Source organism: Gracilinanus agilis, chromosome 6 (assembly GCF_016433145.1).
Source record: "Gracilinanus agilis isolate LMUSP501 chromosome 6, AgileGrace, whole genome shotgun sequence".
Taxonomy (NCBI): Eukaryota; Metazoa; Chordata; class Mammalia; order Didelphimorphia; family Didelphidae; genus Gracilinanus; species Gracilinanus agilis.
In genome coordinates, this window is record NC_058135.1 from 176,329,030 (window position 1) to 176,452,541 (window position 123,512).

The following is a 123,512-nucleotide window of genomic DNA, read 5'->3' on the forward strand; positions in this document are numbered from 1 at the left end:
ATATATATATCTTTGCTGGGTGATGCCTTCTGTGGTATGGGAAGGGAGGAAGAAGTTGATTTCTGGAAATAAATTCTATTAATAAAATAAATAAAATAAAATATTTGAGAGTCTAGATGAGAATTTGAAAAGTGATGGTCTTTGTAATGGATATAAATTTTATTTAGATCGGGGTGAAGCAAAGCTGTCCATTACCATCATTATTTTCAATTATACTGGAAATTCTAGCTATAACAATAAGACAAAAAAAGGACTAAGAATAACCAATAAAAAAACAAAATGTCACTTGTGGATGATAATGATGATATACTTAGGGAGTCATAGAAAATCACTTTTATTTATATAGTTTTTTAATCTTCATTTATTTATTTATTTGCTTCTTTCTTTGTTTGTTTGTTTATTTAAAGGCCCTTACCTTCTGTCTTAGAGTCAATACTGTGTATTGGCTCCAAGGCAGAAGAGAGGCAAGGGCTTGGCAATGTGGGTTAAGTGACTTGCCCAGGGTCACACAGCTGGGAAGTGTCTGAGGCCAGATTTGAACCTAGGACCTCCCATCTCTAGGCCTGGCTCTCAATTCACTGAGCTACCTAGCTGCCCCTAGAAAATCACTAAAACTAGGTTGAAATAATGAACAACCTTAGCAAAATATAAAATAAACCCACATAAATCATGAACATTTCTAGGCCTTACCAACAAAACCCAGCAGAAAGATATAGAAAGATAATAAAAAATACTTGGGAATTTACTTGCCAAGACACATACAGGAATTATACAACCACAATTACAAAACATTTTTCACAAAAAAGAAGATATATCTAAACAATTGGAAAAATGATAATAATTGCTTGTGGGTAGGATGAGCCAATATAATAAAAATGGTAATTCCACCTAAATTAACTTATTCAGTGTCATGCCAATCAGACTCCCCAAAAATTATTTTATAGCACTAGGAAAAAATAACAAAATTCATCTGAAGGAAGTACAAGGAATCAATTTTAAAAAAAAACTAAGAAAAGCAGCCTAGTAATACTAGATCTCAAACTATGCTTTGAAGTAGAAATCATCAAACAATTTGGTTCTAGATAAAAAATAGAGTATTTTGACAAACCCAAAGATCTCAGCTGTTAGGACAAGAACTCAGTATTTGATCAAAACTGCTGGGAAAAACGAGAATCAGTCTAGCAGAAAATAGGCATAAGCCATATACTGAGAAGTTCAAAATGGCTACATGACTTAAACATCAATGATGATGTAAGCATAGGGAAATACAGAAAAAAATTTGCCTAGGTTCTTCCAATAATATTAAAACAGGAAAGTAGGGGAAAAGTTTATAGCAAGTTTCTCTGATAAAAGCCTAATTTCTCAAATATATAGGGAACTGAGCCAAATTTATAAAAATAAGAGCCATTCCTCAAGTAATAGTTAAATATAAACAATTTTCAGAAGAAATCTAAGCTATTAATGATCATATGAAAAATGCTTTAAATCACTATTGATTAGAGAAATGTAGAATAAAAGAACTCTGAGGTATCACCACATACCTATCAGATTGGCTAATGTGACAGATAAGGAAAATGACAAATTCTAGAGATGTGGAAAAATAGGAATAGCAAGGCACTGTTGATGGAGTTGTAAACTGGTCAAACCATTCTTTAGAGTAATTTGGAACTATGCCCAAAGAGTTATAAATAACTGCATGCCTTTTGGCCTAGCAATATCACTACCAGGTCTATATCCCAAAGAAAGCAAAGATATGCACAAAGAAGTCTTTTTGTGGTGGCAAAGAATTGGAAACTGAAGGAGGTATCCATCAATTAAGGAACGGCTAAACAAGTTAGTGGAATATGATTGGGATAGAATACTATCATGGTGTAGGAAATGACAAGCAAGATACTTTAAGAAAAACCTGGGAAAGGGGCAGCTGGGTGGCTCAGTGGATTGAGAGCCAGGCCCAGAGATGGGAGGTCCTGGGTTCAAATCTGGCCTCAGACACTTCCTGGCTGGGTGACCCCATGCAAGTTACTTAACTCTCTTTGCCTAGTCCTTTTACTCTTCTGTCTTCTAAGACAGAAGGTAAGGGTTTAAAAAAACAAACAAACTAGGGAAGATTTACATGAACTAATGCAAAGTGAAGTGAGCAGAACTAGGAGAACATTGAACTGTGAATGGCTTTGCTATTCTCAGCAGTACAGTGATGGACTTCTGATGAGATATGTTATCCACCTCCAGAGAAAGAGTTGATGGAGTCTGAATGCCAATTGAAGCATACTTTTTTTACTTTATTTATCTTTAATTTTTTTTTACTGTGTTTTCTTTTGCAACATGGCTAATATGGAAATGTTTTGCATAACTACATATTTAATCTTTATCAAATTGTTATCTTTCCCAAGAAGGGATAAAGGCTAGGAGGGAGAAAATGTGGAACTTAAGAAAAAAATTTTAAACCAACCTTAAAATTTTTGGTTTACATGTAATTGAGAAAAAGAGAAAAGAAATGTAAAAATAAAAAAAGAAATGATGAAAAGTGTGGTTTTAGAAAAACCTTGGAAGACTTACATGAGCAGATGCAAAGTGAAGTGAATAGATGAACATTGTACATAGTAATAGCAGTTTTGTAATGATGACCAACTGGAAAAGATTTAACTACTCTGATCAGTCTAATTATTCATGACAATAACAAGGGACTCATGATGAAAAATTCTATCCACTTTAAGAAAGAGAATTGAAGGACTCAGATTGAAACTTTTTTTCTTCATTTATTTCTTTTGCAGTGTGGCGAATGTGGAAATGTTTTGTATGACTTCATATATGTAATGGGTATAGTATTTCTTGCCTTCTCAATGTATAGGGAAGGGATTGAAGGGAGGGGAACAATTTGGAACTGAATATAAAATTTTTAAAAATCTAAAAGAAAAAACAAAGTGCAGATCTATGCATCATTTGTTCACTCTCAGTCTTACCCTTGGGGAGTTCTGAACATCATCTCATAGATATCTTTGGTTGTCTTAGGTATTAATGAAACCTGTTATACCAGTTGAAAAATAATCTTGTGCCTCTTATGGAAAATAAGGATTATTTTTTTTTTTACATTTGTGGTATTCTGTGGCCTTTTGAGCCAGCTACACCTAGAAACCAAATATATCCCCATTCTTATAAATGAAAAGTCTCTTAATCCAAATTACATAATGACTGAGCCCTATAATTGGAATCTCACTGCTACTCTCTCAGCTTTTTTGGTGTTTGACAACTTTTTTTTAAATTTTATTTAAATCCTTACCTTCTGTCTTAGAATCAGTACTATGTATTGGTTCTAAGGCAGGAAGAGTGGTAAGGACTAGGCCATGGGGGTTAAGTGACTTGCCCTGGATCACACAGTCAGGAAATGTCTGAGGCCAAATTTGAACCCAGGACCTCCCTCTCTTGGTTCTAAATCCACAGAGCCACTCAGCTGCCCCCTGACTACCATTTTCATGTGGTTATTAGCTTCTCCTGATCCACAGGCCCAAGATGGAAAATTTAGATCTTTGAATTATATTATATTCTCCATTCTCACCTCTCTTTTGTTGCTCCCTTTTATCCTCTTCCTCCCTTTACTAGCAGGTATTATATTTTGAGTATATTTTGTTGTTTTTTATTTAAGTGAAGCCTGGACAACCACTTGTCAAGGAGGTGCTATAGATAGAACTCATTATTGGGGGAGATATTGTTCTTGAAGGGAACTTTAAAGTCCCAGGTTCTTGTGTTTAAGTAATATTTAGATAAATGGACATCAAAAACTTTTAGAGTTTAGTGCTTTGGTTTCCTCTAGTCAGATCTGTTATATTACAAGTTAAGAGTACGAAAAAGCCATGCATGGAAAAACTCATGTACTTATTTATAGGCCTTAAAATTAGACCGCAAAAGGCTATTACAAAAGTTTCTTTGTAAGACATGAAATGCCATACAGAGGTGAGCTTGTAGTTTCTTGAATTCCACTGTTTTGCATAAAATTCATCTGCTTTTTCAGTTGTTGATGGTTGATCATTTTCATTTTGCCTTTTCTCAGTCCTTTCTAGATCTGCATTTGAGCCTTTTAAACATGCCCTTCTTGAAATAGTTTCCTTACTCTCAATACTATACTGCATTTGGTTCTTTTACTCAGTCACCCAAGCTTAGTTAACTTCAACTCTTTATATTATTAATGCCAGTTTTCAACCTTTATATTAATGCCTATTTGTTTTAAATTCTGGGAAGTGCTATTGGGAAGTGTCTAGCAGACTCCCTATGGACACGTGGGGACTATGAAACTACATTTCCCATGATTCCTCTTGTAAAAATGGAGGCAGACAGGAAGCGTGATGATGTAAGAGAGAGTATAAGACTCCTGGAGGGAGGATGGGCAGTCGCTCTTTTTAGCTGCCTGGCGTGGGAGATACAAAAGGTAAAAATGGCAGAAGCTGCAGTTTAAATACTTACAGGTGCGTGGCCTAATGATTTGTCTCTATCAGCATGGCTTTAATTAAAATACTATTTTCTATTATTATATCAGTCTTTATCATTTTAAATCATAACATGCTTATCTTTATTCCTCTATCCCACCTCCCTCCCCCAACAGAGCTCTAATTCCAAATTTCCAGCTTTGTTTTCTATTAATATTATAGGGAAACAAATAAACCAAAACTTAACTTTCTCCATTCTTCCCACCAAGCCAGGTATCCTCCTCAACTCCCTCATTTCTTATGGTGTCACCACCATTCTTCTGTTTTCTTGTCATTTTTAATTTGTGCCCTTTTCATCCCTTTTATCTCATTGCCTTGTTTTTTTCTCTTACTTACTCCTGCTACTTAACTAATCCAAACCAATATTACCTAACTGCATAGGATTACTAATCTATGTCTAGTAACTTTGTGAATTCATTCTACTCATTGTTATATGATTAATCTTCCTAAAATACTACTCTATTCTACTCAGAATCTACTTAAAAAGGGAAAAAACTTACACAAGATGAGGCCTCCCTTAATAAATTTATCTGACTCGTATCTCCCATTATTCTTGACTTTGTACCACTATTCAAGTTAAACCAATATCCTTAATTAACTTCCATATCACATCTAGTTTCGATAATGATAGCAATTCATATTCATTGAGTGCTTTCATGTTTGTGTAGTGTTGTGGGAAGCCAATAAGAGAAACTGAGTCTCAAATAGAGACAAATGTAAGCACATATTCTCTTAAAAACATTACTTTCCGGGCAGCTGGGTAGCTCAGTGGATTGAGAGTCAGGCCTAGAGACAGGAGGTCCTAGGTTCAAATCTGGCCTCAGACACTTCCCAGCTGTGTGACCCTGGGCAAGTCACTTGACCCCCATTGCCTACCCTTACCATTCTTCTGCCTTGGAGCCAATACATAGTATTGACTCCAAGATGGAAGGTAAGGGTTTAAAAAAAAAAAAGTCATTCATGGTGAGAATTTTAATACAATATTTCTATTTTCTTTGTAAAATTACATAGTTATTTATGGTTGTTAATATTGGAAATTGTTGGGAAGCAAGAAGACTACTGTTAAATTGAATGGTAGAGTCTACTCCAAAAATCACAATTAAATTGAATATTTAAATCTTATCAAATTGGAAAAGATGTATCCTTTAATGGATCAAAAGTATATATACGAGGTTTGTATCCCAAAGAGATTTATTCATTTATTTTTTTACTGGCCTCTCAAAAATGCATTTATTTATTTATTTCCCCTGTTTGGGAGTCTTTAATTAATTTAGAGCATTTTGCCATGGTTATAGGATTCATGTTCTTATCCTTCCCCTCCTCCCACCCCCTCCCATAGCCGATGCACAATTCCACTGGGTTTTACATGTGTCATTGATCAAGACCTATTTCCATATTACTGATATTTGCACTAGGGTGCTCATTTTGAGTCAATATCCATAATTATATTCCCATCCTCCTATGTGATCAGGCAGTTATTTTTCTTCTGTGTTTCTACTCCCACAGTTCTTCCTCTGAATGTGGATAGCATTCTTTCTCATAGGTCCCTTCATAGTTGTCCTAGATTATTGCATTGTTGCTAGTAGAGAAGTCCATTACATTTGATTTTACCACAGTGTAACTGTCTGTGTATAATGTTCTCCTGGTTCTGCTCATTTTACTTTGCATCAATTCCTGGAGGTCATTCCAGTTCACATGGAATTCCTCCACTTCATTATTCCTTTGAGCACAATAGTATTCCATTACCAACAAATACCACAATTTGTTCAGCCATTCCCCAAATTTCCAGTTTTTTGCCACCACAGAGTGTGGCTATAAGTATTTTTGTACAAATGTTTTTCCTTATGATTTCTTTGGGGTATAAACCCAGCAGTGATATGGCTGGATCAAAGGGCAAGCAGTCTTTTAGTGCTCTTTGGGCATAGTTCCAAATTGCTATCCAGAATGGTTGGATCAAGTCACAACTCTACCAGCAATGCATTAATGTCCCAATTTTACCACCCCTCCAACATTTATTACTTTCCTTTGCTGTCATTTTAGCCAATCTGCTAGGTGTGAGGTGGTACCTCATAGTTGTTTTGATTTGCATTTCTCTAATTATTAGAGACTTGGAGCACTTTTTCCTGTGCTTATTGATAATTTTGATTTCTTTATCTGGAAATTGCCTATCCATGTCCCTTGCCCATTTATCTATTGGGGAATGGTTTGATTTTTTTGTACAATTGATTTAGCTTCTTTTAAATTTTTGTAATTAGACCTTTGTCAGAGGTTTATGTTATAAAGATTTTTTCCCAATTTGTTGCTTCCCTTCTAAGTTTGGTTGCACTGGTTTTGTTTGTACAAAACCTTTTTAATTTAATGTAATCAAAATTATTTATTGTATATTTTATAATTTTTTTTCTAACTGTTGCTTGGTCTTAAAATGTTTCCTTCCCAAAGATCTGACAAGTATACTATTCTATGTTCCCCTAATTAACTTATAGTTTCCTTCTTTATATTAAAGTAATTCACCCTTTCTGAATTTATCTTGATGTAGGATATGGAGATGTTGATCTAAACCATGATCTCTCCCATACTGTTTTCCAATTTTCCCGGCAGTTTTTGTTAAATATTGTTTTCCCACTTTACTGCTTTCCTTTGAATTTTGGTTGTATTGGTTTTGTTTATGCCTTTATGAATTTGGATGCTCTGCTATTTGGTGCATCCACATTTAGTATTAATGTTACTAATTTGCATAGGAAACCTTTTTAACAAAATATGGTTTCCCTGATGATCTCTTTTAATTAGCAGTCATGATCTCTGTCCTTGTCTTTTCTTTTTTCCTGAATCTGAAGTGTGTGTGTGTGTATATACATATACATACATATATTTATATAACTGATATATGCAATAATGTTGATTGATTGTGCATTTCACTCCATTTTGTTTTCTTCTGTTTGTCTTTCTCTTTTTTTATTGGGTCTCCTCAAAAATCAGTTTTGCTTCTGGCCAATGCCTCTCTTCATCTACTCTTTCTTTTAGCACTCTATATTTAAGGTGTGGCCGCCAGGAATCAATAATTCAGATTGATTCCATAATTAAAATAGACCCAAGTCAGGATCGGGTTTAAGTTAGTTTATTTACAATTAGGAAGGTAGAAGGTAGGGAAATAGAGAGAGGGAGAGGCTAGCTCCGGCCTACCTGAGGCACAGGCGGAGAGAGGATTGAAAGGCTAATTAAACTAAGCTACAAGGCGCAATGCCTTAGCAATTAGGGAGACAAGAAGCCTAATTAAGGTAGAGAGTGTCTGGAAAGGCCAAGGTAGGCCAAGGAAATCAGCCTAACTTACCCATGTGACAATTCAGAGTGGAAGCTGCCTGAGGTCTCAGATGAGATCCTTCAGCACCAAGTTCAAAGGGGGAACTGCCCCAACAGGAAGTAATCAACATTGTCTCTCGTCACTTCCTGTGGGTCCATCTCTAATTCAAGTGGACAAATGGCAGCCTCTACACTGATTTGGACTGCCCAAAGGGCAGGCTCTTGTTCTTGATTTGTTACTTATTGTCACATGTGGGTAACTCATCTCCCCTCCCCACTAAGGGAGGTGGGGATGACATTATCTCTGGTGGCTAGAGTTTTAACTATGAATGGGCTTGAGCTAATTCTATTTACACAATTAGCAGTCATGATCTCTGTCCTTGTCTTTTCTTTTTTCCTGAATCTGAAGTGTAATAGATTCTGCTCTTGCTCTTTATTTTAATTCTGTGTGTGTGTGTATATATATATACATACATATATTTATATAACTGATATATGCAATAATGTTGATTGATTGTGCATTTCTCTCCATTTTGTTTTCTTCTGTTTGTCTTTCTCTTTTTTTATTGTCTCCTCAAAAATCAGTTTTGCTTCTGACCAATGCCTCTCTTCATCTGCTATCTCTTTTAGCACTCCTTTGTCAGTTTTTCTTAACTCTTTCCTCTCTTACTTCCCTGCCTGTTGGGTAAGATAAATTTCTGTGCTCAACTGAATGTACAGATATATTCTTTCCTCTTTGAACCAATTCCCATGAAGTTCAAGAGGCAACTAGGTGGCTCAGTGGATTGAGAGCCAGGCCCAGAGACAGGAGGTCCTGGATTCAAATCTGGCCTCAGACACTCCCTAACTGTGTGACCCTGGGCAAGTCACTTAACCCCCATTGCCTAGCCCTTTACTGTTCTTCTACTTTGGAACCAATATATAGTATTGGTTCTAAGACAGAAGGTAAGGGTTAAAAAAAAAAGTGAAGTTTCAAATGTTGTTCACGCCACCACCCCTCATTTCCCATTCCACTGTAAAAGCTCTCCCTTGCACACCTCTTTTATGTGAAAAGATCTCTCTCATTCTTTCCCCCTTCTCCCAGTACATCTTTCTTTCTCGCTCCTTTTTTTTTAAGATCATCCAAAAACAATCTGTTTGCATTTGTGCCCTCTCTGTAAATACCTTCTAACTGCTGTATTAATGATAAAGTTCTTGGTAGTTACCTGGCAACTAGTTGGCACAGTGCTGGGCTTTGAGAAGACTCATATTCCATGGGTTCTTACACTAAGCTGTGTGACCCTAGGCAAGTCACTTAACCATGTTTGTCTCGGTTTCTTCATCTGTAAAATGAGCTGGAGAGGGAAATAGCAAGTGAATCTATTGTCTTTGCAAAAAAACTTCCAAATGGGGTCCACAAAGAATCCGACACAAATGAACCAACTGAACAACCACAAAAAGTTACATGTATCATCTCCACATATAAGAATTTCAGGTTTGATGTTAGGTATCTCATGGTTTCCCTTTCATGATTACCTTTTTGTGTTTCTCATGAGAATCTTGTGTTTGCATATCAAATTTTGCATGCATCTTAGGCAAAATAAATTCCCACACTGGCCATTTCCAGAAATATGTTTTGTTTTGCCTTTTTTTTTTTTTAAAACCCTTACCTTCTGGCTTAATATTGGTTATAAGACAGAAGAGAGACAAGGGCTAGTCAGTCAGTGTTAAGTGATTTGCCTAAGTGTCTAGATCATATTTAAACCTGAATTCTCTCTACTCCAAGCGTAGTAGTCTACCCATCATGCTACCTAGCTGCCCCTTTTTGTTCTGCCTTTTGTATCCATCACCCCTCTATCAGGAAGTGGGTAGCATTCATCTATTCTCTGGAATCATGGTTGATCATTACATTGATCAGAGATCTTGTCTTCCAAAGTTGTTTGTATTTACAGTGTTATTGCTCTAAAATAAATTATTCTTAAAAGTCTTTCTCACTTCAGTATGTATCAGTTCTTACAAGTCTTCCTGGGTTTTTCTGAACCTATCCCTTTCACCATTTCTTATGACTAAGGTACAGCATTACATTCAGATATCATCATTTGTTCAGCCATTCCCCAGTTGATAGGTACACTCATAATTTCTTTCATTTTTTATTAATTTATTTACTTTTGAATATTTTTCCATGGTTATATGATTCATGCTCTGTCCTTCCCCTCTTTCCTCCTCACTCCCAGAGCTGACAAGCAATTCTACTGGGTTATACATGTATTATACCTATTTCCATATTATTCATTTTTGTAATAAAGTAATCTTTTAAAACCAAAACCCCAAATTATATACCCATATAAATGAGTGATAAATTATATGTTTTTCTTTGGTGTTTCTACTTCCACAGTTCTTTGATGTGGATAGCTTTATTTCTCATAAGTCCCTTGGGATTATCCAACACTCATAATTTCTAATTCTTTCCTATAAAAAGCTGCTATAAATATTTTTATACATATGTGGCCTTTATGTTTGATTTCTGGGGTATACACCTAATAGATATTGCTGAGTCAGACTTGCTGAGTATAACTTTTAGAGAACAATTACCAAATAATTGCTCTCCAGGATGGTTGGATAGTTCCAATTCATCATTGTGTTTATTTTCCTTTGTTTTTCAGTCATGTCTGACTCTTTGTGACCCCATTGAAGGTTTTCTTGGCAAAGATACTAGAGCGTTTTGCCATTTCCTTCTCCAGCTCATTTTACAGATGAAGAACTGAGGCAAATGTGGTTAAGTGATTTGCCCAAGATTACACAGCTAATACATGTTTGAGGCCAGATTTGAACTCAGATTTTCCTGACTCCAGCTCTGGTGCTCTATCCACTGGACTACCTAGTTGCCCTATTTTCCTTTAGCTCCTCCAAATTGAAAAAGTAGCTTAAGTTGAAAGATGAGATTGGGAGCTAGGGTTAAAGTCAGTGAGAGGCCTTCCCTGATTGACAAGTAGTCAAAGGATATAGACAGACAATTCTCAGATGAAGAAATTAAAACTGTTTTTAGCCATATGAAACAGTGCCCCAAATCACTATTAATTAGAGAAATACAAATTAAAACAACTCTGAGATACCACTTCACATTGGTCAGACTGGCTAATATGATAAAAAAAAAAAAGGAAAAAAAATAAATGCTGGAGGTGATGTGGAAAAATTGGGACACTGTAATACAACCATTCTGGAGAACAATTTGGAACCATGGCCAAAGGGCCATAAAATTATGTATATTTTGACCTAGCAATACCTCTAGTAGGTCTGTATCCTAAAGAGACCAGAGTTAGGAGAAAAGGACCCTACCTCTACAAATATTTATAGCAGCTCTTTTTTTGGTGGTAGCAAAGAACTGGAAACTGAAGGGGATGCACATCAGGTAGGGATGGATAAGTTGTGGTATATGATTATAATGGGATACTGTTGTGCCATAAGAAATGACAAACAAGATGATCACAAAAAACACTTGTATAGTTTTGTATGAAGTGATGCAAAGTCATGTGATCTCAGCCAGGGAGAACGTTGTACACAGTAACAGCAATTATGTATGATGATCATCTGTGAATGGCTTGTCTATTACCAGAAGACAAGGAGCCCTGACAGCTCCTAGATCCCTCATGATAAAAAAGACCATAGAAGGAACTGATGAAGTCCAAATGCAGATTGAAGCATGCCATTGTTCACTTTATTCACTCCATGAATCGTCCTGTGGTGTAATGTTTTCTTTTACAATATGGTGAATGTGGAAATTTGTATTGTATAATGACATATGTACAACCTCTAGCATATATTGCCTGCTGTCTTGGGGAGGGAGAGAGAACATGAATCACAAAATGTCAGAATTATTGAAAATTGTATCGACATACAATCTGGGGGAAAATTTTTTTTTAAATCCAGAGGAGATGCTGTAAAAGACTTCTTAGGGACTTCAGAAGGGGAAAGACAATGGCCAGGCATCTAGACAATAAGGGCTAACATGAAAGACCAAAGGGTTATGGTTGGGGTTTTTATATAAATGATATGGTTATACTCGCTGGTTTGCAAGTAGTTTTACACATTTTTCCATGTTATTTTGGTCTTTCTTTTATGGTATTATATTAACAATAAAGGGGATGCTTTGGGGTTTGTTTCTACTTTTTTAAATTCTGCATTAAAAAATGCATTTTAATCCCATTACCAAGAGAGGGTGGTGGTGAAAAAAGGGAACAAGGAATAAAGACAGCTTTTTCTGGGAGTTTGACTGTAAGGGAAGAAAGATTTAAAAAACTATATTTTGAGAGGATGATGTAGAGTCTTTTTATATTGAAGAGCCTGCTGTCTCCTTCATATAATTAATTGATCTTTTGAATTTTTTCAATTTGGTTTGTTCATTTTTTAAAAATCAATTTTTTAAAATTCTGAATTTAACAAAATTTAAATCTCTATTACATATCTCTGCTACCAGAGCGAACCTTCTTTTTTGAAAAAAAAATATTTTTTAAAAAAGAGGAAAAAGCAACCAACACCTCTGCAGTGAATTGAGAAAAGTATATTTTCACAACTCTTCTAGGGCTGTTTGGTCATATTTTAAAATTAGGTTTGACAAAGCAATTTAAAAATATTTCCATTTCTTACTATAATATTATTCTCTGTATTGGATAAAAGCAGTCAAATACTTTTCACAGTTGTTTTTTTTTAATTCTTACCTTCCGTCTTAGAATCAATACTGTGTATTGGTTCTAAGGCAGAAGAGCAGTAAGGGCTAGGTAGTTGGGGTTAAGTGATTTGCCCAGGGTCACAGAGCTAGGATGTGTCTGAGGCCAGATTTGAACCCCAGAACCTCTCTTGTCTCTAGGCCTGGCTCCTAATTCACTGAGCCACCCAACTGCCCCATTTTTCACAGACTTTTGAATTAAATAAAAACGTCTCTGTTGTGAAAAGATCAACTTTTTCTCTAGAACAAAATTACAAAGATCTTTTGATCTATCCTTTATGATATTTGAACTTCAGTAACTTTAGTCTTTCTTAAATCATAATTTTATGTTTTCCTCTAGAAGACCACTCTAGGTGGTATAATGTCTAAAGTGTACTGGAGTTGGAATCAGGCAGAGTGGAGTTCAAATTCAGTCTCAGATACTTAATAGTTGGGTGACTCCTAGGTGTAAGACACTTAATACCTCTCATTTGTAAAATGGGGATAATAGCAACTAGCACCCAGGGTGGTGGTTAGGATAAAGTGAGATAATATTTGTAAGTGCTTTGCAAACCTTAGAGATAATAATAATAATTGATGTTATTAATTATTATTATTAGTCATGACCTTTGAATTATTTTCTATTTTTATTAAACATGGAACTTTTTTCTGTTCCATAATTACTTTCTATGTGCAATATTATTTTTAAATTTAGATTTCTGCTAGTAGCCATTTATATTTACACAAAAATGTAAATTTTACATCAAAGATTTCATTCCTTTTCAAATAAACTTTTTGTTTGTTTTAGTACCAGGACCTAATTCTTCTCTTGACCCTGGCCTCAGTTTCCCCATGATAATAATGTTCTGGGTGACTATTGCAATGATCTTGTTCCTAATGAGACCTTTTAATCTGAGAGGATCCATCATAGCTGGAAAACCAACCAGGCCACATAATGTAAGTGTTATGGATTAGGAAACTTGATTTGTTAGTCAACATTGGGTAATGGTGGTGATTATTCTTTGGGAGGGTAGGGAGGTGGAAAGGCTATATAATATCTGTATTCACATATATTAAAATAAAAATATCTAAGTCATGAATAAAAATGAGATGTATCTCTTAATGTAGTAATTTTTCTTAATGTTCTGTTTGTCTTACCAGCATTAAGAAAGCTTACTTTGTCAGTGTGCCCATTTAAAAGACATCTCCATTTTTTTTGTGGACTGAGCAGGAAAAGTAAAAACTTCAAAGGTCTAACTTTTTCAAGACTTTTGAAAGTATCATGTCAATTAATATTCAGATTTGATTCAATTTTTTCCATTTTGCTCAAGTAATTCCTTTCTTTGGAACCTTGTCTTCTAGCATTAAAAAAATTAACATTATATTATTCTGTTTATTTGCTTTCCTAGCCCCTCAACATGTAGTAATGTTTAATGGCCAATATGAATGGCCTTATCTTCCCATCTAGTATTGTTAAGATTGAAAAAAAAAAGTGCCTTTGTTACTTGGGAAAGTTTTAAATTTGGGAAATCTTAAAACTATAGATTTACTAATGTATAAAAACCTACAAAAACCTTACTAATGTACAAAAACCCTAGGAAAAAGCCTAGCCCTCCCCACAAAATATATTTCTTGTCAGTTAATTCTCTCTTTTATATTAGAATTGCTGTCCTGTAGTTTCTGAAAAAGTTAATTTCATTATCTTTTGGATTTTTTTTCTTGTTGTTGCCAGGGACAAGACCCACCAGCTCCTCCTGTGGATTAGACTTTATATCATAGAAAATGAAAACAGCTTAACACCTTGCACGACCAAATGAAAGAAAACGACCAGAGTACTCTTAATCCAATTAGTACTATTTTTCCCTTTGCATTTACAGCATAGGATGGTATTGTTTTCATGAGCTACTAGAAATTTTACTGTGATCTAATTTTTTGTTTCCCATGTTGCCACCATTCCTATTTAGAGTATATTTGAGTAAATGATTTTTTTTAAAGGAGTCACATGGGATTCTGGGGTTTCTTGACCTTAAACATTCCACTTATTCTCTTTGTAATGGTTATGCTTTTTTGTGTGTGTGATAATTTCTGGCCTGATTGAAGGAGAATTGCAATCTCTGCATTTAAACTGATGAAATGATTTTGATAGTTTTTATAGGATTGATTTTTTTTTTGGCATAAGGTATTGTTTTAAAGTTATTTGAACTCATTTGGGAAATTTAGAACCACATTATATTTATACTCAACCTGATAGACACTCTCTGTGGAAGGTGGTCTTATCCCTATCCTCCAGACTTTTTAAATCTGATGGAATTTTTACCATTGGTGGCAAAAGCCCATTAGACCTGAGTCGTATGTTTAGAAAAGAAAGAAGAAATTATATGGTTGTTTACTAAACTTCTACCTTCCATGAAATTATTTTACATTAAAAAGGTCAATAAATGCAAGTGACTGACAAAGTACATATTAACTTCATTATATAAAATATTTGTAAGCCACTGAGTAACTAGCTAGACTTAAAAAGTTTATAAAAAGAGAAAATTTAACAAATCCTGGCTATACTGAGAGTAATCTATATCATTTTAATTTAAACTATAATTTATTGTTTATGATGAAAACCTGTAAAAATTAAGAATAGCTTTTGACTTATTGGCTCCAGGTTTTTAGAACTAAAACTTGGATTACCACTTTTCCTTTCTGTGAGTATAACTTTAAAACTTTTGAGTGCCTCTTTGGCCACTGATTTCCAGATATTGTTTTACTTGTTAATTCTCTGACCTCTTTGAAAATTGTTTTGACTTTGATGCCTTTCTAACATTTTAACAAATCTTCACAAATTTTTTGTTGGTTCCAGGGAAAGATATGGCAGATGGGGAAGAATGAGACGTTTATTCTCTCCCCTTACTGTGTGAGTCCTGTTTTAACTAAAGGGAGGGATGCTTTGTAGACATTAATTTAAGAACATTTTTGAAATGTACAAAAAAATAAACGTTTATATGTTTTTCTTGGCCAATTTGGAAAATGAGCGAAAAATATAAAGACTATATGTACATGACCTACTTGGTTATGGAATTTTTCCTAGTGAGAACAGTTTATGGGGACCTAGAAAGTATACTTCTATCCAACATATGACATTTTTTCATCATAAAAGCAAAATCAGCATAGACTCTCATTCTGTAGATCTTGCACTTGTACATCACTATATCACTGCACTATGTAACAGTCTCTGATATAGTCTTGTGGCACTTAAAGTATTTTTTTAGCTTGCATTCTAATTCATCTACACAATGTAAGGTCATCATTTTAGATATACAATCTGATATTCCTAACTTACATTCTTTCTTGTACATCTTAAGTTTTCTGACCAACTTGATGAAATAATACAACCAACTCTTAATTACTCGTGCTAATAGAGTAGCATGTCACAGGAAGTCAGATACTACAAGTCTTAATCCTCCAAAATAAAAGTTTCCCTCTGCTGTGATCCCTTGACAATCAGCCTCTGCTTTCCCAGCTCTAAACTTGTAGAAATTGCCGGGGTAACAGACTCCTATGATGAAAGTTGGGGGACTCTTCCTTTGCTCCCCTCCTTCACGTTCTCCATATCCTCCAAGTGGCCATGTAATCCTACACTATTCCAGCAGCACACAAGTCATTGAGAGTTGGCTGTTATGAACAGTTTTAAGTAACATGGTAGCAGAGTGGTATAGTGTCAGGCTGGGCCCTGGAAATCTTGTTTCTATTCTGAGAACGTAGGGCCTGCGCTCCCATTGCTGGTATTTATTTGATACCTGATCTGAAGCAAGGTTTTTGTTTTTGTTTTTTTTCTTTGTATCAGATTACTTATCTACAGATTAATAACAGTAGTTCTTATCTCCACAGAGCATTAATTCTAATTACATTGCTTGTAAAATTCTTCAGCACCTGTAATAGGGCAAGATATACAGTCTGTTCTTACAACAGTAATTTACAATGCAAAAACATAACCCTTAAAGCTTCTGCATGATTGATGCCTTTTTATTGAACAAACTAGTAAGTCATTTGCCTTATAAGCATTAGCTTAAGACCATCACTACAATCCTTTTTTTCTTAAATAGAAAATTTTTGAATACTCTGGAAGAAAAAAGATTAGGGCCCCATCTTTTAAAATCACCAGTGGCACTTAAACACTGCAAATAGATTGTTGTTGATCATTTTGTTCATTACCACATAATTAGTTTTATTTATGCAGAACAGTGCTTTTGGCTTTATGTACAAGAAAAGCAAAGTTGGAAATGTTTTGTGGTAAAATGTTTTATGATGTACCAGGCCATGATCCCACATTCAGCAAGTCACATTTTTAAACTTGCAAAGATTCTCTAAAGTAACTATCAGTCACAGCCTATCACAAGGTTACTTTTAGTGTCTTTTTGTGATTTGTGAATTGAAAGTGTACCATCGTGTTTATATGGAATTTATATAGGTCACATTTTAGAAGGAACTTTGAAAGAGATTAAATATTGCAAGACTTTCACTAATCAGATTTGTTCTAAAACATTGCCAGGTGAATTCTTGAGACAGGAATTCTAGCAACCTGAAGAAGCAATGAAGAGAGTTTACAGTTAATGGATTAAATCTTTGTTATTGCAGTAGTAGGCTTAGTCTCTTAATATATTATATTCTTAAATGAAGAATCATGTGTGTTTGTTACTGTGTCTGAAGATCACTTTGTTTAAAAAACATACAAAAACAACAAAAAAAGGAAAAGTGGTCATGTGATGTACTAAATGTTAATTGCTGGTTTAAAATGTCTAAATTATGCCAAACAAATCATGTCTGTGCCATCCAGGGTTTCCTGTTAATCTTTTACTGAGTACTTGGATTGGGGTAAAGGGCTTGTACTATGCACTTTTTATTAATGAATAAATAGAAAACATTAGTAACCCTCTTGTTTCTCTTTGGTTTTTGTGGTGATAGTTGACCAAGTTTTAATTTGTTAAAAATTAGTGTCACACACACTAATAGTAAATTCTACTCACCTCTTGCTAACTGAAATCACAGTATTTTAAGAGTGAGATGGACAAAGTGTAAATATTACCTGTTAATGCATTTTATTTTCAGAATATAAATGTAGTAGTAAAAGATAACATATTTGGGGTTGAGACCCTTTGGGTTGAGAATCTCTTTCTTTTAATTATCCCTAATCTTTGCTTTGGAACAAGCAAAAGCTGACTTATATGTGCAAAACATAGCATCTTTCTTTCAGCATGTGATTTGTTAGCAATAAGCAAAGACCAAATATAACAAACTTAGCTTTTTTTTTTTTTTTTTTTTTTTTAGGAAAAGACTTAAATTTTTAATGAGAAGTTAAGGGGGGAAAGGTCATCATTACATCATATACTAGTACAAAATAAGACTGTTCTATCTCTAAAAATTGAGATTCTGAACCTAAGAATTTTTTCTATCTCAACAAGTGATTAGAAAGAAAAAAATTACTTCAGTTGAAATCCATTACTTATAAGGAAAATTAACCAACAAATTTTATAGGAACTTGTATTTCTATTAAAGATTTCAAGTGTTTTCACATACAAATATAATATCTAAATGGATAAAAAATTGTCACTTCTGTAGATTCATAAAACTCTTTAAACCATTCTTATGTATCATGAGGAAACTGACTTAAATTGTACTTATGCCAAAGCAGCAACACTGTCTGCTTCTATAAAGTTGTCCTCAACATTTAATGACTTGTGAAATCAGAAAGTGAACGTGAAAAAAAATTTTTTTTAGCTTGAGAGTCAAATCCTAAATGCCCTTCAGACTTCACAGGCACTTTAGGGGAACATGAGAATGAGGGCTGGATAGTCTTCTGAGACATAAAGGGGTGGAAGGAATTATCTATTAGATACAATTCACTACCATTTTTTTAGTGCTTCTGAATTTTAACTGCAAAACGAAGATGCTATAAATTCAATTACATGCCATTCCCTTGCCTTGTAAGCACAAAGCATGGAACTGAAGGAATTCTGTATATTTAGCATTGCATACTTAATACATACCTGTCTCTACAGTGAACATGCATTCTAGAATATGAATTAATTCCAGGGTATAGAGAGCCAGCTCTATATGGTAGGGATCCTGAGTGGCGTTTAATGGTGTCAGATTGAAAAGTCAGGAAACAGAAAATGAGAACAGCCAGACTAATTGTTTAACCCATATCTGCTCCAACGTCATGGAGTTTGGGATTTATTTTTATACTGGTTTCAAACAAAGAACACAAAGAAAGAGTCACAGCTGTGAGGGGGTCACAAATCATACACAACCCATTAAAGTCTAAAATGTAGAGATATAGGTTCAAGGACAAGGGCCAAATTCCAACCACCAATTAGTAAGGGGTTAATTCTGGGAGCATAAATATATTTCATGGAGATTTTTACTAATTGAGTCCTGTCTTCCTGATTTACAGAATTGGACCTGGTCAGATAAAGTCTGGACTAGATTGTCTGGCTCCATTCTTATCTAAGTAATAATTTTTTAGATTTCAGGCTTCTTAATTATCAAGGAGAGAAAATGTTAACTCAGTAGCTGCAGGACTCAAAGCTTTCCAATAAGAATATTAAAAAAAAGGTGGGGATCTGAAAATGAGTCAAAAGAGGAGCCTCAGATTTTTATCTTAGATGGCCCATTCTATCTGACATGCAATGCAGAAAAATCATACACACAGTTTTACTTGCCGATGATTTTGTAAAAATATCTATTACAGACTCTATTTCTCTAAATGACTCCCAATAGCCTCTTGGAGGGGTCAAGTTGTTTTTGGATTAACCTACCTGCTGGTACCAGAGCTTTTCAAGTGACCAGGACCAAACACAAAGACTGCTTCAGCCTGGATTGGTCACGTAGGGAATCTAGATAACAGGCCCTAATTTTGACCCTGTTTCTCCAAAGGCTCTCTACACCAGGGCAAAAAGTAAAACACCCAAAAACTTCCTTTGGAAGCCTCAGGACCAGAGTAGATTTACTTGGTGTAGTGAAAAAAAAAATCACTAAGAATTTATTAAACTTCTATTATGTATCAGGCGCTATTCTAAGCACTGGGGATATGAAAACAAAAACCATCCATGCCCTCGAGGAGCATCTCTTAAGGGTAAAGTATATATGTAGTATATATGAAGTAATTATCTTGGGGGGAGGTTACTGACATCTGGGGAATATAAAAAGTATTTCATGGTGATGCCATGAGCTGAGTCTTGAAGGGGAATAGTACAGAGGCAGAGACAGGGATGGAATTCAGTGTGGAAGAAACATTTTGACAATGAAGCAAAAGCAGTTTCTCAGAATGCAGCTAAATGTGAACTGGACTGCAGTGACAACTGCATACAAGGGGATGGCTAAATTAAATTTACCTTTTGGATGGGGAATTTACTTTCAAGTCATATAACATAACACAATTGAAGAAAAATATCAGCCAAATGAAATTGGAGGTTTCAAGGGCAAAGAAGGAAGGTGTATACAGCTAGAGATAAAAATTCATCATATTGGATAGCTCTTTTTTTTTGACACTTCTTTTTCTACTACAGAAATTATTATATTCTATGTATATAAAACCAAACTGTGTTTAATAGAGCAAGATAGATACTACCAAGTAGCAGGATGACAGCCTGTTGTCTGTGGTCAAGAAGGACAGAGGCCTGAGGATTTTAGCATGTTCTGTAAGACTTCCTGTTTCAGTTCCTATTCTCCGCTATTTTGCCTCATCGTGTCCTTATGGAATTTCTGTAAATCCAAGGTAGAAGCATTTTGGAAATTCTTAATTCCCCAAGCATTTCATAAAAGTGTACTTGGATGATTAATAGTTGTTCCTCGGACCAAATTAATTATTAAAACAATATAACTGGTTATTTAGCTAGTTGAAAGATCACTTCAGTCAGAGCAGTACGTTTTGAAGGGCATCATTCAAGAAGGTATTTTCTGCCACTTAGAGGAACTTTGTGACATCCTCTCCCCCATGGTTTATACCTTCTTTTTTCATACCTTCTATACCTCTCCCATTCCTATATGAGTACACATACAGCTGAAGGAGAGGGAAATTACTAGGTCTGTTTTCTAGGGGGGGCCTCCAAGGAATTGGGAGCAGGTCACAAAAACTCCCACAGAGCTGCAGGATAGACCCTGAGGAGTCTGGAAGCAGGAGGAGTGCCAGTGAAATGTGTATGGCATGGGGGGACACAGTACATACACTGTTCTCCATTGCCTGTCCCAGAACATATCTTCCCTTTTCATGGCCTCTCAGAATCCTCTACTTCCTTCAAGGTGTCCTCAGGAAACAGGTTCTGATTCCCTTCATTGTAGATGCTCAGGGCAGGTAGGTGGCACAGGATAGAGCCAGGCCTGGAGTGGGTTCAAATGTGGTCTGTGTGACCCTGGGCAAGTCACTTAACTCCCATTGCCTAGCCCTTATGGTTCTTCCGCCTTAGAATCAATACACAGTAGACAAGGTAAGTTGTTTTTTTTTTTTTAATGTTTGTTGAATTATAAATTTTTTTCCTTCCAGTCATTAGGGGAAATTATGAGGAGAGACCTCATAAAAGAACATTTAACAGGCTATAACCTCAATTGTGGATTATACCCAACAATATTAAGATGGAGATAAAGGCCTGGGAGAAGTTAAACTCTTCTTTGTCCTCTTGCAACATCTAACTAGAATGAGACTAACGCATTTATAGTGCAAGGACCTTGAGATCCTTTCTGCCTCTCCAGTGTTGTTTTTGGTGGGGTTTTTCAGTTTTACAGGCAATTTTTACTTTGAGATAACTCCTACATGGACCTTCTTCCATGGCCACAGCTCGTCTTTGGACAGGACCTCATCCTGAGGATGCTTTAGCTGACTTCCCTTAGAGCTCACCCTCTCCCCCCTACACCCTGCCAGGAGACTCTTACTTTCATCAGTGTGATAATTAACCTTCTACTGGACAGCATTCTAATTTCCTGCCCATTATATGATCTCAGGCAAGCCACAACTTTAAGACACATTTTCTCCTCCCCCAAAATGCACAGGAGAAGCAGAGTGATGTTGTGGAAGTAGGAAGCCCCAGGTATAAGCCCATATCTAACAGGACTGGCTCAAAAGGTATCAACATATCATTTTAGTGACAATATTTTTAATATTCCAAATTTCTTTCCACTACTGTGTCTTCTTTTTTCCATTGTTAGTCTTTTTCTTTTCTTTCCTTTGGTGTTGAGTGATTAAACTCTACAAAGTAAACTTTTACTACTCAATAGCACTACAGTATTACTGAATTGTCATCAAGTCAAAATGGCAAAATTGAGTCCAGTGAAAATTGTGATTTTGTTGCAGTCTGAATTCTGTAGAAAACATCCATTTCAAGACAAGTCAAGATGATTCCTCTACATGTAACGGAACACTGCTCCAAAGGGAGTCCTATTCATGAAAAATAAAAACAGGATATGAGCTGGAATAAGATAGAGGATGATGTGGTCTAGGCTCCTTAGGGTCATTCATTACTCATGAACATTTCCCTCCTGAAAGCTGCTTTTATTGACCTCAAAGGACTGGGATTCTTCATCCTACCTAAATCTCTATTTTTTTGTCTAAGATTTCAGACAGCTTCAGCATATGGATCCTCAGTACCTGTAAGTTGATACAGGAGAAACACAACCTCACACACAAGGGAAAATGCCTTTAGACTTTTTGCTAAAACTTCATTTCACAGGAGAGGCTCTTTTCCAATCTAATTCCATTTACTTAAGTACTATCTATGTACTTGCATGGTACTTGAATGTTGAGATATTAGTATAGATGGATGACCCCTGAAACAAAACTATCCCTGCTTTCAAAGAACTTACATTTTAATGAAGGAGATAAAACAGTGTTACAGTTTATAATACCTAGATAAGCAGAATGCTGAGTCATTGGAGGAGAGAGAGAGATCACCTACCACTGGGAAGGGTGGGGGTGGGGATGGGGATCTTGGAAGGATTGACCCAGGACAGGGAAAGTGAGCTGGTTCTATGAGTCAGACAAAGATTGGACAGGCAGGCTAGGAGTATATTTCAGGCCAAACTGGACAAAGGTCTAGACTCTAGAGATTGGAGATGGCATGTTTAGTCCACACATACTGGAAGGCCAGTTTATCTGAAATGTACTATGAGGAAATAAGGGAAATAAGAATGGAAAGATAGGCTAAAACAAGATGGTGGAAGGCTTTAAATTCCATGCTGAGGAGTCTGTATTTTTATAACAGAAGCATTAGGAAACCAATACAGGATTTTTGATAAGCAAGTGACATTTTTAGGTGTTTTTCTTTAAATAACCAAAAATTGGGGACTTGCTTCTCTCTCTCTGTCTCTCTCCCCTCTCTCTCTCTCTTTCTACTAGCAGGAGAATTTTCTAGAAACTGACAATGAATATTTGTTCTTGAGTTCCCTCTGAAATGAGGTCAATTATTTCATCAGGGAAGGATTCCTAAAACATGGAATTAATGTTGGCTCTCCTACTAAATTGTGCAACTTTGGTCGTCAGTTAACCTCTCTTAGATTCTTATTTATACATTTGCAAAATGAACATAAAATTATATGTATAACCTACCTCACAGAACTGTGAAGATATTGTGCTATAAAAATTATGGCACTTATACATTTCTAAACTCAATCACCCTCCCTGCTCCTAGACTTCTTTAAAATATGTGGAAATTAATTTTAATTCAAAATACAGATTGACGAGGGGCTTCTGGGTGGCTCGGTGGTTTGAGAGTCAGGCTCAGAGACAGGAGGTCCTGGATTTAAATGTGACCGCAGACACTTCCTAGCTGTGTGACCCTGGGCCAGTCACTTCACCCCCATTGCCTAGCCCTTACCACTCTTCTGCCTTAGAACCAATATACAATATTGATTCTAAGATGGAAGATAAGGGTTTTTAAAAAAAATAGATTGATGCAATACCGCCCGTTAAGTAAAAAACAAATTAAGGAGACCTACCCTTAGAGAGGAGCCCCAATCTTGACTTTATAGTACAAAGTTATAAAAAAAGAACACTTAAACTTTTCCATCCATATGTAGGCCAAATTTTACCTTGGTAACTTTTCTTCCCCCTATATAGTAGATGTTCTATAACTACTCTTTTAAGGGCACTCATGCCATGGTGGGTCAAGGTACATTTTTATTGTTGTGATGAGGTGTGTATGTGTGTAGAGGTAATCTCTTGGCTTCAGATACTACTTAAGAAACCTTGAGAAATCTGCCTATTGGATGGATAGGCCAAGAGTCTATATCACACCTTCCTTATAAGCATAATATCCCTCATATACCTGCAAAATAAAATAGAAGTGCCCCATATAATGAGTCGGAGATTTTGTGTTTACATCCTGGCATGCTACCTCGGTACTTTTGAGCAAATTACTTTCCCATTCTTCATTCAACCACTAAAATTATCTTCCTGAAACAGGTCTGACCCTGTCTGTCACCACCACCAAAAACTCCATGGGAAAAAATCTATCATAATTTTCACTAATATTTAAATAAAATTTAGTATTTCCTTCAATTATGAGTGTAGGCTAGAAACAGTTTGGGGGTCCATGACACAAAGTGATTGAGAATCCCTAATACTAGAGAATTTCTAAGGTGTCATTTAAAAAAAATTATTTATTTTTAAATATTTTTCCATGTTTACATGATTCATTTTCTTTCCCTCTCCTCTTCCCTCCCTCCTCCCAGAGCTGATAAGCAATTCCACTGGGTTGTACAAATGTTATCTCTTGATACCTATTTCCATATTATTCATTTTTGCTATAGCTCAATCTTTTAAAGCTAAAACCCTAAATCAAGTATCTAAGGTCTCTTCTAACAGCAAATTGGATGTGGCTACGTCCTGATTAGTGAGACTGATGGATCCCCTGAATACTCTTTGTTCAAAATTGTACTATTTGAAGTTATAATTATCTAAAATAGGATAATTGGTTTCAGCCCGAAGGAAATATGTACATTCAAATCAATTAAACATTTATTAAGTGTTGCTATTATATTAAATCTTATCTGACATGGTGCTAAAGGCTGGGGATAGAAAAAGTAAAAGGCATTCCCTGCCCTCAAGGAGGTCACCATTTAATGAGGGAGACAACATGCAAAAAAAACAAATTATATGCAGGATAAACAGGAAATAATAAAAAGCACTGGAATGAAGTTAGGAAAAGCTGCTGGACTTTGTTGAGCCTAAAAGGAGCCAGGGAGGTCAGTAATTGAAGTGGAGGCAGAAAAGCCGTCCAGGAATGGGATAAAGCTAGAGAAAATGTTGGGAGCTGAGAGATGGTGTGCCTTGTTCAAGAAACTTTCAGGAACCCATTGTCTCTGGATAACAGATTATGTGTATAAGGGATGAGAAGTCTGAAAAAGGAGGAGGATCTAGGTTTATGAAGGGCTTTATGAATGCTAAACAGAATATTTAAATTTTGCTCCTAGAAGCTAATGAATTTTTTTTTCGGGGGGGGGGGGAAGGGTGGTGTTTGTGATATACAGAATCAGACCTTTTTAGGAAAATCACTTTAATAGTTGAAGAATGGATTTGAATGGGGAGATACTTGAGGCCATGGCAATAATGAAGGCATGATGTGATGAGGGCCTGCACTAAAGCAGGGGTAGTCCAAGAGAGAAGGGGGCATATTGAAGAGATATTGCAAAGGTGGAATTGGCAGGTCTTGCCTGTAGCTTGGATGTGGAGGTGAGAGAGTGAGTTCAGAGTGGCTCCTAGGTGTGAGCCTTTAGCACTGGAGCATGCTATTGCCCTTTATGGTGTCAGGGAAGGTAGGAGGCAGGGAGAGTTTAGGGGGAAGAGGAGCTCTGTTTTGGACATAATGAGTTTAAGATGTCTACTGGACATTAGTCCAAGATGTCTGAAAGGCAATTGGAGAACTGAGACTGGGGGTCAGCCTTGGTAGAGCTGAGGATCACCAAGCTCGTAAATTAAATCCATGGGAGCTGACAAGATGACCACATGAAATAGTATGGAGGGAGAATAGAAGAAGGCTCAGGACAGAGCCCTGAGGGACACAAAGGGTTGGAGGACCTGATCTGAAGGAAGACCTAGCAAAAGAGCCCAAGAATGAGTGGTCATATGGGTAGGAGGCAAGCCTCTCAGACAAACAAACAAAAAAACAAAAAAGAGTATCAGGGTGGTGAGGGAGGTGAGGGTGATCTACAGCATTAAAAGCTACAGAGAGGTCAAGGAGAATGATCCATTTAAAAGGGATTCATGATTTACACAATGGTGACCCAGCATAGAATAATGGACTTGAAGTCAGGTAAAGGTATGTTTAAATCCTGTCTCTGATCCAAAGTGTGTTGATGTGAGCAAGTCACTACTCTTCTGACCTACGATCTCTTCATCTGTAAAATGTGGATAGTAATACACCTAGTTTATAGGTTTATTGTGAGGTTTAAATGAGATATGTTTATAAGGCAACCTGTTGACCTTCAAGTGCTATTTCAATATCACTTAGTCCAAATTTAAATCTATGATATTATACCAAAGAAAGATATCAAAAGGAAATTTTCCAGCATTCTGCAAGAACAGGCTATAATCGTAGAGACTCCACAACATCATTTGAGAGTCTTAGTATGAAAAGTCTAATTATCTCTTTAAGTATAACCCTTGAAACATACTGGGGATATTGTCTTTCCATCATCTCCCTGCTTAGGTCACTTCTAGAGTGTTCTCTGCTGAGCCTAGACAATGATCTTTCTTCGATTTAAGATATCCCAGCATCTCTCCCTGGGTACTCTAGGTGGTAGTAGGAGAAATCAGAGAATTCTTTATCCAAGTCTAACACACTTGGAAATGTCCCCATATTGAAGTGTGTATGGCTTTTCCTACAGTTTACTGGGTATAACTTAGAAGCAAAGTTTTTGTATTATCTTCAACCATGGGTATGCCAATAAATGTTTAACAACCGGCTCTCCTGCCCCCCCCCGCCCCAAAAGGCATGTTACATATATGTTTAATCTGCAGTAACATTTTCTCCATAACTTTCTTAAGTATAAAAAATAAATAAATCAAGCCCTGAAATATAGCATTTGCTATTTCTAACATGTAAATGATCACTTTGAAAATTTTATAGTTGAGCTGGTTCAAGCTGTCTCCTCACATCTATACCTTCAACCCTCAACTCCCTTGGAATTTCTTCTGCAATATTGATATTGATTCAAGAATATTTTTTCAGTCATATAATTGCAGCTTGGCAGTTTGTTTTTTCGTGCACAGAGGTTCACTCAGAACATGAATTTTTGGTGTTACTCTCAGAGTAAAATACTTTCTTTCTTTAGAATGCCCCACTGTCAAAACTTGCTCTTATCTTACCTTTGGTGACAATGGTATTAGTATCTTAAACACAAGGTAACCAACATCTCACCTCCAAACAAAAGTGAAAGGTCCTTCCACAAAGAACCAGAATCCATAACTATAAAATGTATAAAATACTTAGAAGTCTGCCAGTAATTAGATGAAACACAGTAATTATATGAACACAACTGTCAGTCAATAAACATTTATTAAATGTTTACCATTATGTGCCAGGTATTTAGTTAAGCACTAGCTAAGCTAAGCTTCTATAAAAAGTCTTTACAAAAATACAGATTTAAATGAATATTAATTGTTCATTAGTAGGCTGAACCAATATAATAAAAATGGCAATAGTAGTCAAATTAATTTAATTATTCAAATCAAACTAGAGAAAGATTATAGAATCAAGAATAAAATAATAATGAAATTCAACTTGAAGAACAAAAAGTCACAAATCTCAAGGGAAATAATGAAAAAAAATGTGAAAAAAAGCCTTAACTATCAGATCTCAAAGGAGTGAGTAATCATCAAAATTACTTGGTACCAATTAAGGAAGAGAGTGGTCAATCAGTGGAACAGATTAAGTATACAACAAACAGAAGCCAATGAACCTAGTAATCTACTAGTAGATAATCTCAAAGATCACAACTGTTGGTATAAGAATTGAGTAACTGACAAAAACTGCTGAAAAAACTGGAAAGCACACTGACAGAAACTAGATATAGACCAACATCTGATTCCAAATATATGCAAACAAGAGTGCTCTCTCTCTCTCTCTCTCTCTCTCTCTCTCTCTCTCTCTNAATAATGAAATTCAACTTGAAGAACAAAAAGTCACAAATCTCAAGGGAAATAATGAAAAAAAATGTGAAAAAAAGCCTTAACTATCAGATCTCAAAGGAGTGAGTAATCATCAAAATTACTTGGTACCAATTAAGGAAGAGAGTGGTCAATCAGTGGAACAGATTAAGTATACAACAAACAGAAGCCAATGAACCTAGTAATCTACTAGTAGATAATCTCAAAGATCACAACTGTTGGTATAAGAATTGAGTAACTGACAAAAACTGCTGAAAAAACTGGAAAGCACACTGACAGAAACTAGATATAGACCAACATCTGATTCCAAATATATGCAAACAAGAGTGCTCTCTCTCTCTCTCTCTCTCTCTCTCTCTCTCTCTATATATATATATATATATATATATATATATATATATATATAAACATACATACATACACACACACAAGAGAAATTGGAGATAAGGGGAATGAGATTTTATCAGGCTTCAAGAAACCACAAGGCAAAGATGAAGAGAGAAAGCATTCTAGGCGTGGGAGAGACAGTCAATGAAAATGCCAGAAGTTGGGAGATGGGAGTGTTTTGTGCAAGAAACAATAAAGGGCCCAAATCACTAGATATCAGAGTTAAGGGAGTGAGGTGTAAGAAGACTTGAAGGGTAGGAAGGTGTCAAATTATAAAGAGCTTCAAAATCACCAAATAAGGACTTTATATTTAATTCTGGAGGTGATAAGGAGCCACTTGAGTTTACAGAATGGGTGGGTGGGGTATGTATGTTTGGGATTTAGGAAGATTTCTCCTATAGCTGAGTGAAGGATGGATTTAGGCAGGGCATAAAAGTCCAGGCATATTCTGAGAAGAAGCTTTACCAGACTGCCAAAGGGCTTCAGGACACACACACACAAATTAAGTACCTCTGCCTTGTTAAGTTACTTTCAACTGCTGGGTTTCCAATCTGTTTTTTGGTTCCCATACTCCCATTTGCCTTTTTCAGAAAACTTTCATTTCAATTTAATAAACATTTATTAAGCATCTAAGTGCCAGGCACAGTGCTTAGCTGGAGATACAAAAGAGACAGTCCTTGCTTTCAAGATTATGATCTAATGGGAACTATTATTTAGTCCAATCTAATGCATAGACAAATCTACATATGACATAATCATATTACAATATTATTGCTATATATGCAGTATTTGTATTTACAGAAAATTATATAATCTATAATTCTTATACTTCCTAGTCAATATTAAAGGAAATAAAAATAACTAGCTTTACACTGAGCTCTATGGTTTACAAAGTCTTTTAAAATCTCTCATCTGATCCCTAGAACATCCCTACAAGGTAGATGCTATTATTATCTCCTACAGGCAAGGAAATTGAGGCAGAGGTTAAAGTGACTTGTAGAAGGGGTGGGGAGGAGTCATCTTCAATGGGCAGATGTCCAAGACCAGATATTCACTACACCTCTCAGAACAAGCTTCAGGGACCCCAGGCTAGGCCGTCCCCGTCCCCCTTCCTGTGGCCGTGAGGGAGAGCTGGCTCTCGGACCCCGAGGAGATGATGAAATTAGGGGTCCTGGGCCCAGGTGGGGCTCCGAGGTCAGATCTCCCGCCCCGAGGTCTTGGGTTGGACAAGCCCTGGAGCACAGAATGTACAGAGTGTCAGCGATCCGAGCATCCTCTTTCCAAGCAGTCCCTCCCAAGCCTCGGGACTGTGGACCCAGAGGAGTCATCCGCCCAGTCACAGAGCCCCGCCCGCTCCGGCCTCTCCCTTCGCCCAGCCACCAAGTAGGCCCGGGGGACCCGAGGGGCCTTCGGTACCTCTGCGAGGGGCCAGGACAGCGGGGCCAGAGGGGGCAGAGCCCCAAGTGGCTTCCGCCTATTGGCTGCGGCCCCGTAGGGGAGGAGCCAAGGCTCCAGCTCCGCCCCCGGGCTACGTATACACGAGTCTGCGTGGGGGTAATGGCTGCAGCGGATGCCTGGGAGGGCGGAGGAAGGGCGGGCGGCGAGGCGGCGCGGCCGCCCCCTGCTCCTCGCCGGAACCTTTAAATTCTCAGGGCCAGTCCGGCGTGCCAGCTCGGGCGACTTGCAACTCAAGGGACCGTGAGATTCAGGTGGCTGCTGCATAAGAGGGAAGCGCGAAGGTAGAAGCCGCCGCCCGTGTCCTGTCCATTCCAAGACCATCTCCGCTGCTGCAGTGCGGCCCTATAGGAGCGTCCCGCCCCGCCGCTCCCCGGGTAAGCTCCGAGGCTGGCTGAGACTGCACCCTCCTTCGCCTAGCCGCCGCCCCCAGCCCAGCCTTGCCCTTCACCCTCACATCTGAGCCCTGCCTTGCCCTTCACCCCCACATCCGAGTCCAGCCTTGCCCAGCACCCCACACTTCCAGTCCAGCCTTATATTACACCCCTTTGCCTAGCCCCTGCGGCCCCCTTCCCCCTTACCTCTCGGTCAGGCAGGACCCCAAGCTTCTAACTTTCCCTTTGGAAGTCTCGAGACGTGTCTTCCCCCACCACACCTCCAGTCCCCTTCAGCTTTAAGAGCGAGGGTACCAAATTTCTCCCTTTTATTTCCTCCCCGCTTTTACCCACTTTGCATACTGCTAACCTTAGAAATTCCTCCACCCCTTTGCTACCTGGATCTTCTTGTTCTTAAAGACCCCTATTGCCTTCTGATCAGAGCCTCTTTTGTTTCTCTTTAAAGACCTTGTGCACCCTGGGGGAGCTACTTTCTCCGTTTCTTCTTGCTGCCTCCCTCCCCTCACTGGAGAAAACCTTAGAAAGCCCTGAAGCCAGTTGAGTGGCTTAGGGTAAGATTAGCCTTTAGCCTCCTATACCTTGCTTTGGATTCTGCTTTACTGCCCAACTGAACGGTCGCTGAGTTTTTCAAAAGGAGGATGCATCTCACCTTTTGATGTAAAAAACCTGTTGTGAAAATTTGGAGCCATTATTTTTGGTAGCAAGACAAAATAAAGTAGAAAATTCTAAAGCGCGGAAGAGAAAAAGGAGTTTCTAGGAGAGTGCTGCTTTTAAACATAGAGGGCAATAAATGGCCTTTAGAGCCACATACAGTGGGTCCATTAACAGACCACAATGTGGGTCTTTTGAGTTTCTTCAATTCCCCTTAGAAATGGAGTACAGTAATCTGCTCTGTCTCTTTGGGAAGGTTCTGGGAATGAAAGAATTTACTGTCTGCTCTGGGATTTACCTATTAGTAACCTGACTAAATAAACAAGTCTTAGCAATTCATGAAGTACAAGCAAGTAACGTGGGTAAAGAGATTGGTTACATTTTATCCCTCGGTTCCATTTCAATTTAAGTTATATACCCAGTTGAAAATATCAGGTGAGGGGGCAGCTGGGTAGCTCAGTGGTTTGAGTACCAGGGCTAGAGACAGGAGGTCCTAGGTTCAAATCTGCCCTCAGACACTTCTCAGCTGTGTGACCCTAGGCAAGTCACATGACCCCCATTGCCTACCCTTACCACTTTTCTGCCTTTGATTCCAAGACAGAAGGTAAGGGTTTAAAAAAAAAAAAAAAGAAAAGAAAATATCAGGTGAAATTCTTTTGCCATAAAAAGAAGGGGGAAAGGAAATAAATTGTTGAATGAGTATTAGGTTTGCTTGTGGTTTTGTCAATGACCTTTATGACTTCAATGTAATAATACTAAAAAAAGTAATATAGAGAAGCAAACTAGTAGTTTGCATATAGTAAGGTAAACATTTTACATTTGGCAATATTGAAACAGTGATTGACTTGACATTTTATGAAAGGGAGGTAGGATGAGGGTATATGCTGAAAGAGATGTCAAGATTGGGTAGGAGTTAAAAAAGAGGTTGGGAATGTAAAGTTGTGGTGGATTCAGCATTGAGGATCCAGTTAATGTGAAATTACGTGTGTTTTTTGACACAATGAGATGACTTTTTTTTCAGAGAGGTTTTCCTGCCCAGAATAGGGTGGAGTACAGTACATAATTGAATTGGTTTAGCTATCAGGAGGAAAGTAAGGCAGAGGTTTTTAATAGCCTGGGAAAGAGGAGTGAGAGGAAATAAAACTTAACTGGAGTTTGGTTGAAGGAGGAATTTAAGAGGAATAAAGTAAAGGAAGAAATGGTAGGACAAGGGCTAGGAGCTTCTCGTTGTAATAATCTGTGAATTTCTAAATTACAAATTATACTTTTTTTTTTTTTTAATATTTTTAAACCCTTAACTTCTGTGTATTAGTTCTTTGGTGGAAGAGTGGTAAGGGTAGGCAATGGGGGTCAAGTGACTTGCCCAGGGTCACACAGCTGGGAAGTGTCTGAGGTCGAATTTGAACCTAGGACCTCCAGTCTCTTGGCCTGGCTCTCAATCCACTGAGCTACCCAGCTGCCCCAGATTATACTTTTTGATGAAATGCAATATTCCATGGATGTTGGATAGTTCATGGAATAGTTAAATCATTGTCATCCATAGGTTTTTGCTCATGAACTTGAAGTCAAGGGAACTGGGTTCAAATCCTTACTAGCTAGGGAAGTCCTTGGGCAAATCACTTTAATTTCTTTGACTGTTTCCTTATAATAGCACTCCGTCTCACAGGGTTGATGTGAGGGTCAAATGAGATAATGCCTATAACATACTTTGCAAACCTTCCTTGATTGGCCCAAGTGGCCTTTGATTTTTAAGACAGATTGAGGGGATTGGAGTCCCTAAATAGCTGCATAGACTGTAAAATAGATCATACATACATACATAAATTTATTTGAGGAATTCAGTGTGACAATTGGATCTCTTGGGGGGAGCATCAGGATTCTGATCATCCTATGCTAATAATGTCTTTCTCTGCAAGGATAGTTTTTGTAGTAAAGCTGTGTGTGAGGTACAATTTAATAGCTGTTTTTTTGGCTGGGCATCCTCCATATGAATGACCAGCTTGGCTCAGTAAAGAGAGGATGATTCTGTCTACAGAGAAGAATAGGATCATGAATTGTTGCTGATTAGACTGACTTTGTACTTTGTGTGGCATAGTTTGGGGAATACTACTGAGAGAAACCTTCTTCCTCCTTTAAGACTCCAAGCAGCTGCTGATTTATCAATGTGGATATGCTTTCCATTGATGCAGATTGCACCACCACTGTGACCTGGACTTTTAAGAGTTATGATGGTCCCAATATTCTTCATTTTGTGCACATCCCTGAAGATCTGATGTTCAAGGAAGGCAAGGAGTATGGAACTTTACCAGGAGGGTGCAAGATCCTTTAGATGTATCTGATAGTGCCTCATCTTTGATGTTATAGGCATAAAGATAGAGGTCTTATCTGGATAATCTTGGGACTTGGAAGTTTTCAGGTTTAGAAGATTCTACAAAAGGAATATGGAAACAGGAAGGAAGAGACAGTTTGGGGTCTAAATCAGAAGTAACATGTAGGATTCTAGACCCCAAAAAACTGATTCTTTTTTTGGACTACCAGGACTACCACTGCCACAACTACTAAATCTATATTCTACTTTTATCTCTATCTTAAGCTATAGGACTAAGTTTATAAGCAATTAGATAACAAAAGTCTCCTAATTTATCTTCTTGGATCCAATCTCTTCCTTACTTCAGATTTTCCCTTTATATTAAATATTACTCTGGTCAAAGTCTATAGTTCATCATCAGTTAATTAACAAACTTTTTTAAACACTGTGTTTTGTGACAGGCAGTTTGCTAGACTTTGAGTGTACAAAAACAATGAATAAAACAATCCTAACCTACAAGGAGCTTACAATCTAGGGGTAGGCATCAAATATGTCAATAGATGTTTATTAAATGCCTGTCATGTGCCAGGTACTATGTGTTCTAGGTGCTAGGAATACAAAAAAGAAGCAAAAACATACTCTCTGCTCTCAAAGAGTTTCTAGTCTAATGGAAGAGACAATATGTAAACAAATATATACAAAGCAAGCTGTACACAGGATAAATGGGAAATAATTAAAAGAGGGAAACCACTGAAATTAAGAGGGGTTAGGAAAGGCTTCCTGTAGAAGGTGGGATTTCAGTTGAGACCCAAAGGAAGCCAGAGAGGTTAGTAGTTATTGGAGCAGATGAGGGAGAGTGTTCAAGGAATAGGGAGAAGCCAGAAAAAATGCCCAGACCTGAGAGGTGGAGTGTGGAAATAATACTGGAATAAATACAAAGAAGATAAATGCAAGGTAGTGGGGATTGTGTGTGTGAGTTGAGTTAAAGTGGTTAGAGATAAGAAGCAGGAAGACCAATCAGGAAGCAGTTGCAGTAATTAAGGTTAAGGAATGATAGGGTCCCCTGAACCAAAATGGTAGCAATATGAATAAAGAGAAGGGGACAGGTACAAGCAATGTTGTAGAGATAGACATTAAATGATTTTGGCAATTGATTATTATGTGGGATAAGGAGGAGTTAGGAGTCAGGTCAGCTAATATTTATTAAATGCCTGATATGTGCCAGCCACTGTGCTCTGCATTATACAAATCAATGCTGAGGTTATAAACCTGGAAAACTGAAAGTATAGTGGTGCCTTTGACCAAAATAATGATGCTTGGAAGAGGGAGCCATAATTCTACTCCTTAGCATTCCAGATGTTTTCTAGCTTTCCCAGCAATTTTTCATAAATAGTTTATGTTTTCAGGGTTATTAATCACAGAGCTATTGAGTTCTATTGTTTCTGATTCTCTTTTCTCTGGTCTGTTCCATTGATCCACTTTTCTAATTTTAACCAATCCCAAAAGATTGTGATGTGTACTTCTTTAGAATCTAACTAGGCTGTAATTTGCAAAGCAGTTGCTGCTCTGTTGATAGTTTTCTCACTGGAAGTTCCCTACACTAATGGAATAAGTCAGATGTAAAAATAAACCCCAAAAATGACCACAAAGGGAAATAAGTAGAGAAAAAGGTGTCATGGTCAGCCTGAATATTGCACTGATGAAAAAACCCTAGAGGAAAACTGCAGTGCAGTCTGGCAGAAAATTAGGAAAACCAATATTTTAAACTCCATTATACATTAAATTTAAAATGGTACATGACTTGAATGTTTTTAAAACATGGATAGATGAATTCTATATGTATATGTGCGTACAATAAATTTCCAATTACATGCTAACATTTTTTAACATCGAGTTCCATATTTTTTCCCTCCATTCCTCTCCCACCACTTGAGAAGGTAAGCAGTATGATATTGATCATACATGTGAAGTCATCTAAGACATATTTCCATATTAGCCATATTATAAAAGATGACACACCAAACAAAGTTTTAAAAAAGTTTCAATTTGCACTCAGAGTTCATCAGTTCACTCTCTCTGGAGGTGAATTCTTAAATAAAAGATAGAGGCAATTACCACAGATGAAATAGACAATTTTGATTTCATGAAAATTAAAATTTTTGCACCAATAAAATGACTGGTTTTAAGAAAGGAAGTGATTGGGGGATATGTTGTATCAAATTTCTCAGATAAGACTTTGTAATCCAAAATATATACAAAACTAACATATAAACAATAGTCCATTGCCCATTAGAGAAATGGTTAAAGAATATGAACAAACAATTCTCAAAAGAATTGTAAGCTACTAATAACCAAACGAAAGAATGATCCAAATGCAGATTTGACCAATCTGAAGTTTCATCTCCCAGGTAGCTAATAGGCAAAGATGACAGAAGGTGGGAATAGTCAAATGTTGGAGAGTCTGTAGAAAGATAGACTCACGAATGCATTGTTGATATTAAGTGTGAATTAATATCCCCATCTGGAAAAGCAGTTTAGAGTTACGCAAACAAAATGGTTAAAATGTCCATACTTTTTGATCTAGAGATTATAGTTAGATTTATAAACCAAGAAGAAAATCAACAAAGAGAGTCATATAACAAAATATTGAGTAGCACTTTTTGTGAAAGCAAAGGACTGGATACGGGATATCCATTGTTTAGGAATGGCTAAAAAAAATTATGATACAGGAATGTAAAATTAAATTTAAAAAATACAGGCAGGCATGGAAAGATTTCTATGACCTGATGCAAAAGGAAGTAAGCAGAGCCAGGAAAACAGTTTATATAATAACTACAACAATATAAATGGAAAGAATATCAACTATAAAAACAATCAAAGATGAATAGTACAGAATAAAGAACAGCGTCAAAGAAGAGGTATGACGGGAAACCTCCCATTCTCTTTTGCAGAGTTGGGAGGTCCAAGAGTATAATACATTTATATATGTGAGATTATTTTTAACAAATTGATTTTACTCATTTTCTTTTTCTCATTTTCTTATTCAAAACTTTTTTTTTTAAGTAAACAAAAGGTGATCCTTTGAGGGACCATAGAGGAAAATATACAGGGAGAATTCTAGGTGATATAAGAAAAAAAAGATACCAATAAAAATGTTTTTAAAAGCAGGGAGAGGATAAAGGCTTCATTTCTCAAATATAGAGAACTGAGTCAAATTTATAATACGAAGCATTCCCTAATTGACAAATACTCAAAGGATATGAACAGGTAATTCTCAGATGAAGAAATTAAATCTATCTTTAGTTACATAAAAAATGCTCCAAATGAGTATTAATTAGAAAAATACATATTAAAACATCTCTGAGGTGCCACGTTACACCCACTAAACTGGCTTACATGACAAAAAAGGAAAATGGTAAATGTTGGAGGGAATGTGGAGAAATTGGGTCACTAATAACACTGTTGGTGGAGCTATGAACGGATAAGGGGAGCAATCTGGAGCCACACTCAAAGGGTCATAAAATTGTACATACTCTTTGACCCTGGAATAGCACTACTAGGTCTGTATCTCAAAGAGATTAAAGGTAGGAAAAAAGAACCTATCTGTACAAAAACATTTGTAGCAACTCTTTTTTGGAGTGGCAAAGAACTAGAAACTGAAGAGATGTCCATCAATTGGGGAATGGCTGAACAAGTTGTGAAATATACTTGTAATGGAATACTATTGGGCCCTAAGAAATGACAAACAAGATGATCACCAAAAAACCCAACAACCTGAAAATAATTAAATGAAGTAATGCAAAGTGGAGTGAGTAGGACCAGGAGACTGTTACTCAGTAACATCTGTACTCAGCAACATCAGTAATGTATGATGGTCGGCTGTGAATGAGTTAACTATTATCAACAAGGCAAGGATCCAGGACAACTCCAAGGGACTTAGGACAAAAAAGACTACCCACCACTATAGGAGGAATTGTTGAAAGTGTAAATGCAGATTGAAACATACCCAGTATATGTGTTCTTTCATAACATGATGAACATGGAAATATATATTATTATGCACAACCTATATAATTTTTTTAAAAACCAGCAAGTAGAGGAAGACCTTAATAAATCACATAGATTATTTGTAAGATTTATTAAAGTACATATATATTGGTGAAGCGAATCCCTTAAAAAAAGTTCTTTAAAGTCATTAGGTAATCAGATCCTACTGAATTGCTTCTTGCTTACCAAACTCACAAGAAACTGTTATATGAACTAAAATGCTTTTTTATTCATTTACTATGACATGCCTGTAAAGGAGATCATCATATTTGTGGCTAGTAGGCTCATTTCCCACCCTGAAACTCTGTTTAAAAAATGAATTTAAATTGGAATATTGATTAATATTTATAGAATTAGAACAAAGAAAATTGAATGGAATTTCAGATAAATTGTTATGAAGCCATGTGACCTTCATACATATGCCCTTTTCTGCAACAGATATAATAAACCTGTCATGGTGGCAGAGTAACATTTTTGGACATTTGATCTGGAAACACAAAAACACGTTTTTAAAATTTGCTTAAAATTAAACTTTTTAACCTTTTTCCTCCCATTCAAATAATAGCAGTTTTCAAACTTAAAACAGAACACTACCCTGTCCTGGTTCTCTTTTCTGCTTCTCTGTCTCCTTTGCTCATTCTTTATCAGTGGTATGCCTGCTAATTGTGAATGGTCCTAAGGCTCTATTCTGGACCTTTTATTTTCCCTTTTTTCCCTCCCCTCTCTTATCTCACTGGAGGATCTCATCAGCTTCCAGGGTTTTAGTTATCATCTTTAGCTGGATGACTCCCAGATCTCTATATCCAGCCCTTATCTCCTGGGCTACCACCTGAATATCCTATAGGCACATCAAACTCAGAATGTCCAAATCAGAACTGATCTTTCCTCTCAAATCTATTGTCCTTCTGAGCTTCTTTTACCTTCTCAGTCACCCAGACCTTCCACCTGTTTGTGGCATTCTCGACTCTTTACTCTCACGTCATATATTCAGTCATTTGCCATATCGGGTCATCTCTTTCTTATCTCCTTTTTTCTTGGACTTTGGGCACCACAGGCTTGTTCAGACCTTCAGCACTTTTTGCCTGGATTACTGCAATAGCTTCTACTTGGTGTCCCTGCCCCAAGGTTTTTTCACTCCAGCCAGACACTCATTAGTTTACTTCTTTGTATTCTATTTTTCCAAATTATGACCAGAATTCAATATTTCATTTCTTATCTCACGTAGGAATTCTCTTCAGATGTCTTTCAACTTAGGTTTTCATAAAATATGGTGAATATGTTAACTTATTCAGTTTTTTTCCTGAAAATGTAATAATATCTGGAATTTCTTTTGTCCTTTCCTTCTAGTAAAATCATGTTTGAAATTAAGAAGATCTGTTGCATTGGAGCAGGTTATGTTGGAGGACCCACATGTAGTGTCATTGCACACATGTGCCCTGAAATTAGGGTCACAGTTGTTGATGTTAACGAATCTAGAATCAATGCATGGAATTCGGCCACACTCCCAATTTATGAGGTAAGGTGTATTAAATTACATATTTGTTCCTCTGCCTAAGATTTTGTTTTCTTTCTGCTTTTATCAGCCCACTTAAGAATACTTCTTATAAAAATTATAATTTAAAATAGGATGGGGGCAGCTAGGTGGCTCAGTGAATAGAGAGCCAGGTCTGGAGATGGGAGGGCCTCGGGTCAAATCTGGCTTCAGATACTTCTAGCTCTGTGACCCTGGGCAAGTCACTTAACCCCCATTGCCTAGCCCTTATAGGATCTTTTGCCTTAGAACCAATACATAGTATTTATTCCAGGGTAGAAGGTAATGATTTAAAAAAAAAACAACAAAACAAAAACTATAGTATTCAAATCTACTAATTTGAGAATCATGATCACTTTTGGTAGATAATTCTGAAAATCTTGCTATTTTGGCAAATTTTCAGGTTAAAAAATCCTTAATATTTCTAGATATTTAAGAGAGCGACATGCTTCTCATTTTCAACCCTTTTATTTGTTTATTTTTTGTAAAACCGTACCTTCCACCTTAGAATCGATACTGTATATTGGTTCTAAGTAGAAGAATTGTAAAGTAGGCAATGGGGGTTAAGTGACTTGCCTAAGGTCACACAGCTAGGAAGCATCTGAGGTCAGATTTGAACCCAGAACCTCCCATCTCTGGGCCTGGCTCTCAATCCGCTGAGCCTCCCAACTGCCCCCGTCAACTCTTTTATTAAAGGATAAGACCTTTCTTTTAGTGTGATCTTGAAGCATAGGAAGGAAGTGAATATTATAGTGTAGTACTTTTGTATATTAGTATAACCTTTTTGCAGAGAAACTCAGTGTTTCTCATGTCCTTTTCAGTACCTACGTATACTAGATAGGAGGGAAATATTATCCCCCAAACTTCTTCATCAGCTGCTTATTTTTAATTTTAGGATTGAGAATTGCATAAATGTATAAAAGAACATACCCAAAGTTATAACTATGTTAAGGTGCTGTTCTGGATTGGATTTTAAAATTTAAAAATTAAAATTATTTTAAAATTCCATCTTTTATAGGCTTTGGGAGGTGAATGGTGGTTTGCATTTGTTTTTGTTTTTTTGCAATTTTCTAATAACTGTGATATTGTTTTAAGTACCTTAACCCAATATTTGTGCAGTGATAGCTCCAGTATGTCTAAATCTCTTATCTTCAAAATTTAACATTTCTAAAAAAAGCCCTGTAACACATAGGTATAATTCTGACCTTGGCAATTTTGAATCTGTTTTCACTGCACCATCTAGGTCTGTTTCTAGTTAATGGTTATGTTGTAGAAAGTTGTACTCCTGTTGTGTCATCTAAGTGAATAGGAAAGAAAATTGTAAGTTCTTATAGGATTTAAATTGTATATTGATATAAATTGAAAGGGCATGAATTGGCTGCTTCATAACCATAGTTTAAGACCTGAATTATAGAGAAAAAACCTTCATGACAGTGCAAAATCAGATGTTGGCTTAGAAACATTTTGGTTTTCTGATTGATTTCATTGATGTGAGGAAATTTTTTAAAAATAGCTGATGGTTTAAAAAATCAGTTACATAGTCAATGGTGATGCAGTGTTAAAGGTGAACTATTGTCCTTTATGTTAGAAGTTTATTTTTATTTTTGTCTGGACAAAATTCATTTTTGCTTATGAATTTTTTCTGTTAGCTTATGTAAACATTTATTTCATTTTAATGCAGTTGATTAAGCTTATGTTCTAAGTGTTGGTGAGCAAAAACCAAAGCAAAACATTTTCTCTGCTTTTTGGGAACTTATGTTCTACTGACCCTTGCTCTTTATTGATTGTCTTTTTTGCAAAATTAAACAGATCATTGGAAGTAAGTTTGGACCAGAGAATCAGTCCATATTGATGATAGCAAACAATAGCTAAATGGGACCAGGAAATCAATATATAATGATTATAGAAAAACTGAAGATATGTAGTCATAATGACCAGTTTGGGCCTGACAAGACATGAAGAAATGAACCTTTCTAGGGGACTATGGGTGTCAGACAGTACACTCACTGTCAAATATAGTTGAGGTGCTAAGTTGATATGGTTATTTGCTTTTCTCTGTTAAAAGAGAGGGTTGGACTTTTTCAGTATATTTGTCTCTTATAGTTATGTTTTTCCTATTTTTCCATTTTTTGTTTTGTTTTAAAAATATTATTTGTTAAATGAGATAGCTCTCCAGGAATGGGAAGGAGAGACCTACTATGATGACATGAACAAAAGACATCAATAAAAATTATTTTAAAAAACACACAGAAGAGAAGACATGGGGTTGGGAGTGAAGGAAGAGGGGTGGTTATGACCCTAATGTGAAAACAAAGAGTTTCAAAGCATTAATTTTAACCCTCCCACCCCTACCCCACCCCAAAATCTAGCCTTAACTTATAAACTTATTAAGAGTAGAATTTACAATGCAGTGCTACATTTTGATAGTTTAATTTAGATAGTTAAATATTCTATTTCTAACTTTGTTTCTCCCCCTTCCAGCCAGGACTAAAAGAAGTGGTCGAATCTTGTCGGGGAAAGAATCTCTTTTTTTCTACGGATATTGATGCCGCCATCAAAGAGGCTGATCTTGTGTTTATTTCTGTAAGATTTCTCCCTTTTGTGCAACATGTATTATGTTCTTAGTCCTATATTGAAGTTTTAGTGATAAATCAACTGAAGTAAGAATAATACTTTTAGCCCTAGGTCATGTCTCCATCTATTTTCATGTTCACCTTTTTAACAGGCAGATCATGCTTTCAAAGGGCATTAGAAAGTCAAAGGAGACGGAACCTTAGCCCTATAGTTAATGTATAAGGTCCAAACTCATTTTACATGAGACTAATGCATAAAGAAGGAACATGCCCAAAATCCTCTAGCTGAGCCAGAACATAAATAAAAGCAGATAATCACTGAGTCACAAGTTATAAGGACCATCCATCTAGTTCTACCCATACCTGAAAAAGAATTATTTTGCTTAAAAAATTCCTAGTGAGGAGCCTATCTTTGAAGGCAGCTGGCCCACTTCACTGATGGTTACCAAGATTTTTTTCCTTACATCAAGCCAAAGTCTGCTTCTTTGCAGCTTTACAGGACTATAGGATGATGGGTGTAGAGCTGGAACAGTCCTTAGAGGCCATCTAGGCCCATACCCTCAGATTGTAGATGAAGGGAGTTGGGGATCACAGAGAGCTCACAGTCTAGTAAATCTCAGAGGCAGAATTTGAACCTCGAGCTGAACACTGAAACCAGGATGTCATACCCGCCACTTCTATTAGTTATTCCTAGTTCTGCTCTCTGGAGCCAAGTAGAACAACTCTAATTCTTCTTTGACTTCATGGCAGCTTCTTCTTTATCTGTCTGTCTCCCTCTGTCCTCTGCTCCCCAGTCATTTTTTTCTCAAAATCAATCATCCCTGGTTCCTTGAGATCTTCTCCTGTCATGTGATCTGAAGGGTCTTTCCCATCCTAGTTAGCATTCCTTCCACCTTATCAATATCCCTTTTAAAATGTGCCACCTAAAGCTGAATTTTCACTCTTCTATTATGGCCCCTCTCACATAATTCTCCATTAGATCAAACTTTAAATTTGTGGGGTGGACAGATCTTAACCAAGAGATTCAGAATTAGTAAGTGTTGATATATATAACTCTGCATCATGGTATCATGGATAATTCCAGCCCTTCTAGTTGGTCCTTGTTCCATTCAAGTAGAGGTGGGGGAAGGGTGCTGTTTGCTATTTGCAGTTTGCAATGAGTGGTGAACAAGTCAGTAAAACCCAATTTAATAATACTTTTTTTAAAAAACATTTTTTTTGTGTTAAAAATGATGATTTGAAATTGTTTGAAAATTAGGGTTTGTTTTTACATAGGAATATAAGTGATTGCTAGGTTTTTAGGCTAGAATATAAGAATCTATTATAGTAATATTTTTAATCTTATAGTTATTTTTTTGTTACATTTTGATTTCTGAATTGTCTCCCTTCCAGCCAATATTGGGGGGGGGTGATTATAAGGGTCTCTTTAACCCTAATATCTAGGTGAAATACTATTTGTTAGCAGTGGAATAAAAGTAGAAAACAACATCGTTACTGCAATATTAGGGGAGGAGAAATGAAAATAAGGAAGCAAAAAATGAATAAAATTTTAAAATTTAACTTTAATTCTGGTTCTGTGAGGGAAAAGTAGATTTAAATAGAGGGTGATTCTCGAGATCTATTTATCATCTCTGATAATCTGATAAGGACGGCTTAGTTGATAAGGAAATAACAGGACACTGGAGTTGTCTTTTAGCTCATGCTTCCAGCTCTGTCTTCAGGAGCATGGAGTTTATTATATATATTTCAAGACTCATTTCACACAAAAGAACCCAACCCCACCCCACCCCCCCGAAACTTTGCAGATGCGCAGAAGTTACAAATTATGTCATAACAAAACACAAAAAGTCTCATTGGCTTCAGAATAGAACAAGGTCAAGGCTGAATTTTGACTGAGTTCTTATCAGAAAGCCAAGTCAGGGAATATTTTTCGTAGGGTTGAATTGCCCCTGCTAAGGTTTTGGCCTTGGCTGTACCAGGCAGCTGCATTCCTGGTCAAAGGGGGAGAGTGTTAACCTTTTAAATGCTGGCCTGCTAGGAACCTAAACCTCTTCAATAAGGCCATAATACTTTTCAACAAGAAATCACAAGTATCACAAAAGGGGTCAAAAGAGGAGTCTCAGATTTTTATCTATTCTCTTATTGGCTTCCCACAGGTGATGAATAGGGTAGATGGAGATTTACAGAGATTTCTGTATTGACACCAAGATCAGTTTACTCATTTTCTACTACCCCATGCAGTCTTTATCTATTGTCACTGACTAAAGGCAATATTATTATAAATTTACTTTCAATTGATAAGAGATTTATAGAGAATTAGTAACTGCTAGTGTAAGTGTTAAAATGAATGGTTTGGCTAAATATATGAAAATTATAAATCTTTTATTTATAAAAGAGGTAGAAAGAGTAAAAGTAGAGAAATACAAAAAGGTAGAGAAGACATTAACCTATCTAACTAAATATTGTTCCAGTGCTTGGCTCAGCCAGGACTTGTTAACCTTCAATCACAATTAAATTATCTCCAGAAGACAGGAAGGGAAAGCCAGCTATCCACTCACCCAAGTTCCCTCCAAGAGGCAGGTCAAGACATGACTGGAGCTGAAGGTGACTTCTGAGGCTGACTTTCTTCTTTATTTAAGCTGATTTTCTTCTTGGAGTTCACTCTCCATTAGACTCAACTTTTTGAGACTGAGTTCAGAGCTTGCTTTTATGGTGACTTCTAGTCTCTTCCCCTCTTCAGAGGGGCCAATCACAGTTTCCAAATTATCTAGCACTGCCCAGGGAGCAGTGTTTGTGGGAACTAGTTCACACCTTCTGGAGGGGTGAATACTCATCAAAAGGGTTCACATTTTCTGAGGGTGTGAACAAGTTTCTGACTGTTTGAGTTAGAAAAAAAAGGTGGAATTCTCCAAGTATCTTGCTAGCTTCTCACCTAGCACTAGGTAGGGCGTGAATTCACTAAGTGGTTTGCAAGCTCTTCCACCTAGTTCAAGCTTGTATTGTTAACTTCAACTAGGCAAAGAGAATAAAGGATTCCCTTTCACAAGTGCAAATTCAAAGAAAACAAAGAATTCCCTTTTTAACTAGTTAATGGAGTTATTGTATTTATGGAACATTCTTAAATATCAGTAAAATTTCAGAGGTTTGTTTTTTCTTTTCAATTCTTACTTTTTCATTAGGTTAATACACCAACAAAAACTTATGGAATGGGAAAAGGTCGGGCAGCAGATCTGAAGTATATTGAAGCTTGTGCTAGACGGATTGTACAGAACTCAAATGGATACAAAATTGTGACTGAGAAAAGCACTGTCCCAGTTAGAGCAGCAGAAAGTATACGGAGGATATTTGATGCAAACACAAAACCCAATTTGAACTTGCAGGTATGAAAAATGAAATATTTAGATACTAGATATTCTTATTGGAATCTTATCTCTTAATAAAGCTAATAATAAAATAAAATTTTAATTTAAAAATTCTTCCTTTCCTCATTGGGATCTTTAGGTGCTCTCCAACCCTGAATTCTTAGCAGAGGGCACAGCAATCAAGGACCTAAAGAACCCTGACCGGGTGCTAATTGGTGGCGATGAAACCCCAGAGGGACAGAAAGCTGTCCGTGCCCTGTCTGCTGTATATGAACACTGGGTCCCCAAAGAAAAGATCCTCACAACCAATACTTGGTCTTCAGAGCTTTCTAAATTGGTTGGTATCTTTTTAAATAACTGTCAGTTAAATTGAGTACTGCATATTGATCTCTCTTAAAATTTCTGCATGTGAATAAAAGATAATATTTATGAATATAGCCTCCTTGTATCTTGGGATAAATATATTTTACAAAATAATTTTCATCAGGAACATCAGATTGCAAAACAGAAAACATTCCTGACATATATAACATGTGCATAAAATTCAGTTGGGAGTAAGTAGATCAGAGTAATGATTGCTGTTGGATGACTTTTACCTTGTTTGGCTTGTTGTTCCTCTTTATTCCCTTCTACCTAAAATCATTTTTCCTACATTACCTCTGTGATTTTGCTTCTCTTTGCTAATATACTCTCAGTGAATTTATAAAATATGCTTTTGTCTCATAGAATTAATCTTTTTTTTTATAGGCAGCTAATGCTTTTCTTGCACAGAGAATCAGTAGCATTAATTCTATTAGTGCCCTCTGTGAAGCAACAGGAGCTGATGTAGAAGAGGTTGCAACAGCCATTGGGATGGACCAGAGAATTGGAAATAAGTTCCTGAAGGCCAGTGTTGGTAAATAGAAAATATTCTGCTAAATTGTGGCTTTCTGTAAGGCAGACCAGTAACTTAAGTTCATACTTACTTGATTTAGTCCTTTTCATCTTGATTGCAGTCTTAAATCTGGATTTCATCTTGCCTAGACCTTTTGAGTACTGTCCCATAAATACTGTTTAGATAAGGATGAAAATATCTCTTTATGTTAGCATTGTATTGAAAGTAGTGAGGTTAGTATGAAATACATGATGAGATGCTTTGGAAATAGGTCAAGGATGAAATTGTTTTTTATGATAAAGTATCAGTTTAATCCAAACAAGGACTTCAGTTTCCTCCACTGTAAAATGACAGATTTGGGCAAGAAGGTCTGGGATTCCTTTAACTATAGCTTTCTGTGCCTGAGTTGCATGGGGCAAGGAGTCAAAGAGCCTATTTTTAAAAAAATATTTACTACCAATTTTTGAACTTTTGGCTGGAATGTAGGCAATTAATGTTTCTGTGGAATAATATTGCTGGCAGAAACAAAGAATAAATCTTTTTCTTGAGACTGTGGGACATTGCTGACCTTGTAAGGATTTAATGGTACCAATGCCATTTATCTTCCTCTATAATTCCTCTCTTCCTTTCTATATTTCTGGTATAGGATTTCTGGGTAACTGATTGTTGCCTAGATGAGAAGTAGTAGAAAAAGATACAGTTTTAAATAGATAACCCTAACAGTAGCTCCCCCCCCCCCAAATCCTAGAAAATATTCTTATTCAAGTGCAGTATATTGTTAATTAGATGTGACCCTTATATCCTACATTTTTTATTTAACAGGTTGAATTTATTGCTGTTCTGGGATGAAAATGTTCAGTTCTCAATTGAAAATTTCTTTTCTTCAGGCTTTGGTGGGAGCTGTTTCCAGAAAGATGTTTTAAATTTGGTTTATCTCTGTGAAGCTCTGAATTTGCCTGAAGTAGCACGTTATTGGCAACAGGTATGAATCTTTGTGATGGTTAATAACATCATGATTCTGCCTCATATAAGGCTTGATCCCTTTTAACTTTGAAGCGTTTTTTGATGTATTAAGTGCCTCACAAGCATGCTGCCATTGTGATGTTGATAAAGAATAATTGTTTAATTTATCCAGCTTCTAAAGTTACATCATCTTTTGTAAATCCTATTAGAATATTTTTGACAATTCACCTTTCATCTTCTAATTTTAGAATTAAACTTGTGTCCAAGCTTTTGTTAGGTGCAGTTAATTATGAAAAATAACTAAAGCCCAAAACTCTTGTATGTTTATTTGTGGCTGAGTATGCACAAAATTGTTTAAGTAGTTCAGCTAAGGAAATTTCCACTTATATTTAGAGAAGAACCTTGGGGTATGGTGAAGAAAGGACTTCCTTAATCAGAATATGAATCTTGGTTCTGACACTTCTAGTCAGACAAGTCACCTCACCTCTCCACAGCTCCTAAGTTTACAAAATGGAGGTCATAACACTCATAATGCCTTTCTTTCCCAATTGTAAGGAAAAGTGCTTTTTAAACCATAGGTCACATGAGACTTACTATTATGTTGTTTGGTTTCATGGAAATGAAACCACAGGCCCTTCTAAATAGAGGATGAATGAACCCAAGGATTGTGAACCTAATAAGTCATTGAAGAACCATGAACCATTTTCCCCCTTAAATTTGAAGACTTTCCTTAGCCAGAGTTCAAAAAAAGTATAAAAGGTTTAAAAAATATACTTTAGTCTAGAATTTTTTCAGAACAGTTTCACCCAGTATTGCAGACCTCAGTAGTTGCAGTTAATTTGGTGTCCTGGATTGGACCTTGCAGCACATCATAAAAGACATTCAGATATGAATCTCTTTTAAAGCATTAGTCTCGTTTCTCAAACCTTCAGGGTATGGAATTATCCTTAGAAGTTTAGCACATGTTAGTAAAACCAACCCTCTGCTTGTAATCAAGTAAATGAATTCCACTTAAGAAAGACTTAAATGCTTACTGTGTGCAAAGACACTGAAAAGTTGGTGATGGGTAACACAGTGGAACTGAGAAAGTATGTAAGAAATAGGAGTTTTCAGCTAGAAGAATCAAAGATGTCTTCATGGATGATTTCACCATTTAAAGATATTGTAGAAAATGCAGTTTAATTCTGGGAATAAAGGTTTGCGTGAATGAACAGTTTGTATTTTATCCAAAAGGTCTGAGAAGCCATTTGGAGGCTTTTGAGCAGGGAGGTGACCCCAGCAGACCTCTGCACTGAGATTATTTTTATAGATAAGGGAACCCAATGATGAAGATACCTGAAAGCAGAGAAATTAATAGTCTGAAATAGAGTGAGGAGAGTGAATATTGAAGGATCATAGAGAGCCAAAAAGTCATTAAACTGCATTCCCTTTTTTACCCAGCAACACAATTACTAGGCATATGCCCTGAAGAAATCCACAGGAGAAGGGAAAAACCCTATGTAAAAGTTATAGCAACACTTTTGGTTGTAGCAAATAACTGGAAACTAAGAGAGTGCCCATTATTTGCAGTTGCTAAACAAATTAAGGTTCTATGGAGGTAGTGTGGCATATTTTTGTGCTATAAGAAATGATGAAAAAGATTAATTCAGAGAAACCTGGGAAGGTTTATATGAACTGATCCAGATGAAGTAAGTAAAACCAGGAAGTAAGTAGAACTCAGGTTATGTGGTGATAAAAAAAAAAAAAAAAAGAAAAGCTAGCTGATAAGTAACCAGAGGCAGGATTTGAGCCCAGAAACAGAGAAGGTTCATTAATTTGAAGTGTTTGTTCATAACTTTAACATTTAAAGCAGCCTAAACAGTAAAACACTGAATAATGGTTGTGTTGTAATTTTTAGTATAATTATGCATATAATCGTAGGTAATAGACATGAATGACTACCAGAGAAGGAGGTTTGCATCTCGGATTATTGATAGTCTGTTTAATACGGTTACTGATAAGAAGATAGCTATTTTGGGATTTGCATTCAAAAAGGACACTGGAGACACAAGGTACCTCTTCATTAAAACGTTGATTCTTTCTGGCAATAGTTTGACTCTTTAAAAGAACCTGGCTATATGATTCAGTCTGTATTTATATTTGAATTAAAACTTCATGTATTATGTTCTCAGTAATATTATTTAAAGTTACTATTTTTTTATCTATCTCATACTTGTAATTATAATCAGAATTACTAGAATGATGGCTTATGCTATACTTTTCTATAATAGATAAATAACAGCATTGGTCAGCTTAATTTTCAGATTAAATCTAGAATGTTTAAAGAGCCACTGTTGAAGGTACCTATTAATGCAATATTGGTGGTTTTTCCTCAGAGAATCCTCTAGTATCTACATAAGCAAATATTTGATGGATGAAGGGGCACACCTCCATATTTATGATCCTAAAGTACCGAGGGAACAGATAGTTGTAGATCTCTCCCATCCTGGTGTTTCAGAGGATGACCAAGGTGAGAATGATTCTCATTAATGAACACTTTTTTGTGTGTGTGGTGAGCTCAAGATCCTCATTATTTTCCTCCAGAAATCCCTCTGATAGAGCTTTTGAGTCAAAGTTAATTTTGCCACTAAAAGCAAAAGAATGGGTGCTACAATTGGAATGGGTTATAGTTTGAACTTATAATTTAAGCACTTACAAAAAAGGCATGGTTTCACACAGGTTAACAGTCTTACTAGTCAACAAGAGTTTATTAAGCTTCAGGGGCAGCTGGGTAGCTCAATGGATTGAGAGCCAGGCCTAGAGATGGGAGATCCTGGTTTCAAATCTGGACTTATACACTTCCTAGCTGTGTGACCCTGGGCAAGTCACTTAACTCCCATTGCCTAGCCTTTGCTGCTCTTTTGCAGTTTAGAAACAAAACTGGTTCTAAGGCAGAAGGTAAGGGTTAAAAAAAAAAGTGTATTAAGCCTCTACTAAGCATGGGCTAAGATCAGCCCTGGTACTTTCCAGGAACCTCTCTCTCCCTTCATATGCCTACTTTTCTCATATGTTTTCAGTGTCCCGATTGGTGACCATCACGAAGGACCCATATGAAGCATGCGATGGAGCCCATGCTGTTGTCATTTGTACTGAATGGGATGTGTTTAAGGTGAGGTGACAGCAACTTAAGAAAGCAGAACTAAGAGGAGCTCTGATACTAACTGGGGTTGTGATGGTAATTGTACATTTTCATGCTTCCTTTGGGACTTTATAGGAATTGGATTATGAACGTATTCATAAAAAAATGCTGAAACCAGCCTTTATCTTTGATGGTCGACGTGTCCTAGATGACCTTCACAGTGAATTGCAAACCATTGGCTTCCAGGTAATCTTGATCTTGATTTCTTTTTTGAAGGTTCTGTGGTTAGGGATTTTTTTCTTTTTAAAAAAAAATTTCCTTTCCAGTTAAGCAACATAATGGCTTTCTATCAGTTCTTCAGGGAGTATTGCTTGTGGTTTTCCAAGTTATTTCAATCCTTGGTTAAATATAACAGTAGGGGATAGAACTAAGATGAAGATAGCGTTGCTAGTATACTTAGATGGAATTATGGTGAGTGTCTGGCTCAAGGGACCAAGGAGCCCCAAAGCCTGGGGTTTAATTTAGGCTTCATCATTTAATTGCTATTTAAACATGGGTAAAGTCATCGACTCATAGAATATTAGCACGTGGAGTGCCCTTAGAGATCCTCTAGTCCAGGGATCGGCAACGTATGGCTCTTTCTGCAGGAGCCATAAAGTCAATTTTTTTTTCAGGCGCTGTTACAGGAGCGGCACTGTGAGCACTGTACGGCTCTCACAAAATTACATTTTAAAAAATGGGGCTTTATGGCTCTCACAGCCAAAAAGGTTGCTGACCCCTGCTCTAGCCTTTTGTTAGCAAACTCACATAAAAACTGGGGTGCCATTCATGGGGATCCCTGTAGGCTATAGATCATCTTAGAAAACCATATATTAACATTATCTGTGTTTTATTTTTATTTTGTTAAGTATTTTCCAGTGATATTTTCATCTGGTTGAGGCTGCCCATAGGAAGTGTTGTAGAGAACATGAGACCCGTGGGCTCTCAATCCGCTAAGCCACCTAGCTGGGGGGTACACAATTACTGCTTTGTGAAACTGTTTAATCCAGATTAAAGTTACAGGTGTATTTTTGTATGATAACATTGGTGGTTAGTCATCATAAGAAGGACCCAGGTATGCATTTAAAATGAGACGCTATTGACTTTTATTTTTAAACAAAGATTTTTTGATAGGTCATTGTTTCTACAGTGTATGATCCCCAGAATGCAGTTATGTGCTCAATGCTTATGAACAATTTTTCTCTTATCTCTCTCTCTTCTCTAACCTCTGAACTTCAAGACAATATAGATCAGTGGTTCCCAAACTTTTTTGGCCTACCACCCCCTTTCCAGAAAAAAATTTTACTTAGCCCCCTGGAAATTTTTTTTAAAATTTTAATAGCGATTAATAGGAAAGATAAATGCACCCGTGGCCATCACCATCCCTCTGGATCACTGCAGCACTCACCAGGGGGCGGTGGCACCCACTTTGGGAATCACTGGTACAGAAGAAGGAAAAACAGGAGATCTGGCACCAAGTCTTCTACTTACTACTTTCATGGCCTTAGATAAGTGCCTTCGTCTTGACTTACCTTAAATTCCTCCCATGGAAAATTAGGAGAAAGTTGGACTTGATCTCTAAAACTTCCCTTCTAGCTCTAAATTCTATGATATGTGATCTTAATAAGTTTCCTCACCTGTAGTTCTTGTTACATTATTAAATCCAGATTTGTCTTGTAAGCATTGAGTTTTGTTTTACTTATTTTTGCTAATGTAGTTAAGTATAACCTAATGTTTGAATTTGGATTTCTTTGTTAGAAATATTTCGATTTGATGACTTATTTGATAGTGTTTTTCGTCTTATAGATTGTCCGCCAGATTTACCACCTAGTAGGATTTGGGCATATATCAGCACCATGTCTCACTAATTTTTAAGATAGGAAGCATTTTCTGGTTGTTATATTTTATTTCTCCCAATTCTGTTGCCTTTCCTTTTTATTAGATTTTGTTATCCAAATTGTTTTGTACAATTGAATATATCTATAATCTAATAATCCTTATTTTTTATAATCATCAATAGCTGCAGCTTTTATAACTGAAATAGGAGATTAATTTTCCTTCAATAGAAATTAATTTACATTTAGGTCTTTAACCCATTAAGAAGTTAATGGGGTTTAGGTGTAGCTCCAAATTCATTCTTCACATAGTTTGATTGTCCCCATGACATATACAATTAAGTTTTAACTCACATTTATTAAATACCCACCAAGTGTAAAGCTTTGTGGTTAGTACTAGGAACAGGAAGATAAAGACAGCCACCCCTCTCAAGGACCTTATGCTCCCTGGAGGGATGCAGTGTGTACATGGATATATAATACAAGATGGAAGAGAGCAAGAATCGTGGTTAGGTCTCAGCAAGGCCAAGGATAGAAGATGATGCCTGAAGTGGGCAGGAACGTAATGATTTTAAATTGGCAGAGAAATGAAGGGGGAAAGCAATCCAGGCTTAAAGAGCAGCCTATATGAGGAACACACAAAGTTGGAGCCTGAAGTTCATGTGGTTGCACAAATCCTTTGGAATGTGCATGAAAGGAGGTAATATGGGGAAAAAAAGCTCGATAGGTTGGAATCAGATTGTAAAAGTCCAAGACCAAGGAGTATGTTTTATCCTGGAGAAAATGGGGAGTCATTGAAGAGTCCTGAGCATGGTCCAAACTGCCTATGGAAGACTTCTTTGTGTGGAGGATGAATTGAAGAGGGGAGAGATCCAAAGTAGGGAGAATCAGGAATTTATTATGTATTCCACATGATGAGGGCCTCAGAGGACGTGAGATAGTAGCTCTAGGAGTGTCGCAAAGGGGAGAGATCTTGTAGAGAGAGAATGATAAGATTTGGCAGCTGAGTAGAGAGATGTGTTGTTGGGGTAAAGGAGAATAAAAACGAGGATGACTGAGGTTGTGAACTGAGGGGATTATTGGTGTTCTGAATAGAAATGGGGAGGTCTTGGAGGAGAGTTATATTTTGGGTTTAAAAAATGAATCAGAACTGTTCAAGACGTCTTTAGAACTTCCAGGTAGAGATATCCAATGGCAATTGATAGGTGGCAATATAGGACTTCAAGTCAAGAGAGAGATCAGAGCTGGACATGTAGCTAGCTAGCTGTTCTTCCATTATTGTTAAAGTTCTTATAAATGTCACCTTAACATCTACTATTTGTTAAGACTTTTCCCCCCTGAGATTTGAGTACTGAATTTTTAAAGAGATAGATTAAATTGGTCTCAGCAGCTGGTGGGAATGTAATTTGTTGTTAGAACAGGGGATCTTAGTTTCTTGAACTACCCTTGTGGATATTACAGGAATAGACTTAATGAGAGTGAATTATGAAAGAACGTTTAAACTGAGGCATATCTTGTATGTTAACTCTCTTAATTTTCATTCATGTGGAACTAAAACAGCAGATGTATAAATTGCTTCTTTTATGTTAGGAGGTGCAGATGTTTGCGAGAAGGATGCTTGTGTATATGTCCATATAGGAAAAATAAAACTTGGATTTGGTCCAGAAGCATCAAGAGTGAACATGGAACAAATAAGCTGTTCATTTACATCAACCCAAATAATTTGAGCTTATTTTGCACATAGAAAAAATTAAATATTTTTCCCCCCTTTACATTTCCTAGCTATAGGATTTTCTTTTCCCATTGCAGTTTGTTCATTCATTCCTTCTTCCCTTCCTTCCTCCTTACTTTCTGTCTTAGAATTGATACCAAGTATTGGTTTAAAAGCAGAATTGTGGTAAGAATTAGGCAGTTGGAGTTAAGTGACTTGCCTAGGGTCACACAGCTAGGAAAATTTTAATCCTCCCATCTCCAGACCTGGAGCTCTATCCACTGAGTGCACCTCACTGCCCCTTATGATTGCTGTTTCAATGATTACAAATTATATTTGCCAGTAATTCTTTTATCTGCCTTCTTTATAGATTGAAACAATTGGCAAGAAGGTATCTTCAAAGAGAATTCCATATGCGCCTTCTTCTGAAATTCCAAAGTTTAGTCTACAGGACCCGCCAAACAAGAAGCCAAGAGTATAATAGCATTATCATTTTTGTATTTTAAGTATAGAAGAATCATGAATACCCATATTATATTAAATAGTAACCAATGACATGTTTTTAAGGAAACAAAAGTTATTTTTTTAGTGATTTAAATCAACTTTTTAAAAACTACATGGCTGGCATACCTAGTTATCTTAAATCTGGAATCTATTTTCTCTATATTTTTATAATATTTTATTAGTTGTTGAATGAGCAAACAAAATAATCATGATGTTTTGATGGTATCAATTTTTGTAAAATCAAAGTTCAAGTATCTTTTACTTTAAAATATGTTCATAACTTGTGCTTCAATTTTATACCTTTCTATGTTTTGTTCATCAGTGTATTTTTTAAAAAATAATTAAATGTATTTTGTTGGTGACTTTAAAGTCTTATGTTAAATACCAGATTGACTCTTCTTCAGTTTGTCAGAAAATGCCATGAAGTGATCCTAGTTGGGTGGGGTGTGGCTATCAATTTTGTCTGACATATGTTAAATCATGGACCTGTGATCAAATAGAAATGTAGTAGAATGGACCTTCTGGGCCCTTTGTGTTATCATCTTTATAAAACTAGGACACAGGATTTCTTGGTTCTTCTGAGTCCATGCTCCATGGTAAATTTTCAAAGTGAAAAATGGATAAAACATTCCTTAACACCTTAGTAAGTGGCAGAGGGGGAAGCACATTGAGCGGTGAATGACTTGTTCCAAAGAGAGAAACAGTCATCTTCTCTTTGGCAAATTAAAATGTATGAAGTCAGTCATTCATCTTAATAGAAAATAAAGAAACAGTGTGGTCTGCTTGTTTCTCCATACTTAATTTTTATTGTTAAAATTTTCTTTTAAAAATATAAACTTAAACACTATTCCCCCCACCCAAAAGACCATATCCAGATCCATAGCAGAATATGAGGATTGTACATGAAACTGTGAACCTTAACTTCAAAATACTTTCTTTTTAAAATATATATATATGTATATAATAAATTCCACACATTTCTTTCAAAACTACCCTGCTTGTCTGTGCTTCCTTTGAAATTTCCTTTTGTCTACTTCTCTGCATTTTAAAAGAGTTTCAATCGCCACCCCCACTGCACCCCCTTTTTGTCTTCCTATTACTCTTCTCCACCCCGTATAAGCAGTCAAAACCAATCTACAAGGTGGCCATTTCCAAAAACGTACCCCTCTTCCTCCTCTTTGAATCCATCACCTCCCTGGCAGGAGGGAGGCAGGTAAATGCTTCCTCACAGAACAGTGATAGCAAACCTTTTGGAGGGGTGGGCCATGTGAGAAATGTCCTCAGGTGGGGAGCAGCCCAACCCTGCATCCCTCTGGCTTTCTAGTAACAAACTCTGTGCTGGGGCGATGGTGCATGTACTTGCAGAGAGGGCTTCGAGTACCCCCTGCTCTGGCACACGTGCCATAGGTTCACCACTACGGTCATAGATCCTCTCCTCTATATTTGGTCAATGGTTTGATCAGTTTAAACATCTTTTAACCTTTTTTCCTCTCAAAGATTGTAACTGAAAATAAAACCCAGGCATATGTCTACTTTATTTGATATTTGGAAAGTAACATAAGTGCATTTTGTATATTGGGGATGGTATGTGTGCAAATTTTGACTTGTATTCTCACTCAAGGTGATGTTGAAACTGGGTGAAATCACTCCTTTGATTCCTCTTAACTGGAAAGGGCTTTGAGGGGGGAAAAAAAGGAAATTCCAGGGACTCTGGAATGATGCAATAAAGGGAGGGGATTTTTGGAAAACTGTTAAACACCAGAGAAGCGTCTGGGCATGCTGAGTCACTGTGTGCATAAACTTCTGACATGGGGATGTAATAATTTTCTGAAGGGGCAGTGAGCAGTCATTGAGTACTTTTTAATTTAAAAAAAGTCTAAATGTGGTTTTTAAAAAGTGTTAAGTAATCTCCCTTGGTAACTAATGAAAAGCTTGAATTTAACTTTTGGGGAAGGTGTAGTTTTTACTCTATAACAAACAAATTAATTAATTAAATTTAAAAAAAATAAAAAAATTTAAGTGATTAATTGGAAAGATGGGTGGGAAATTTGAGTGTCTTAAAAAGTGAATCTTTTTTCCACCCACAATCAAGTTTTCAAGGAGTTATGCAATCAGATCTTCAGGCCATCTGTAATAATTTATGTATCTTTAGACTTGGTCAGATAGATAAAGTGATCAGAGGCAGGAAACATGGGACTTTTGCCTTGATTTTGTTCTCTAGCCAAAGAAATTAAAGCCTCTAGGACAAGAGTTTATAAATATGGAATTCATGAGCTTTTTTAGTTATATTTTGATAACCATTTAATAATTGAATTGATTTTATTTCTAATCCTATTTATTTTACCTTATGTATTTGAAAACATTATTCTGAGAAAGGCCTTTACTAGACTGCCTAGGGGTCCCATGACCAAAAAAAATTAATGCTGACTCTAGGAAGGAGGGAAAAAAGTCTGTAAGGGTTTTGATGATAACCTCCCCCTGAATATATTGATTATTTATATATGTGTATATGCCCTGGGAAAACTACTGACTAAAAATATAAAAACTCAAGAGCGAGTTGAAAGACATTCTATTCAAATTTTTTTCAGCTTAACCAAGTTGGTGATTCATGACGGTTGAAGGATAATGTGTAGTTCCCTTTGGGTTCACTCTCGAGTCTGAGGACCCTCAGGTTCCAGCAAGTAAATGGAAGGTAACTCTCCATTTGGGAAGGCCAATAAGGATTCAGACTTAGCCAAAGGAGAATAAGCTGCTGGAGTAGTGAGCATGAAATATGAAACAAAAAAGGCCTAAGGTAAGACGTTTGTCTGTGTGCTAAGAATAGATTCAGTCACAGGAGCTTTGGTGCAATCTACGAAATCTAATGGCCAGCCAGGAAATGAAACCTTGGAATTCAAAGACATCTGCTGTCAGCAAGATCTGTGCTTGAACAAAGATCTCATATGGAATTGGTCATGCTCAGGGTAACAAGCATACCTGTATCCTTCTTAGCTTGGGCTTGTCCTTCCAACAAAGTTTCAGCCAAGGAAAGCACCTACTTGTTGCAAGGCCATTAATACTAAAAGAGTTTTTATTTCTTATCAAGGCAAAGAATTGGAAACAAATTGATTTACCTATTGAATGGTTAAACAAATTTTGGCATATGAACATCTGTCCTTTTAAGTTGTTCTTTATTTCTTTAAAGTGTACTTTGGCATATGATTTATTCTTTTTAAAAATATACTTTTATTTATTTTGTTAAATATTTACCAATTTTGTATAAAAATTTCTTCCATTTTTTAAACATCCATTTTTAAAAACTGAGTTTCATACTAGGTGGCTCAGTGAACTGAGAGCCAGGCCCAGAGTCAGGAAGCCTCAGAGGTTTCCTAGCTCTGTGACCTGGACAAGACACTTAACCCCCATTGCCTAGCTCTTACCATTCTTCTGCCTTGGAACCAATACACTGATTTTTTTTTTTTTAAACCCTCACCTTCTGTCTTGGAGTTAATACTGTGTATTGGCTCCAAGGCAGAAGAGTGGTAAGAATAGGCAATGGGGGTCAAGTGACTTGCCCAGGGTCACACAGCTGGGAAGTGTCTGAGGCCGGATTTGAACCTAGGACCTCCCATCTCTAGGCCTGACTCTCAATCCACTGAACTACCCAGAATAAATACCCATAGTATTTATTCTAAAATGGAAGGTGAGGTTTTTTACAAATTGTTTCAAATTCTCTCCTCCTTCCTGCCCCTCCCCTCCCCTTTTGAGAAGGCAAGCAATATATCAATTATTCATGTGAAGTTATGTAGAACATATTTCCATATTAGCGCACACACACACCAAGAAAAATAAAGTGAAAAAAAAGAAAGCTTCAGTCTGTGCTTGGAGTTCAATCAATTTTTGCTCTGAAGGAGAAGTCCTTTGGAACTGTCTTGATCAGAGCAGCTAAGTCTTCCACAGTTGGTCCATCATTACAATATTGCTATCACTGCATACAGTGTTCTGGTTCTGCTCATTTCATTTGGTATCTCTGTTCATGTAAGTCTTCCCAGGTTAGGATTTATCTTTATCTCTGGTGGCTGATCCTTTAGTAAAAGCATTTGTTGCACAAATTTCTTTTTAAAAAAAAAAAACAAAAACCCTTGCCTTCTGACTTAGTATCAATTCTAAGACAGAAGAGTGACAAGAGCTAGAAAGTAGGAGTTAAGTGACTTGCCCAGGATCATACAGCTAGGAAGTATCTGAGGCCAGATTTGAATTCAGGGTCCTCCTTACTCATCCGTCAGCAATATTGTATGATGATCAACTGTGAATAACTTAGTTATTCTGAGCAACACAATGATCCAAGACAATTCCAAAAGGCCCATAAAGAAAAATATTATCTACCTCCAGAGAAAGAACTGAAGTCTGAAAGCAAATTGAAGCATCCTTTCATTTTATTTTAATTTTTTAATTTGTAAAGATATTTTATTTTACCAACAGGTAATAATTTTTTACATAAGTTTTCTGAAGGTATATGAAACAAACTGTCTCCCTCTCTCCCTTCCCTCCACCTTCCAGAAAGGGTAAGCAATTTAATCTAGGTTATACATGTATTATCATGCAAAACAATTCCATATTGTTCATTTTTGTAAGAGAAAATAATCATATAAAATCAAAAACCCAAATAAAGCTAAAGTGAAAAATTATATGCTTTGACCTGCATTCTGATTCCCAACAATTTCTTCTCTGGAGGTGAAAAGCATTCTTTGTTGTAAGTCTCTCATGTAAAGGAGGCTAATATGGAAATGTTTCATATGACTACACATGTAAAATGTATATAAAAAATTGCTCGCCTTTTCAATGAGGGGGAGAGGAGGGAAAGAATTTGGAACAGAATTTTTTTTAAAGAATGATAAAATTTTTTCTTTATCTGCAATTGAGAAAAAAATTTTCAAAAAGGATTTGGTACTTAGCATGGCAGAACTGGCCTCTCCTATTTTTGGAAATGTCTTGTCAGCAGGGCAGTAAGTGGTGACTTGGGGACATTCTTCCAGTATGAAGAACTCCTCTTTTATACCCTTAAGTGACCAGGAAGCCAGGTTAGCCCTCCATCTCCAGCCCCTTTAAAGCCAAAAAAAATCTCAAGGAAAGTTGCAATACCTTTAAAAGAGAAACTTGCTTGACCTCGATAGGGCAGGATCTTAAAAAAAGCTAATTCTGGGGCAGCTGGGTCGCTCAGTGGATTGAGAGTCAGGCCTGGAGACGGGAGATCCTAGGTTCAAATCCGGCCTCAGACACTTTCCAGCTGTGTGACCCTGGGCAAGTCACTTGACCTCCATTGCCTACCCTTACCACTCTTCCACCTATAAGTCAATACACAGAAGTTAAGGGTTTAAAATAAAAAAAAAAAAGTAATACATCAGTCAGCCAAAGAGCATTTATTAAATTCCTACTATGGGCCTAGCACCGAGTATACAAATAAAAGCAAAATTAAAAACAAACAAACAACAACAAAAAAAACCCTTTCTCTAAAAAAGTTCACAGTCTGATGGAGAAGACAATACTGAAATAAACATATACAAAAAAATTAATTAAAAAAAAAAAGCTAATTCTGTCTCCATAGAAAGGGACTCTGACATACAATATTGATACTACCACATAAAAACCTCCTTTGAATTGTTAAGGTCAAGTTTTTGTTTTCATTGAACTAGAAAGGCATGCAATAGATCAAAGCAAAATGGAATTTTTCGTGTAAGGGCATTATAACTGAATTCCATGAAATGGCTCCTTTTTTTGACCCGTTAGATCTCATTATTTTATTGAGAATCTGTGGGTGACATCTTTCTTATGAAAACTGCTAATACCATATGGTGTCTGCAAACCTGAGAAGAAAATCATACTGAGCAAAAAAAGCTGCATAGTTGTACTCTCAAAATTAAACTCTAGGGTTGCATCTTTGAGTTTTTGTTTTCCTTTCTTAAAAATTCTTTTAACACGGCAAATATGAACCAACCCCAAAGTATATGATATAGAACAAAGTCCTAAAGTTAGGCAAAACAAACAATTACAACCGGTTTACTTCAGTTTACCCTTTGTTAAAGGGAAAGCTGTGTTTTAACACTGGTGATTCGTTCTTTTTATTTATTTATTAAACCTTACTTTTCAGCTTACTATATCAATTCTAACACAAAGGAGCAGTAGGGGCTAGGCAGAATTAAGTGACTAGGAAGTGTCTGAGGTCAGATCTGAACCAAGATCATCCTCCAGATTCCAGGCCTGGTACTCTTATCTACTGTGCTCCTTAGCTACCCTGGTTCATTCTTTTAAATCTGAGTTTTGTCACCTTTTTATAAAGATTTAGTTAGTGGATATATTATTATTTCAGGCCACATTTATTTACTCTGCATAACTTTATGCCCATTTCTTTGCATTCTTCATATTTGTAATTTCTTAAGGTATAAAATTTTGTTATACTCATTAACCACAATTTGTTCAACTATTCTCTATTTGATGGACAGAAAGGTGTTTTCTCTATTCTGCTTTTCCCCACTAAGAAGTGCTACTATGACCATTACAAAGTCTATGTATGTATAATCTAGTTTTTGTGATCTCCCAGTCATTTGCAGTTGGGTGAAATGGAAAACCAATGAATCATTCTTTATTTCAAAAGCCCAGAAAGCAAATAACTATCATGAAAGTAACGAAGCAATGGTAAAGAACTGTTAATTCGTGTGTCCGTTGAAAAGAAACAAACTCGTAATAGTTAGTATAGGTCTTCCTTACCTGATGCAGGGGGAAGCTTTTTTGCACTGTCACTTCTGTCATGCCCCTTGGAAATGAATAACTAAGGCTTGCAACAGATAAAATTCAGAGACTGTCAATTAAAGATTTCAAAAGTTCCTTTGACTAATAGCTAAGCTTGCATTATGCACATATGAGAAGCATTAGACACTTCAATTTCCAGCTCTTTCCAATTAAATGATCTCATCCCTTCATTTGTCATGCCTGAAAAGTCACTGTGAACATTCAAAAACTTTCACAGCCATTGCCCTCCCACGCTAAACCTCTTGGTTAACTCTTAAGGAAACTCACACTTTCCCTAGCCTTTTAACAATTTGTGAGTTTGGGACCTGAGGGAAGGAGAAAAGGATAAGAAAGAACAGGGTAGCTTACTATCCATTACTGTGCACTCTATATCACCAGAGTATTATGAATAAATCCACAGTGAGGTAAGATTTTATGTCTCTTGTGCCCTGGCTACCTATGAGAAAATTATCTATAGGAACTGCAAAGTAATGTTACAACCATCTCTGTTAGCCTCTCATCATTTTTTCTCACTTCTTACTATTTGGTTTATTTTTTTTAAATAAAAAATGTAACTTCCACTTTTCCAATTGATTAAATACTTTAATTGAACACTATTGAATATATTTAAATTAAACAGCTGGACATATATTACATATATGATATTGTTACAATCTAAGTATTTCCTGATTTACTTATTTCATCAGAGTCCTTTAAAACTCTCCCCGCAATTTAAATAACAATGTAAAATTATCTCTTTCACATATAATTCTCATATTAATGTAAAATCACCATTCAACTCTTGAAGAAACAAACCTTTTCCAAATTATTTCAGTGTTGATGGACAACTCAACAAGGTTAAGTCAACTGATCATACTCATAATTGATGATGAATATCACTTTAGAGCCTGTTTTCACAATTAAGATGTGATGATGCATTTGCAAGTCAGAAGAAAGGTCTTTTGGAAGTTCCTAATGTATTTTTAATTATGCTGTTAACATCAAATTGTTACCAAGATGGTTTATGCTTTCCTTTCAGTAAGCTGAAGTTCAAGGGGAAGATGAATAGAAATGAATCTCCAAATGACTCACTAAAAAAACACCACTATTTGAAGAATGTTAAATAAAGTTGAGGCATATTTCCATCAGATGTAATCATTTCTAATGTTAAGTATGCCTAATAACATGGGATCATTAATATCAGGGACTTTAAGATGTCTTAACAATTTATAACTTCAGATAGTTCTTGTCTTCCTTTTTTCCACTAGATTTTTCAGGAAGAATTCACCTAATGAGGGAAAATAACAACTTACATTAATATTCCAATGAAAGTAAAAATTCTATTTGAAAAAATTTTAGGCATGTAGAATTTCATTATTCAATTGCAATGATTCTCAATGGCTTAATTTATTATGTTGAGAAATTTTAACATTTGTACCTTCTTTCAAATCTCAAACTCAATTTTTCTAACAATAGAACTGCTCATTTCCTCACCTTTATCATTCTGTAAGTGCCTTTTTGCCACTATAATTAGTACTAGCCCTCAATCTCTTTCTTAGTATACTCCCTTTTAATCTGTTAGTCTTTCTAGTGTAAAAGATTTCGTAAGTCTAAAGTTATAAATTTAATTTGCCTTATGTAGGCTTTTCTAAGTTTATTTGTTACTGTTGGCAAAATTCATTTCTGAAAACAAATCTATTACATTATTAACCAGGATATGATATTTTATAAAACAGACATTTTTGTGGCTGGGTAGACACAACTGCTAAAAACTATTTAGCTCAGTCAATCCCAAGGAGAAAGGTAAAATTTGCTTCATAATGATCTCACCATTTGAACTTTTGCCTTTTCTTGGCTCTCATATTGTAATGTAATTCTTATCTTGGATCTTTTCCTTTTGCATGTTTTTCCTCCTCTTAAAAAAAATGCCTTCTCTTAAAAATTCTACATTTATAAGGCCAGCTCCCTGTCTCCCCATTCTCCTTGGTCTCATAAGGCCTGGTGATATAATCTGAATGATCCTTTAACAAACAAATGTTTCTTAAGTGCTCTCTGCAAACATAACCACAAAACCTTTTATTTTTTCCTTCAAAATTCACATCATAACTACATCAATCCCTTCCAATCACATTGCTATGAACTTGTAGATATCTGGACCCTTTCCCACATTTCTTCATGATTTGGGATCCTGGCTAAGTCTATTTCTCTACCCCTTCAGTCATTCTTTCTTTTTTTCATAAACCTTTACCTTCTGTCTTAGTATCAGTTCTAAGTCAGAAGAGTAGTAAGGATTAGGCAATTGGGGTTTAAGTGATTTAACCAGGGTCACACAGCTAAGATGTATCTGAGGCCAAATTAGAACCCAAGTCCTCCCAATTCCAGGCCTGCCTCACTATGCTACTTAGTGGCCTTCCCTTCAGTCATTCTTGAAGACTTGAAGAGTCATTCTATCAATCCTTCTATCATTCTTTCCTCATGCCCAGTGACTTCTATTCTTACTCTTTGGGTGTTCATACTTAAGGCCTCACTACCACTAAAATTGCTCAAATATCTGAAACTTTGAAATTTCTTTATCCGATTAAAATTCCTTTTATGCTTTCCCTAATTCTTAATAATTCTAATATTTGTGCTTCACTTCCATTGTAATAGTTGGACTCTATCTTTCTCCTCTATTATCCACTGTGTTCTGGCTTTACCTCCTTGCCCACCTGACCTTTACTCCAGTGTATCACTGTAATAATGCCCTGTCATCCACTACTGTATCTCTAATCTCCTTCATATTTTGCTATTCTTTCCCAACTGAGACTTAACTCTGGGTAATGCATCTCTACCTCCAAGTCCAAACTTTTGAAGAAATCACAGAACTGTGCTGAATTAAGTACAATACAAATTTATGCTATCTTATCCCAACCTGGCTGTCTGCTGTGGGCACTCTCCAATTCTCCACCACAGCCCTCAGTTCCATGCCTGCCACCTTCCTTGTCAGCAGATAATTTTGCCTTCTAACTTAACAGAAATAGATAATTAAGGTTCTCTTCACTACATAGACACCTTAAGTAGCCTCTTCTTTTCTCCCCCATTATCTTACTGAGGATTAGAAATGAGGCAAATTCTATGACCTGTAGTCAGTAAGGCTCATCACAAGCCCAACGAAGGAGAGTACAGTTTTGGGAGCACTTTAACAATCAATTAGCCTGGCAGAAAAGGGCTGAATGTCAAGTTATTAACTCATGTCATCATTTGAGGGTTAAAAAAAAAGGCCTAGGATGATCGAAACTTTAGCAGAGAAATTAAATGGCACTAAAAGGTGTATAGACTGATGTCCAATAATAGCTTTTTCTAACTTGGTTAAAAATTCAGTTTCTCTATATTAATACAGAAATGTATTGGTAGCATTCAGTGTTTAGATGTTAGAAAAATCTTGTCAAGTGCTATTTCTGTGAAGTTTAAAAAATGTAAGATGTTTCCTAATTATGGGCCTTACATATTCAAAATTATATTTAATTTTAAACTTTCTTAGTGTCACTGCATGAGGTACAATGTAATTACTTTCCAAAGTCCCATAATTTTGGCATTGCCTCATAAATGAGAGAGTCTATGTTTTCATAACTTGTGCCTGCTATTAGTTCATCATAACTCCTTTAATTTCCTGGGAGAAATCTGGATAATAGGAATATATTTTAACATTAAAATATTGAATCAGAATTATCATTCAAGTTAGAAAATGTTTGCATTTGTGCATCAAACCATAAAAACATAATTAAAAAATCATTAACAGAACTAATACTTTTTCTGGGGCAGCTGGGAAGCACATTGGATAGAGGGCCAGACCTAGAGATAGGAGGTCCTGGGTTTAAATCTGGCCTCAGACACTTCGTAGCTGTGTAGCCCCAATTGCCCAGCCCTTATCATTCTTTTGCCTTGAAATTAACACTTAGTTTTGATTCTAAGAATGTAAGGGTTTTAAAAAAAACCCAACAACATAAACAGTACTAATATTTTTTCTTCAGACATATATCTAAAAATATTTTGTACAGTGTACTTACAAAACAGACTTTTAAATCACACAAACATCAAGAGTGGCATAAACCTTTATGTTAGATCTATATAGGAATTGTTTTAACTGACCACCTTTTTAAATGGCATTATTCTCCTTAAAAAATGCTTTATCTTAGACTCTAGCTACTGCCCAAAGAAAGAACTAAATTTTAGAGAGGCATTATCTAAACCTTAAGATTCTTTTCCTCTGGCAAAATGAGATTAGAAAGGTGAATGTTCATACAGTAATGCTATCAGAATAGCATTTTTTCTCAGCTGGAACCAATGTGATTGTGAGGGCTTAGAGATGCTGTTGGCACCATTTTTAAATTAGCCCTTGCCAAAAAGACAAATGTACCTCAAGAAAATGTATTACTGAATACCATGCTAAGGAAATTTGTACTATGAAAGTGAAATGCTTATTTCCAAAAAAATATCATTTCACCTGGCCTGTAAAAGAAACAAAACACCAGAGAAAAGCAAAAAGTTCTTGGTTGAATTAGTAAACTATATTTAAGAAATAATTCCACTAAACATAACACCTGTCAAAAAAAACTCAAACAGTAGAAAAGCAGAAGAAAAACATGATCAATCACGTGGTTTGATAGGCATATGACTGGGGATTTTGACTTTAAATGAACATTCTATTGCAAATATTAATAATATGGAAATAGGTTTTGAACAATAATAATGCACAACCCAGTGGAATTGCTCATCAGCTCAGGGAGGGGGGAGGAAAGAGGAGAGGAAAAGAGCATGAATCATGTAATCATGGAAAAATATTCTAAACTAATTAATTTTAAAATCTCATACCACACCCTGTAAAACATTCTTAAAATTTTTTTAAATGTAATTGTATTTGTTGTAGAATTTGAGTTTATGTAAAGTTATGACTTAAACCAAAGAAATGTCCCTCTGTCCTTACCTGCTTTATACGAAGAGCGTACTAGTGGTCCACTGGCAGTATAATGAAATCCAAGTTCATTTCCTATTTTTTCCCAGTACTTGAACTTTTCAGGAGTAACATACTCTTCTACCTGAATGTAAGGAAATATTTCAGATCAATTTCTAGTAATTCTTTAAAATTATAACATAGGAAAATACTGTCCTTGAATTCTCCTTTTTTGTTAATCTTGACTTTATGACCCAGAGGATTGAATTTCTATGCTGGCTGGGACCTTATGGATTATTTGGTTTAACTTCTCCAAATTTCACAGATAAGAACCTAATCCCAACTAAGAACCTAGTTTCTTTTCTCTTCATCATCCAGTGCTTTCTCTGCTATGTTATACTACCTTCTATCTAAGGTCTTGCTATTCCTTCCTTAATTGGCTAGCTGTCTATCTCTGCCTTCTAGTGATTTCAAGGACTCATGTGTACCCATACTAGAGCTACAGCATGGAAACCAAAAGAGCCAATTTTGCGCTATTAGCTGAAAATCCAAAGAATGGCAAAGAAGATAATCATATCCATGTCTTATTTATTTTTTTATATTGCTTTATCTAATAGAAGGCAAAATTAAGAACTAGTGATGTGCTATGCCAAAATAATGAAAATGACAAGCAAATACCAAAGGATTATTTACAGAACTGAAGGGAAAAAATAAAGAAAAACAACAAATTCATCTGAAAGGAAAAAATAGCATGACTGGGGCCCTCTTAAAAGTGTTCTGATGTAATGGACTTCTCTCCTAGTAGCAATGCAATGATCCAGGACAATTCTGAGGAACTTAGGAGAAAGAACGCTTTCCACATCTAGAGAAGGAACTGTGAAAGTAGAAATACAGAAGAAAAACATTTTCTTGATCACACAGTTCGATGGCGATCAATTTCACCCTGTATAAGCTCCGAATTAAACAAAGGTATAAAATGCATCACAAATCGGAGAGGCACAGAAAGGAAATAACTTTCATAATTTGTCCAAATAAGGAACAATAAAAAAGCCTGCAAGAGGTAAAATGGACAATTTTGATCGTATAAAAGTGAAAAGATTTTGCTCAAACAAAATCAATACAATTAGAAAGGAAACAGTTAACTGGAAAAAAGAATCTTTATACTAAAATTTTCTACTAAAGGTCTCTTCTCTAGGATTAATAAGTAATTGATTTGTTGTTGTTTTGTTCAGTTGTTTTCCGTTCTTTCTGACTCTTTGTGACCCCATTTAGAATTTTCTTGGCAAAGGTACTGCAATGGTTTGCCATTTCCTTCTGTTCATTTGATAGATGAGAAAACTGAGGTAACAGGGTGAAATGACTTGCTCAGGGTCACACAGATTGTAGGTGTCTGAGGTCAGATCTTAATTCAGAAGAGTTAAGGCCTCCAGGCCTGGTCCTCTATATACTGTGAGACCTAGATGCTGCTGCTAGTAATTTAAGAAGAGGCATACCCTGAAAGATAAATGGTCAATACATATAAATGGGCAGTTCTTAAACTAAGGGCAAGCTCTCAACCATCATATTAAAAATGCTCCAGATTGTTAATATGAGAATTAGACCCTGAAGCAACCCTAAAGTTCTACCCCATATTCATCCAAGTTGGCAAAGAGACAGCAACAATTTTCAGAGAGGACAGGCACACTAATGCACTGCTGGTGGAGCTATAAGCATTCTGGAAGGTAACTTGGAACCATATAAACTACATATACCCTTTGACCGAGTGATACCAGTACTAGGTATATATCCCAAAGAGGTCAAAGTATCATATGCAATAAAATATGTAAAGAACACTTTTTATTGTTGCAATGTACTAGAAAATAAGAGTATGCTCATCAACTGGTATACAAATTATGGCATATGAATGAGATGAAATGTTATTGACTCATAAGAAATTATAAGATGGATAGATTCAGAGAAACATGCCAGGGTGTATATGAACTGATGCACAGCAAAATAAGCAGAACTGGGAGAACAACTTAAGTGGCCACCAGAACACTGTGAAGGAAAAAGAACTGCCACCTATGCAGTCACCAAGAAGGCCTGATGCCTTCTACCTTTTAACAGGAAGGTGATCAATAGAGGTACTGAGTGAAGCTGACATTTTCATGCTAATGTGTCACTGGTTTAGATTAGATTAGATACTTATTTCTGGAAAGGGAGGGATTTTTTTTTTCTGGTGGGGTAAGGAAACACATTATGGAAAGGAGTAGAGACTAGCAGGAAAAAAAAAAAAGGAGCATCAATGAAACACTAAAAACTCCGAAAAGAGGAGAAGGAAATAAAGACAAGCAGAATAATATAGGAATTATTGTGATAAAATGAATATGTACATCCAAAAATCTTTCTCTTATAGTCTTGGGTGTTGTTATAAAAAAAGTAAATAAATAATCTGTGTGGGTCAATGAATGCAAATTGGGTGTAAGGAAGGATAAAAGGGGATATTAGGTAATTATAGGGTGATTGGAGGAGGAATGAAGGTAAGGGAAGGTATATAGGAGATAAAGGAAATGGGATACATAGGAGAGGGCAGTTCAAACAGGTTTATTCCTAGAGGCTTGAGGCAGAGGTTACAGGGAGGAAACTAGGGCCAGTAAGAAATGTTTAGGTTTGACTGGAGAGTTTCTCTTGTTAGTTTCTCCAGTCTCTTGAGGAAGGAGTCGAGAGGGCCCCTCCCTGCTAGTCAAACTGATGGCTGGAGGAAGTCCTGGGTAGGTACTTCCTGCCAAGATGGATGCCCCCAGTTCTCTCAAGAAATAAAAGAAAAATGATTCCTTCCCCTTGAGCCCTTGTCTTAATTTTTGACACAATGATTCACCAGAGGGTTTGAATAGGTAACAAGAGGATTTATTAATACCAGGGTCAGTCAGAAGGGGAGGGAGTTCAGGGTTTTCTAATTGCTGCTAGGGAGAGGGGTGAGGGTGGGGGATGGTTTGAGGAGAGGTTTAGACAAAGAGAGTCTGGCTCTCCTAGTCAGGAAGATTTGACTGCCTTTTAAGTAAATTTTCTATCAAATCATTAAAACTAGGGGTAACTTATTTGAGGATACTCTACTAGCCTATAGAAACTAAACCCACAATGTCTAAACACCAAGCCCTCCCTTCCACCCAGAACCCAAAGGAAATTCAGGGAAGGGGAGGGATGGAGATGGGAGATCAGGGACAGGTCCAGAGAAATGAGAGAGGTTCAAATTTCCCCAAGACAAAATAAGCACAGGCCAAGGCCAAAGCAGTTAGGCCAAAGCCAACAGGTTAAGCCAAAGCAAAAGCCAGAAGGCAAAAGCCCCGTCAGTTGGAACTTCACCTCTATTTATAGCTTTAAGTTCTAACTGACTTTCTGAAGATTCTAAGATGTTTAACTGACTTTTTGTGACTGTTAGAAATTACAGAAGCAAAAGTTTCTGTTAGCCACCTTGCATTACAGTGTCAAGGTTAATACTTTCTGTTCTTCTTTATATGAGGAAATGTCTTTTTACTGATGGTATCAACTTCAAATAATGAAAAAGAATATTTCTTAAATAATTTAAAAAATGAATTAAACAGGCATAGGTCTGAGGTGCTGCCCTGGAGGTGCTGTCCTCTGTTCCTCACTTCTCTCCTACCAGGTACATAATCCTTAGGTAAGGCACTGACATGAAGTCAGGATTCAATTCCTGCCTCAGACACATTTAATCTCTCAGGGCTTTAGACTATTCCTTTGTAAAATGAAGGAGTTGGGCTTAACCTTTAAGGTCCAAATCTAAATCCCTGATCTGGAGTGGGTTTTTCTCTATTCTCTTTGCATATGCTTATTCTAATATTACAAACTTTTTTATATACCAATAGGTCATTTACATGTAAAACAAAATTAAAATGAGTCCTCTTAAATATACATAGTATATCAAATGCAGCATTTTGATTGTCTAGCTTCCAAGCTGAAGATCCAATTCAAATTACTAAGAAGCTTCCTGAAAAGGTAGATTCTATACCTTGAGATGACGCTTTGTTGGTTGCATATATTGTCCTAAAGTCAAACAGTCCACATCAGCCTCACGTAGTGCTATAAAAAGAAGCACAAATTGCCTTAGTAGATGTTATAACATTTAGGTGTAGTACTTTCTATAGAGTGCTCCAGGATGGTATAGGCTATAACTTTAAACTGGTCTATAACTCTGGTGATCAGGCTCAGATCTAGCCCTCACATAACAGACTAATCATGTTACAACAGGTTTTTCCTCTAGGTAGTATTTATGTTTTGGAGGGATGTGATTTGATCCATGATATATATGAATATAAATAATAATTATAGTTTTAAAGAGAAGAGAATTCTACTGTATAGGGATAAGACTGGCTGATTACCTGATTATATTTCAAAATAACTCAAAATACAAATGATTTTAACTAAGATAAGAATACATAAGAGAAATAAATAAAGTTACAGTTTTGCAAACTATAAACCCAAAAATTAACACTGAAAATGGACTTTTAGTACTAGAATTCAACAAAGTCCAAAGCTTTTGGATTCTCTGTGATTATTTAAGTGAAGAATGATGTTATATTCTAACTTGATTCAAGAGTAGAGAGAAAAGTAATAAAAGACTCACATTCAAGGTTTGATGGTCAATGCTCAAAAAAGTAGTAAGAAAGTAAAATTTGCTTTTTTCTTTTTGCTATTAAATTAAAACAACTGTGAAATCACCTCTCATCTATCTGACCAATATGACAGTAAAATGAAATAATAAATGTTGGAAAGGATGTCATAAAACTGGGACACATGTATTGCTGGTGGAGTTGTGAATTAATTTGACCATTCTGGGCGGCAATTTGGAATTATATCCAAAGGGCTATAAAAGAATGCATACCTTTTGATCTAGCAATACCACTACTAACTCTGTATCCTAAAGAGATAAAAAAAAAAAAAACTAAAACAGGAAACAACCTGTTTGTACAAAAATGCTGCTCTTTTTGTGGTGGAAAAGAATTGGAAACTAAAGGGATACCCTCAATTGGGAAGTTGCTGAACAAATTGTGGTGTATGATGGTTATGGAATACTATTGTGCTATAAGGTATGATGAACAGAATCATTTTCTTTTTGCTATTAATAGTGACCACTTTCTGTACATGACAGTTATATTTAGACTAAAGAAAAAGGCTGTGAATATAGCAGAACCATCAATATGGACTCTTCTCAATTACCATATAAAATAAGGAAAGTTCCCTGTTTTTTTCCTGCTGTTAACTTACCTTTCATTGTTGAATATACTTGCTCATCAGTCTCTCCTAAGCCCAACATTATGGATGTTTTGGAAATAACATTCGGCTGAACCTTCTTGGCATGTTTTAGTACTCGTAGAGATTGGTCAAAATTGGCCCGGGGATCACGTACTTGCCTTCCAAAAGATGAGTATTATCAGTGAATCAAAATCAAAGAAGTTCAAGGCTTGAAAAGACTAGAAAACTATACATTCTGTATGTTATGTGATTTAGTGGTAGCACATTTGCATAAATATTTCACTGTAAAATTAAGAAGAAAACAATGTTTTCTGTCCTGGTGTACTCATTAGGTGTTTTGATCATGGTCAAAGGGTGATGAATGGATAAAGAAGGTACCTGTCCCATTTTACCCATTTGGTACTAAAAAAACAGCAATTAGAAACTACAAAGGATAAATTTAAAAATGTAATCAAAATATGGGAGTTTGGAAAATTTAAGGAAGGCCTAGTAACCAAACAAACAAAAAAATTAAGCTAAATCTACTATTCCAAGGTTTGAGAAACTTTTATGCTCATTCTTTTTATAAAGAACACACTGACCTCTGCTGGCAGAAAGATGAACTATTCTAGGATATTCAAGGGAAAAAAATGCATGATTCTAGAATTTTCAGTGAAAAGAATGTTACTTAAGTAGAACTACTCAACTGGCACCGACTGGTGGTGGTATCTAAAAAAAGGGAGAGCTGTACTGGGCTGTGTGCCAGGCTTAAATGGTAAGGGGAAAAAAAACAACTTCTAAGCAGGATTTATATCATAAAGTTGCTAATGTAAATCAGAAAGCTTCCTAGTATTTTCATATTAAATTTGGTTAATTTGTGTGATATAAAACCAATTAACAGGAGAGAAAGAAAAACTTGATGACTTTAAAATTACAACAATTACTGGAAAAAGGCTAATTCTGAAAAGATTTCTGAATTAAATTAATTCCTACATATGTTTTTGATTTAGTTAAAATGCTGATATCAAGTTTTACAGCACTGGATAATAATGTGAATTGCTCCATAAAATCATTGCAAAATGCTTTCTCAGAATCCATGCAAATGAAAGTGTTTCCAAATGAATCCTGACTCAATGCTTAAATAATTTTTTCTAATCTCCAACACAAGTCTAAATGTGAAATAAAGGTCCAGAAATCTACACCTACTAAAAACAAACAAACAAAAAAGAGGTGTCAATTTTTTAAAAACAAAGCCCAGAAGCATCTTGAAAAGTCCTAATGGGTTTTGCAGGATTATGGCTAACTGAAGTGGTCACTCACATAAAATTGTGGTGCTTTAAAAAAACAAACCACAACATTACTTCAAAAATGAAACTATGATCTTACAAAAGAGCAGCATGACAGCCTGGGCCTTCAAAATCAGCATGCCCAATTTGGGAGTTCTTTCTCTGATGTCTACTGGCTGACTCAGGGCAAATCATCTCACATCTTAATGCCTCAGGCAACTCTCTAAAAACCATAAGAGGCAGACAAAAGGGAAAGTCGTCTTTGGTAGAGAAAGTGCTCCTTCCCAGAGCTCCCAACACTGACAAATTTAGATCCATCCTAAACAGAAAAGATTATACATAAATGTATGTGTATATATATACATATATATATATACATATATATATATGTTATATGGAGAGAGAGAGAGAGAGAGAGAGAGAGAGAGAGAGAGAGAGAGAGCGCCCATGTGTGTGTGAGTATGATCACCTTTGTAATTCTGGAACTGTTTCCACATTATGGGCATATACGTCTAATCCTGAGAGTGCAATTTTCTCAACAGCTTTAAGGTCTCCTCTGAAATCAGGGGTCAGGCATTCCACTAATATATTTGAATTCCTAGAGGGAAAATAAAAAATGATGTACAGTGAATTGCTAATAATTTTGTTGTTTGCATCCAAGATTTCTAGAATTTGTTCAATGGAATTTTTAATAATCTTTAGATCTTCAGCATTTGTTTTTAAAACAAAGTTTACATGGTTAAATAGCATACATTCAGAAAAGAGAATATGGACATATTTTTATCTTATCATATTTTATCTTATTTATTTAACTAATACTGGGTATTAGTTCCATGGCAGTAGAGCAGTAAGGGGAAGGCAGTGGGGGTTAAGTGACTTGCCCAGGTCACATAGCTAGGAAGAGTCTGAAGCCCGATTTGAACCCAGGACCTCCTATATTCACTGAGCCACTTAGCTGCCCCCTCATAACAACTTTTAAAGCCACAGTTGACAATCTGATACTTAATTACTGATGTAAAGTTCCTAGAACTTTCCCTAAGAGAGTAGTTCCAGAGAAGACTACCTCAAGTATCCATTCCTTAGGGATGTTTATTAACTGGAGAAAGAGTGTTCAATCATTATTGAATGCCTCCTCTATCCAAGGCCCCACATTTTACTGCCTCCCAAGAAAAAAGAAAGTGGAAGTGTGGTGTAGTAGAAAGAGCACTTCAGTTTAAATTCTGCCATTTCAAAGTGCCAAAAAGCAAACTCTCCAATTGGAGTAAATTCCCTGCTCTCTAAATTGTAACCTACTTTCTTGGAAGGATCAATATAATAATCCATATATGAGGAGTTCCAACAGAGAGAAGTGCAATCACTTCAAGTCTAGGATTTAGGATCATACCACAGGCTCTCTGGAAATGCAAGTCCATAAAAATAAATACTAATCCATTCTAATGTTATTATGGTACAATGAATTGTGCCTGGCACTAGAAACCATATCACCCTACCCCACTCCACCCCACCCTGCAAAATAATGGATGCTGAAGAACACAATAATTTCATCAAATGACCTTACTGAAACAAGTTGTTAATGCTACAAAATGGGAAAGAGGTAAAAGATCATCAGCACTGATGGCTATTTTACAAGTAAATATGAACAATATAAATCAATTGCCATATCAAAGGGACCGAAAAACCCCTAGAAACTACTTTAGCCAGCTAACATTTGATTTCCTTGATATAAAGGCAAAACCAGTTTAGATATAAACTCATTTGTAAAGCCATTAGCAAAAGTCAAGATTGGAGAATCATAAGCAGTATCATATTATAAAAAACACAGAAAGTTCAATAAAATAACCAATTAAGGAGATAATGCCCAGGGCATTTAAGGAAGAAAATGAAAAGACAAAAAAAAAAACAAAACAAAAGCTAGATGAAAAATGGAGAAGTTAAGTAAAGATTTTTCTAACTAGTTCTTTCCTCTATCAATAACAATGGGGCCATACATTGAAATTCTAATATTACAGTCCCTCATGTGCAGTATGAGAAAGTAGAAATGGCAATAAAGAAAACAACAATGGGAAGAACAGCTAGACTATTCTTTAAAACAATAAAATGTTTTATTTTTGTTTGGGGCCACAAAAGCAGATAATAGGCTGGATTTGGCCCACTGACTATAATTTGTTAATCTTTCCCCTAAAGGACTTAAGCTCAGGCCAAATATGCCCTCCAGAAGTATGCAGATTCCAACCTTAACATAAAGTCTGAAGTCAATACTACCACAAAAAACTATTACAGGTTCAGGAATTCTTAAGACTCAAACTGAGAAGAAGATGATGACTTCCTGGAAGAGATAAAGGAAGAGTTTTATAAAAAGCTTTAAAATGTTTTTATAAATGAAATGAGAGGGCTGATGAAAAAAAAGTTGGAAAAGAAATTAAATATGGAAGAAGGAACTGGGAAAGGAATTAACAACTTAGAAAGAGGTACAAAACTTTATTCAAACAACAAACTCCCTGAAAATTAGATTGGAACAAAGGAAATCTAATGATTCTACTAGTCAAGAAATATTAAAACAAAGTCAAAAGAATGAAAAAATAAAATTCAAGGCACCTCATAGAAAAAATAACTGATGTGGAAACCAGACTGAGGAGAGAGAATTTAAAAATCACTGAACTATTTGAAAGACATGACTAAAAAACAAGCCTAAACATCATATTTTTAAAAATCACACACACACAAAAAACTTATGGACCTCTTAGAACCAAAGGGCAAAATAGAAACAGAAAGAATTCACTGGTAACCTCCTGAAATAAGCCCTAAAATGAAAATTCCCAGAAGCATGATACCCCAAATCAGGAGCTTCTGTGTGTGTGTAAATGGAATTAGCTCATCCTCATTCATTCTTTAGACTTTAGCCACCAGGAATAATGTCACCCCACCCAACTTAGAATTAAGTGAGAAGGGGGAGGTCTGTGACCCACATGTGATAGTAAGTGACAAATTAAAAAACAAGTGACTGCCTCCCGGGCAGTCCAAAACAGGGTTGAGGCTACCATTTGTCCACATGAAACTGATGGTGGATGCAGGAAGTGATGAAAATTGCTATCTTTTAAATATAATGGTAACTTCCTATGAGGGCTTTTTTGCTCTTTGAACTTGGTGTTGAAGGAGCTCGGGTGAGACTTCAAACTGCTTCCCTTTGAATTGTCACATGGATAAGTTAGGCTGACTCTCTTTCTCCTCCCTCGGTGTTTCTAGAGGTTCTAGCCTCAAGGAGGCCTCTCTTGTTAGAGGAGGCCTTGTGGCTTGGAGCCTTCTTTAATTAACCTCTGTGCCCCCTCTGCTGGGCCTCTGAAGCCTCCCTGGCTTGGGCCTCCAGTCCAGGCCAGAGTTTCTCTCTCTCAATTTCCCTACCTTCAACCTTCCTAAGTGTAAATAAACCACCATAAAAGTCATTCTCACTTGGGTCTCTTATTTTGGAATCAAGTAATCAATCCCTGGCGACCAAACTTTAAATATCCAGTCCGACCATAATCTTCCCATTTTCCCCTTTTACACATGTCAATGAAAAAAAAAATATTCCAAGCAGTCAGAAAGAAAGAATTTAAGTTCAAAGGAGCCACAGTTAGGATCACATATCATTTAGCAGTCACAACTTAAAGGAGCATAGAGATTGGAATACAATATTCCACAGGCAAATGATATAGGCTGACACAAATAAATCCTAAAGGGGGAAAAAATGGATTTTTGATGAAATAGAGGACTTTCAGGCATTCCTGATGAAAATACCAGGCCTGTGTAGAAACTCTAACATTCAAATACAGAAGTTAGAAGGAAAATAAAAAGTGAGCACGAATGAATGATGATAAGAGACTAAACAAGAATAAACTGCTTACATTCTAACATGTCAAGATGACACGTATGTTCTCTCAGAACCCTATCATTTTCATGTCCAACTAGAAAGATGGACATGGGAGTGGTTAACTGAAAGGGAGAAGAGGATTACACTGGAGGAGAGAGAAAGGTAAAGTGAGACAAAGGATGGTAAAATCATCACATATAATCAAGATATAAAAACAGAAGTTTAATCAAGCATGGTAAAAGTGGTGTTAGAACTTGATCCTCACTCTCATCTGAAATGGTCAGTGCTTAGCATAGTACCTGGCACATAGCAGGCACTAATTGACTGAACTGATTAAAAGAGGAAAGACTTTCTGAATAATGCAATGACCAACCATGATTCAGAGGCCTAGGGAAGAAATATGCTATTCACATTGTGATGGAATTCAGCATGCAGGTTGAGGTATTTTTTTGGATGTGAACAATGTGGTAATTTGTTTTGCTTACTTACATGTTTGCATTTATTTTTCTTTTTCAATAGAGGTGGGAGGTGAGAAGGATTTTTGTTGAATGAAAAAATTTTAAATTAAAAAAAACTAAAATAACATCTGTATCACTTTTTCAGATCTTTCTTTTCCCAAATTCTTTTCTTTCTCTGTTATCTTACACCAGAATTATCAAACTCAATGCCAATATACTGCCATCTTATTCTTGAGACAACATTTCAGTTTCAAACATGCAGATTAAATATAAGAGTTGCTAATATTCCTGTTCCTATCACATTAATTCCAAGCAGTACTACATTTATTATAAAACTAAAATGAAATTAGAATAGTAATGAATGACATATCATTTGTGAACATTTGAGATCATCCAGCAGAGAATGGATGACCATTTGGGTGGATGCACCAGCTACCTTTAAATGCTGTAGAGGTCATTCCTGGTCAGGTACATATTGGTCATTACTATACAACTTTAATATTAATCTGTACCCCTTTTGGGTACTCCAAAACAACCTTTTCGATTTTAAAGGAAAAGAAAAACTTTAATTTTAAGAGTAAAGCTACAAACTTGCTTCTTTCCCTGGCTGGAGTAGGGTGGAGACAGGTTCTTTGTTTATCTGTACCCAAGCCTCTTAGGGAATGAAGCAGCTAAGTAAGATAAGCAGTGAGGCAGAGAAAAGTGGACATGTGTGCTATGTGGCCATTCCAAAACCTGCGTGGACTCCTGGAATCTAGAAGACTGAGGTGGGAGTCCTCCAATCAAAGAGGCTTTGGAAAGGGATGTCAAGAAGGGCATTAACTGGAATAGGGAGAGGAGTAGCTCTCTTTCCCTGGAATCCAGGACTGAGGAGGTGTGAGGTCTGGCTTGGAGCTACAGCTAGCTCCAGGTGGGAGATGGCTAACAGAGCAGCTGACCACAACAGGCTGGTGCTTTTTCTTTCTCTAGCCCCTTTTTATTATTTAATAAATAACTAGAAATAAATTAAGATACAGTCTCCAGAGAATTTTAATCATAATAGTACTAAGTGCCCTCTAACCTCTGAAGACCCACTGGACTCTCAGATATCATTCTGTGCCAAAGTATGACTCACTACAACAAGATAGGAAGAAAAGACAGTCATCAGAATAAATCCAAATTTCCAAATCTACTGGTTTTTAATTTCATTTTTATAAATAATCCTAAACATACTCAATCCAATGATTAAAAACAGACCTAAAGTTATTCTAAGACCAATCTTGCCTAGTCACAAACTTTGGGATAAATATAAATATGGATCACCTCCTCTATATCTGCTCAGTTTGTCGATATGTTTTATATATAGGTCAAGACTTTTTGTCCAAATATTTCTCCTTGTCAGATTCCTTCCATGTATCATTCTATGTGCATAATGTACCCTTTCTACTCCTTAGACATACTTAATACTCTTAAGCAAGCTCTTCTCCAGGTAGAGAAGAGACTTAGGGATTACAAAGTAATGAATAGTAATTAAAATGATCAGTAACTTTAGTGAAAACATGGAAACAGTTCAGTCAGGCAGAGACGGAGATGCTTCTGAAAAAACAACACGACGGCCACCCAAGGAGAACCCCAAGTGCAGTTCAAACTTGTATTAGTTGGTGATGGACTTACTGGAAAAACTACATTTATAAAACACTTGACTGGTGAATCTGAGAAGTATGTAGCCACCTTGGGTGGTGAGGTCCATCCCCTTGTGTTCCATACTAACACAAGTCCTATTAAATTCAATGTATGGGATACAGCTGGCCAAGAGAAATTTTGTGGTCTGAGAGATGGTTATTATATCCAAGTTCAGTGTGCCATTATAATGTTTGATGTAACATCAAGAGTTACTTACAAGAATGTACCAGACTGGCATAGAGATCTGGTATGAGTATGTGAAAATATCCCTACAGTGTTGTGTGGCAACAAAATGGATATTAAGGACAGAAAAGTCAAGGTGAAATCAATTGTCTTCCATAAGAAGAAGAATCTCTAGTACTATGTCATTTCAGCCAAAAGTAACTACAACTTTGATAAGTCTTTCCTTTGGCTTGCTAGAAAACTTATTGGAGACCCTAATTTGGAGTTTGTTGCCATGCCTGCTCTTGCACCTCCAGAGGTTGTCATAGACCCAGCACTGGTAGCACAGTATGAGCAAGACTTACAGATTTCTCAGACAACTGCACTCACTGATGAAGATGATGACCTGTAAGGGAATGAAGCTAAAGCCCAGTGTCAGAGGTCTAGTTTTATAGGCAACTGTCCTGTGATGGCAGTAGTATAGCATGTTTGCCCCTTTACTATATAGCTGAGCAGAACATGTGCTTAATCTTTGGGATGCTGAAGGAGATGAATGGGTTTTGGAGTGAATGTGGCAGTTTAAAAAATATAATTCCTATTTTGGACCTGCCTATTTAGCTGATTTGGACTGTAATTACATCCCCTTGAGTTTCAAATATAAGACTGCTGCAGTAACATTACATTATTCAGTGATGAATCTTTTTTGTTACTGTCATCTCATTCCTTTTTTCATTTAGATCATAATAAAGTTGTATTTCAAATATCTAAGCAAGTGAGCTCTTCTCCCTTGTTTTACATTTTAAAACCTGTTTTGTATGGTGTATGGCAGATAAATACCATGTTACTATTTAAATGGCCTTTACGTTTTTATAACTAGTTGTTTTTAAACATCATTATCAGTTAAGACACATTTGAGTCATACATTTCACAAACTAAATAGGTGCTGTACAGGTTAAAAAAAACTTTGTGCTACTGTTAGATGATTGGTCAGAACTTGGTAACATAAAGTTAAAAAGTGTAAGCATATTTTATTTAGACAGTAAAGATTTTCACAGTAGCTAGTGTACCTAAGGTGGCTTTTGGAAGGATAAAGTTGAAGAATAAAATAATCACATGAACATTGTATCTTTTTCCTGTGTATGAACTGTCAATAGAATAGAATTGAATTTATATGGATTGATTATCAATTAAATAAAGCTTTTTAAAGACTATAATGCTTAGCATACATGGGAACGGTAACCATACTTTGAAAGGGTGGCTTAAAGTGATTATGAAATAAGCTAGACCGATAACTTCAACTTTGATAAGTTTTTTTTTTTTTTAAACTCTTACCTTCTGTCTTGGAGTCAATACTGTGTATTGGCTCCAAGGCAGAAGAGTGGTAAGGGTAGGCAATGGGGGTCAAGTGACTTGCCCAGGGTCACACAGCTGAGAAGTGGCTAAGGCCAGATTTGAACCTAGGACCTCCCATTTCTAGGCCTGACTCTCATTCCACTGAGCTACCCAGCTGCCCCCAACTTTGATAAGTTTTAAATCCACTGTAGGCAAAGTATTCTTTTTGGGAAAGAAGCACTAATCAGATAACTGCTAGGATGACCACCATCAGACTAGTGAGAAAATTGACTATTTTCAGTAATGCCAATCTAAATTGAAGTCTTGGAATGAGTTCTGTATTTTGGGTTTTATAATAAAAGTGAAGCATTTAAAAAAAACACCCCCAAAAAAACCCAAGGAAACAAGTGTGCATTCTTCAACTGGGAAACTATTGAACTGAAGCTAAGTGACAAAGACATCATGAATTGCCATTAGACATGATGAATATGAGGAATTCAGAGAAACCAAGGAAGATATTTGAAATAGTACAGAGGGGAAGTGAGGTGGCTCAGTGGATTGAGAGCCAGGCCCAGAGACTGGAGGTCTTGGGTTCAAATCTAACCTCAGACACTAGGTATGTGACAAGTCACTTAACTCATCACCTATGTATAAATGGAATTAGCTCAAGCCCATTTATGAAAACTCTAGCCACCAGAGATAATGTCATCCCCACCTCCCTTAGTGGGGAGGGGAGATGAGTTACCCACATATGACAATAAGTAACAAATCAAGAACAAGGGCCTGCCCTTTGGGCAGAGTTTTAACTATGAATGGGCTTGAGCTAATTCCATTTACACACCTAGCTCTTAGCACTCTTCTGCCTTGGTACCAATACATGTACTGATTCTAAGATGGAAATTAAGGGTTAAAAAAATAGTACAGAGAGAAGTAAATAGAACCAAGAAAGGAATATATACCCAAATGACGCAAGAACATGACTCCAGAACAGTGAGAATGAAACCTATCTTCTTTCTCAGTCAATGTTCCAGTCTGCTTTGCTTAACTATGGTTCTTTATTAAAAGAGGTTTTATTGGGGAGAAGTGAGTGGTACTAGGAAATGATAGCAATGTTGAAATTCCCTAAAAACTTAAATAAACATTTAAGAAAAAGGGAAAAAAATCATCCACAATATGAGATTAAGAAGTTCTGGGTACACCTCTATCCTTTCAATATCACAGATATCAACTATCATGCCTCTCACAAAATATCCCTTGGCATTTCTCCAAGGAAGAAGTTTAGATGTTATGAGACATTAATATTACTCTCTTGAGGGATGTAGACTGTAAGCTTGTGTATATGGATAAAAGTCAAGTGAGATTTAATATATTTTGAAAAATGCAACTATTAACCTTACACTGGTAACATATAAACTCCCAGAGAACAATTAACTCAAATGTTAATATACTCACATGGTTCAGTTGTCAAATAGGAGTCCTAACTACATATAGCATAAAAAATGCTTTAAGCTTTTATTAAGATCAAATTTTTAGCTTTCGAATTTCTTGAAAGTTCTGAAATCATGAAATAAAATGAGAAAACACTCACCTTTCTTTTAAATATGAAACTGTCTTTGCAAAGTGTTCAGCTCCCCCATCTGGTAGATCTAGAAACAAAAGAATCCATTGCTGAAGAAGATGCATCATGTTGTAGCAGCCAAAGAAGCTCAATTATGGAAGACTATTGAGAAACTATTAACACCCACATGTTCAGTTTGGTTTATAGAAAGATTTGGGTCAAAGGACTAGCTCTGTTACAATATGATCTTGAATAAGACAGCCAATCAACTTCTCTACTCCTGTTCTTTTAACTATAAAATAGGGAAAAAGTTATCTTCACCCCTCAACTCATTAGGTAGGTAAAATAACTTACAAAGAAGAAAATAAAGGACAAAAGATTTAAAAGCTGAAAGGTCCTTAGATACCTCTGGGCCCAATTCTTATTTTACAGATAAAAAAATTGAAGTATAAAGACATTTAAGTGCACAGGGTCAGTCAATAAATGGCTAAGTTTTTATCAAGCATCTACTACCATGCCTGGGCACCGGGGATACAAATACGAAAAGAAACAATCCCTTTTTGGAAGGAGTATGCATTCTAACAGAGGAGACAAGTAGCATATATGAAATATATACAGCATGAATACAGTTAATAATGCAAATATATAAAAAGTAGTTAAATACAAAGTAGTTTGGGAAGGTCACAAGTGATTGAGGGAATAAGGAAATGCTTCATGATGAAAATAGTACCTAATCCATGTATGAAAGGAAGAGAGGGACAATAGCTAAGGAGGGAGTCCATTCCAAGCAAAGGGGGTGGTCAGGATAAAGGAAGGGAAATGTGTAATGAAATATCTTCAGAATTGAACAGAGAAGCTAATTTACCTGGATCGAAAAGAATGGGAAGAGAAGTAATGTCTAGTGATGCTGGAAAGAAAGGTTGAAGCCAGATTATATAGGCCTTTAATAGCTAAACAGATGAATTTCTATTTTATCCTAGAGACAATAGGAGGCTACAGGAGTTAAATGAGTAGGAGAATCACACGGTAAGATCTGTGTCTAAGAAAAAACGTCTTTGGCAATAATGTGCAGGATTGACCAGAACAGGAAAAGAAGCAGGGGAGACCAATTAGGAGGCTATTGCAATAATCTAGGTAAAAGAGAGTTTTGAAATGAACTAAGGTAGTATCTAATAGAGAAATCTGAGAGATGATGTGAAAGTATAAACAAGACAACAAAGGATTGGATAAGTGGGGTAAGGAAGAGAAAGGAGTTGAGGATAATGCCAAGGTAATGAACTTGGTAATGAATTGTCTTTGGAAACCCATAAAAAAAAAAAGGTCCCAATAAGCAGTAAGGGGCCACCTCTCTTCCAGAGACTGGGAAATAGGAATAGAAAGTGATATCAATGGGTTTTGAGATGAAAAGAATAGTAGAAGAGAGTTCCATCAAATATAATTATACAATATAGCCCCATACCTTATAATTAGGGAAAGTAGATTTAAATATACTAAAAATTAAACAATCACAAGCCCTAAGTAATAGTTCAATACAACAATGGGGTTGTGCTTCATTACTGTATTAGCTTATGTAAAAAAGTGATTATTGTTATTATTATTATTACTAACCATCTCGGTCCACTGATGTTAGCACAACATAATCAAGACCCCACTCTGCAATCGCTTTTGCTGTATTGTAGGGCTCATTAGAATCCAATGGAGGTGGTTTTCTTGCAGTCTTAACAGAACAAAATCTGCAACCTCTTGTACAAGTGTCTCCCATCAACTAGAATGAAAATGTTATAATTTAAATTATCACATTAACTTAGCACCAAACTCACAAATAGTTACTGAGTGCTTCCTTTTGTATTAGGTACAGGACAGATAAAGGATAAGACATAGCCCCAATCCTTAGGGGTAGCTAGGTGGTTCAATAGATAAAGAGGCAGGCCTGGAATGAGAAAGATTCAAATCTGGTCTGGCATTTATTAGCTATGTGACCCTGGGCAAATCACGTAACCGTGTTTGCCTCAGTTTTTTTATCTATAAAATGACCTAGAGAAGGAAATGGCAAATCACTCCAGTATTTCTGTCAAGGAAACTCCAAATGGGGTCACAAAGAGTCAGACACAACTGAAATTGACTCAACAACAACCACCCTATCCTTATGGAGGATTGAAAACTATTTACAATCTATCTGGAGAAGATTAAAAATAAACATGCTAAAAATCAAACAATAAAAAACTTAGTAGTTCAAGACAACACTATAAGTCACAAAGTAATATATTTGCAAAATGGAAAGAACAGATAGTAAATGTTGCATAAATTCTACAATGAGAGAAACCTCTAAAATGAAATTAAAGGCCTAAACAATGGCTACCTTATTTTAGTCTGTATAGCTCTGCAGAAGTCAAAGAATGTGTTTTCCTTCTCAGACAAAGACTTTAAGAGAATAAGACCAGGCTCACCATAATAGTGGCAGTAGCTGTAGCATACTCTCCTCCTCCCCAGCACTCCCCAATATTGGGGCACCGTGCTTCTTCACATACCTTTAATCAGAAAATGACTGATGGTAAACAGTAAGCTAAAATTGTTCATCAAACAAATATCTAGTGATTATAAATTCTGATGTGACAATAATAAACTTTAACAATAGCAATTTTCCCAAGAGTAGAACAATTACTTCAGACCTAAATTCCAATTCATCCCATCAAATGTGAAATAATTGTAACTTTACATGTATTCTTTTTTTAGTTGTATTTTTCCCCATTGCATATAGAAACAATTTTTAACATTCATTTTCTGACACTTTGCAATACAAATTTTCTCCCTTCCCTCTCCAAGACAGCAAGCAATATATACATGTGCTATCATACAATACATATATATATATATATATATATACACGTACATGTATATATATATATATATTCTTAATATTGAGTAAATAACTATGGAAGATTTATGGGAAAACATGACAAGAATTGCACAGGATGAGAATGTGTGCAAACTGCAAATATACAAACTGAAGCAAGAGAAGTAATACCTACATCAATGAAATCATGGATCCACTGAAGGAGAGATCCCTTGGGGCTCAGTTTTGAATGGAAAGATTTTAAATTTATTTTCATTCTACACAGCAAGACAAAATTAAAATTCCTAAAACCTAGGAAAGGCACATTGGCAAAGTAGACAGTAGAGTCCTGGATTCAAATATTGCCTAGGGAAAGCAGGTTAGATTACTTAGAGGAAAACTCGAGGGAAGCTATGGACAAGAATGGCATAGGACGGGTAGGTAAGGATGAATTGTGATATGCAATATTGAAGAGAGCACTTATAACAATGAAATCACAGGCCTATCAGTGTTTTGGTGTATTAGTGTGCTGCTAAGGAAAATAATACTTTTTTTAGGAGAAGCTAAAACTGATATTACATACTTACTGTATGGAGATTTAAATTTCGCAAAGTGTTTTTCAGCTTATTGTAGTTTTTTCCAACAGGAATCTCTGTTTTTAGCCATGGTGGCAAACGTAACCTAAGTATAATGCCAAATATAACTATTAGGAAATATAACTCTCAATAGATACCATTGTTATTGAATTGCTTTGCTGTTTTATAATTCCAAGATAAGGAAAATTTTCTTTCACCCTAGAAGCACCTCTTCTACATAATTGTTGACTCACCTATAATAAAGAAGGAAAACCAGAAAATGAGATTCATATTTGCTCAAAACCAATCTGGAAATCATAATTAATGAATCTGACACTATTACTGCTTCTGAAAGATTTAGGCTTCTTAAAAGGTTTGTAATAAAAAAGATCTCAGTCTAGACCTAATAAAACTTATTTTAAAAATACAGCATTCAACATTAAAAATCACAAAGTATTATGGAATACAAAAGACATTCAGACTGCTTGAAATTATAATTACCTCTCTCCTTTTTGTCGTTTCAAATTTCCTTTATATTCAGCCCAGGTGCTCTTGTCTGAAAGGTCACCAGATAAAAAATCTTGAAGGTCTGGTCCATTCTGCAGAAACTCTTTCTTTTTGTCTGGTAAAGAACTTAATGTTTTGTATTGGCTACACAAATAGTTTCCAAGTACCTAGGAAAGGTTAACTGTATTATTATTACACAAACCAGTTCACTGATTTTAATTTACCTAATATTAAGTGATCCTAGTAATAGATTTTATCTACTATCCAAGGACCAGAATAGAAATTGTTTAGCAAAATAAGTTTATCTCTATTCTCTGGTAGCTTAAAAGCACACATGGACTATAAACAACTAAAAGAGGCAAAATTGGTTGCTTATTGCTTCAATCCCAGGACCAATTAAAGTGTGACACATATTAATTTATATCTTAAAATGAAGAGCATTATGTATTCATTAAAGCAAGTTCTTGCTACTTACAAACATTTTGGCCTACTTGAAACTCTTGTATTAATTTATATATTGAAAGTAACAATATTATATATATATATATTTCACAATCAGAATTTTCTTTGTTCATATTCATTTTGGTGAGTGTATACGAGTTTCTATTATATTGTTAAAGTTGGTCTTCATTATGTAAGAGATATGAATCAAATGCTGCCAAATGCAAAATTTCAGAATTTTGAAGAACCTTACTGGTCACCTCATCCAACTCATTCCTAAAATAGAATCTCTTCTTTCAGACAGATGCTTTTTTGATTCTGTGATGTGAAATTGCTGTAATATGTGTGTGAAATAACTTTTAAAGTTGTTATATACTAGTTATCTATCTAAATAAGCTATTTTTCTCTATTTGGGATTAATGGCAAGAGTGCATTTTATAAATTGGAAACCTGATACTAACACCAATTTGTACAAGCTAGTACACATTTGTCATTCTTATATATCAACATATTATTACTGTCTGGGATGGAATTATATTTTGAGCATAGTAAATATTCACCAATAATTCCACCTGAGACAACTGTATAAACTGTGGACAAGTAATTTCATCCCTTTCACCATTATTTTCCTTGTCTGCATAATGGGGATATTTCTATGTGTAGCACTTGCCTCACAAGATTGTTTAGAGGTTTCAACCATTAAGGAAAAGGGGGACAAAAATGAAGCAGTACTTGCTCTCAAAGAACTTACATTCTTTTGGGGGGGAAATAAAATATAAACGAGTCATTACAAACTAAGTGCCAAACTAGCAACTGAGATTATCAAGAAAAGTCTCTTTTAGAAAGTACCTTTTGGGGGCAGCTAGGTGGCTCAGTAAATTGAGAGCCAGGCCTAGAGACAGGAGGTGCTAGGTTCAAATCTGGCCTCAGACACTTTCCAGCTGTGTGACCCTGGGCAAGTCATTTAACCCCCATTGCCCAGCCCTTAACATTCTTCTGCCTTGGAGCCAATACACAGCATTGATTCTATGACAGAAGCTAAGGGTTTTTATTTTTTAAAAAAAGGGGGGGGGCCTCTTAAGATTTGAAGAAAGCTGGGGATACTAAGAAGTATCTTAGGGGTTCTTAATGTGGGACCTACAAACTTGTCTTTAAAAAATATTTTTGGGGGGCAGCTGGGTAGCTCAGTGGATTGAGAGCCAGGCCTGGAGATGGGAGGTCCTAGGTTCAAATCCAGACTCAGACACTTCCCAGCTGTGTGACCCTGGGCAAGTCACTTGACCCCCATTGCCTACCCTTACCACTCTTCCACCTAGGAGCCAATACACAGAAGTTAAGGGTTTAAAAAAAATAAACAAATAAAATAAAAAAAAACATTTGGGGGGCTGCTAGAAAGCACAGCAGATGGAGCACCCAGTCTGAAGTTGGGAGGACCTGGGTTCAAATCTGACCACAGACACATCCTAGATGTGTGACCTTGGGCAAGTCATTTAACTCCAACTGCCTAGCCCTTATTGACCTATACTCTGTATCCATTTTAGGACAGAAAGTAAAGATTTTTAAAATATCTATAACCATTTTAGTGGTTTCCTTTGTGATTGAATTTTACTTTATGCATTTAAAAACATAATTCCAAGAAATCCATAAGCTTCATCAAGCTACCAAAGGGGTCCTTGAAAAAAGATTAAAAAATCCCAAAGGTAAAAAGATAAGGATAGAGTGAATTCCAGTCATGAGATAGTAGAGAGTTTATATTCCATCCTGGAGGTTATAGGAAACCACTGGATCTCTTAGAACAGGGGAGTAATACGGCCAGATTTAAAACGCTTGGCATACTGATTTTAATTATCAATATTTATAAAAACGCCTGCCTTTTCTATCTTACTGGGCTGCTGAGATAAATAAGGGTCTTTTCCTAATTCTACTTCTTAGCATCAACCTACTCTGCTTAATAATTTTGCATATATACTTTGTTTATGTATCAGTGCACAAATTGTATTTACACACACACCCTCAGTAGAATGTTTTCTTCCTCTTTTTATATTTATGTATCTAGTGGAGCCCCTAGCACTTGGACATCACTTAATAACTGTTGACTGAAAAAATGCTCTTGGAAAACCTAAAATATTACACAAGTGAGACTTAGAACCATTATTATGGTTGCTGTTTTTTCATCTTTTATAGATCTGTTTTTGTTGCTCCTGCACGTCTCTTGCATGTCCCCAGATTGAAGTGAAGGACGTGACTTGGCCCTGGGTCGGGTTGACAGCGCAAGTCTGGAGGGTTAGGGTCAGCAGTGGGGCGGGGACAGTAGAAGGGACATATAAAAAGTCTGGCAGAGTCAGCCTCCGACCGCACCCGCCCGCCCTGGCGGCCTCTGGGGTCCTTCACTCACCCGGGACCCCAGGACGCGGGAGACCCCGCCGCAGCGGAGAGACATCCCGGGAAAGGAGGCTCACGGTCCCGGGTGGAAGAGGACCTTCTCCGCTCGGTCTGTCACGCGGCGCGGGAAGTGGCGAGAAGCCGGAAGTGTTCTCAAACTTCTTTCCATGGATGGCTATCGTCGCAAGAGAAATACGTTAACGAGGGAGGGGAGATGTGAGAAAACGGACAACGCTGTGTGAAAGATCGCGATTTGGAAGGTCATTAGGGATTGGTTGTTCTACTATGGCGAGCAGTTATGACGCAAGACGCAGATGACATGCGTAAATACAAATACGTGATGACGGAAGACGTTCTTTCTTTGGCCTGTTCACTACCAGGTGAGTTGCTCTTCGCTTTCTTGAGTTTTCTGTATCCGAGTACATCGCTTCTGGGGAAAGCGTTTTCGTGGTTCCTTCGTCCCGTTCTTACACCCTAGTTCTTCCCCCATACAGCAAGCATTGAATGGGACCTCCTGTCTCGGACTATCCGCTTTACTGTAACCTTCTTGTGTCTCCCCCACCCCCGCTTAGCGCCGATAGTTTGCCCGGCATTAACTTCCGGTCTGAGATTCTTGGCCTCTTTAGTGTAAGAGGCTCTAAAGGGGCCGCGGGAACTGCGTGTACCTGGCAGGGAAGGTGCTTGGGGAACATGGGGAAGAGACCGCGGTCGGGGGAGAAGCGAAAACTGCTTCTGCAGGCCAGGCCTTCCCATCCTTCCCATTCCGAGGCCAGCCGCAGCCCTAGCAGCAAGTCCAGCACTCTTACTCCAGGCCCTTTGGAACCCCGTGTCCCCGAAATTTGTGCTTGGTTGCTCTCGGTGTCCGCTTTCTTCCTTTTCCCGCTGCTTTTTGCCTGTGGCACTTAGGTACTATCAGCTCTGTTTTTTCATCTTGGCTTTTTGGTTTTCAGAATGAAGACCATTCTAAGCAACCAGACGGTCGACATCCCAGAAAATGGTAGGGTTTTTAAAAAATATATATTAATCCTTTGTAAAGGTGTAAGCACATTTGTAGCGCTGTTTTTCCTGTATGGGAATTATTCAAAGGACAATTCAAGGTCTGCCCTTTCATTATTATTGTGTATAGTGTGTAAATTAAGAACAAGGCTGGATTTTGTAATCTGAAAATTTTGCCTTGAACCAATTTGATGTTTGGTGATTCTGTATGGCATTCTCTTAAGTACAGGGGAGGGAATTGCAGATTTATTGGTTCTTTTATTTTGTGGTCTCATTATTAAATTATCTCTCCTAGTTGACATTTCTCTTAAGGGCCGGACAGTTATTGTGAAGGGCCCCAGAGGAATCCTACGAAGGGATTTCAACCATATCAATGTTGAGCTCAGTCTCCTTGGAAAGAAGAAAAAAAGGGTAATGTGGTTATTATCAGTATTGTTTCAAAATAGCACTCCTCCCAGAAGAATGTAGGCTCTCATAGGATGGGAACTGTTTAAAATCGCTTCCTGTTCCCTATACCTCCTACAATACTTTAACATTAAAAGTTTGGTGAATCATTTTCTCGTGGTAATATTACTATTAATAGTTGTGGTACTGCTTAAACCTTGTCTCCTGCATTCTACTCCCTAAAACCTTTATTTTGGACATGAGGACACTAAGGTCCAGAAAATAGTTATGTATAAGATCTTGCACCTTGCCTCCAAAACTAATACTGGACATAGAGTTTAAAGCTTACATTTTAATTCTGCTTACTCGGTTATTTCTTAAATACCATCAATAAATGACCAATTATTAAGCACATGCTATGTCTCATGCAGTTTTTTCCTAGTCCTGTCTTTCTAGCTACTCCTTTATCCTCTCTCATTTTTTGTATCAACTCATGTTTTCATTATGTACTATGTTCTACTTAATACTAGGAAAATCCATCAAGCCTTTATTAAGTACTTAATATTATGTTGGCAATGGATGGCTCTTTCTGCAGGAGCCATAAAGTCAATTTTTTTTCAGGCACTGTTACAGGAGCGCGTACTGTGAACACTGTACGGCTCTCACTAAATTACATTTTTAAAGATGTGGCTTTTATGGCCAAAAATGTTGCCCACCCTTGGGTTAGACTGTCCTAAGCCCTGGAGATACTGTCCTTAGTTTATATTCTAATAGAGGTGACTTAATCACATTGAGGGTTGGAACTCTTTGTTTTTAATGTTTATTGAATTCACATTCACTTTTAGTAATTAAGTCTCTAAGGAATGAAGGCTAGATTAGTTTATATAATTTGAATTTATGTATTAGGGGAAAACTATTAAAATTATGCTCTTTTACTTCTATAACATATATTCTAATACTCCATTGAATAATGGGCTTTGCAGGGTTTGTTTCAGTCTCCATATAGATTACTTACACATTTGATACCTTATTTAGTTATATCTTATGTTGCTTAAAACATGCCTATTATTCCATCATGTATGGGAAGTTAAGTCCTATCCTTATTTTTATTGCCAGCAATTGTTTCTATAAAGCTTAAAACAATTTCAGATCCTAGTCCAATTCCTTTTTTGACTTCCAGAATTATTTAAAAACTCCATAAACTTTGCCTGATTGGACCATTTCATAGATTGACAATATAATATAGGCCATTAGGTAGTTAAGTTTTCAGCCACAGCAGCTCTAAAAGACCTAATATCTGTATTTGGTAGAGGAACTGAGATAGAAATTGATGGGAGAATGTTTCTGTGTCTTTTGAATTACAGAACTTAAGATCAATTGTCCCCTGGAAAACACCTTCTAAAATAATTTTCTTTTTCAGCTCCGAGTAGACAAGTGGTGGGGAAATCGAAAAGAACTGGCCACTGTACGCACAATCTGTAGTCATGTGCAAAACATGATCAAAGGCGTAACCTTGGTAAGAAGGAGATAAATGACTTTTTTGGCTTGAGAGTCTTTCCTTGTACCTCACTGATTGACTGTCTGTTTAAAAATGTGTATTGTTGGGAGGAAATCTGGTGATTAAATTAAAGGTTTTCCAAGTTTGGGATTGAAATGTTTGGGCAAATTTATTTAAAAGCAATTTCAAGGGGCAGTGAGTTCACTGAGTAGATTGAAAGAGCCTAGCCTAGAGCTACAGAAAGGTCTGTGTTCAAATATGACCCTGGATACTTCTTAGTTGTGTGAGCTTGGGCAAGTCACTTAACTCCATTTCCCCTTTGCTGCTCTTCTGCCTTGGAACCAATATGTAGTATTGATTTTAAGATGGAAGGTAGGGATTTTGTTTTGTTTTTAAAGGGAATTTCAGAAAGAATAATTGAGAATCTCAATTTCCTGTTGATGTTTGGCATATAACTAATTGATCTCCCTCACTTCAGTGTCTTCCCCTCCAATCTAAACTCTAGCTGCCAAAATAATTTTCATGGCAAAATGATTTGTTGTTTACTGGAAATCATTTTGAAAAATGCTTGTCTGTTTTGCAAAATTTAGCAGTTCTTAATTTGATGTTTTATACAGGGTTTTCGTTACAAGATGAGGTCTGTGTATGCTCACTTCCCCATCAATGTTGTTATTCAAGAAAATGGCTCACTTGTTGAAATCAGAAATTTCTTGGGTGAAAAATACATCCGAAGAGTGCGCATGAGGCCAGGTTTGTAGAAACTTTCATAGGAACTAGATTTTTAGGAAAACTTCTAACTAGTAAATGTATGTTTAACAGAAAACACGATTTATAATTCAAGAACATGTTTCTTGAAACTGGTGAAAGATAATAAATGGCATAAGCATGTACTAGCCTCTGTTAACGTAGAGTCTTCACTGTTGGAATCTTGGTGTTTTACAAAAACTCCAAACAAAATTTTTTTTTTAAATTTTAATTAATTTAGAATGTTTTTCTGTGGTTATATGGTTTCATGTTCTTTCCCACCTCCATCCCCCTCCCATGGCCAATGAGCAATTCTACTGGGTTTTACATGTGTCATTGGTCAAGACCTATTTCCATATTATTTGCAATAGACTGATCATTTACATCCCCAATCATATCCCCATCAACCCATGTGATCAAGCAGTTGTTTTTCTTCTGTGTTTCTACTTCCACAGTTCTTTCTCTGGATATGAATATTGTTCTTTCTCTTAAGTCCCTCAGTATTGTCCTGGATCGTTGCATTATGGTTGCTAGTAGAGAAATCCATTACATTTGATTGTTCCACAGTGTATCCATCTCTGTATACTGTTCTCCTGGTTCCGCTCCCTTTCACTCTGCATCAATTTCAGTTCACAGAAACAATTAGTTTTTAAAATATGATTTTTCCAACTGCTCTAAAAACCCATAAAGCTTTGTCCCTCTTGGCTTCTGGAGGCTTCCTGTATTTCCTAAAGGGGGAATATGGGTGAACCAACACAATAGAAAATTGAGCTGAAGCAGGATATAACAACCTTCTGAATGAAGTCTATACTGAATAAGCCTTCTTTCTCTTTCATCCTCTGGCGATCTTTAAGAATATTTTCTTAGAGGATTTATCCTTGTTTGGAACACTTTCTCTGAACAACTGAGATCCTAAGTTTACCACCATTAAGGAAATTGGTGTGTTATTTGATTCAGTTAGCGTATGTCATTTATTAAATATAAGTTCTGCACAGCATAAAAGTAATGTAATCAGATATCCATAGACTTTTAAATAAGTATCTATGTTGTAATGTTAAGATGTTGAAATTATTTGTTTTAGGTTGCCATCATCTAGGCATAGAAAATTTAACATTGCTATTATATTTAATAGAAGTAGAATTTAATCTATATTAAGTCATAACGTGACATTTTGTTAAGTCCCTGTTATGTGCAGGGCTCTGTGCTTATCCTGGAGGGATATAAAGTTTCATAAGCACAGTTAGTGTCAATAACAAATATATTTAATGGAAAGAATACAGGACTTGGATTCAAATCCTGGCTCTCAAAGTTCAATATCTTTGAGATAGGACAAATCATAACATACATATGCTTATAAATGTAGAGCTGAAAAGAATCTTAGAGACTCATAATAATCTTTGGGACTAAATTAATAATAATTTAGTCCCATAATAATTGGGACTAAAGTATTTAAAGGGTCTGAGATTTCATCAGTGTCTTAGTTTCTTTTGCATTTGTGCCTTCCTTGTGATTTGGTACCTGGTCTTTAACAGTTTTCATGGCCACAAAATTCATTATCCAGTGGCCAAGTAGGTAATGAGTTTCTCTGAAATTGGGCAGAACTTAACTAGTCTCTGGGGCTCATTCTCAAAACTTGCAGCTTTTGGCAGGACTTAACCTACCAAGATTCTGGGCTGCTGCTGTAATCTCAGAATCACCTCTACTTGCCTATGAGTTATCAGAGATAGGCATTAACTGTATTGTAATTTGGGATTGTATAAACATGCTTTTTCCATTTTTTTTTTAAATGTAATAGGTGTGGCTTGTGCTGTTTCTCAAGCTCAGAAAGATGAGTTAATTCTTGAAGGAAATGATATTGAACTTGTCTCAAACTCAGGTCAGTATGTTTAGTTTTTTTTATATATTTAAATTTCTGACCAATGTCACATAGGTGCCTTAGAAGAACAAATGATCCATACTTGATAGTTTGTCTTTTGTGCTTCACCCCCTAGAAATTTTAATAACCTGAGAAGAAGGAATGGTTTTTAGGTTTTCATCCAGGTTGACTGAATTGCAGAAAGGGTGATGCTGGATATGGGAATTAATTTAATTTGGCTTTGCCTCTACTATTTTGTACTCTTCTAGCTGCCCTCATTCAACAGGCCACCACAGTCAAAAACAAGGATATCAGAAAATTTTTGGATGGCATCTATGTTTCTGAGAAAGGCACCGTGCAACAAGCTGATGAATAAGTTGGAAAAGGTAAAAACGGCATTGCTTTTTTTCTTGAGGTGGCCTGGGGTTGTCAAAATATTCAGGCACCAGAAATTCCCATTTTGAATAAATATGAGCTAAGTACTTTTGAATTCAGTAGCAAGAATTATGGGTAGGCAGCAATAATATTTTCCAAACTTATAAAGCTAACGGTGGATAACAAGATTCTGTTCAGTTTTTCTTAGAGCAGTGATGGGCAAACTAAGGCCTGGATCTGGCCCGCGGGGAATAGTTTGCCCATCACTGTCCTAGAGGGAATAAACTAGTGTTTCTATAATTTTAAAAAACTTTAGTTTCAAGTGGCTTTGAAGAGATGACGCAAAGCATTTTGAAAACCTTAAAGCAGGGGGCAGCTGGGTAGCTCAGTGGATTTAGAGACATGAGGTCCTAGATTCAAATCTGACCTCAGACACTTCCCAACTGTGTGATCCTGGGCAAGTCACTTGACCCCCCCATTGCCCACTCTTGCCACTCTTCCACCTAGGAACCAATACACAGAAGTCAAGGATTTAAAAAATAAAAAGAAAGAAGGAAAACCTTAAAGCACTAAAAGTACTGTGTTGTTTCCATATATTGTGTTATAGAGACAAGATTGGGATATTCTTTTTCCTGACTTTCCATGTTCCCCTCATTGATCTGCAAACTTTTCCTTTGTGAATTGGTTGTATTGGATATATAAGAATTTTTTTCTTTCTGCAGATACCAAAGGCAGTGTCCTGAGGAGTCAACGCTTATTCAGATGTCAAAATAAAAATACCTTTTTGTCATTTGGGGACTTTTCTCTTTTTTTTCCCCTAAGTCTGATGCCAACCTGAGAAATAACACTTCAAAATGTGTTTGACTAGACATGTGGTGCAAAGAATTAGGCATGAAACTCTGGGTTCTTTGAAGGACAAGCCCCAGATGATCCTTCAAGTATAGAGGTTTTTACTAAAATGGCATCTTTGTTGTGGATGGGATTGAGAGGTAGTGCTCTGATAACAAAAATAATGAAAACATTGCATAGCTTACAGTTGAATTTAAGATAATATGGAGGGAACATTATTGTATGAGTGGGCTAAGTTATAATTCCCATGGACAGGAAGCTTCCAGAATTGATCTCCAGGAGACCTTCATAGTAAATATGTTGATTAGTTTGGAATCTTTTCATCTATCTCATGTTTCCTGGAAAATTATAGTTTGAATAGAAAGAATTGGGGATTCTAATTTGTTACATAAGAAGGAAGAAGGAAATCACAGCACTGAGTCAAATAAGAAGGAACTAAATGCTCTGGTGGCTGTTCTCTTAATGTTCAGTCCCCCTGAAAAATTGTCTTTTATAAAGTAATGAATAGTAGTCTCCTTTATTTTAAACCCCCACTGTCTTAAAATCAATACTGGAAAAAAACTCCATACTGATTATCAGTTCCAGGGTAGAAGAGTAAAAGACTACGCAACTGGGGTTGTGTGATTTGCCTAGGGTCACACAGCTAGGAAGTATCTGAAGCCAGTTTTGAACCAAGCACCTCTTGTCTACAGGCCTGGCTCTATTCACTAAGCCACCTACTTGGTACATGAAATTACCTTTTTTAAATCTGTTATTCACCTAGTTCAGTGATGTGAGAAATGTCCTTAGATATGTGAGTAGGGGGAGCAGTGAGTACCCCTCTGACACTCGCTATAGGTTTGCCACCACGTACCTAGTTAAAGAGAAACAGGCTGGCTCATGTGCAGCTTGCTAGAAACAAAATATTTCTCAGCCAATGAAACCTAGAAGCTGGTGGAATGATTTGGGAAGATTGTAGGCAGAGGAATGAGCTGAATTTAAGCAAAGAAGCTAAGTTTAAGTGTAGCAAGGAAATGTGTGGGTGTCAGAATGTAAGGATTTGAATACTTGCCTAAAATGAGTTTTTTCTGGAAGATTTCCACAGGAAGGGATAGAAGGGAGAGAATTTGGAACTCAAAACCTTTTTTTTATGAACATTTTAAAAAATTGTTTATATGTAATAGGGCAAAAATATGTTTTTTCATAGATGGATCTCTGGGAAGGAAGGGCTACAAGGGAAAAGATAAGATGTAAAAATATAGCAGCACAAATCTATACTAAAAATCAAAGCCATTTCTGTTTCCCCTTAAAAAAATGAAACTTTCTGATATTAAATCCATTGAAGATAGTTCTTTGACCAGAAATTTTCTGTGGCAGCTATGTAGGAATTGGTTGGGATAAATACAGAGCTCATCTCTCAGGGTTGTTTCCCTAGAATGTGACTTTGGGACCTGTCTGGAATCAAGAAATTTATTTCTTAGGCTTAACTGGGATCCCAACCTAAATAGCAACTCTCACCCCAGACTTGGATTACTGCAATAAGATTAATCTTCCCCACTGCAGGCCAACCTCTTCTGAACAGGTCCCTGTAATTTTCCTAATGCAAAGATGTGATCACTTCACAACCTGCACCCCTTTCAGTCTTCCATTGGCTCCTAATTCCCACAAATATAAAAATTTCTTGTTAAGGCCCCAACTGGATGCCATATTTTTCCAGCCTTAAACCTCAGTTCTCTCCATGTCTTCTGTAATCCAGTAATAAGAGTCCTTAATGTTTATTGATGACATGTTTCTTACATTTTTTTATTCTTTTGATTTTGCTTTATTGCTATCTTGTGAGGAATTAGCTTCTACTTGCCCAGTTCTAGTCTTTAAAGACTCATTTTAAGCTCTGATCTTTTGATTTTTCCCATTCAGTTTGGTTCTCCAGTGTTCTTATTACTTCATTTGATTTCTGTGCCTCTTTCCATGTTGGGCAATTTTTGTCTTTTAAGCTGTTATTTTTTTATTAAATTTCTTGGTTTTTGAACTCCTTTTTAGGTTTGAAAGCTTGTAACCAATTTCCTTTTTTTTTTTTTTTTTTTTTTTTTTTTGAAAGTTTGGATGTGTTTGCTTGTTTGTCATTCTGCTGTTGCTTCTTTTATTTTGCTCTTTTTCGCCATAGAAATTCTCCAGGGTCAGGAGCCTTTTTTGCTATTGCTTATTCCTTTTGCCACTAATGAATTGGGGTTGATGGTCATTGCTTTTTATAATTGCTTCTGTCCTGTCTTGGTAGTATCTTCCCTTCCCTGTCAGAAGCTTGAGTGAGAGCAGGTAGATTTGTGTGATGTTCTTTGTGTAGGGTTTTAAAGCATTTTGTCCTGAGGCTATCTTTCCAGCCCCTGCTGCCTTGGCTGACTGTCCAGGCTTTGCACTGCCCTCAGGAAGTTTGTGGTGCTTTCAGCCTGTCCCTGAGAATTTAGATTGCCTTGGCCCTTTCTACCTTTCTTTAATGCTTTGTCCAGTGGGAGAGCCATTTGTCTGGTTTTGATTTCTATCCTTTTGAGACATTTTGTAATGATAGATTGGAAGGAGATTCAGAAGGTTCCTACTAGACCGCCATCTTTGCTCCACCTATTGATGACTTCTGGAGGAAAGGCATAAGTATTCTCAATCATTGAAGTCTAGCTCATCTCCGAGTCTGACTCAGATCTATTTGCTCCTTGTTAACAAGACCAGAGCAAAATTTATCAACATCTGAACCAATCACATCCCCAATTCCAGGATATAATTTTATCCTCAATGAAAGAGTGAACTAGACTACAGACCTAGATTATTCTATTGTATTCATTATGAGAAATCATCCTTGATAAATCCCTACTTTCATAGAAAGATACACCCATTTAGGAGACAGTCCTTATACAATCAAAACTCCAAACAGTATCCTTATCCCTTTTCTCCCCACATATCTAACTTTCAAAGTAAAGCTACTATAAAACTTAAAAAAACATTTGAAGTTAATTATTTAAATTTTGTCCATTTTAAATAATGCTAAATTACGATAAGATTGTCAGTCAGTCATATAATGTACAATAGTTTCTTCATGACATCTCACCTGAGATATTAGACTTTTCTTGTGGGGTTGCATCAAAATTCATGTCTGTTTCAAAACCTCATTTTTTTTGATGATCATAAACCGAGGATTATACCTGCAATCTTTTTAGGCACTGAGCAACAAGTTTTTACAAAGTTTGAAAATTGACTAGAATGTCATAACCACAAAATGATGGTTATATTACATCTTAATATAATAAAATAATTTATCTCTAAGCTTAGAGCATTCATACTTTGAAGTTATTAAAGTTTTAAACTGCACTATGGCTCCTGGCACATATAATAAAAGCTTGATTAAAAACCTAGGGTTTATGTTTTAGAATAGGTCTAAAAGCTTTAATTTTGTAGAAGTAATAAGACAATTGTGTCAGAATCAAATTATTCTGCAAATAATTTTGTAGGCAAGGAATGCCAAACAGTTGAAACAATTAAATATTAACTTATATTAGAAAGATACTGGTTTTCTCAAATTATGGTGGGGTTTTTTTCTGTACATGATAGGTGGTTCGTCCTACAAAACAGGAATCTAATAATTCACATTTGTATATTGTAATAAAGCTTTCTTCACAATTTGTTATAGCCAAAAAAGCTTATAGAAATATTATAGCTTATAAGAATATTATGGCCAAAAAGCTAAACTTGGCAATTAAGCAGGGGGTTTTGGATAACGTCATGCCCAAGCGGGTCAGTTATCTCTCTGACTCAAGGTTCCAGGGACACAACTCCTGGCTGACAGCCCAGGGACACAAATCCTAAATGGAACAACCTTGAAGATTAAGAATCATGTCCTGTGGCACCTGAAAGCATCCCCTACTCCCTCTGTCTAGCTATTAGCTCACCCTAAGACAAAGGCACCTATATCCTGGAAACATATATATTCCCTCTTCTGAATGCACACTTCGGGACTCTCTTTGCTGAGTTCCCCCAGTGTGTACTGGCAATAAAGCTTTCTCCTGCTCTGATTGCATTGTCTCGTGTGTTCCTCTGGAGGCCACCCATTTTGAACCCTAACAAATTGTATGAGGTACAAACCAGTTTATCCAACCCATTTTATAAATTTGGAAACAGGCTAAAAGTTGCAGTCTCATAGCACTAGCATTAAGAGTGAAGGTTCAAGGCCAAGTGTCCTGATTCCATGGCTGGACTGCTGCCCCAGGAAGATAAACAGGAAGGATCATTCCCTATTAACATAAGCCATAAACTGCATAAGGTCCTTCAAATGCAGAGACCACATGATTCCATTTCACTTCTTTTGTCTCTTCAAAAGGGAAAAAGCAACATTTTTGAGGTTAGAAGAGTGAGTCAAGCCTGGTCAAAGGGTTGGATATAAGTAATACACATAATTTATTTAGAATAAATTATACCAAAATTAAGCACATTTATTAACAACAATGCACATGCTTCCCCCCCCACCTTCACAAGTTGTACTGTAGCACTTCAGTGTATTTACACAACACCTTTTGGTACAAAATCACAAGGTCAGTACCTTGAATGCACAAAATGTAAACACAGAAAGTTCATTTGACTTCAAAAGGATGTGATGTTGCATGTTTATAGCAAAGAAGCTTACAAAAAGAACTGCAGAAAGACCATTTTTCTCACCTGCAAAATGAGGTTGCTGCTTGGAGCAGATGACGTAATTATCCTTTCAGTCCCTCATAATGGTCCCATCATCCTCCATTATTGCCTTTCTTTACAAATGCTGCCTAGTGGCTGATCAGAATCTTGTAACTTTTAATGGTTTTATAATAAACTGATATATTCTGATGGGTAATATCAGTCATGACTTAGAAAGTTTTGAACCAATGACTTGCAAGATAGTGACTGAAATTGGCAAGAATAAGTGGCTAATTAAATACTGGTACAAACAGAAAAAAAATAGCTGAACCTTTTTTTCCCATTCACAATACAATAATAAACTTTAAAGTAAAAATTTTAACAAGCAAATTATATGTTCAAAATAGTTGTATTATAAACTTAGACACAAAATACACTAAAAGATGTGCATAACCTTTGAAATTAAAGGTGAAAATTTTAATTCTGAACCTTTGTATTGCCAGCAATTTGAATAACCAAAAGAATAAAAACTTTAGGGCAGGTACTGTGTCACTTTGGAATTTGTATCCCTAACCCCTAAAATGGTGCCTAGTATAGTGGCAATGAATAGATCCTTTATACATGCTTGTTGAATAATATTTGCTTTTCTGCACCCATTGTAGTAATAACATTATTTGACAGCCTGAGATTTCTTACAGAAAATATACTTCAACTCTAGGTAGGGCTGTGTCCTAATTGGATAAACTGCCAGTTAAAAAGCAAAAACCACATTGACTACTGCTTGCTTCTACATGGCTTCACAAAAAGGTGCTCAGAATGTATTTGTTGAGTGAGTGATTCATAAAGACAAGAACTTTTATGTGTATTCCTCACTGGGCCCTCACATATAATTAGTTGGTCATATAGTACTTTGATTCTCCAGGCCTGTTTCCTTTGCTTTAATGTGGGAGTTGACCTAGACCTCTGAGGGCCCTTTCAAGTCTAAATCTAAAATCAGATGAAATGTTCTCCAAAGTTCCTTTTAGTCCTCTCATCCTATAATTTTGCATTTATTTAATAAATATTTATTGAATGTAAATTGCTGCCTTGCTGCCTAGAAGACTGGATGATGTAGTAGAAAAGATAGGATTTGAAGTCAGAGGACATAAGTCCCTATTATGTACTACTTTGTTTACTTCTGATAAACTTATCTAAAAAATGGGAATAGCACTAGAAGATGTCTAAAGTTAATTGTAGCTTTAAATCTATAATCCTATAACTTTTAAAAATAAGATTAATTCTTTTTGTCCTGAACTGAATTGACCAGTTGTTTTCAATGTGGTAGATAGTCAGCCTCAGACTAATGTACTTTTGGGCTCTAGGGAGAAAATTTAAAAATGATTTACCATCTTTTCTATCCACAATAGAGAAGCTTAGCAGAACATTCTGCATATATGAATTATCCTTGACTCCTTCTTAGGCAACAGCTACAGAAAAATGAGACTATTTTGAATGAATTTGACCAGTTAGCTTTTAAAAGTTAATTTTCTTTCAATTATCCACTTGTTTGAGTGGGCCAATGATTTTGATTATGTAAACTGGTAACTTAAATGATCTTAATTGTATTCCATAATTATTGTGTTTTTGAGGTCAGTGGAGCTCAAACCTGCCTTTACAAGATAATTTCCTGCTAAGAACCTTTAAACAGGAGATCTGTTCTGTGCTATAGAGCAGAATTCTTAACCCAGAGTTAAAAGTTGTTCTCTGATCGTGGATGGGGGAAAAAATTACATCTTTATTTTCATTAACTTCTAACTGAAATTTTGCATTTCCTTCAGTTATGTAGTTCAACAAACTATGACAGTATTAGCAGTACCTGTGACTTTGTCACTAATATAAATCTCAAATATTTTCTTATCTCATTAGAGATGTTGCAAAAAATCCTAAAATATTGTTTATGCTCATCATTACTTCAAATTTTTTGCATATTAGACCCTTTTAAATGTCTTGTTACATGATACATTTATAAAGGAGCACCTATCACAAATTTATTTTTTAAATATTTTGATAACATTTCAGTATAGTCAGTTTCCTTTGTAATCCTATATATTTTATTTCATGCATTTAAATTTCTATTTTGTTCATTAACGTTTATAATTTTATTTTATGCATTTAAATTGTTGTGAGGAGTCCAGAAGTTTTACCTGACTTTCCAAGGAGTTAATGACACAAGTTTAAAAATTGATGTAACAAAATTGTCAACTACCAGTAACCTCGCCAGTGCTTCTATAGAGAGGTGGTGTTTGTTGACTAAAACAAAAAGTCAGCATTTTTTGATGTAAACATATAGGAAGGAACTGGGGAGTGGCATAAAGTCAAGGTTTCTGTTATTTTTGCCTCAGATTTAGCAAATGTTATGATCTTTTGTTTTGGAGGTAGAAAGTGTTCCTTTTTCATACAAAGTTCAAACACAGAAACCTCCCTTATTTTACATATCAAGAGGTAAACTTTGAGAAGAGTGAGGTTTTAAGTCAAACCACAGGTTCAACTCTTTGATAATTTATCTAAATTTTTAATTACCCAGCAAGAGTAACAGTTTGCTAAACTGAGCTTTGGGTCTATACCTATGAAGAAGCTGCATTTGAACATTGCATTAGAAGTAGTACGTCAGGAAAAAAAGGGTCATTTAATAATCTGGTCTTATTTAGGACTAATCTAGATGGTTTTTAAAAACACTTTATGTTTGGTGTTTTTAACTTTTCAAAGTGCTTTTTAATCTATTACCATTACTCAATTTGGAAAGATTGGTAAAGTAGAGATTATCAGTATTTGTCAATAGAAGAAATTAAGGTGCTTGCTTAGTTGTACTGGAGTTCTGGGACCTGAACCCAGGTTGCCTCACTCCTAATCCTGTGATCTCATATGTAATCAAAGATTCCATTACATAGTTTATATTTTGTAGTCAGTGTCCACATAAATAAAACAAATGAGGGATTTTGCAAGATTCAGATAATTGACATTAATTTCTTGTTTTTTTTACCCCATTGGGAAAGAGTATGGGAAGAGAGTGTTTAGTTTTAGCCAAATTTTGAAAGAGAATTGGTAAGCTAGAGAATGTCCAAAGAAAGGAAACAGAGATGGTTAAAGGAAGGCCTTGAGACACTGCTATATTAGATATGGGCAAAGGAACTGAGGATGCTTTACCTAAAGAAGAGTTAGGGTAGACCAGATAGCTTTCTTCAAGTATTTGGAGAGTTCTCAAGTGGAAGAGAAATGAGATTTGTTTGTCTCCAGAAAACAGCTACAAATTTCAGCTTAGCTTCATATAGAGGAAAACCTCCTCATAATTAGAGCTATTCAAGGGGGCAGCTAGGTGGCTCAGTGGATTGAGAGTCAGGCCTAGGATGGGAGGTATTGGATTCAAATATGACCTCAGACACTTCATAGCTGTGTGATCCTGGGCAAGTCACTTAATCTCTGTTGCCTAGCCCTTACTGCTCTTCTGCCTTAGAACAAACATGCAGTATTGGTTCTTAGACAGAAAGTAAGGGTTAAAAAAATTAGAGCTATTCAAAAATGGAGTGGGTAGCCTCAAAAGGTAGAGAATCATCCCTTGCTTAGGCTTTTCGAGCAATAGCTGAATAACAACTGGATCTTATGTAGTTAGATGTTGGACTAGGTGGCTTCTGAGGTCCCTTCCAGTTCTGAGAAGCTATGACTAAGATTTTAACTTGTGACTAGCCAGAGAAAGGCTTATGTTCCTCTGACATACAGAGAAAGTACTTTGTGAGAAGTGAGTTTTATAAATGGGACATGTTTATATCTTCTGGGTAGAATTGAAACAAGAAGCTAATTTTGCGTTTTAAATGTTCTACTTATATCATGACCACCAATCCATATCTATACATGTAAGTGTAGAGTGACCAAAAGGAACTTGTTAGACTTTACAAGACAGCAAGTTACAGAACACTTCTTGCAGCTTTATGTTTGCTTAAATAAGGATTTTATCTTCAAACCCCCACCACTAATTTGTTGATATCAGCTCCTAAGGGAAAATTAATGTGGACCATCCTGCAAAGCCATGGTCATTCCCTTGGTTACAAACAATATCCCAGCATTTCTTCTTTCATTCATTTACTGTAACCTCCTTAGAATGGGGAAAGTGGAGTGAACTTATTCATTGCCTGCTGAAGGCAGATGGAGATGACATCAGTTTAGCTGAGAACACGCTTATGACCTTTCTTCAGTGGAATCAAAATGTGTTGTTGCAAGTTCTTTGCCTTATAATATTTTTTTCTCTTCCTCTTGTGGAAAATAGTAACTGCTAAAAGAAGGGCTAGGGTGGAAAATAGGCAACAACCAAAGAATATGAGTGGTTTCTTCTTGTCAAGAAATAAGCAGAAATTGCATGGTTTATCATGATGACTCTCCCCACATCCAAAACTGGAATGCTCGGAAGGGAAGCCCCTGCTTCTGATTAAATTGTTGTAAAACTGTATTGAGGACTTTGCTTTTAAATCAGATGTGAAGAATCCAAATCTGGGCTTAGATTTTTCTTCTGTCAACTTAAATGCATAATAGCCTTTTACCTTGACTTTATCAATTAGGTAAGCTGAAAAAGAGAGATTGGAATACGAATTAGTAAACCATAACATTTTTTATCAAACATATTCAATTCATATCATACCTGTCCTCTTAAATTATAAAGCTCAGTTGGGTAAGCATTTGTTAAATTCTTATCATATGCAAGGGATTGGGCTAGGCCATAGAAATACAAAGACAAAATGAAAAATAGCTGCATTCTCAAGGAGTTACATTCTACCATGGGATAGTATCTCTCTTCCTTGCTACTCTCTTTTTTTGGGACACCACTCTCCTGGCTCTCCTCCTACCTATCTGCCAAATCCTTTTCAGAATCTTTTGTTGGAACCCCCTCCAGCAAAAAGCTGGAACCGCCTCTAACCATAGATGTCCTACAGGCTTCTGACCTCTACTCCCACTATACTCATTTACTTGGTAATCTGATTAGCTGCTGTGGATTTAATTATCATCTCTATGCTGACGATTCTCAAATCTACCTATCTTGCCCCAAATTTTGGCTGATCTCAAGTCTCACATCTCCAATTGTCTTTCAGACTTCTTAAACTAGATATCCAGTAGACATCTTAAACTCAACTTGTCCCAAAAGAACTCATCTTTCCTCCCAAAGTCTCCCCCCTACTCTCTTATCTTCCCTTTTATTGTAGAGGGCAAAACCAGCCTCCCAGTCCCTTTAGTTCACAACCCAGGAGTAATCCTGGACTCCTCACTTTCACTCCACCGTGTCCAATCTGTTACCAAGGCCAGTCGGTTTCACCTTTGTAATATCTCTCAAGAATGTCCCTTTCTCTCCTCTGACACCACACCGGTTCAGGTCCTCATTACCTTAGGCCTTGGTGGCTGCAGTAGCCTGCTGGTGGGTCTGCCTGCCTCACTCCAATCCTCCATCCACTAAAGTAATTTGCACAGGTCACTCTGTCCTCTACACACACACTCTTAATAAACTCCAGTGGTACCCTATTCCCTCACAGATCAAATACAAAACCAGTGGAAATGCGCATCGGCCAGGGGTAGGGGGAAGGTGAGGGGTGTAGGGGAAAGTAGGAGCATGAATCATGTAACCATGTTAACTTTTCTAAAAAATAAATATTAATAAATGTAATTGAAAAAAAAAAGATCAAATACAAAATGCTGTTTGGTATTCAGAACTGTTTATAACGCTAGCCCTTTCTAGCTTTCCAGTTTTCTCATGCCATTTTCCCAGTCAAATATTCTATCCACTGTCACTAGTCTCCTATGAACAAAATATTCCATGAACAAAAAATTCTGTTTCTTGGCTCCTGGTATTTTCTCTGACAGTACCCCATTCTTGGCAGGCCTTCCTTATTCCCATCTACTAGCTTCTCTGGCTTTCTTTAAGTCCCATCTAAAATCCCATCTTCTACAGGAAGCCTTTCCTAATCTTTCTTAATTCCAGTGCCTTCCCTCTATTAATTATTTCATATTTATCCTATATATTGCTTTTATATTTATTTGTTTGTTTCCTCTGTTATTAGATTGTGAGCTCCTTGAAGGCAGGGATTGTCTTTTGCTATTTTTTGTAACCCTAGCACCACAGTGCCTGGCATAAGTGCTTAACAAATAATTATTGATTGATTGAACTGAATGGAATTGAATTCTGGACTTGTTTGGAATTCATATAGTTCTTCAATGTCTAATCTGGGAATTCTTTTAACAGTATGCAGTTATAATATAAGAGATGGCTTTGGAATAAAAAGACTTGGATTCCAGTTGCATTTCTGCAGTTGACTTGTTATATAACCTTGAATGAGTTACTTCTCTAATCCTTAATTTTTCTTTACTGCAAAATGAGCATAATGACATTTGAAGTATTTATTCCATGGGGTTGTTTTGAGATCAAATGAAAATTATATATATAATGCATTTTATAAATTTTGAAATGCTAACTGTAAATGTAAGTTATTGATTTTTTAAAAATTAAAACCTTTACCTTCCGTCTTGGAGTTAATACTGTGTATTGGCTCCAAGGCAGAAGAGTGTTAAGGGCTAGGCAATGAGGGTTAAATGACTTGCTCAGGGTCACACAGCTGGAAAGTGTCTAAGGCTAGATTTGAACCTAGGATCTCCCATCTGTAATAGAAGAATTTGGGAAAGGTGTTTGGTTAAAGGGGATTTTGGAAGGGAGGATGTCAGGGACTTGCTAGGTAAATAATATGAGTTGCATGTAGGATGGAATAGTGAGATTCAGGATATAATATGAGGCTGAAGTCAGGGAGTATAACACTGAAGGTAACAAAGATCTTCAGGGAGAGGAGGAATTAATTTAAACAGGCAAAGAGCAGCAGGGCTTATAGACTAGGACTTAGACTAAAGACAAACTGAGGGAAATAGACTGAATTGAAATTAACTACAGGCTTTAGTTAATTTCACAGGAAGGGACTTGTTTTGAAGTTACACCTTCCTTCAAGATGGATACCCGGCTTCCCTTCAAGCCCAGAGTATGTTGGTTCTATTCCTCTTCTTCCCTCTCTTACTAATTGACTGACAAAGTAACTAACAGGTCTGTTTTAAACACAAAAGGGTTTATTGTCTTCTCAGGTTAAATTGTCAGGTAAAGGGGATTAAAGGAAGCCCTAACAGTTGTTTAAAGAAACGGGGGAAGGGAGGCAGAAATGGGGTTTGAGCAAGGTCCTGCCCTGACTCAACTCTCAAGGTGATCTTGAAATCAAAAGGGAATATGATGATAACTACCTAAGCTCTCTAGAAAAAGTATTGCCAGAGTATAGCTAAACCCTCACAGATTTGAAACTACTCTCTGATTCACTCTCCTTATTCACTCCTCACAGACATTAGGTAAGGGAAGGAAGGTAGAGAAATGAGGTAGGGTATGGAGATTCAAAAGGGTTTATCTAAATTAACAAATCTCAAATAAATACTCCAAAGCTAGGCTAAATTTTCAATCTTTAGAAAGAAGAAGCAGCAGCTCGGCTGGCCCTGGCTCTCTCCACGAGGTCCCAGATCCAACTTAAACTTTCTTCCAAGATTCTAAACTCCTAACTGAAATTAGAATTCAGCCAAAGCCTGTAAAAACTGCTATGACCCCCCCCTCTCTCTGTACTACAAGTCTCTAGGCCTGGCTCTCAATACACTGAGCTACCCAGCTGCCCCCGTAAGTTATTGATCTTGCTTGCTAAGTCATTTATATTCTGGTGGGCCTATTATTTCTTACAACTATATTCTCTTTTTCCCTGCTCAGTCTTTTATCCACCAGTATCTAAGAATATCATCCTTCACTAAACCTAATATTCTAAGCACTTTGCATCCTCCCCTAGTCATATGGGATTACCTTTTAAAGCTTCCTGGGTGTATTTTTCTAAGTAGTATTTTCGGAGTTCATCATTTTCCAGGGATGGGTCATCAATCCCATTCGATGTGATATAGACATCTACATCACCATAATTTTTCTGGATCCAGTTGAGAATCTTTCGCTCTCCCCATGGCATCACTGCCAGTCGGGTTGGAGAGCTCAGGCAGGTGACGTCCTGTAGAAATTGGATATCCCGGTCAAAGTCATATTGACTACCATTCTGCTGCTCATGGATGACAAGTCTGGTGGTGAAGTGATTTAGGGCATAGAAGTCAGCAGAACCTTTGATAAGCTTCCTTTCCTCCTCCGTGAAGCGTGGTAGCACAGAACTGGAGAGCCCTTCCTTGTTCTTGAAGGCAATGTACTCCTTCATTGCTTCTGGGTAATCCCCAGTCTTGAAAATGGGTTCTGAAAACCAGGCAATTTCAAACTGGAGAAATCGCTCTGCTGCTTTCAAGTGGGACTCAGCATAAGGATTGGCAGGTTCAGCCCAGTCTGCGTGCAGAGACAGAGAGACTGCCCCATGCTGAGAGGGTCTATACTGGCTATCGTAGACATGCCAGACCAGGGCATGGGCAATCAGTAAATTGTGAGCTGCCCTGTATGTATCATTGCTGCTCCCCTTGTAGATGTCACTCAGTCTGTTGGGTTCATTGATAGTGATCCAGAGCTTTACCAAATCTCCAAGTTCCTGAAAACACAGATTTGCATAGTCCCGAAAAGCATAAACAGTTGACTGGTTTAGCCATCCTCCGTTCTGGAGCAAAGGCGCAGGTAGGCCTAAGTAAGCATGAGTTGGGTAGTATAAGGTGACCATTGATGAGATGTTGAGTTTAAGCATCTCACTGATCACACATTTATAATACCTAAGAACTTGTTGGTTAATTTTAGTGAGGTCTCCATTGGGTAGGATTAAGGACCAGTCCAGGGCAAACCTGTAGTGGGTGATTTTCATTCTTGCCAACAATTTAAGTTGTTTTTTGATGCTGACAAAATCTGTGCATTGAGCAGCTCTTGTTTTCATTGTCACCCCTTTTACTGGGCGGAGCTGTCCATTGCCAGAGATATTCCATGAGTATAAGTGAGGATCATTAAACTGTGGTGAAGAAGCTACTGACTCAGCCTGTAAAATGCAAGAAATACATTTATATACATTCCATTTTCAGATGTGCAAAGAGCTCTTCTATAACCCTAGAAGGAAAAGTCCATGACTTTTTTTTGTGTCTAATTGAAACCTAAGGAGAAATGTATGATGTTTATCTTGAACTATATTCTCAGGCTTTTCATCCATAGGAGAACTACTAAAAATGAACCTTTCTTGACATTTTCTTTTTTTCTTTTTAAAAATTAATAAGTCTCCATCTTCTCACCTCCTAACTTAAGAGAAAGAAAAAAACAAAACTTTTGTAACAACTATGCATAGTCAAGCAAAACAAACTTTCATTAGCCATGTCCAAAAATACACATGTATACTCAGTATCATCACCTTTATTTCAGGAGGTGGATAGCATGATCCTAAACTTTCCTAGCAAAACTAGAAAACTAGTGGACATGCAACCACTCCCTAGATCTGATTTGGGAAACCAACTGCTATTCCCCCAGAAATCATAGAGTAACTTCCCAGCTTTCTGCTTCCTCATTCTCAAATGTCTCTCCATTTTCATGTGCCTCATTTTAAGCCTTTGATGGTGTGACCCAGGCTAGGACAAAATCAAGCATTTGGCTTCTGGCCCTGATTTAAAAGTTGTCATTAATTTTATTTTTTAAAGAACATCTAACTCTAGAAAGCTACCATTGGATGAAAATGTGAAATTGGTTAATGATAAAGGATTCAGCACAGGTGAAGGGTTGTTGAGAGGCTTCAATGAGCAGTTGTGGATAATGATGGCACAGTGGATATAGTGCTGATTTCAAATCAGGAACACAAGTTCATATTCTGCCAGGAACCTTTACTTGCTGTACTGCCCTGAGTGAGTCACTTAACCTCGCTTTAGTTTCCCCCTTTGTAAAATAGAGATAATAACAGTACCTTTTTTACAGAATTGTTATGGGGGCCAAAAGAGATTATAATCATGTAAAAATGCTTAGTAAACCTTTAAGGCCCATACAAATTTTAACTATTATTATGATTACATAGTACTATGGACTAACAAAATAGTAAAAAAAAAAATTATGACATGCTAGAAGTCTTTGTTTTACTTAAATCAGTCTTCCTTGAATAAAAGATTTAATTAATTTCAGAGAGGGTCTAGATTCCTTAATACTGAAGCAGTCCTTTTATGGAATCTCTTCTAGTAGAAATGTCTTTGTTTAATTTGATGAAGAAAAGCATCTCTTTGGTTATCTTTGTTTTTTTTTTTGTTGTTGTTTGTTTGTTTGTTTTTATACATTTTTAAACCCTTAACTTCTGTGTATTGTCTCATAGGTGGAAGAATGGTAAGGGTGGGCAATGGGGGTCAAGTGACTTGCCCAAGGTCACACAGCTGGGAAGTGTCTGAGGCCGGATTTGATCTTTGGTTATCTTTGACCTGAATTTAAAGGTACTAGTAATTGGTTCCTGGAAATTATTTCTCTACTGTGTCAGCATTAATATTACTATTGCTGTTCTTTAAGTAAATCAGAAAACACAAAAGTTAAACCATGTATCTTTTTTTAACTTTGCCGCAGAATTTTGTCTTTTAGTTACTATAAAACATAGGAAATTGCTTGGAATTATTAGCAGGGGAAACCTTGGCACCTCTCTCAAGTTGGAATGTTTATGGGGGTAGGGTTAGGAACTGAACTTGTGATTTCATTGATCTAGGGAACTCCCTGGATGAGGAAATTCCCTCTAGCAGGTTGGCCATCTAAAGTCTTAGAAAATTACCTAAGATATTGAGAGTTCTAGGCCACTCTGCCTCAGAGGAGGAATCAGATTCTAGGTTTTCCTGACTCCAAAACAGCTCTCTTTTCATTAAACCACGTTGCCTTTAATATTTGTATATTATCTTTAACACACTTTGGCTAAAACACAGTATAGTTTTTCTTCCACAGGGGAAATTATCAGAGGCAGAACTCTATAGAGAATGACAAAAGCCTCTTTTCAGCTCCTCCCTTTAAAGTAAACAAATCTTTTTGCCCATCTTCTCCCCACAACCAATAGAAACAGGAAGTTATAATCACATCTCTACAATCAAGATACCTGCACCTATATGCTGGCAGGCCACCCTCATAGATATGAGTCATCAAGCAAAGGAGAATTTGTCTGCGTCTCAGGACCCCATCAGCCCCTTGCTAGTCTGAAACTTTTGGGGGGGGCAAAAGCTGCTGCTTGTGCTCCCAGATCTAAATGTACAAAAACCAACAGAAGACAGCTTAGGAAAAAAAATTTCCCAAATTCAATAACAAATAGGAAAGAATTCTTTATCTGTTGAAAAACTTTTCCCCCCTCCTACATGTGGAATTAAATGTACCTGAATCAAATGATAATTAACTCTTCAGTAAATATTTCCCCCATACCTCATGTGTCATCTTCCTTAGTCTAATTACAATATTGCACTTTTGCCATCTGTCAAATAATTATCTAGGACATTAAACTCTAAGAATATTGATTATCTATGTATACATTAGCCTAAATCTGTGTGTACATAACTAACTAAATTTATAGCCTGGTTTATGGCCAGGTTATGGAATCATAATATTGGAAACAGATCACTAGAGTTCATCTTACCCATTCTTCTGTCCTCATACAACCCCCACCTTTAAACTACCCTAAGGAAAAAAATGTTTCTTTGGCTTTTAGAGATCTTCAAAGATTATCATTTGACCATTTGAGGAGATAGTAGGTGTATTTTAGCTAGTTATAGGATTCAGCACAAAATTAAAGTAAATGCATACCAATCCCAACCTCATCTGCAAACTTGGCAGGATCTAGAAAAATGAGAGAAGGATCTAGAGCAGATGCCATATTCATCTTCCTAAAACACTGTTTTCATTGAGTCTTTAGTTAAAACATTTTTAAGAACTCTTCAGTACAAGATAAATTCATATTTCCTTAAAATGTCACTGTGTGGCATTCCTCCACAACCTGACCCAAGACTAAACTACAAAATCATCTGTTGCTTCCTTTCATGAACCCTCCATTATAGCCAGACTGGCCTATTATTACCTCCCAAGCATTCTTGGCTTCATGCCTTTTTTCATGCCATGACCTTTCCCTAGAATGTTCTCCTTCCTTCAGATTCTATCCATCTTTCAAACTTCAGGTCATATCCCCCAATTTCCATGAAGCCTAACCCAATCAATCCAGGTCTGAATTAATGATTCTCTTCCAAGCTCCCTTATTATCCATACTTCTTAATTGCCTTTTATGATATACAATTCAACCTAATTAATGCATTTTCCCTTTGTGAACTCTTGTTTCCTTCCCACTAAATTGTAAGTTCTTTGAGTTCAGGCACCATGCTTTCTACTAGTAATAGTAAATAGATAAGCTATGATGACTGATTTTTTTTTATTCAAAGATTTTATTTTCTTAATTACTTGTAATAATTTTCAACATGCATTTTCTGAAATTATAAGATCCAAAATGTCTCCCTCTTTCCCAGAGACAGTAAGCAATTTGATCTGGGTTGTACATGTATTATCATGCAAAACATACTACCATATTGCTCATTGTTGTAGGGGAATATTCATAGAAAACCAAAACCTCAAAATAAAACCCTAAATAAACTAATGTGAAAGATAATATGCTTTGATCCGCATCTGACTCCAACAGTTCTTTCTCTGAAGGTGGATTCCATTCTTTGTCATAATTTATAATTTGTACATAAGTCATAATTTGTACAAAATGTTTCACTAATTTGTATAAAGTGTTTCACAGTTGGTCATTGTACAATATTGCTGTTACTGTGTATAATGTTCTTGCGGTTCTGCTTATTTTACTCTGCAATCAGTTCATGTAGAACTTACCAGTTTTTTTTTCTGAAATCATCTTGCTTTCATTCCTTGCAGCTCAATAGTATTCCATCACTAACATATACCACAGCTTGTTCAGCCATTCCCCAACTGATGGATATCCCCTGTTTCCAATTCTTTACCACCACAAAAAGCGCGGCTATGAATATTTTTGTACAAATGGATCCTTTCCCCTTTTAAAAAATCTCTTTAGAACACAGACTCAGTAGTGGTGTTATAGGCTCAAAGGGTTTGCACCATTTTATAGCCCTTTTGGACATAGTTCCAAACTGCCTTCCAGAATGGTTGGATCGGTTACAATGACTGATTGACAAACAACAGAATGTCTGGAGTGAAAAAGCTTTATTGGAGAAAGTGACACAACCATAGGATCATTGCTCATAGCGTTAGAGCTAGTAGAGACTCTGAGGCCATCATTTTACAGATGAAGTAATAAGCCCAGGTCGTTTAAATGAACTGCCCAGAGTCACACTAGTGTTAGGCATCAAGGATTTTAGACTTCAAATGAACCAATTCAACTTTGATACTTTAGAACAATTTAGAACTCAAGTAGAAATGGGGACCACTAATTTGTACAAAAGGATTCCTGAAGGTTCACATTAACTTAGTATTAAAGTATACTAATTTCTATTTTTATTGTATTTCTACATATTTTGTCAAATATTTCCCAATTATATTTTAATTTGATTCAATCCCCTCTCAAGGCCACATGTAATCCAGGGCTTTTAATAACTGCTTTAGGAGAAGACTCTGTTGGAGATTGAGGGGATAGGAAAAAGCAGCATTGGACTGTTAATAATGTGATTTTAGGCTATCCACTAAATAATAGCCAGGCATTCCTAATGTTTTTCCAGAAAAGGCTTTATGTCAATGTTCTAAGAAAGAGTTTGTAGCTTTGGAAAGCCTGGAAATGTGATTTCCTTTCTTTTCAAAAATTTTTTTTAAACTCTTACCTTCCGTCTTGGAGTCATTACTGTGTATTGGCTCCAAGGCAGAAGAGTGGTAAGGGTAGGCAATGGGGGTCAAGTGACTTGCCCAGGGTCACACTTGAACCTAGGACCTCCCATCTCTAGGCCTACCTCTCAATCCACTGAGCTACCCAGCTGCCCCCTTGTCAATTTTTTTAATGATTCACTTGGAAAACGTGGACCTTAGATGAACAAAAACTGGCTTCTGACATCTGCTGTAACTTAATTCCTCCAAATCTCTGTCTACCTGTCTGTCTGTCCGTCCTCTGTCTCTGTCTGTCTCTCCTCTTTCTCCCCATCAGCAGAATGAAATCTTTATAAACTGACTTCAGATTGGATGGGAGCTGGATATCTGCCTAGAGTTGTTTTGCCCCAGATGGACTTATACTGATACAAGTGTTTTGTGTCTTCTTTTAATAGATGTCTAGCCAGAGCTAAAACTGAGGCCCATGAATAGTGGTGAACAAAGAAGCTTATATGGGCTTCTTAATCCTCATTAACTCATATAACACTGGACCATCTGGTCATAATAAACACCCAAAACACTTCACTTGCTGTGGTATAGTAGGTGACCACTGAAGTGCTTTAGCCTTGAAGGTCAGCACATTCGTTTAAAAGGCAAAAAGGCCTCTCCTAGTTTGGGTTTTAAATGAATGAAAAAAATCATTCAATTCACCATCTAACTCCTTCAATTTTGCTTCAGGTTATCGTTGCATGTTATTTGCTGTCATCTCAGACAACTGACATATTTATATCATTTTGCTATGTTCTTGGCTGACATTTTTATATGTTCTTGCTACAACCTCATTAGATCCTTACCACTTTGTACCGTCAATAATGCAGATATCACGACCTCCATTTTAGAGATATGGAAATTTGAGTCTTGGAGAACTCATGTGCCCCACTCATGATCACACAACAGTAAAGATCAAAATATGTTGAGTCCAGTTTATTATTCTCTACACCACACTGCCTGCCCTAGACCCAGTGAACTGACCATTAGTTAACAGCATCACATAGCACATTTGCTGCTCATTCCATTTTGCAGTTAGCCTGTCTCGTTTATTGATGGCAACTTACCTTTAGAACAGATTCAGTAATGCCCCAGGAAAAATCGCACGGAAACTGACCCTGCACTGCAGGCGTGGACTCTTTTAAGATGAATCCATTCTCTTTTATGATTTGTTTGTAGTAATGTGCAGAAGACTTAGGTTTTCTTTCCTTCTGTTTGCTACTGAAATCCACATAAAATAACCCCCTTCTGGTGGTATAAGCATCTTGCCATTCAAAGCCATCTAGCAGAGACCAAGCTGTGTAACCAAACACTCTTATTTCATCATATTTTATTGCTGCAGAGGAAAAAAAAAGAAATTTGCAATTCATTAGAGTGCCCTCAAATCAGTCATTAAACATGTAGTAAAGGACAAATGTGGGCAAAAGATAGTCCTTCCTCTCAAGGAGGTAACACTCTAGTAGGGGAGGCAACATGCAAACAACTGTGTAGAAATAAATTGTATTTAGGGTAAATTGAAGATAATCAACAGAGGGAAGGCATTAATTAGTTTTAAAGGTCTCACACCTGTCTAAGATATAAAATTAGTTAACAAAACCCATTATGCTATCTGGGTAGTACATGCTATAACATTACCTAATTTCAGAGCAATCATCACTCCTAAAAAATGACAATTCTTTTTGTCTTTTGGTGCCAAAACCAATCAGGGTACAATATCCTTAGGATATGGATATCCACCTCCATAAAAGAAACAAACAGTCCAAATGCAGATTGCCATACCATTCTTCACTTTATTTCCTTCATGAATTTTTCTCTAGTGTAAGCAATATGTGTCTTGTTTCATAGCATGATGTACATGGAAATATGTGTTATATGATAATATATGTACAATCTTTATCATATTCCCAGCCTCCTTGGGGAAAGGGAAGGGAGGGGAGGGAGGAGGGAAAAAAGAATGAGACAGATTTTTAGCCATAGCTAATCTAATGTGAGCATTTCTTTCTCTTGGATAAGCATACTTATAATTTATTACATATTTGTAACAAATCACATGTATTATATCATTGTTATGTTACATATGATATATATGTAAATAATAACCCAAAACCAAAATAAAACAAAAAAATACTTTTCCAACTAAGAGTCTCAAGTCTTTCCCTGTCACCCATAGCTGGCAACAATCTCTGCTTTACCTCCTCATCTAGTACTTTAGACCACTTTATGAGTTTAATATGTACTATTTTGTATTACTGTGTAATTATTTGCCAGAATATCTTACTTCCCATACTAGATTGTAAGCTTCTTAATGGCAGGGAGTGGATTATATCTACATAGCTTCTTCTAATGCCTGCCAGTGAATTGATTATAGTAGTAGGTATTTAATAAATGTTTGTTGAAAGAATGTGATTTGCCTGTGATTTAGGGGGCATTTTTTCTTATATACTATATTTTTAAGCATTTGTTTTTGACTAAAAATTTCCCTGTAAAAGAATCAGTTGTGATTTTATCAACCAAAAAAAGAACGAGGATGAGAACGAAGGGCAGCAGTATAATAGAAAAGCTTTTGACTTGAGTTCTAGTCCCCAAGCCTACTTCTTATAACCAAGAAAAAGTCATTTAATCTCTGTAGATCTCATTTATAAAGTTAGGAGGTTAAGTTAGATAATTCATAAGATTCCCTCCAGTGCTAAAATGCTATGATTCATCAACATTAATAGGTTGGGAAAGAATGAAATATTATTATTATCCAGAGTGATGATGTAGCTGTTAAAGCTCCCTTTACCAGTATAGATAGGTAAAAGTTCTAGACATCTTAGACTCAGAATATCACTTGGGGGCACTGAGCTTACATTTAGATTTGCCTCTTAAATGATACAGCCAGTATATGTGAGAGGTAGCTAGGTGGCTCAGTGGATTGAGAGTGAAGCCAAGAGACAGAAGGTCCTTGGTTCAAATTTGACCTCAGACACTTCCTAGCTGTGTGTATTGCTTAACCCTTACCACTTTTCTGCCTCCTATCACATTATTGTAGTAAAAACCTATAGATGTCACTGTATATGTCATGGAAGGGGAATGAGAAGTCAAATATTAACCATCAAACTTCCAACCATTATATTGATTTCTTTTTATCCAGTCATATCTCTTGTTTGTACATAGCTCTTTGCCTCTTATTTCCACCATTACATTGTAAGCTCCTTGAGGGCAGGGTCTGCTTTTGCTTTTTTTCTTAATCCTCAGCATTTGGCACTGTGCCTGGGGCATATTTATTAATACATAATTAATTAATAATAATTATTAGCAACAATAAATGCCAAATAATATTTATTGCTATAAGTATTAATGTGCAAGATACTGTCTATAGGCTAGGGATGTGGAAACAAAAATTTTGTTCACAATATTATGAGAAAGTTTAGATTTCTTTAAGTCATAGTATATTAAAAACAACTTTTCAACATCAAATTTACTGTCACTTTGGAAGAAAAAAGCATCCTCCCCTCTTCTCCTGCCCCCAAGTACTGTATATATATACTTTTAGATAGCATCTCCCAAATTTCACTTTTACAGTATTCATGAGATCCACATTTAAGAAATTTTATGCAGATGTTCAACTAACCTTGAAGAACCTTATTAAGGAAATTCTTCATCATGTAGATGGCTGTTGTGTCTTCAGTTGTCACGTGATTGTCCGTGAACCAGCCATTCTCAGTTATGAGGATCTTCGGGTTGTTGTATTCCAGTTTAATCCACTTTAGAACTTCTCTTAAATCGAGTGATACATTTTGCCCCATTTTTGATATGGTGCTTGGAGGTTTGAAATTATTAGGTCCAAAGGAAAAGGCAAAGAAATCAGCTGTGCCCCTCACCTCGATTTTCTCAGCTTCAGAAAAATGAGGGAGAAGAGAAACTGATTCCTTCATAACTTCTGGATAGTCCCCATCCCCATGGATAGGGTTGGCAAACCAGCCCAGCACAGAAGTCATGGATTTTTGGCACTTAAGAATATCCAAACTGTTTTCTGATTTGTTTGGTACAATCCAGTGGGATCCCAAGGTGATCGATAATGAGCCTCTCTGATGTGGCCGAAAGTTTGTGTTGTAGTTATGCCAGACTTTGGCGTGAGCCTGATAAGGAGAAAGTATTATTAGAACTTCTTGTATCACTACGTCAATAAAATTGTTTATGGAATGTCCCTTCATTGGCTGTATTAATGATATGGGATGGGGAGGAGATTATCAAGGGGAATCCTGCTCCAGCCACATGGAACCTCCAACCAAAGGGTACAACAACTGCTACCTCTCTACCCACACCTTCTCTGAAGCTAGAAGAGTGAAAGTGAATCCTATTTAAGGAAAGAATTGCATAAGGATATTATTGCTGCCTCCATAATCAAGGAATCAATAAATCTTTATTTGTTAAGTATCTGCTATGTGCCAGCCACTGTGCCATTATTATCCCCATTTTATGGTGGAGGAAACTGAGGCAGAAGTAAAGAACTTGCCCAGGGTCACACAGCTAGCAAGGGTCTGTGGTCAGATTTTAATACAGATCTTCCCAACCCCAGACCCAGGACTTTATCCATTATGCTACCTGACCCAGAAAAGTAAATAGAAAAGAAGTGCAAAATAAATAAAGATTTATTGGTTAGGTGCAAAGTAGTTGTGAAGTGGAGGGGGATGGAACTAATGACAGGGGGAGATCGGGAAAGGCCTCTTGAAGAAGATGGAACAAAGCAGAGCCTTGAAAGGAGATGTGCTAGGTAGCACAGTGGATGGAGTGCCAAGCCCGGAGTCTAGAGGATTCAAATCTAGCCTCACTTCCTAGCTGTGTGGCCTTGGGAAAAGAATTTAAGGCCAAATGCCTACCCTTTACCACTCTTCTCTCTTAGAATCAGTATCAATTCCAAGACAGAAGGTAAAGGTTTTTTGAAAGGAAGGAAGGAGAGTCTTAGAGGAAAGATGGAATGGGAAGTTTGAGGACAGCAAGAAGGCCACCATTCTTTGTTATGTGCTGTGTCCCCTTTTAAGGGAGCATCCTTGAGGGTTAAAAGTTAGGGTTAGAAGTGGAATGGGAGATTAGAAGCAGAATTAGGGTTAGAAACAACAGATCAGGCTAGAATTAGGGTTAGGTTAGAGTCAGGATGGAGCCCTGCTGAATAACACCTACCAGAGTTATTTTGCCTCAGTTTTTTATATAATTTGGAAAAGAAATGCTCAGAATAACTCTTCTCCTTTTGGCTACAAAAACTTATTTTCTATTTGGGGTAGAAAAAAGTCAAGTTCACAAAGCAGAATGTGTTTTTGCTATTTGCTGTAGTAAAAGAGAAACCAAGTCTGGTACCCACTCTTCTAGTAGTTTATATTTTTAATTAGACTTTTTTGTGTGTGTGATAAAGACTACTGACCCTTGACTACTCAGTGGCACAGTGGGTAATGCATTAGCATTGGGGTCAGGAAGACCTGAATTCAAATCCAGCCTTAGATAATTTCTAGCTCTGTGATGCTGGGCAAATCCTTTATCTCTATCTGCCTCAGTTTCCTCAATTATAAAAAGGGGATAGTAATAGCACTATCTCATCTTCATAAGGATCAATAAGAAAAGAAGGGAAAAAGCATTTATTAAGCACCTGCCATGTGCTAGGCATTGTGTTAAGTGCTTCACAATTATTACCTCATTTCATCCTCTCAACAATCCTCAGAGGTAGATGTTGTTATTATCTATATTTTACAGTTGAGGAAATTGAGGCAAAGTTTAAGTGATTTGCCCACAATCACACAGCTAGTGTCTGAGACTGAATTTGAAATCAGGTCTTCCTGACTTCAGGCCCAGCACTTTGTGCTCTATGGCACCACATGAGATAATATCTATAAAGTGCTTAGCACATAGTTGGTACTTAATAAATTATTATTTCCTACCTTCTTTTCTTTGATCATTCAAATAATATTATTTATTTAACCCCTCCTATCATGTCAGTCATTTATAGCAGAGGTGTCAAACACTCTGAGTGGGGCTAGAAAATATTATTGGGAAATATTTAACAAAGCACATAAAACCATGATAGAATACATATAATATTAATATTAATATGTGGTTTTCTAAATCACTATGCAGCCCATAGCTCTTTTCTATTTAAGGTTGATAATACTGATTGATAGCATTCTTCTTTGCCATTAGGAAATTTAAAATAGTGTTGAGAAGACAATATTCAAATTCATTTTAAAAAATGAGAGAATAATATGATACTAGCTAGCATGTATAATAACTTTAACATTTGCAAAGTCCTTTACATGTATTGCCTTATCTGGTCCTCTCAATGACCCTGTGAAGTAGTCACTATTATTGTCATCCTCATTTTATATATGAGAAACTCAGACTAAAAGAGCTTCATCTATTTAGAACTTAGAATGGCTTTCAAGGTCAAGTTTAACCCCTTTTTTTTTTGCAAATGAGGAAACTGAGGCCTGGAGAAGTTAAATGACTTATCCAGAGTTATACAGTTAGTGTCTGAGGCAAAATTTGAACCCCAGGCTTCCATCACTTTATTAAATGTCCTGAAGCAGCCTATAGTAAAGTATTCAAGTAAAAACAAATGGGAGAAATGTATGGTACAGATAATAAGTGGTGGTATGGGCAGTGGAGAAGGAGAGAAATCATTATTAAATGAAGTTATCATGAAAGGCTTCATGAAGGAGATGGCTTGCCATGGATTACTAAGAAGAATTTTAGAATTATCATAATTCCTTAAAGCATTATACTGGGCAGTGGGCAACTAGGTGGTTCATTAGATTGACAGCTTGGCCTGGAGATGGGAAATCCTGGATTCAAATGTAGCCTCAGGGCAACTCCCTCCACCCCAACCCACCCCCTAAAAATCTGAAAGGCAAATATAAACCTCAGATACTTCCTAGTTGTGTGAGCCTGGCCAAGTCACTTAACCACAATTGCCTAGCCCTTACTGCTTTTCTGTCTTGGATCAATACTTAGTTTCTATTCTAAAAGAGAAGGTAAGAGTTTTTAAAAGGAAAAAAACAAACCCATTATACAGAAGTAAGTTTATTCTTGCTGTTGTTATTCCATAATGATCCTGTTATTCCATAATGCTCCTGCATATTAAAATTCCAGCCTGAGATCCTGAGATCTTGGGACCAGTTTTGACTAGTTTTGAAGTTCATCATGGAAAATGATCTGTGTATATCTCTATAGCCATATACATCAGACCCACAGGACACCCCTCCCCCACACACACACACCGAGTCAGAGGGACAGACTCCCAAGCTTCCCCCCACCCCCACCCCACTGAGGGCATGATTCTTCTGAAAGCTGCCCTACTGATGTCAATAAGAATACAAGACGATCTCATCTGTCTTTATTTTAATCCGGTTTTGTCTTCAGCACGTTTAGGTTGCCTTTCTATTTTAAACTGTTGCTGATTTTAGCCACAGAAAAGGTAACAATATATAGTAACCTGAACAATGAGATCTTCTATCTCTAGAAAAGTCTGCCAAAGTAATGAGCTTGCAAGGCAGACGGGAGTTTTCCGACTGAAGTCCAGACAAAATTCTTTATTTAAAAATTAAGCTGGGTTCTAAAACCTAATCTGACAATGGCCAGGCTTCAGGTTCATTCCTTGTGTAAGGAGCCTGGCTTTTTCTCTGTTCCTAAATCAGAGACTCTAACCCACTGTTAGTAAAAATATTTCATCCCCCACAAATGGGAGACAATGCCAATTCATCAGCCATTCCTACCAGAGAAGCGGCTTCCCTCTTTTATATGAATTCTGTTTTTAGCTCACGATGTAGCCAGAGAGATCCACGTTGACATATGAAACAAAAGCTACGTAAAAGCCTAGTTTCTCTCCGGAACAGCAGGGCTGACAACCCAGCCAGCATTTACTTCCTAAGCGCGGGACGTCTCCGAGCCAGCTTTCTAAGAGAGTCGTACATCGGCCCTTCCCTCCTCGGGGTGACCTTGGTGTGCTCGCTCGGGACTTTCTTTCGCCCGTGGTTATCGGAAGAGGCTATCGCGGTATCTAAGGTCATCTTTACTTAGGCTCGGGGAGAGCCTCTCTATTCACATGCGGAGAAGGGGGAAGGGCTGGAAGCACCCTCCTGGGACTTTATACTATTTGCTAAATAACTAGGTGAAAGTATCGCTTAAAGATAGCGAGTTTGACATTTATTTAAAATCAAGCCGTAACACCTATTTGCTGCCTCTTGTCTGTATGGAGCTCATCAGGTGGTCCACTGGGAAAATGAAGGGCTCTGGGGAAGCGGGACTCTGTTTCAGGAGCCGTAACACCACAGGTTTTTATGATCCCCCCCCCCCCCCCCCCAAGGATACCGTTTCTCTTGTACAAGGCCATCCACCTTTGGAATGATTGATTTAAGTTAGTTCAACCTTTGTTCCTTGGATTCAGAAGCTTAAAGGGGACGTTAGCAGGCTTTTTTTTTTTTTTTTTTTTTTTTTAAGTTGGCTGCCAGGTGCTGTGTGGTAAGGGAGAGGACAGCGGGTTAATTTCTCATCCTGTTCTTTCCTATTCCAACATGGCAGCTCTGTTGGATGTCGCTGTTTGCTTCATGTCTTATGGACATGAAGATGGAGAGCAAATCAGGTAGTCAACCCAACTAAAATCTGTGAAAAAACGGATGAACAATAGGAAGAAATCAGAACAATTGATTTAAAAGGGAGGGCTGTGTACGGGATAAATTTAACACTAATGAATACGTATAAATCTGACTTGGGCATATTTATTGTGATCCCAGCTTGGCCATCTTATTACCTGTGAGACCTTTGACAAATCATTTAACCTCCGGAAAACTCAATTTCCTCCTCTGAGGGGGTTAGACCAGATGACTTCTAAGGTTCCTTGCATCATTTTTTTTTTTTTTTAAACCCTAACCTTCCGTCTTGGAAGCAATGCTGTGTATTGGTTCCAAGGCAGAAAAGTGGTAAGGGCTAGACAATGCAGAGTCACACAGCTAGGAAGTGTCTGAGGCTAGATTTGCTCTCCCATCTCTGGGCTTGATTCTCAATCCATTGAGCCACCTAGCTGTCCCCCACCCCTTGCAGCTTTTAATTTATGATCTATAAATTCAAATCTTAAAATGTTTGAAGCTGTCCCCAATCTTTAGTCAAAAGTCAATCTCCAAGTCTGTTCATTATTTTGGTCTTATATAGTATTTTCTTAGAAATAATTGCATTTAGAGTATAATAATATTTAACTTGCTTTGGGGATTAGTTGCTTCTAATAGAGATTAAATACCAATTCCTATGAGGGTCAGGACTCTGTGATTTCACTGGTATAGAGAACTTGGTGAGGTAACTAACTCCCTCTACCAATGCAGGTCAGCACTTTCTCTGCAATTTATAGTCTTAGATAGTTGCCTAGAGAGTATGAAGAGATTAAGTGACTTTCCCAGATGTGTCAGAGGAGGGACAGGACTTAAGGGTGTTGATTGATTCACTGATTGATTTGTTGAGTGAGTAAGTGAACAAACAAATTCATTTGGGAGATTCACTTTGATATAGTTTCCCTCCTCTGGCACTAATAGAGCAGGTATGATTCCCTGGAAAACAAAGCCAATAGCATGAAAATAACTTTGTTCTTTATTGCACTTCTAAACCTTTTGGATTTAAAAAAAAAAAAAGAGTAAGCAACTTTTCAGGGAAAAAAAAAGAATCTGATGTATGTTAAACTAATTATTTACATCCTTCCATCTTCTCTTCTGATCTTTGTGAATAAAGTTTTCAAAGTTGTAATAAACTTGAGCCTACTGCATTCTGTTTTGCCTGTCTTACTTAACATCATTATGTATGCATATTTCCATGTAACAACATAGCCAAATCATTTTTGAATCCATTTTTAACCCAGCATCTCAAAACTCATCTCCAGAGCAGCCAAGTCTGGGCTTAGACAGCTGGGTGCACAGCATTTGACATGTTGGCTTCCTAAGGTGGTATTGCCTCCAGCTCCCCATTTGTTTCTGCACATCCTATGATACATTCCTTTTAGAAAAATCCATTCGATTTTTCATGATGCCAGATGCCACAGTAAACTCATGCTAATTCATTCTTGACTTATTTCCAATACAATAAACTATATTTGGAATAGATGGACAGCAAAGTCAGTAACAAAAATTAACTGTCCCCAAAGGAGCAAATCCAAATAATTTCATTTACTTTGACATAATAATGATAGGGTCAGAATGGGCATGAAAACTTTAGCAATATTTTTTGTTTTGTTTTTTACTTTGCCTCATTGAGGTTTGAACTCATTGATTTTTAAAAAATTTTTTAGCTAATAATTAGAGAAATGCAAATCAAAACAACTCTGAGGTATCACCTCACACCTAGCAGATTGGCTAAAATGAAAGAAGGGGAGAGTAATGAATGTTGGAGGGGATGTGGCAAAATTGGGACATTAATGCATTGCTGGTGGAGCTGTGAACTGATCCAGCCATTCTGGCTGGCAATTTGGAATCATGCTCAAAGGGCTATAAAAGAATGCCTTCCCTTTGATCCAGTCATACTATCGCTGGGTTTGTACCCCAAAGAAATCATAGATAAACAGACTTGTACGAAAATATTCATAGCTGCGCTTTTTGTGGTGGCAACAAATTGGAAAAGGAGGGTATGTCCTTCAATTGGGGAATGGCTGAACAAACTGTGGTATATGCGGGTGATGGAATACTATTGTGCTAAAAGGAATAATAAACTGGAGAAGTTCCAGGCAAACTGGAGAGACCTCTGGGAACTGATGCAGAGCGAAAAGGAGCAGAGCCAGAAGAACTCTATACACAGAGACTGATATACTGTGGTAAAATTGAATGTAATGGACCTCTGTACCAGCAGCAATACAATGACCCAGGACAATTCTGAGGGATTTATGGTAAAGACGCTACCCACATTCAGAGGAAGGACTGCAGGAGAGGAAACATATAAGAAAAACAACTGCTTGAACGCATGGGTCGGGGTGGACATGATTGAGGATGTGGACTCGAAACTACCACACCAATGCAACT

At 36.6% G+C, this 123,512-nt stretch overlaps 5 protein-coding genes and 1 pseudogene across 7 annotated transcripts in view; 4 read left to right on the forward strand and 2 right to left on the reverse strand.

Moving 5' to 3' along the window:
• SMIM14 (small integral membrane protein 14) overlaps nucleotides 1–17,376 on the forward strand; it is a 126,324-nt gene extending 108,948 nt beyond the window's left edge. Inside the window, exons 4-5 of the mRNA XM_044682116.1 lie at nucleotides 13,265–13,413; nucleotides 14,189–17,376. Of these exons, the coding sequence (XP_044538051.1) occupies nucleotides 13,265–13,413; nucleotides 14,189–14,221 (182 nt within the window). The 3' untranslated portion in view covers nucleotides 14,222–17,376. The remainder of the gene's footprint in view (nucleotides 1–13,264; nucleotides 13,414–14,188) is intronic.
• A 12,275-nt stretch (nucleotides 17,377–29,651) lies between these two features.
• UGDH (UDP-glucose 6-dehydrogenase) lies at nucleotides 29,652–54,346 on the forward strand. Its single transcript, XM_044680354.1, has 12 exons — nucleotides 29,652–29,820; nucleotides 38,192–38,360; nucleotides 40,857–40,958; nucleotides 44,128–44,328; nucleotides 44,450–44,647; nucleotides 45,058–45,205; nucleotides 46,072–46,166; nucleotides 48,068–48,198; nucleotides 48,523–48,656; nucleotides 49,204–49,295; nucleotides 49,401–49,511; nucleotides 53,221–54,346. The coding sequence occupies exons 2-12, from the start codon at nucleotides 38,199–38,201 to the stop codon at nucleotides 53,329–53,331; spliced, it is 1,485 nt and encodes a 494-aa protein (XP_044536289.1). The 5' UTR covers nucleotides 29,652–29,820; nucleotides 38,192–38,198; the 3' UTR covers nucleotides 53,332–54,346.
• A 6,355-nt stretch (nucleotides 54,347–60,701) lies between these two features.
• On the reverse strand, nucleotides 60,702–87,608 carry LIAS (lipoic acid synthetase). Of its 3 annotated transcripts, XM_044680589.1 has the most exons (11): nucleotides 87,335–87,608; nucleotides 84,493–84,665; nucleotides 84,004–84,097; nucleotides 83,031–83,111; nucleotides 82,192–82,348; nucleotides 80,614–80,671; nucleotides 72,034–72,162; nucleotides 70,312–70,457; nucleotides 69,056–69,126; nucleotides 65,083–65,194; nucleotides 60,702–61,407 (listed from the first exon to the last, which is right to left on the reverse strand). In XM_044680589.1, the coding sequence occupies exons 1-11, from the start codon at nucleotides 87,377–87,379 to the stop codon at nucleotides 61,355–61,357; spliced, it is 1,119 nt and encodes a 372-aa protein (XP_044536524.1). In that variant the 5' UTR covers nucleotides 87,380–87,608; the 3' UTR covers nucleotides 60,702–61,354. The 3 variants fall into 3 exon arrangements, with proteins under 3 accessions (XP_044536524.1, XP_044536525.1, XP_044536526.1); XM_044680590.1 differs by lacking the exon at nucleotides 72,034–72,162; XM_044680591.1 differs by lacking the exons at nucleotides 80,614–80,671; nucleotides 82,192–82,348; nucleotides 84,004–84,097.
• Nucleotides 75,462–78,105, forward strand: LOC123251721 (annotated as a pseudogene).
• A 65-nt stretch (nucleotides 87,609–87,673) lies between the features above and the next one.
• On the forward strand, nucleotides 87,674–93,963 carry RPL9 (ribosomal protein L9). The gene is made up of 8 exons (XM_044680313.1): nucleotides 87,674–87,701; nucleotides 88,272–88,318; nucleotides 88,613–88,728; nucleotides 90,122–90,217; nucleotides 90,817–90,949; nucleotides 92,739–92,819; nucleotides 93,068–93,184; nucleotides 93,896–93,963. The coding sequence occupies exons 2-7, from the start codon at nucleotides 88,273–88,275 to the stop codon at nucleotides 93,172–93,174; spliced, it is 579 nt and encodes a 192-aa protein (XP_044536248.1). The 5' UTR covers nucleotides 87,674–87,701; nucleotide 88,272; the 3' UTR covers nucleotides 93,175–93,184; nucleotides 93,896–93,963.
• Nucleotides 93,964–102,660: 8,697 nt separating this feature from the next.
• Nucleotides 102,661–123,512, reverse strand: part of KLB (klotho beta) — a 35,391-nt gene continuing 14,539 nt past the window's right edge. Inside the window, 4 exon segments of the mRNA XM_044680551.1 lie at nucleotides 102,661–103,242; nucleotides 106,537–107,680; nucleotides 113,562–113,830; nucleotides 116,108–116,615. Of these exon segments, the coding sequence (XP_044536486.1) occupies nucleotides 102,845–103,242; nucleotides 106,537–107,680; nucleotides 113,562–113,830; nucleotides 116,108–116,615 (2,319 nt within the window). The 3' untranslated portion in view covers nucleotides 102,661–102,844.

What these genes read in the sequence shown, in the direction of transcription:
- LIAS (XM_044680589.1), bottom strand. Translation starts at nt 87,379, where the DNA reads ATGTCTCTCCGCTGCGGCGGGGTCTCCCGCGTCCTGGGGTCCCGG. An exon ending in CAGCTACTGCCACTATTATG is followed by an intron (nt 82,349 to 83,030) that starts GTGAGCCTGGTC and finishes TTTTCATTCTAG; the next exon opens with TTGATGGGAGACACTTGTAC. An exon ending in ACGCTCTTCGTATAAAGCAG is followed by an intron (nt 61,408 to 65,082) that starts GTAAGGACAGAG and finishes TTCCCTCATTAG; the next exon opens with GTGAATTCTTCCTGAAAAAT.
- RPL9 (XM_044680313.1), top strand. Translation starts at nt 88,273, where the DNA reads ATGAAGACCATTCTAAGCAACCAGACGGTCGACATCCCAGAAAATG. An exon ending in TGATCAAAGGCGTAACCTTG is followed by an intron (nt 90,218 to 90,816) that starts GTAAGAAGGAGA and finishes TGTTTTATACAG; the next exon opens with GGTTTTCGTTACAAGATGAG. An exon ending in AAGAGTGCGCATGAGGCCAG is followed by an intron (nt 90,950 to 92,738) that starts GTTTGTAGAAAC and finishes TAAATGTAATAG; the next exon opens with GTGTGGCTTGTGCTGTTTCT.
- UGDH (XM_044680354.1), top strand. Translation starts at nt 38,199, where the DNA reads ATGTTTGAAATTAAGAAGATCTGTTGCATTGGAGCAGGTTATGTTGGA. An exon ending in TAGCACGTTATTGGCAACAG is followed by an intron (nt 46,167 to 48,067) that starts GTATGAATCTTT and finishes ATATAATCGTAG; the next exon opens with GTAATAGACATGAATGACTA. An exon ending in TGCAAACCATTGGCTTCCAG is followed by an intron (nt 49,512 to 53,220) that starts GTAATCTTGATC and finishes CCTTCTTTATAG; the next exon opens with ATTGAAACAATTGGCAAGAA.